This window comes from Onychostoma macrolepis, chromosome 15 (genome assembly GCF_012432095.1).
Source record: "Onychostoma macrolepis isolate SWU-2019 chromosome 15, ASM1243209v1, whole genome shotgun sequence".
NCBI classification, from domain to species: Eukaryota; Metazoa; Chordata; class Actinopteri; order Cypriniformes; family Cyprinidae; genus Onychostoma; species Onychostoma macrolepis.
Window position 1 is genome coordinate 13,842,896 of NC_081169.1, and position 121,990 is coordinate 13,964,885.

General features: G+C 36.7%; 4 protein-coding genes and 2 long non-coding RNA genes across 10 annotated transcripts; 1 reads left to right on the top strand and 5 right to left on the bottom strand.

Annotated features, from left to right (window-relative positions):
• Positions 1–490: 490 nt before the first annotated feature.
• med13b (mediator complex subunit 13b) lies at positions 491–38,833 on the bottom strand. The gene is made up of 30 exons (XM_058799643.1): positions 38,094–38,833; positions 35,647–35,881; positions 34,417–34,585; positions 27,240–27,385; positions 23,453–23,650; positions 23,174–23,368; positions 22,497–22,656; positions 22,272–22,379; positions 21,472–22,176; positions 20,692–20,908; positions 20,571–20,601; positions 20,353–20,474; positions 19,960–20,044; positions 18,793–18,986; positions 18,501–18,700; positions 13,726–14,630; positions 12,434–12,601; positions 12,130–12,353; positions 10,285–10,474; positions 9,856–10,207; positions 9,558–9,774; positions 9,285–9,476; positions 8,017–8,240; positions 7,783–7,925; positions 7,544–7,702; positions 7,262–7,405; positions 4,117–4,277; positions 3,360–3,524; positions 3,118–3,218; positions 491–2,057 (listed from the first exon to the last, which is right to left on the bottom strand). The coding sequence occupies exons 1-30, from the start codon at positions 38,160–38,162 to the stop codon at positions 1,925–1,927; spliced, it is 6,312 nt and encodes a 2,103-aa protein (XP_058655626.1). The 5' UTR covers positions 38,163–38,833; the 3' UTR covers positions 491–1,924.
• Positions 38,834–44,289: 5,456 nt separating this feature from the next.
• exoc3l2b (exocyst complex component 3-like 2b) lies at positions 44,290–76,331 on the bottom strand. 2 transcript variants are annotated; one of them, XM_058745212.1, is made up of 13 exons: positions 76,183–76,331; positions 65,950–66,432; positions 63,946–64,154; positions 55,612–56,266; positions 54,009–54,123; positions 53,458–53,568; positions 52,845–52,945; positions 51,636–51,749; positions 51,417–51,552; positions 50,831–50,953; positions 50,305–50,460; positions 48,134–48,255; positions 44,290–46,099 (listed from the first exon to the last, which is right to left on the bottom strand). In XM_058745212.1, exons 2-13 carry the CDS (start codon positions 66,408–66,410, stop codon positions 45,820–45,822), a joined length of 2,583 nt encoding a protein of 860 aa, XP_058601195.1. In that variant the 5' UTR covers positions 66,411–66,432; positions 76,183–76,331; the 3' UTR covers positions 44,290–45,819. The 2 variants fall into 2 exon arrangements, with proteins under 2 accessions (XP_058601195.1, XP_058601194.1); XM_058745211.1 differs by lacking the exon at positions 76,183–76,331 and adding an exon at positions 71,687–71,831.
• Positions 76,332–78,087: 1,756 nt separating this feature from the next.
• ppp1r14ab (protein phosphatase 1, regulatory (inhibitor) subunit 14Ab) lies at positions 78,088–95,183 on the bottom strand. Of its 2 annotated transcripts, XR_009266070.1 has the most exons (5): positions 94,858–95,183; positions 80,311–80,391; positions 79,977–80,009; positions 79,134–79,363; positions 78,088–78,698 (listed from the first exon to the last, which is right to left on the bottom strand). XR_009266070.1 is itself a non-coding variant. In XM_058744734.1 (4 exons), the coding sequence occupies exons 1-4, from the start codon at positions 95,086–95,088 to the stop codon at positions 79,229–79,231; spliced, it is 480 nt and encodes a 159-aa protein (XP_058600717.1). In that variant the 5' UTR covers positions 95,089–95,183; the 3' UTR covers positions 78,088–79,228. The 2 variants fall into 2 exon arrangements, 1 of the variants encoding a protein (XP_058600717.1); XM_058744734.1 differs by having other exon boundaries at positions 78,088–79,363.
• Positions 95,184–96,587: 1,404 nt separating this feature from the next.
• LOC131520964 (uncharacterized) lies at positions 96,588–99,931 on the bottom strand. Of its 2 annotated transcripts, none has more exons than XR_009266166.1 (3): positions 99,396–99,931; positions 98,715–98,785; positions 96,588–97,394 (listed from the first exon to the last, which is right to left on the bottom strand). It is a non-coding gene; the product is annotated as an uncharacterized LOC131520964 (long non-coding RNA). The 2 variants fall into 2 exon arrangements; XR_009266165.1 differs by having other exon boundaries at positions 99,124–99,931.
• A 373-nt stretch (positions 99,932–100,304) lies between these two features.
• Positions 100,305–108,044, top strand: spint2 (serine peptidase inhibitor, Kunitz type, 2). Of its 2 annotated transcripts, none has more exons than XM_058745560.1 (9): positions 100,305–100,894; positions 102,004–102,174; positions 104,997–105,065; positions 105,921–105,962; positions 106,092–106,247; positions 106,327–106,389; positions 106,529–106,697; positions 106,788–106,837; positions 107,413–108,044. In XM_058745560.1, the coding sequence occupies exons 1-9, from the start codon at positions 100,498–100,500 to the stop codon at positions 107,589–107,591; spliced, it is 1,296 nt and encodes a 431-aa protein (XP_058601543.1). In that variant the 5' UTR covers positions 100,305–100,497; the 3' UTR covers positions 107,592–108,044. The 2 variants fall into 2 exon arrangements, with proteins under 2 accessions (XP_058601543.1, XP_058601544.1); XM_058745561.1 differs by having other exon boundaries at positions 100,307–100,894; positions 106,529–106,699; positions 106,811–106,837.
• Positions 108,045–110,558: 2,514 nt separating this feature from the next.
• On the bottom strand, positions 110,559–116,299 carry LOC131520470 (uncharacterized). Its single transcript, XR_009266067.1, has 3 exons — positions 116,214–116,299; positions 112,433–112,547; positions 110,559–111,122 (listed from the first exon to the last, which is right to left on the bottom strand). It is a non-coding gene; the product is annotated as an uncharacterized LOC131520470 (long non-coding RNA).
• Positions 116,300–121,990: the final 5,691 nt, after the last annotated feature.

Genomic DNA, 121,990 nt, shown 5'->3' on the forward strand with positions numbered 1-121,990 from the left:
TCCACACACTAAAGTTTATTGAATTTATCCACTAACAATATCTAAGACTGGATATTAAATGTGGAGGAATAGTCGTTTTTTTACTCAAGATCTCCATCACAGTGTCATTTCTACTACAACTTAAAGACTTATTCTCATTTAATTTAATTAAAAGATTAAATGAAATGACGGTTATGGAAACATTTTTAAAATTAAACGTCCATAGTTTTAAAGATAGCTTTTAAATACACACAAATACATATTTTCTTCACACGTTTTGAATAACTGTCCAAATTAAAGTTTGACTGGAATATTAACGTCGTTTAATATATTAACACCAGCTCTGAGGGACTGAAAACGGAAATACATTTTCACACATTTTTTTATTGAAATAATATATTCCCATGTTTTAAGACATAAAACTTAAATTTAAAGTAGTAAAACCTGTACATATTAAATAGCAAAAATAAATTATGAAGCATATTAAAAAAATAATCCAATTTTAATGTAACCGCAATGCATGAAAAACAAAAACAAAAAGCAAACAAACTTTAAATCCGTTAGTTTTAATAAAAATCAAGCCCTGGGACATATAAGTGTCTTAAGTAAAAATAAAAATAAAAATCCATAATTCATATAATGCTTATAATTTTATGCACATCTCAGTGCCTGCAGGAATTTCACATCTTTCAAATGAGCAATTTCCAAGACAGACTGCAGAACAAAATGAAAAGATTTTGACACTACAGATGAAGGTATTTTTATCAGCAGTAGCACATGCAACTGGTACATGACTCTGAGATAGACAGCAGAAAATAAAAATATAAGAATTCCCCAGGAGCCATAACCATCATGCCAAAAGTAGTGATAGCAAAATAGAGAGTGATGCAGTGCCCAGGATCTCAATGAACAGTTACAATACTATTAACACCACACATTCATAGCTCAGCCTCTGGTTCAGCTCCATCAGGAAACGAGCGCATATGCACAGCCAGTCGCCAGGACACGCCAACAGGCCTGATGAGAATATAGCACCATGTCATTTCACAGGGATTTGAGCAGAATAAATACACAGCAATTTCCCCCTCGAGGGCTTATCATACCTGGAGAGTATGATGAAACCCCCTGCAATATGGTGTCTCATTTTTTCCCTAGAAACCCAGGATATTTGTTCAAAATCAAGCAGAATGTGCAATGACGACCACGGGTTTCAGGTTTTACACACTTTATTCCTAAAACATTGGCTGCACCATCCATAGCGGCACACAATTGTATGTACACATTTATATACACACAATTCTCTAAATCTGTGATATAAAATATATAATCCGACAATGTACCTCTTGTCCTCTTATTTGAACACATTAAATTGCTGTACAGGAATTCTGTAGCTACAGCCTATCTTAAAGTCCCCACCACACAAAGGTAAGAACGTGAGCTCCTGTATACTTCATCTGTACACTGTGACAGTAAAAATTGTGGAGAAAATATTTCTCTAAATATTCCTCTAAAAGCCACCTACAGCAAATTCACTTGTCGGTTCTGTAATTAAGACAATTACATACATGACAAACCATTTTCAATTCATTTAGGAAGGCAATATGCAGCTTCCTGTCTTTATATAATATAAAAGATTAAGAAATTACACATTTAAAAACGTACAATAAATAAGATATATGCAGGCATTTCAAACGATAAAACCTGACCCAAACTGCACTTTTAGGCCATTATCAGGACTTGAGTTCATTGAGATGGACTAGTTCTTTTGCCTCCAGTTCCTGTGAGATGGACACTTGGCATGAACTGGGCAGCCTGGCTTTGCCGTAAGTGCGCTGTCTGATTGAAGTGGCTTTGCCCAGCCTGCGGCGGCAGTGCAGTGATGCTGTGTCTCTGCGGGGTCCGTTGTGAGAAATCATGGCAACACTTGTGCAGAGCCCCTCGTTTGTTAGAGCATGTTCATTATGAAGTTGTACATTTGGTTGAGCACAACAAAGTGCACGGGCAGACAAGAGCGCCGGTCCTGAGTCGCTGGGTCACAGGTCAGCCATGACAGGGCGTTGTACTGTTCCAGCACAAATCTGCGAAAACAACAAATGTGTAAGAAATCCTTTATTCATTTAAAAATGTGGATAGTTCATCTAAAAATGACAATTATTTCATTAAATACACATCCTCATGTCATTCCAAACACACAAGACTCACATTTATTTTCAAAACACACTCAAAAAAGTATTTAGGCCTAAATTTTAGATTATGTATTTGAATTGCATAGAAAATTTCCATCCATTTGGATTCCACAATTTTACCGTAAACCAAAAATGTCACCTCAATTGGAAGTCCATTTCATTAAAACTTTGACATTTCAAAAAGTTCATAAAATTCGTTGTAAAATTACTCCATTTGAATCAAGTGGTTTAAGTCTTCTGAAGAAACAATCTCTTTCTAAACAGATTTAATTTAGACTTTCGCTCATATATTAACATCGATCAATGTACATATTTTGAGGTTCTGTTGAGCATATTTGATGAGATTTGTGATTAGGAGGCCTAAATTAAATCTGCTCATTATTTGTAGCAGTGGTTCTCAACAAGGGGCCTCTGCAAATTTCCAGAGGGGCCCCAATAAGTCTTAAAACTAAATAAATGCAGTTATATTGACAAATCTTAGTTAAAATGATAAAAATCATGTCTCCTCAGAAGACTTAATTCATTATGGATTTCTTTAATGTCTTTATGAACATTTTTGAAGTGTCAATGTTTTGGTGGAATGAACTTTTAACAGTGGGAATGAAATTGTAAATTTCATTAAAAATATCTTCATCTGTGTTTTTAAGATGAATCAAATTCCCATGGGATTGAAACATGATGTCTGTGGGGTGAATTATTCCTTTAAATAAACGGTGTTTAATGGATTTAAAATAAATACTTTCTGGAATGCAATTTATTCATAAATCAAATCCAGTCTGGAATGTATGATAAATCAGTTGCTCTCCTTGTAAAGTGGATTTATGGAAGCTCCAACAACTATGAAAAAGCATCAATGAGGATTACACCATGTGGAATAATTTGATAAATGTACAGAGATATATTAGAGACAAGGGAGATAGGGAAGAGTGTCTGTAAGGAGTCCAGCTGATACCTGAGCACATCTGAGGTATGGCTGGAGTCCAGAGGGTGAGAGTGTTTACTGTGCAGCAACTCATCTGACTGCACTGATGAAACATTAAGGTGCAGAGAAGCCTGACAGGAAGACAAAAACATTCATTATATGACACCTCTGCAGCTCTGTTAAACAGATTAGATTGTGAAACATGATTTGGACAATAAAGCTGTAATGTATCTCTTGAGTGAAATGATTATTACATTGACTGAACAGCTTACCTTCAGGAAGAGAGGACATTGGTTCTTTGCCTGTGGGCAGGATGACCAGAACCAGTCAGGCAGTGGGCCGGCTTTAGCCGTGGACACAAAGTAGCCCAGAGCCATGGGCTGCTGGAGGATGTTGGGAGACTCGTCATGAGACTCCATCCTGTCTGTGCTCTGGCCCTGAGGATGGGAGAGAGACAGCGAGAGTGACTACAGCCACTTAAAATAGTTATGTAATAGCATGGATAAAATTCTAAATAATTTCTCATTACACCTAAACTTAGATCATGATAGTTTTTTGGAAAAAACAACAACATTTAATTAGCAAAAATGAAATAAATTGAACAGTTTACTTGAAAGATTTCTACATCAAACAAACACTGTCCTTTTAAACTTTCTATTCATCATATAATAAACAAAAAATAGTTTCCACAAAAATATTAAGCAGCAAAACTGTTGTCAATACTGAAAATAATAATAAATGTTTTTTGAGCACCAATTTAGCATATTAGAATTATTTTTGAAGAATCATGCGACACTGAAGACTGGTGTAATGATGCTGAAAATTCAGCTTTACGTCACAGGAATAAATTACATTTTAAAATATATTCAAATAACAAAATAAAAAAAAACACATTGTAATAATTTCACAATATTACTCCTTTTACAGTATTTTTAATGCAGCCTTAGTAAGCATAAGAGACTTCTTTCAAAAATATTGACAGGCATTATATGCAGAAATTCTTCAAAAACACAGAGCAAATCAGTTTACCTTGCTGCCGTCTCCTCCGTGGTGGTAATGTGAACCTGGCGACTGTACTGGGGAGGTGGTGGGGGAGTTGGGTAAGATGTTAATGAGATCAGGATCAACCAGGTCATTCTCTGCCAGCAGGTCTAAGATTCCATCCATGCCGCCCATGCCATCTGTGACATCTGCAAACACAATTAGAAGGTATATTAGCCTGCTATAAACAATTAAAGGGACAGTTCACCCCAAACTGAAAATTCTGTCATTAAAGACCCTCATGTCGTTCCAAACCCGTAAGACCTTTGTTCATCTTCTAAACACAAATGAAGATATTTTTGATGAAGTCCGAGAGCTTTCTGACCCTGCATAGGCAGTAGGGGTGGGAGAAAAAAAAGATAAAATAAAATAAAAAAAATCGATTCACCTAACTATCACGATTCTTTTTAAAACGATTTAAGAATCGATTGGTTTACCTCAAAAGCAATTTTTATTTCATTATTTTATTTTTTCTAAGAGGTGGTGGGGAGAAGTTAGAGCTTTGTAATTCCAACAGAGGGCGAAATGTATCAGTGTGTTCGACTCGGAGCAGCACCACGCAGACGATCAGCGTATGACATCAAAGTACCGCGAGAGCGATTCGAAAGCATGCATTAGATGACGTCATATACAGTGCCCTCCAAGAGTATTGGAACAGTAAAGACAAAATTGCTCTGTTGGCTGTGGAATCAAGACATTTGCAAATATGATGAAAAGATGAATATGAGACAAAACTACAGAATGTCACATTTTATTATTGGGTGATTCAACACAGATGTTTTACCATCTAAGAAGTTCAGCACTTTTAGGGTTTCATCCCTCTATCTGATGTGATTGGAACAGTTGCCTCACAGGTCTTTCTAAGTAATCAGCTGTGTCCTGTTGCATTAATTCTTCAGATACTAAAAGCAGGGAATGTGTCGTATCAGTTATATCCATTACTTCTGTATTCTGAATCTTGCATTCGATGATGACACACACAAACCAAGATGAAGATGAGGGAGCTGACTTTGAGAGAAAAGCAAGCAATTAGGATGCTAAAAGAAAAGAGGAAGTCTATTAGAGCTGTAGCATAAACAAAGGGCATGGACAAATCAAGAGTTTGGAAACCACCAGCAACCAACAACGACCTGATCGGCTGAGAAAACAATAGTAGTTGATGACAGACAAATCATAAAAGCTGTGAAAATTAACCCTAACAGACAAAATCACCAACAACTTCCAGAAAGTTGGGGTGATGGTCTGACAATCTACTGTCCTCAGGAGACTTTGACACAGAATTACAGATGCTACACAGCAAGATACAAACCTCTGACCAGCACCAAAAATAGAAAGGCAAGATTAAAGTTTGCAAAAAAGCACAAAGGTGAGCCAGAAGAGTTTTGGAATGGTGTTTATGGACCGATGAGACAAGATGAACCTTTATCTATGTGATGGGAAAGCAAAAATGTGGAGAAAAAAAGGGAACTGCAAATGATCCCAAGCATACAGCCTCATCTGTAAAGCATGGTGGAGGTGGTGTCATGGCATGGGCATGCATGGCTGCCTCTGGAACAGGCCCTCTCAACTTTACTGATGACTTAATGTATGATGACTCTAGCAGAATGAATTTGGAAGGGTACAAAACCATCTTGCCTACCAATATTCAAGAAAATGCCACCAGATTCATTGGGAAGTGCTTCATATTGCATCAGAGCAATGACCCAAAACACCCTGCCAGTTCAGTCAAGGAGTTTATAAGAGCAAAGAAATGGAAAGTCTTAGATTGCCCAAGTCAATCTCCAGATTTAAATCCGATTGAACATGAATTTCACCAGCTGAAGAGAAGCGTAAAGGCAGAAACTCCCCAAAACAAGCAACAATTGGAATTGGCTTCATTAAAGGCTGGGAAAAGCATTTCAAAGGATGAGACCAAGAGTCTGGTGATGTCTATGGGTCACAGACTCACTGCTGTGATTGCGCCCAAGGGATCTGCAACTAAATAATAGCTTTTAATCTTTTATATCTGCCTTATGTTCAACTGTCCCAATACTTATGCTCACATCAATGAGTGGGATGAACTCTAAAAGTGCGGTTCTTTTTATCTGGTAAAACATGTACGTGTTGAAACGGCTAATAATAAAATGTGACATTCTGTTGTTTTGTCTCATATTCATCTTTTCATAATTTTTGCAAATGTTAAGTCAGTTAAGTTAAGTCGTGACGTATTGTCAAGTATGGTGACCCATACTCGAAATTGGTGCTCTGCATTTAACCCATCCAAGTGCACACACACAGCAGTGAGTAGTGAACAAATGCACACACACAGTTAACACACACAGTTAACACACACAGTTAACACACACAGTTAACACACACAGTTAACACACACAGTTAACACACACAGTTAACACACACCCGGAGCAGTGGGCAGCCATTGCTCCAGCGCCCGGGGAGCAATTAGGGGTTCATATACAGTCTCTTTTAAGGGTAGGCTATCATCAAATATTTTCCATTGTCTAGTCTTTAATAAGCAAACAAAAATCACAATAAATTGTAATATCAAATCGTAATAGTAACTGCTGTGTGTTTTTTTTTTTAATTGTGACAGTCTGTATATTAAGTGTATCATTCAACTTTTTCCCATGGTCTAGAGTTAAAAAAATAAATAAAATCGCAACATATATCAATATCAAATAGCAATACTTGTAGAATCAAAATTCTTAAAAATCGCAATACATATCGTATCGTCACCCAAGTATCGTGATAGTATCGAATCGGGTGGTAGGTGTATCGTCCCATCCCTAATAGGCAGCAAGGGTCCTACCATATTCAAGGCCCATTAAGATACAAAAAAATTCTTGTAGCTTCATAAAATTAGGGTTGAACCACAGATGTCACATGGACTATTTTGTCGATGTCCTTGGTACCTTTCTGGGCCTTGAACGTGGTAGGACTCTTGCTGTCTATACAGGGTCAGAAAGCTCTCGGATTTCATCAAAATATCTTAATTTGTGTTCTGAAGATAAATGAAGGCCTTATGGTTTGGAAAGACATGAGGGTGAGTAATTAATGACAGAATCTTCATTTTTGGGTGAACTATCCCTCTAATAAATAAGAAGTGCTTGGTGGGGTGGATGTGAAAGTGTCTGACCGTTGTTGGGATTGAAGGCCTGGAGGCCAGCAGAAGTGGGGAACACGAGGATGTGAGTGCAGGAGGTATCCTGAGGAGTGTTTAACTGCGACTGCATGTTCAGGGTCGTGCTGCGGCCAAACACGGAGCCCGTGGACACTGAGTCTATGGAGAGACAGAATAGGAAGGGAAAATTATGAACTTTCATCAAATATTCAAAGGTTTCTAAAGGTCTGAAAGGATACAATGAACAAAAACAAAGTATAGAACAAGCTCTCTGTGTGAAAGCACCACATTAATTACCTGGCATGATGACAAAGGAAGCCTGTGGTTCCATGGCGACTAGACAGGTACTGAGGATGCTGGGACTGTCCGCAGCAGAGATGCCGCACATCCTGCACATTTCCTTCAGTCGTCTGCTGAGAGACTGCAAGTTTCGCCTACTCAACAAAATACTCCAATCTGATTGGAGCAAAAACAGTAGTTAGATCAATAGCAAAGGGCACATGATGCCAAACACTTATAATAATTGCAAAACCTACCACGCAACTCCCCGTGACCTATCCTTCCGAGCCGGCCAATCACAATGCGCCAAGGAAGTGAGGTCATCTGTACGAGGCCCAGGCACCATTCCCAAAGCTTCTGAAGGCCCTGTCGTCGTGCAGAGCCCTTTTTCCTCCGAGCTCTGTGTGAAAACACATAAACGCCCCAGTCACAAACAGAAGCCTGGGCTTCAGCAAACTAAGTCAAACAAAGACCAACTCTTGAGTGCTCACCGGTTGGGTACGTCGATGCTGATGACGCAGGTTTCCAGCAGCTCTCCGTACTGGTCTGTGCATGAAGCCAGGAGCCACCTCTGGTCATGCGACAGGCAGTAGGCCACAAACAGCACGTTGTATTTCTGGGCAGCCTCTCCGAAAGTCTCACCCAGCTCTGTCTGCTTGTCCTTCACTGGTGCCAGGACAAACGGCGGTGCGTAGAGATGTAAACACTCTGGTCTCTGAGGAGGGCAAGGACCAAGAGGTCAATACTATGATTTAATACACAGCCCTTTTTCTCAATATTTTTTTTTATGTATGAAAACTGCACAACTGATCATTGCTTCTGGAAAATTATGTGTGTGTAATCTCAGGTTCAAGACTTTGATTCAATTTTAATTTTTTTGATGCCAAAGACCCCAAAATGAGATGATCCTTTTGAAAGACCTCGTTTTAAAATAAGGCAGCTATACACTACTGGTCAAAAGCTCAAGAAACATCTCTTATTATCAATGCTGAAAAGAGCTTTTGCTGAAAAGTTTAGGGTGAGAAAACTGGTTTTAAAAATGAATTAAGAAAATAATGTAGTTATTTTAATTCAGCAAGAAGTCATTGAAATGAATTGAAAATAACAGTAAAGACATTAATAATGTTAGAAAAAAGTATTTTCAAATTAATGCTGTTCATTGAACTTTATATTCATTAGAGAATCCTGAAAAAAGGTATCAGTACCATGATTAATTGAGCACCAGTAATAATTAATAATTGAACATCAAATTAGCAATTTAAAAATATTTAATTAAATATTAAATTACAATTAAATACAGAATATTTAAATATTAAAATATTGTAAATTGTAAGAAAATATTGTATTTATCAAACAAATAAAGTGCCTTGATGAGAATTCAAAGACATTCAAAAATCATATTATTGCAAACTTTAGACCGATAGTGTATATTTTCATGTATAAATATATGCTTTCATACTGTGACCAATAAAATTACAAACTTTTTACAGAAAATATTATTTTTAAAAATATATTTAATTATAAAAAAAACAAAAACATGTAAAATATCAACAACAACAAAAAAAGATTCAATTCATTATTAATATTATTATTTTTTCCCTCTGAACTTTACCACAGACCTTCTAGGACTCCCTTTGAGGCCCAATTACATTTTTAAAAAGAATGAAAGCAGAAGAAATATAACATTTGACCAGTCTGTATTGAAATCTATTTAATTTGAAAACCCTTTGTCTAATATATTGGCAATTATTAGGAGTACCTCTTTGCTCTGTAGTGCAGTGTCAATGGCCAGGCCGGGGCCGAAGCCTGTTAGCGTTTTGACATTAGTGGAGGTTGGCAGACGCCGTCTGCACTGAGTGTAAACTGAGAAAGCCAGAGACTTCAGGTGCTGTGCATATATATGGCGCTCCTCACTCCAGACCGGCTGCAGCAAGTACTGACTGGGAATAATCTGGTAGAAGAAAACACAGGATGTTTAGATCTAAGCAACGTGACGTTAGAGTCAGAAAGCACAGATCAGATGGATTCTTACTTGGACATATACGGCATTCCTGATGTGAGGAGGAAGAGACTGAAGCATCTCTAGATAACAGCGAAGAAGACTCATCGTCCACATGCTAGAATTGCCGCCTTGGCCCGTCTCCTCATAGCTGAACGGGTTTACGATGTAGATCACTATAGCGGGAGGATAAGTGACAGCATGGGAGTCTCCGTCAGTCGGCACCCCCACCTTCTCTCTCTCCATTGTGCTGTGACACAAATAAATCACAGATCAGAAATCACATCTGAGAGAATCAGTAACAAGATTGTTTGGATGTGAAAGGTGGTACCTCTCTGCGGGCTCAGACTGGACCTGAGGTTGGCTGGTGGCCGATGTGCCGTCCCCCAGAGTCCCTGCACTCTGACCACCACTCGGCTGGCTGGACTGCAAGCCCCCGAAAGGAGGCAGTGAATTAGGCTTGGAAGACGGCATGGTGCCTATGCCCTGAGAGCAGGAGGAAGAGGAAGAAGTGGTGGATGTGGTGGTGGCAGTGGTGTTAGTGTTGGAGGTGCTGTTGGTGGATGGGGTGGTGTTCTGAGTGGCTGTAGCGGGACTGCCAGTGCTGGAAGTTTGTGTAGAGCTGGTTGGGTTTCGCTGGGAAAGCAGTGAGCTGTCCAAAGACTGGGATGCCAGAATGGACGCTGAAGAGATAAGAAACAGTATAAGACTGTTGCATTTACCTTGTCCGGACAACATCATAATTTGTTTGTGCATATACCCAAGTCGTGACAGCACACTTGTGCGTAGAGTTTGAGCTTGTTAAACGCCTCGCTGCTGCTGTTGATGGTTTTTGGGAGCCAGTCAGTGAGAGTCTGATCCGTGAGAGCTTTGGATCCAGTATCGCTCACCGTCACAATGCCATCAGCGTGAGTCTTGGCGATGGGTCTGTGCTGACCGAGCCGACAGGACTGTCGAACAATAATAAATCATGTCAAGTCAATTTTTTTTGTATAGTGCTTTTCACAATACACAGCTTTACAGAAAACCATGAAATTCATGTTCATAACATCATAATATATCATCTTTATGCCTTATAGTCACATTTAGCAGATTAGATTGATACATTTTGCCCTACTGTATGCATGTAGACAGAGTTGGAAATACTTACATATCATACTTCAAAGAGCTGGGCAATAATATATTTTTTAAATTTTACAATAAACAAAAAAACAAAACAAAAAATCAGGTGGTTGAGGCTTGCAATATACCATTTAATTCCTTTACATGAGTGTGCTGTATAAATGCAGAAAAAGTTGGACAGAGATATCCAACTTCATATGAAAGACCAGACTTACATATATTTAATTCTGCAATGAAATAAAGCAGGCAGTTGAGATTTGCTATATAGTATATAATCGTTTTACACAAGTGTACTGTGCAAATGCAGATAAAGTTGAAAAAAGTATATATTATGATGCAACATTCACCAAATAATAGGGATGTAACTATCAAAATCTCACAATACGATAATATCGCTATATGAAGTCCACAATACGATATTTATTGTGATATTTTTTAAAAAACAAGACAAATGAAGAATTGGAAAAAAATAAAAATTGTGTACATTTTTAAGTAAAATTATTCTATCTAATGCACTTTAAGTTTTCTTAGTTAAGAACATGGGTTGAGCTCTTAATTTTGAACTCTCAAAGTCAGTGAATTGACTTGTACCTGAACTTTAAAGGGGACTCAACCCTTGTTTTATTAATGATATACTGTCTAAGTCTAAATTACATTCACACTGGTGTTTTAGGAAGCCAAACAAATTAGAAAACAACAACAATACTACTACTACTACTACTACTACTACTACTACTACTACTACTAATAATAACAACAACAACAACAACAATGACAGTAATAGCCATATATTGTAAAACAATTGCAATGTAAAATGAATGAAAGTGAGTATTTCATAGGTATATTATTTTTGCTTTACACTACAGTAGGGAAATTACAATATTTCTTTCCTAAATTCTAAACTTCAAAGAGATATTTTGAATTTGGACTGCATTTAAATTGCTAGCTTTCAGCAATTTAAGACGGAAACGGCAGTAGACCCTTTATTTTTAAGGAAACCTCCAGCTTCAGTGAAAACAGTCTTACAAAAACGCGTCTCACTACAAATCTAGTGAAATGCTGTAATCATCTGCTGCAAAAATAAAAGCAGAACTGGTGGCTGTTGCGTTCCCAAATGTGCACTAAACTCACAGCACATGCAATAAACAAGTTCACTGCATTCTGTGAACGGAGCTGTTCTGAGGCACTTTGAAACGGGCAGCAAAAAAGGGATTAAGCCATATTGTGCTTTCAGCTTTAGTTCGTTTGACAGATACTGTGCCAAAGCATAATGGCCCAAAACACAACTTTAAAAGACCTTTTGTTTAAATATATTTTGAAAACTACACTTTTTGCCCGGAAGACCTATCGTTTCTATCATTTCATGCGGCCACGATAATATCGAGACAGTTTTGCTATTGCGATATCACTATGTTGATAATATTGTTACATCCCTAACAAATAAATGCGCAAATCACGTTGTGAGTTCACAGCATGCTCTAACCTCATATACAGCTGTTAAGTCTCTGAAGAAAGTTCTGGCTCCATTAAGCAGGGCTTCGTTGTCAGGACACACCACCATGTATCCGATATCCCGCTGAGAGCTGTAGGGGTCCAGCAGAAGCTTCTCCCAGTATGGCAGAGCAAAAGGAGACAGCACCACGAAGTCATACTCATTACCCACCAGTAAGGTGGGGATAGGGAGGGGCTCTGGAGATTCATCAGTGCCTGAGAGAAAAGAGCTGTGTAAATATGCCTGTATCATATATAAATGACGCAGAGGATGGTGCATGTTGAGTTACGCCTACCATACGATCCCCTGCCAGCCATCTTGTGGAACTGCTGCCAGGTGAGGGGGCCCTGGACTCCCCAAGAGCGCACAGACCTCTTCTTCTGGATGGTGTCCTGCAGGACAGGCTGCAGCGACAGCAGCATCCTCAGCACGTCCTGGGAGAACAGCATGTTCATATCGAAAGCTGCAAGAACACAGAGAGAGGAGTGTTTTACAAACACCAGATTTGCCTTCAAATAGATTTACTCATAAACCCATTTAGTTTGAGAAAGCCGTTTTGTTGGTTACTGACAGAATTTGCTACAGGTCTGCATGAAATGAAAATTCACAATATCTGTTTACAGTATCTACATATCTATGAAGGGATTGTTCTGGCGACACATCCTGGACCTCTCCAACCATTTCACCCTTTTCTTACAATTGACTCCCAAGCTCATATTCTGTTCTGCCTTCATCCAATCAACCCATGGACTGAACCAAATCCTGCTTGGTTTGGTCTGTTTCATTCGAATGTACGTCACAAATATGGAACAAAATCTGTGACATGTCCACATAATCTTTAATATTTGGCAATTCTTTATGATAGAAATGCATAAACAGTGCAGTCATTTCTTGAACAAGAACATCTGGATATCAAAACATGCAAACTCAAATAGTTTAAACTTTTATTTTAAAGTCACAATGAACAGTTAGCATATTTAGGAAAGATAATAATGTATTCTTCTGTGTTGGCATAGGTTTATAAATGATTTACCTTATAAATCTGATAGAATGGTGCACATTGTTCCCAGAAGAACATTATAAGCAACTCAGACACAGCTAGGGCTGGGCGATAAAACGATAAGGATAATTATCACAATATAAAGTTCCTCGATAAAACAATATCAAGTGCTTGATAAATGTTCGATATAATGTTTATATGCCAAAAGCAGAACGAAACGGCACTACTTGGACCATTTATCCGCTCTGCAGCACAGCACGAGCTCACTAGAGCAGATGCATTGCTTGTTCATTAAGACTCGGTCACACATGCACTAAACAGCGCTGTGAGATCCAGTGAAGAACACAAATGACTCACTGATTTAAACTAGTTTACAGCCAGATGAAACAGCGCTGACAAACAGCAGAAACACTGTGTGCAACAATACAGTCAGAAAGCTTTCAATCTACAAATCACCATCATTTACCATGGACTCACTGTGGTTTTGAACCATTGCTAAAATCCTTGCACTGAATGAGCAGTGTAAAAATAAAAGTAAAAGAATATAAAAAATTAATCATTCAACATCATCACAGAGGAAGTCTCACCGTTGCGTTTGGCCCAGTGGTGTAAAGAGGAGCTCTTGACCAGCGTCTCATCGACTTTTCCTCCAGACATGTTGTCCATGAACTGTCTGCCGTGCTCCAGAGCCAAGTAGCAGTCACTGTAATAGTCCCTCTCCTCCAGGCGCATGGGGGGCTTGAGACTGGTGCTGGGATGTTCTGGCCTGATGATTGGGGAGAAGGGGTTAGTGCACAGATCCTGCAGCAGGAGGATTAGATCATCCGGGACCTGCTCTTTAAGGGCCGCCCCTCTCTGAAGGGAGGCTGTGCGTACAGCCTCAAAGTGCTTCTCAGTCTCCCGTCCGGAATCCGAACCCCGTCCCATGATGTCCAGCTCGTCCTCCAGAAAGAGGCCTGCCCCGTTCCCATAGCGACGGTTCATGACAGCGCTAAAACCGCAGGAGCAGGGGTCCATGCTTGAGTACTGTGAATCCATGTTGGGATCGCTGATGTAGACACCCACATCCGCCCCCGTAATGTCCATGTTGCAGACGCAGATGCAACAGCTGTCAAAGTTGCAGTCCTTGAAGAGGTTCATGACCGACTCGGAGAGGATGAGGGTGACGTATAGGCTGTGAGCTTCTGGGATGGAGGGCACAGTGGCCGGCTCTACCGAATTTAAAGGTCTGCAGGTGGAGGGCGTAGAGGCGGGAGAGTAGAGGTCAGAGTTCTCGTATTTCAGCGAGCCCTGGACGCTGGCAGGGCCTCTGGGGGTGCGTGGGGTCCGAGGTGTCCGTGGTGTTGGGGCAGAGATTCGAGGGGTGGCAGGGGAGGGCAGGATGCCAGCGCCACTGTTGCTGGGCGGAGCGCTGTTAGACATAAAGGTGTTGTGTGTCTGAGGGGTGCAGCTCTGGTCCTGCTCAACTGCACTTCCTACACTAGGGATGTTACTGTTAAAGAAAAGGAGAAAGTGTTACAAATAGTGGCTAAAATATCAAACCAACTGGAATTTATTCTGAAGATAAATAGCACAAGCGTAAATTTCAAGCCAAATGTGTGACAGAAAGAACACGGTTTAGTTTGAAAGTGTAAAACAATAGATATATCATCTAAAATTATGGGGGAAAAAAACATTTTTGGCCACATTTTGCTTGTCACACAGTGGAAATATCTGGTTACCTCCTAAAATACTCCTCAAGTCAAGTGAATTTAATTCCTGATTCACTGTTTAAAGTTTTTAAAGTGATTCATTGCCAAACTCTGTGTTAAGATTCAGCATAAAAGCTGCAACATATGTCTGCACTGTCTAGCCAATAGAAACGAAATAGTACAATAGAAATAGTAGGTGTAGTAAGTAGGTGTGGCTTTTTGGATGTGCGCAAGAAAGATTCTTGTGTCCAAAGATACCATTCAATAAGTTTGTGTTTGGGCTGTTCTTCATGTTTTTCAAGTCTCTTATGCTCAACAAGGCTGCACACAAATACAGTAAAACAATAATATTATGAAATACTACTATTAAATTAACAGCTTATCTACTATATATATATATATATATATATATATATATATACACACACACACACACACACACACACACACACACAGTGTGCAGAATTATTAGGCAAGTTGATATTCTGGTCATATATTTTTTTTCCAAGAACATTTTACCAATTCCAAACCACATCAATCTTAATAACTACTATTGATTTTGTATTTTATCATTTATAAGTGATATATAATTGCCCATGAAGGCTGAAAGTCAAAAACTCCTTATTTCAGGTGTGCAGAATTATTAGGCAGGTTTTCTTTTACAGATAAAATGAGCCAAAAATGAGATTGAACTCAAGAACAAAAGTAAAACAATTATTAAATGCCCATGAGAAGGATGCAATACTAATGCAATAATAGAATTACCAAAGTTAAGGCATGACCATTGGGCAGCGAAATGCTCATTGGGTCAGTGCGGTCAGAAAAAACAGGTGGAAAAGAAAAGACACCTTAACTGCAAAAGAATTAGGAATTAATGTCAAGAATTAGGTGAGAAACCATCAGGAACCATTTAGTCTCCAGCACCATCATTTTACAGAACTGCAACCTTCCTGGAGTTTCCAGAAGTGGAATGTGTCAGGTTCTCAGAGACTTTGCTCGGGTAAAAAAAATATTTTAAATGACTCTCACTTAATAAGAATAACAAGCTGAAGTGTTGTGAAATACACGAAGACTGATTTTGTATAGGATTTATGGACAGATAAGTTGTGAGTGACTCTTGAAGGACCAGCATCACATCCTCTTGTACCACTGTTTGAAAAATTTATCTTCCAGAATCTGGCAGTAAGTTTTAGGAGCTCATTTTTAATCAATCCTGCAAGACAGACTTTTCAGGATAGGAGATGAACTAAAATGAGCTCCCAAAACTTACTGCCAGATTCTGGAAGATAAATTTATAAATAAAAAATAAAAAATAAAAAATATTATATATATATATATATATATATATATATATATATATATATATATATATATATATATATATATATATATATATATATATATATATATTAGTGCTGTCAATCAATTAAAAAAATTAACTAATTAATTGCAATTCTTTTCTGAAATTAATCGCGATTAATCCCACCTAACATAAGTTTTTAAATATATTTTTATATTGCAATAATTTCACATTAAATCTTCAAATTAATGTACAAACAACAAAGACAGTGTATTTTTAATATTTGTTTAATTTTTCAGTCATTTTTTTTTATGACTGAAGGCCAGTATCACTGATACCAATACTACTGATGTCTATTTTCCCCTCCCCTAATATTTAACCATTGACTATAGCCATTGGACATTACAGTATAATTGAAAGCTATCAATTTGAATATTTATTAGACTTTAAAAAAATAACTTGTAATTTAAGTGAACTTAAAACAATCTTCATATAAACCCATTATAACAAATGTCATATTTACCTGTGCCCTTCAGTAGAAATATAGCCAACAGAAATTGAAGTTATCAAACACTAAATTCTAAATTAAATATAGATGAATCCTTAAAGCTATAAAAGTTATTAAATTTCCTCTTTTTTTTCTTTTGTTCTTTGATGAACAGACATCACAGCAGCTGGTTATTAGGTTATTTTGGCTGTTATTTCTTTAAGAGCTGTCGCTGCTGAACATGACACAGATCTGACACGCATCATATTTTCTCTCAACTCTCTTTACCTTTTCTGACCCACTTCAGGTCTTAAAGTCTCTACTAATGAGCTGACGAGTTGAATCAGGTGTGTTAGATGAGGGAGACATTGCTGGGCTGCTCCAGGACAGTTTTGAAAACCATTTCAGAGACATATTCTTAAATGTGACTCATAAAATATTACATGCACGCACAGTTTTAAGGCAGCTTTAATCGCTTTTGGTAATTTCATGACTTAACTGATCATGACATTGCATGCACGTAGTTTCATTCGCGCTTTCATATGAAATGATACAGGCTACAGCGCGCGCTGACCGAGCCCAGTACCGTCTCCGCGTTCGTTTGACTCGCGCCTGCCGCTGAAGTGAAATTGTAGCACGCGTCTGAATCATCTCCTGTTTTGATGTGGTCATAAAGACATTTTGCGACTGAATAAATGCACTTCTTGTCAAGAGAAAAAAAATGACAGAAACGGTTGTGAATGGGGTGGCCAACCCTAGCCCCGCCCCTGCGTTAAAATATATATTTTATAATTTATATTTTTTTATTTTATATTATTTCTGTACTGGCAAAGCTGAATTTTCAGCATCATTACTCCAGTCTTCAGGTCACATGATCCTTCAGAAATCATTCAAATATGCTGATTTGGTGCCCAAGAAACATCTCCTCTTATTATTAATGTCAAAAATAGCTGTGCCGCTTAATATGTGTAAAACATATTTTTCAAGATTCCGATGAACCGTATTTATTTTTTGTAACATTAAAAATGTCTTTACTGTCACTTTTGATCAATTAAATGCATCCCTGCTGAATAAAAGTATTAATTTACTGAAAAACAAATCTTACTGAACGAAAACGACTGTAGTGTTTATCTTCTCTGGCCAGCCAAATAGAAACAGATTAGGTGGGCATATAGTTAATTACAGTAACGTCATGTAATGTAAAATAAACCATATTCAGACTTTCATAAATTTTCTTTGCAGAGAAAATCTCACTTCTCTGCATCACACCACAAAATTTACAAGCACTATAGTCATTTGAGAAAAAAAACAACCAGTAAATCAGCGTCTCTTTCCTTCTCAGACAGTTTAAGTGAAAGTGCACCTGTGGTTAGTCTGCTCGGAACAGAGTCACCTGTGAGAACTGACTTCATTAATCCACTAAAATATCATTGGAAACAGTTAGTAAGTTGCTGCAAAATAATTAATTTTGTTAATTTTGTAGTTAGATGCAGGTACACATCCTAAATTCTAATTCAATGCTCTGGACACATTCCTCCAATTAAGGCTGCACTTTCATTAATATTGAATGTCTATTTTGGGATGGCAGCTGCTTGGACCACAAACAGCAGAGAAGAGTGTGTTCTGTGCTTGTTAAAAACCTGACCCACTTACTTCAACCACCACCTGCTAAATATGCACGACCCCCCCACCCCGCCCCTCCTAAACAAGGTAAATAAATCTGTTTAAAAGCCTTTTAGGCTTCCATACATGCCAACAAGCTGATGAAAGCTTGAATTACTCAATGTCTCATTAAAGGTTTGTTACAAAAGAACAACCAACAATGTGAAACACTAAAATCTGCTAGGGGGGAAGAAAAATCCCTCATTTTCTTGGCTGTTGTACCTGTCCTTGTTGAGGAAGGTCATGGCTGCCATCGGTTGCAGCATCTCCAGTTTGCCGACTGTCCAGCTGGGCCGGTACAAACACTCTTCTGGAAGCTTGATGGGAAGCAGACACTGGCTGGGCAGCGTCTTCAGAGGGGCGTAAAGGGAGCAGCCGATGAGCGCTTGGCAGGACTCTGGCTTAAACACGTAGGAGAAGTCCTGAAGGTACGATAAAGAAACAGAGTCTTGTGTCACAAAATACCTCTTCACGAAAATATCCCTGGGAATTCACAGCAGTAATTAAGTCCTACCTTAATCTCTGAGGGTTTGGGGCTGCAGAAACCCTCCTCCACCTCCATCTTGAAGTTCCCGCTGATGGCCCCATCCAGGAGAGAGAGGCCAGCTGCTGATTCCGTATTGCCCATGTTTATAGGTGAATAGCCCATGATGATGTGCTGCTCCAGTGATGGAGGGGTTGGGAACATTTGGTGCAGGTCTGCAGAGCCTAGATCAATAAACACACACAATGAAGGAACAGAATTTTGGCACTATAAATAGAAAATAGGTAACAGATGCTTGCCATTAACGTCTCAGTCTGTGATGACTTGTGCAGAACTGAAACAGTTTTTGTTTGAGAAAACATGTAACTTTTGGATTCCGGAGCTCTGAGTAGGAGCAATAGGTAGGAACCCAAGCAATGACTTTTCACAGATATTTAAATTTGGGATAACAACCAATAAATATCTGATATGATAATGCTATAGTATTTCCTAATTAAAAAAAAAAAAAAAAAAGCAATTATTATTTTATTTTATTTTTTTATTGTTACAAGCAATGTTATTATAGCAGTTACTATTGTAGTTAATCATTAATAGTTTGAAATAGCTATTATTTTTATATTTTCAGTTTTTATTCTAACTTAAGTTTTAGTAATTTTGTTATACAAAATTTTGTACATAAAGTTTTAAAACTAATAAAATTAAAAAACAATTCTTCAGTTTTATTTTTAATCATTTTAGTACTTCATTTCATGTTAGTTGCCAAAGCAACTCATTTCAGATCAGATATCAACAATTTAAAAATATATTTTTAATGTATAAAATTTTTTTAAACAAATATATATATATATATATATATATATATATATATATATATATATATATATATATATATATATATATATATATATATATATATATATATATATATATATATATATATATTTATTTATTAAATATTTAACATTTTCTTTTTTATTTATAGCGCCAATATCAGCCAATATCCAATATAGTACCAATATATAAGGCATTTCTACAGATTTAACTGCATAAACTTCAGAATTCCTACTTTCTCTACGGATAACATGAACTCATCCTAATATATTCTAAACCAAACTGCTCAGACACTTCCAGTAACAGTTATTAGAATGTATCAGTAACGATGTAGATTCAGCAGGGGTCATGAATTGAGGCACATACAAGGCAGGGGGTCTGGCGCTGCAGGTTTTGGTTCTTTCCCACCAAATTTTTCCTCTGCTCCACCAGCAGCTCTCCTGGATCCAGGCTGTTTGGAGTAAGACAAAGAAATGCTTACTTTAATTGCTCTACCGCTCCCCTAGTTCAGCAAATAAAGAACTTTATGACACCTAAAAGTTTTTCTAATGAGGCAGGAGATCATTAGAAAAATTTGGCTTCAATTTGAATATCACTGTTTCCAACAGATTAATTACTGCTGGAGCTTCACAAATGTGATTCACACCAAAAAGTTACTGAAAAAAGTGGATTATGATGTTACGCTTCAGTTAAGTTAGGACCGCTAGCATTCTCACTTTCCACATCACAGGTAGCTGGCGAGTTCATACGAGTACTAACCGTCAGGTCATCCTCGTCAGAGTTAAAGAGGTTGTCCAGGTCATTAATGGACACGACCAGATCGGTCTCAAGAAACAAGCTGGTGGTAGGAAGTGGTTTACTGCCACCTGAACCCTGGGCATCTGTGTGAAAAGGTGCGTTCAAGATAACCCTCAGAAACATTTACAGAAACAATGAATTATTTTTTATCAATTTAAGTGTGAGGAAATAATACTCACCATCAGAAGATGACACACTGCCATCATCCCTCTAAAAGAGAATAAATAAAAAAATAAGTAAGACTTCACACTTTGAGAAACCCAACAACACAACATTTTTCTAAGAAAATCACTACCAAACCTTATTTTTCTTCCCGGTCTCCCTCTCGGCTCCAGGCTTTTTGTCTTTATCAGAGAAAGTAAACTCCTCATCTCCTTCCACAAAAGCATAAGGATCAGATTCACGCTCCTGGTCTCCGTCGCACACAGCTGCAGAGAGATGCTGGTTTTTCTTTTGCTCGTACATCTTCACCAGGTCCTCTGACACTTTCAGAGGCCTTTTGGAGGATGACATAAACCTGCAAAAATCACCCCACACTATGTTACTTCTCTAGTTAGAAAAGAGTCAATACTAACCGATCAGTTACACCAATTCTACTTTTATATTTCTTTTTTGTATTTACCATGATAGCTTAACAGTTTAATACTCAGGAAAAAATGTGACACTTTTTAATATTAGCAGTACTAAAATCTTTAGACAGACACATTTTTTTAAGAAATTAGAACTTTAATATACACCAAAAGGGTTAATTTAAAAATGTTTTTAATATATTTGTAATCTGAATAATTTTAAAAGCCACTAAATCAAAACATCAAGTGTGTAGCCAAATCTGAAGGTGAACTCCCCTGACGCTGACATAGTCAGTGGCCATTGTTTCAGCAGCTGTTGACTAACTGTTCATTAGGTCACACATTAGTAGTATGGAAAACAAGCAAAGCTGCCTGACGTTATTGACAACCACTGAAGCAAAACGACTTGCAAAAGGGCCAAAGTACTTTATTTTCAACTGCACTTCTCAAAGTAGAAAATGTGCATAATTAACACTATATCACTATTAGTGCACAAGGCTGGAGAACTTACTCTGTAACTGACACAACACCATCCTGGCCTCCGGCCCTGTTACCATCCTCAAAGAGCGTGACCACAGGAAGATGAGGCGTGTGGAAATCCGTATTCTTCCCACCAGGCACCCTAAAGTACCTCCAGGGGTTATGCGTTGTGTCCTCGTTGGGGTTTATGGCGGAGCCCATGTATATGGTGGCTTCTAGGGACTCTGGGTATGGAGGTGGGCAGGGTAAGGGCAGTGGGTCTAGTTGAGAATCATCTGGGGGTTTCTGGGGCACCAGACAGGGCTCAGAGGAAGGAGGGTAGAAGTGTTGGTGCAAGGGTGAGGAGGAAGTCTTTAGGCCATCGGCCATCTCCTCTCCGCGCCCACAAGGGTGCGGGCTGAGTGGCGGGGGCTGAGGAGAGCCGGCCATCTCGTCAGTTGAGCAGTGCATCATTGGGGTCTTGCTGGAGGTGACGTCGGCATGATGGAGGCTGGGGTAGCGGCTGTCCTCGTGGGCCTGCAGACACAGCCTGTGAACAGCATCTCCCTGCTCCAAGTTGGGCTGTTCTTCACACAGAGAGCTGCGGTGGTGGAAGGGCGTCTGGGGCCTCTTCTGCTGCTTGTCTCCTTTCTCCAGCTTCTCCGCCATCTTGTGTTTGGTAGAGGGCTGAGGAGGCTGGCCAGCAGATGGAGGATGCCCTGGGGTGCTACATGCCCGCTGTTTCTGGTTCTTAAGCCTGGAACGAAAAGCAAAAGCTCAATGTCATCAACCGGCTACATTCACTCATTAATCTTTGTTAATTACAGGTCATTTGTTGAGGCTTGAGCATACCTTGAGCAACTGCACTGTGACCTCTGAGACAACTCTACAAAGTCCCAAACAGAAGCTTTGTCCATTTCTTCCTCGCAAACTCCATTAGACATGGTTGAAAACTTTCTCCTGCGAAAATAAATCATACCAAATGCCTGAAGTTGCTTTGTTTTTACTCAATAAATGTCCTCTTGCCAGGTAATTTGCTCTGGCTGATCAGTCAAGCTGTAGTTTTTATATTCATACTTGTTCTGGGCTCGGTTAATATTGCACTCCTGCCAGACTCGCTCCACCATTTGGCTGGCTAGCCGGCGGGGGATCTTGCCTCCGTGATGACTGCTGCTGTCCACACTAAAGGCGCCTGACATAGCTGAGAGTTTCACCCATTTCTGGGCAGGCTGAGAAACTGCAATAAAGGGGGGAAAAGTCATTACAACTAAATGTTTTGACAGCAACAGAGTAGTTGTACTTTAAAAAAAAGATATTAAAAAAATTACATTAAATGTATAATTACATCACATTATTTACTGTTAAATAATTACCATAAACAGTTATATAACTGCTACATGAAGTAATAGATAATAAAATCACACACACGCACACAATTCAACAACTTCTCTGCCTTTAAAATGACTCTTATGCTGACAAAATAAAATACATGAAATTAATAACAATGTTAAATAAGTACAATAAAAATGCTGGATTTTATACAATATATATATTTTTTCTTCTTTTTTTCTTAAATGTAATTTTATGCTGTAGTAAGACATTTTTTTTAGAAATCAATCACATAACATGTTAATCACATCCATTAACTCAAACCCAAATGGAGGGAAATCAAGTTACTTATGTAGAACCAAAGTTAAACATTTGGAATTTTTTTTTCCATTTATTCAGAATAATTGAGAATATAGTGGTGGTACCTGCTTGAGCCTCCTCAGGTGAAGTGGGAGGAGTCAGAGTGACTGATGAGATGCCAGTATCTCCATGGACCATGTGACTGTGCTGACCTCCTGAGTAAGAGCCCGAGGAGGTGGAAGAGCTCACTGTAGCCACGACCGGGATGTCAGACTGGGCCACCAGCACCAGGCTGGCTGGGTACACCATCCTCACCCCAGCTGCACCACATAAATGATTACTTGCACTCGTATTACACATTCATTGAGATGACGTTGAACTCTTAATATGTTCAGCTGACTTACCAACAACAACCTCAACGGCAGCCAAGGAATCGTCCTCCCAGTCGAGGTCATCCATCTTGTCGTCCGTGACCTCCTTGGTGTTGGGGCCAATGGGATAGAACTGCTTCCATTCTTCAATCAACTTCTGGGTCGGTGGATCTGACAGCTTGAAGGACTGGCCTGTCAGAGTCCCACTCAAACCATACGGAGAGAGGATCACTGGGGGAAAACAGGCAGTATGAGAGATACTGTCTCTATGTAATTGCAAGTGTGATACTTCCTGGTAAAGTCTCGGTTCGCTTTGTGGTAACCTGAGAACACGAGAACGAGAATTGCTTAGGGCCACAAAGAAAGCCATAAAACGAAAGTCAAGAGCTCGGTCAATTCAGTTCACACTAGATCTGAAACGGGACAATAAATAAAGAGCAAAGGTATTTCTTTTTAAAGTGTCATGCAACATGTTATTAGATGTTAACATATGTCTAGTAATTAATGTCTATATATCTGTCTCAGTGTGTTATTTTAATATTTAATATTTTTATTCATATTTTTAAGTTTTTTTATATTTTCCATTTTGATTTTAATTTTTAGTTTTTAGTAATTTTGTTGTGCGTTATCATTTTTAGTATTTTTGTGTTTATTTATGTCTGTCTCTATATTTTTTATTTGTCTATATGTGACCCTGGACCACAAAACCAGTCTTAAGTCGCTGGGGTATATTTGTAGCAATAGCCAAAAATACATTGTATGGGTCAAAATTATCGATTTTTCTTTTATGCCAAAAATCATTAGGATATTAAGTAAAGATCATGTTCTATGAAGATATTTTGTAAATTTCTTACCGTAAATGTATCAAAACTTAATTTTTGATTAGTAATATGCATTGCTAAGAACTTCATTTGGACAACTTTAAAGGCGATTTTCTCAGTATTTTGATGTTTTTGCACCCTCAGATTCCAGATTTTCAAATAGTTATATCTCAGCCAAATATTGTCCGATCCTAACAAACCATACATCAATGGAAAGCTTATTTATTCAGCTTTCAGATGATTTTCAGACAAATTTCGAAATACTGACACTTAAGACTGCTTTTGTCGTCCAGGGTCACATATACATATATATATATATATATATATGAAATTTTATTTCAGTTTTATGAGAAAAGTTTTTGATATTTTATTTCAGTTAACATTTATTTCAAGTAACATTTTATGGTTTTAATTTTAGTCATCTATAATAACACTGATATACTTAATATATTTAAACTATATTTTAAAACCATGATACATTTTCCCCCTATGATTGTTAGATGCATAAAATTTCAAAAGAAATGCATTCATTTTAAATATTTTTATTTGTAGCATTTTTAACCTCTTTCCTGTCACTTTTGATCAATTTAAGGCGTCCTTGCAAAAGAAAAGAAAAGTATTTATTTCTTAAAAGTGTAGCTATAATGTACGTATTTGCGTTCCGCTCCTTTAAAGCAAAATGAAACTGACTGGAGCACAAACGGTTGCATTATCTCCACTCCTCCTCCTACAACTTCCGAAGCTTTCCACACCTACAATTACACATTATTCAAAACTGTGGTGAGATCTGACCTGTGCTGATACAGGGAGTTTCATGACACTTTAACACAAACCAAACACACAAGGTAAGTGAAAACTTGGCGTGTCTTAACACGTGTACGCGCAATAAAAATATTCACAATACAAGAGAGTTCATATAAGTTTATAATAGGCTAATTAAGCATATTGTTAGAAGCAAGAAAGATCACATTGCAGGTATAGTAAATAAGCACTAGCTACATTACCGGTCAATTTCCATGTAGATAAGCATTACTTGGAGAGGATGTTTGGCTCCATTATTCAAGACAATAAAATATGAAGGCATTCAACATTATTGCACTTGGCATTCAACATTATTGCTTTTGCAAATACATATAACAGGAGTCTAACATAAACGTTAGAACCCTTGGGGAGACGGTTAATGAACTAACAAGCCAGACAACTGAGCACAAGCCCTGTGAACGAGCTCTGCCAAAGTCAATCTTCAGCCATTACAGTGAGAACAACTGGAATAAAAAATGAAATGAAAATCAATCAATCTGTGACTGTTATCCACTTATAATGCAGCACAACCAAGCTTCAGATAAAGAGGTTTGTCATCGCCTCTTGAAACAAGGACTCTTAATACAAGTCAAGTCCTACAAAAACCACGGAAGGACTTGAAACCGTTTTGACAGCAAGCTATCAACACGTCAGAGCTTAATTTGTATTTAACCTGGAATAACAGCATTTCCAAAGGTGGATTAAGGACTGACGTTGATTGGACATAAGAGAACAGGTTGAGAAGGAACACAGATGCATCTTGTTCAGGGTAAAACATACTGTTCCAAGTGGTAATGCAAGTCACAAGCTTGTGAACTCAGCACCCCGGAGGGAACGGTGGTGATGTAACAAAGCTGAAAGCCGGAGAAGTATTGAATCTGGAAAACACCTCATCAGGGCCACAGTGGGGCTACACTGAGATAATGACTACCACAAGAGAAGCAGCGTCTCAGAGGTGTTAACATAATGTAGGCCTGCGCCCTTGAGCTGAGGAGAAAACATATGTTTGCCACCAGTGTGACTGCTGAGGCAACTACAAACCACAAAAAAAGGCAACAGAACAAAGGGGAGGACCTGTCATCTTTTCATTTTCAACACTAAAGCGTAAAATTCCCTCTCATGTCTACTGTCATTATGTGCTTCACGGCGAACTTTCCGCTTTTGTATATCAATACAACTGTGGCTTAATGAAAGTCATTTAAAAAAAAAAACTAATCTACAAATGAGTTTAACTGCATTATTTCCACATAGACACTTAAGTCTGGTCCACATTACAGCTTATTCTGGCCAGCAGCCAGGAAAGGGCCATGAATGTAAAACGTAGATTCTAGTTAAATCTGAAATCAGAATTAGTAGAAAAACTGCAACATACAGGAACACTACCTTTCCAAAGTTTAGGGTCAGTATTTTTTATGTTTTTGAATAAAGCATTTATTATTTGCAACAATAGAAACAATAGTATTGTGAAATATTATAACAATTTAAAATAACTTCTCTATTTTTCAATTTTATTTTAAATGTAACTAATTTTCAGCAGCCTTTTTTGGATGTAGCCTATGCATCAAAACAATGCGCTACTTTATTGCAATACATTGTGTCAATACAGCACCGTGAAGAATAACTTAAAGAGGTTGCCTGCGTTTACTAAACTGTGAAACTTTGACTCTTGCTGCTGATTTGAATAGCGATGCTTCCCGTTTTAAGTGTCAGTTGATGGCACCTGCTTTTCTGATGTTCATTTAAGTTTTCCGTGTCTTTTTCCCGTGTTACTTGAAATGTGTCCGTTTTGAATCATTGTGGTGAGACACACGAGGAAAATATAAACCATCAGTTGTGGGACTATTGTGTCATAAAATCACATAACATTAATTTCTGAACTTTCTACCGTCCGTTACTACAAATTAAATTACTGGTTGAAATGTCCCGATCTCAATAAAGTTTACACACGCTTTTAGTCCGAAAATCTCGCTCAGGACGCGCGCTGCCTGTGGAGGTTTGGCTAGGACCGCTTCCAGAATAAATCACAGAGGCATTTTTGTCCCATCCATTGCTTACCACTGATATTTTGAGAATAAATTCAGCATCATTCCCTAAACTTTGCAGCATGTATGTGTCCGAAAAGCAAAAGTTTCATTCGAATTCTGAATGGATTATAGCCTAGAAAACACAAAGATTTCAATAATCAGCAATGCTCCTACCTTGAACCGAGCTGCTGCTCTGCTGGGCCAAAGACAGGTGCTCCTCACTCAACAGATAGACAGGCTGGTGCTGGTTAATCTCCACGCTGGTGCACACGTTACTGTCTCCATGTACGAAGAATGTGAAGGAGCAGGACAGGTGCTCACTGCAAAGGAGGAGGAACAAATGGAGGATTACTCGAGGGTCTGGAGTTACAACCTGAGAGAAAGTAGCACACTTCCTGGAGGTCTCTGGGAATGGTGTGATGACAGCTGAGGTCTTCACAGCGTGTTTACAGACTTAGTGCCCGGAGAGCTACAGCTAGTGACTGAACCTTGACTAGGAGTACTATGAAAAAGTTTAGGAAATACTAGAACATTAGATACATGAGTATCAGAGACTTCAACTTTGAGGTTTTATAAAGTGTTTAATTAAATCCTAGAACACATAATGAATGTCTCACACTTTGACTTGCTTTGTAGCACACATTCTCAAAGTTAACAACCCAACACCCTGTGAGTGTGTGACCCACAGGCTAGAGTAAACAGCTGTTACAGTGTAACCAAACATGCAGATGAGTGATCAAATTCACGCATTCAGGAAACACCAACCGAACCCACAGTTTGTTTGTTTTTCCAGAAGCCTAAATTCTGAAGATTTTTTTTTTATCGATTAAAAGAATCTGAAATGCTTTTATAAGGGAATGAACTATGCAATGCTGCACAGCAAAAAACAACAATCGAAACAATAGGCTAAACCATACGTTATTAATCATTAAGGATAAAAATGTACAATTAGTCTGTGTAGGAAAACAATTATGCCATTTGCAATGCTTCAAGGGAGTGGGCAGCTGCTGATGAGCTCTTCTGCCGCCATTTCTGTTTCCATGGTAACAGAAACTTCTTTGATAGGTGGGATTTCTGCTCAGGATGCTTTTTTAATGACACTGAAATCATACTGAATTGAGGCTTCTTCAGAAGCTTTAAAGTCAGATTGTAATGGAAATTCACCCTCTCTAACTTTCTAAATGCATCTTATGGTGAACAATTCATTAATGCATTACATTTTTGGACCTTGTACATTTTAAGTTAAAATGTCAACTTGATCTTAAGGCCATTGCACACAGAGTCTGAAATTTTTGCACGTTAAAAAATAAATATGACCTCACGTTGTGTCAATCACATTTACACACTGCCAACGTAACTTTCGTCCGTCATAAAAAAAATTGGGATCGATTTTGATGAGTTTTTCGCATCCTTAGCAGGCATTTTGTGAGGTGTTTTGACAATTCAGAGCCAAGCAATGCAAACAACAACAACTCAAAACAAGCGAATGCCAAAATACAGAATGGCGATTGTCAAGTTCATGCACTTCGTACTGGCATATTCTGTCGAATCGATCAGACGAGGCCGATCCAAATCCGATATTCTGCGTATACTATTCTGTTATCATTAAGCCCCACGAAAGCACAAAAACATTATAAAGCACCATAAAGTCAAAGTCCAAGTGTTCTGAAGTCGTTCCATAGTTTAATGTGAGGTACAGATGAATATTTAAGTCGTTGAATTCAAGTTCAAGTAAACTCTTCTCTCCGCTGTGGCTGTCTGTCATCCTCCATTCAGCATTCAAACTGCGCGTCGCGTTCGGTTACGACAGTCAAGACGACGAAACTCTCTTCAACAGTGCACAATAACTGAGATTTAAAACCATTAAAAGAAAAGGTTCAATAAAATATAGCACAGATTTAATAAACTATGCATCATCTCTTTCCTCTGTGCTTTGAACTTCTCTATGCGGAGCGCTGCGTGCTGTGAGCTGTGACTCCATGTTGCGCAAAAAAAATAAAAAGACCGTGTTGCTTCAAGCGCATCATTCTGTGCATGGGATGCGCATAAGCGCTTTGTGCCGCTCTGTATTGGAGCTTTTTGTATTATAATAATTTTGTGCAATGAAACATTATTTATAGCGTTTCTTGTTCTGTCCTATGATAGGACAGACAAAGGAAGGATATTAATAATCTAACGTATAGCACAGTAATGGAGGCAGCAACATATGATAGAAAAGACTCCTCTATCATATGTTGCTGCCTTCATTACTATGCTATAGGCTACATTTAGAAGAAATGTCTTTTAATTTTATAGTTATATATAAATACATTTACTTGTTTTCATTAATGTATTTATATGATCAGGTGAAAACACAGAAGTATAGAAATTCTACCTCTAAAAAAAAAAAAAAACCTGCACTGGTATCGGATCGGAATCAGCCAATACTAAGAATTTTCTGGATCGGATAAGAAAAAAATGATATTGTTGCATATCTAGTGATAATCCCGCTGCTCCTTAAGGACGGGGAACTCTCCTTCCTCTCTCTATCTCAGGATTGAATGGACCCAACATTCTTTCTTTTTCTCTTTTTAAGAAGGGAAATGACAACAAAATCATCCTCACTGCTTGAAGACTCCATTTAGTACTGTTCTGCAAGTTTTTTTTCGCAACGGATTAATTAATACTCAGTGTGCAAGGTTTCTGTGCGTGATGAATTTTTAGAATGACAAATACGAAAAAATGCATACAGTGTGCAAGGACCTTTACAGTGAAATGACAGACCTTTCTCTGGCGATGTATGCTGGACAATCATTTAGTCCACTTAAGATCTGGTCCCTGTCTTACAATTGACCTGCCTACAGCCAATCGACAACAGTTTTGTTTTTTTAAATTAATTTCACTTGAATGTACGTCCCAATATGAATGAAAAGGTCTGTCACTAATCTGAGCCCATGGTAGGTTAGTAGTGAAAGATCCATGCATTAAAATTCAAAGCCATTGTTTTATTTCTGTTGCAAATATACTTATACTAAAGACAAATTTAAAGGGGACCTATTATGCAGAAATCACTTTTATAAGGTGTTTGAACACAGTTGTGTGGCTGCAGTATGTGAAAACAACCAGCCTATAATGTTAAAAATACACCAACTTGTTTTTTAACAAAACCAATAAATCATGAACAGTCTTTCCAAAAGAGCTGTTTCAGATTCTCCCTCTGTTCACGTCACCCGCCCATTTGTGACGCTCTCAGCCCTATTAGCATAAACACAGCCCTGAGTGAGAAGCTGCAGTCCGCATGACTGGAGATACACAATGTCAGCGCCAAAGAGGCATTACAAGTGTTGTGTTTTGTGATGCACTTAATGAACATAGGAGTTGCCATATGAGCCGAGGACACTGTGGTTAAATTTCATTGTCGAAGGAAATATAATAATAAATAAATAATTTGATAACGTCCCCTATGTTTAGGAATAAATACCAACGCTTCATGCACGAATGTCAGCTCCAAAGTAAGTATCACGTTTGTTTTCCAAACTGCCTTTCTTAAAGGCACTCTGTAAGGCCAATTGCTAAAGTTATCATTGTCTCTGCCTGTTTTCACTGATGCTGCCTTTTGCTGCCAGAATGATCTTAAATAGGAATGTGGTAGTTAAGTTGCATATGAAAGCAATGGGAGTCGATTGCTTGAAGTTGTCAAGCTTATAATCACAAGTGGGACTTATAAGATTTGTGATAGCATGAGACCAGCTATATTGTTATTTTTATTCCACCGTGCTCCCCGTCTGTGTAATTCACAAACGCGAATTTATTATGCAGTTTATTCATTTATTAATCAGATAACTGACTTTGAAACAGAGTATTTTCTGTAAAAATAACAGGCTTGTACTAATAGTGGAATGTTTATTTGCAAAGGCTAGCACTGCTAATGCGGTGCTTGAGTTCTTGAAGCTCCACCCTCTTCTCCGGGAGCAACAGCTCATTTGCCTTTATAGCAACATACTCAAAATCAGCCGTTTTAGCTCATACCCTAAAAGTGGCAATTTTAACAAGCTATAAAAAAAAATTATCTGTGGGGTATTTTGAGCTAAAACTTCACATATACGCTCTGGGGACATCAGAGACTTATTTTACATCTTGTAAAAAGGGGCACAATAGGTCCCCTTTAATGACATTTACAATCTGACTTTCTAGAACTCTATAGTGGCAGCTCTCTGTTTGCATGCCTGAACACTGTAGCCCATTCTCATTCAGAAACACCAATTCAGAGAACCATCACTTCCTGCCTTTAAGCCAACAGTGTATGCATGCTCTCACTGGAGGGAGCGAGTGATGACCCCCCGTAACACCAGACGGTACAGTGCCAACATCACTGCTGAAAGAGAGAGAGAGAGAAATGGGGAAGCCCACATTCCTCAAATGTCTGTCGAGCACTCTTAGCAGTGTCATTATGACACACCACCAGCAAACCACTACAAACCTCAGACAGACAGATGCCACTCCAAACCATGTACACAGCCCTATGCACTACCAATCAAAAGCTTCATGTCAGTGATTGTTTTAAAATAAATTAATACTTTTTATTCAGTAACGATGCATTAAATTGATTAAAAGTTACAGTAAAGACATTTATAGTAATACAAAAAAAACTTTCCATTCATCAAAAATCCTGATTAAAAAAAAAAAACAACAAAAAAAGTTTAACATCAATATTAAGCAGCACAACTGTTTTCAGTATCGATCATAAGAAATGTTTCTTAAGCAGCAAATCTACATTAGAATGATTTCTGAAGTATCATGTGACACTGGAGACTGGAGTAATGATGCTGAATCACTTTGATCACAGAAATAAATTACAAAAAAATATTTTAAAATACAGTGGGGAAAGAAATTATTTGATCCCCTGCTGATTTTGTACGTTTGCCCACTGACAAAGAAATGATCAGTCTATAATTTTAAATGGTAGGTTTATTTGAAAAGTGAGAGACAGAATAACAACAACAAAAAATCCAGAAAAACGCATTTCAAAAAAATTATAAATTGATTTGCATTTTAATGAGTGAAATAAGTATTTGACCCCTTAGCAAAACATGACTTAGTACTTGGTGGCAAAACTCTTGTTGGCAATCACAGAGTTCAGAGGTTTCTTGTAGTTGGCCACCAGGTTTGCACACATCTCAGGAGGATTTTGTGCCACTCCTCTTTGCAGATCCTCTCCAAGTCATTAAGGTTTCGAGGCTGACGTTTGGCAACTCAAACCTTCAACTCCCTCCACAGATTTTCTATGGGATTAAGGTCTGGAGACTGGCTAGGCCACTCCAAGACCTTAATGTGCTGCTTCTTGATCCACTCCATTGTTGCCTTGGCCGTGTGTTTTGGGTCATTGTCATACTAGAATACCAGTCCACGACCCATTTTCAATACCCTGGCTGACTTCAATGCCCTGGCCCTGAGAGTACATGGACCCGTCCATCATCCCTTTGATGCGGTGCAGTTGTTCTGTCCCCTTTGCAGAAAAACACCCCCAAAGCATAAAGTTTCCACCTCCATGTTTGACGGTGGGGATGGTGTTCTTGGGGTCATAAGCAGCATTGGCGAGTTGAGTTGATGCCAAAGAGCTCGATTTTGGTCTCCTCTGACCACAACACTATCACCCAGTTCTCCTCTGAATCATTGGCAAACTTCAGATGGGCCTGTACATGTGCTTTCTTGAGCAGGGGGACCTTGCGGGTGCTGCAGGATTTCAGTCCTTCACGGCGTAGTGTGTTACCAACTGTTTTCTTGGTGACTATGGTCCCAGCTGCCTTGAGATCATTGACAAGATCGTTCTGTGTAGTTCTGGGCTGATTCCTCACCGTTCTCAAGATCTCTTGGATGGAGCCCCAGTCCGAGGGAGATTGAAAGTTATTTTGTGTTTCCTCCATTCCCGAATAATCGCACCAGCTGTTGTCACCTTCTCACCAAGTTGCTTGGCGATGGTCTTGTAGCCCATTCCAGCCTTGTGTAGGTCTACAATCTTGTCCCTGACATCCTTGGACAGCTCTTTGGTCTCGGCCATGGTGGAGAGTTTGGAATGTGATTGACTGATTGCTTCTGTGGACAGGTGTCTTTTATACACATAACAAACTGAGATTAGGAGCATTCCCTTTAAGAGTGCTCCTAATCTCAGCTCCTTACCTGTATAAAAGACACCTGGGAGCCAGAAATCTTGCTGATTGATAGGGGATCAAATACTTATCTGACTCATTAAAATGCAAATCAATTTATAACTTTTTTGAAATGCGTTTTTCTGGATTTTTTTGTTGTTATTCTGTCTCTCACTGTTCAAATAAACCCACCATTAAAATTATAGACTGATCATTTATTTGTCAGTGGGCAAATGTGCAAGATCAGCAGGGGATCAAATAATTCCCCCCTCCACTCTATATTAAAATTTAAAATACATATATATTAAATGTAAAGGCATTTCACACTAATCCCGTTTTTTTTTTCTGTATTTTTGATCTAATATATGCAAACTTTGTGAACATAAGAGACTTCTTTCAAAAATACACAAAAAATAAATAAATAATTTAAAAAATCTCACCAAACCCAAACTTTTAAACGGTAACGTATATTCAGAGCTCAAAGTGACCCAACACCATTCAAGCTCACCTATCTGCCTTGTTTGTGGAAAAACAAAAACACCAGAAATGCTCAGCCATGAGTATCATTGCTTATTAGGAAGAACTCTGGATGTCTGACATCTTTTCAAGTTCAGGCAGAGCTGAACAAGTGAAAGCGAAATGGTGGTTCCTGTTGACCTACCTAGTGTGAAACCGCACAGTCAGTGTTTTGTGAGAAGAGTGAGCACTTCATTAAAACTTAGACAGAGGAAGCAGCCACACTTTCCAGCTCTTGCATCCTTAACTGACACCGAGTGCACTGTGCACACACCCACAGCAGGAAGCCATATCCTCCCACCCACAGATGCACCACAACACCTCTGCCCTGAGGGAACCAATGACATCTATGCAAATGAGACAGACAATTAAACGGACCGCATCTTTTGCCCCTCCCTACGTTATTCGAATGTTTCACTTAAGACAGGCACTTCATTAGGATGACGACACGCTCTGGTGCAACTCTCATGCAAACAAACAGAGCATCCCGGGAGGTTACGCGACAAAATCGCTGGCTTCCAGAGCAGGGGCTCTTCCTCACACAAGAATGCCAACAGCCTGATGTCACTCGTCTGCTACGATAAACAATGAGGATCACGCTGTTAAATGCCGCAGCTTACGGCATGTATCCACATCACTGGCCATGAAAACGCACAAGGTTATCGCCAAAAGGTAAACAGTGGCCTCTGTTTTCGCAACATCTCTTTTACCTTTTGTTGATAGGCTTCTCATCCTTCTCGTAGGGTTTGACAAACCACTTGCCGATACGAACGAAGGATCGGTTCATAAGGCAGCGCTCTAGCAGGTTATGGATGGCTTTGAAGAGCAACGTTCGGCACTCGTAGGTCAGGCCGCTATCCCACGAACCGTCCTCATTACCTGTGAGACACAGAGGACAGGTCAGTACTCTATTATATCCACATGCTCAGCTGCTGCTGCCCCAGTTAAGACCCTTCACGTCACTTTTTATTTAACGTCAGGACAGTAGTTCAGATTTTTTTAATGATTGAAATAGACACTTTTATACAGCAATACAATTGATCAAACGTGTCATTTAAATTTTAAATGGTAGTATATTTCTTATTTAATGTTAGGTTAGACAAAAAAAAGATTATTAGGCAATAATGGCTAGAAATTATATTAAGTTATACTAATATAACATGGCACACAAACGATTTCTTTATAATTATAGTCTTGGTTCATAGAGAGTCTATTATTATCAAGTCATTCTTGCAATTTTCACCTAAGTTAGCCAACAATAACACATCGATGGTCTGATAGGTCACGTGACGCTTATGTCTACTGGCCTGAAACTCAGATTTTAGGTTGAGCCCTGTCTATAGCTCCATCTCAGAGAGTTTGTTGTTGAAAGAGATTTTATAAGAGAACAAATAATTCAAAGAACCAGGAAATTAACCACACTTAGCTCTTTATTGACCAAGTATTGATCGAGCTATTATGGTAATAAAAGGTGGATGAGAAACAGATGTTTTATCTCCCCTAAAACTGGAGTCAAGTCACACCTTAAAAAAAAAAGAATTAAGCACCATTAACTTTATCACTAACCACAGTTTCCTCTTTCATACGAGAGCTGCTTATATTTTGAGTAAGGTCTTATTTGCAAATATCAATAGGTATGCTAAGAAAGTCTCAAAGTCTCACTGCAGACATGCTAAAATCCTTAAATACTTTTGCTTTGACGCAACTGCAATTAATGCAGTCAGCAAACCTCAACAACTGCAATATCAATAAAAGGTCTATGAATAATGTCTGGAAAAACACCTCCAGTCTAACCACCAATTTAGCTATGAAAAATTCAGTATCAAGCACAGCTTAACCTATGACAAGCAAAACGTCATCTCTGACTACACATATTTCTAACTGTGTATGCACGTTACGGTTTGGAAGACGTGTCATATTTAACAAGCAAGCAGACGTACATGATAGGTCATGGTGGACAAGCTCGGCAAAGTTGGGGTCGTCTCCCCACCAAAAGATCCAGAGCTCCCGCCGGCCCGGGGTCTGGTGCCTCCGCCACACGCTCAGCACATCTGCCTTCAGGCAGCGACTGAAGCTGCACAGGATGGGGTCCTCCTCCGTCACTGGGAAGAGGATGGGGGACGAGGTGGGGCCCTGCCACACAAAACACTTCCATTTGATCCCGGTGAGGTCAGCCTGAAGGCAAAGAGAGAGGGAGAATGTGTTAGAAAAATCCATCATGTGAGATGGCTCAGCAACCAGTGATAAAGCGACAACTCCACTAGGGTTAATAGGCATGCATATGCAAAAACACAGCCAAAATGGCAATTTAAGTGTCTGATTGTGCAACTTTGATAAATGTAGACAAGTAAGAGAAGTTTTTCTGTGACTAATGCAAGATGACGCTATCTAACACTTTGTGAATCAACATATAGGCCTATTTGGAATTCACTGTCAGCATTAAATGAAGTATCTGAAAAGTTCTCATATGCGTCATTTGCTTGTCCAAGATTCATTGTACAATATAGATTATATCATGTGCATTCATGATAATTGTATGTTTTTTTCTAACAAAGTTTCCATACAAAAATCACTTTATCCACAACTTTTCACCACTTATAACTTAATCTCACACAATATTCTGTGATTGAAATTGCCTTTTCCCATAAATTGCAGCTTTTGCAATAAGTGTGTCTTGACTTTAAAATACATTTTTAAAAATGTTGTAAAAACTCATTTTTTATTCACCATCAAAGATTAACTTTATTCACATGGTTAATAATTATGCTGAACAACTAGTAGATATGTTACAGTGGTTAAAAGTATAAACTGAAACCAATAGTAATTTTCCTGAGAAAGCATTGTTTTTACACTTTTTTGTTGATGTAAAATTGAGCCCCAATTCTAGAATAAGCCGCAAACAAAGATGAGATGACATTTCCACCCATAATATGTTCAGTTTAAACAAGTTCACAGTCTGACCTGGATTAGTGTAATATAAGTAGTTTATCCAATATGTCCATATAAATACGAGCTTTTGGAGAAAGAAGGAAGTGAAAAAGGCCAGGCAGACAGGAAGCTTATCATGAATACTTGGCAGTTGTTTACAGATTACTCTACAACCAAAAATTGAAGAAACTAATGTAGGTGTATATAGGAAAATGAGACTTCTATTACCACACATTACACATAGAAAGTTGAACAAGCTTTACTAGTATGACCAAGCAGATAATCAGACTAGTTCATAACAGAAACAAAACAGAAAGCACAAACAAAGCTAACTGGCTATTATGACCTGTCCTTTCTTGACAATGTTTACACATTCTGTCAGTGTCTAAATATCAGGAATTACAATAATGTGACATGAAGAGTTACCTCAACTTCTATTAACTATTAGATATCACTTTATTTCCCCAGCTGGTTTATCACTGTACTTTTTTTTAACTATAAGTTTCTGAAATGTTGTGTGTTAAATGAGCCCTTATCTAATAAAATATACAACATGCATACATTTCCAGAACAGAAAGTGAAACATTCAAATTTAGTTTAAAACTCTTGTTTCACTCTGTTGACATATTAAAGGTTTTTAAATCAGAAAACATTGTCAACAGCCAGAATATGTGTTTAGGAATAAAATGTAATATAAGCCAGGAAAATTATATATAAACAAACACCTCTAACTTGATACGTGTACAATTTGGAATTTCAGTTATTGTGTCACTATTTTCATTTTCCATGTCAAAAAATTACTATTTTTTTAAAACTTGGGACAGTTAAATTTGACTTACATAAAATGTCATGATGAAAAACAACTGACTGCAAAAAGCACCCAAAACAATATGTACTATATTGTTATATGTGCTATATATAAATTTCTCTTTATATGTTCTAAATATTATCTTTTTATCACTCCATAAATCAGAAAACAGCCAAAAATATATATAAAAATACATTTTCACCATGTTTTCTTGGTATAAAAACCAGATGATATATAAACAAAAACCCCTCTGTAAAAACCTTCAGATTGGAAAAAATGTAAACTTTGGCACGAAAATAAACAATGGTTTTGCTTGAAGTGTCCTGGATTTGATTGTAGATGTTGTTCAACATCACTCTCGCTAAAGCTGTTTTTCTACTTAAGAGTTACTTCATGCCAACAACTTGCAGCTTGTTCCAGCCAGTTAGCTCAGCAAGTGTTTACCAACGTTAGCAAACACGACCTAAATAACACAACAAAGCCGTATCTCACTCGCCAGCCTCCGTCTACACAACCCAAACACACACCTGAATGTCTAATGTATATTTACAAACCGGCAGCGGTTTAGTTCGTATTAAGATCAACAGGCCTCTGTTTGATTGACTGGCCGGCTAAAAATGGCTTCTGGCCCTCAGTCAGTTGATCTCTTACCAGACAGAATAGATTGGAGTGGCAGTCCTCCAGGCTCGCCCCGTTGGGTACAAAACAAGAACTCATCATCAAAGCGCAGTCCGGCGGGCCATCCTCTCTTTCAGATCCCAGGAACAGATAATGCGATGGGTTTTGGACCGGGCCTCCGTTTCTCGGACACAATCAGCGGGACGGCTTCGCGTCCAGCGAGCTAATTAGCCTAGCTCCGCTATTACTCCGCTAGAGGTTACTCACTTACCAGGAAAAATTGCGCTAAAAACTTCCTGCGCGCATTTACCATGATCCGCGATGAGACATTGTTCTCCCCCCAGATTTGTTACATCAAACAATATGTAATTTCAGCAGTCCGAGGGGGTAGGGAGGTGAATTCAGCCCTCCCCCTTTAGCTTAGCATAGCATCAGGCTAACTGAGGTTAGCCTGGCTAAGCGAGGCAGCAACAAACAGTTCAAGCCAGAAGAGTTCAGCTTCAAATTTCACTAAAAATCACTCGCTCCTTTCCAGGTCTTCGCCGGACTGTCGTCAACGGCCATTCACGGAAAAGCTGACGATGAAAGTAATAGGTTTTGGTTAGAAAGTACAGTTAAAAGAGGCAAGGCTGTGCTGTGCTCAGCTGTGTCTCACTGGTTTGTTTGAATACATTGGTCGCATCCTTTAATGGCGGCCACAGGGACACAACTCTACTACACTCTACGCCAGTCTAGTCTACTCTACTCGGCTCCGATTGGCAGCGCTGCGACTCGATAGAGGAAAGAGTCGATGCTGGATTCCATAAAGCTCCAGAAGAGTCGACTCACCAAGAGAGCTGTCAACTCCTTTTAGGGAGATTTTCGATCTTTTAGATGGGATCTTAAAATTTAAAAGGTATCTGTATTGTATAAAGACCCAATTTGTATTTTGAAAAAAATATTATTATAAATATGATTATTAATTTACAAAAATTACTTAAAACAATGTAGAATATGTAGTTTCTATTAAGTTACTTTTTTATTTTTTACTTGCAGTACTGTACAGTTTTATTTTATTTATTTATTTACTTGTCTAATTTTTTATTTATTAATCACCAATAATGAGATTGTTCATTTAAACTTATTCCTTTTTTTTATTTTACATAGGCCTATTTTATTTTGTAGAACTTTTCACAGACTTCCTTGCGGCCCCCTGGAAGTCCCCAGACCCCAGTTTGAAAACCCCTGGTATAAAATATCTTTACAGTAATATTTAAAGTGGAGTTGCAGTATTTCTACAATAAAAAAAAATAAATATATAAAGATAAATAATAAATAAATAAATAATAATTTCCCCCTTCCACCCAAAACACTAACAATATTTATTATGGTATTATTATCTTATGTATTCCAATCTACAATGATATATACATACACACACACACACACACACACAAACACACACACACACACACAAACATACACACACACACAAACATACACACACACACACACACATATATATATATATATATATATATATATGTATATATATGTGTGTGTGTGTGTGTGTTTGACCCTGGACCACAAAACCAATCTTAAGTCACTGGGGTATATTTGTAGCAATAGCCAAAAATACATTGTATGTGTCAAAATTATAAATTTTTCTTTTATGCCAAAAATCATTAGGATATTAAGTAAAGATCATGTTCCATGAAGATATTTTGTAAATTTCTTACCATAAATGTATAAAAACTTCATTTTTGATTAGTAATATGCATTGCTAAGAACTTCATTTGGACAAATTTAAAGGTGATTTTCTCAATATTTAGATTTTTTTACACCCTCAGATTCCAGATTTTCAAATAGTTGTATCTCAGCCAAATATTGTCCGATCCTAACAAACCATACATCAATGGAAAGCTTGTTTATTCAGCTTTCAGACGAAAAATTGACACTTAAGACTGGTTTTGTGGTCCAGGGTCACATATATATATTTACCTTGATCTTAAAATTAAAAAATGTTTCACTCCCCGGCTCTAAATGCATCGTGTTTCCTTCTGGAGCATCAGTGAATGTTTGAACCTTTTTTAATAGTTGTGTTTGAGTCCCTCAGTTGTCCTCAGTGTGAAAAAATGGATCTCAAAATCATACAGTCACTACTGGAAAGGGTTCAAATATGCAAAAGATGCTGGAAAACTGAAGAATCTGCAGGACATGTAGGATTTTTCTGAAGAACAGTGCTCAGTTTAACTGTTCAGAACAAACAAGGGACTCATGAACAACCATCACAAAACAAAAAACAGGGTTATTTTAATAATTTCAGCTATTTTTTGTCTTGTGGACTAAATGTAAACATCTTTTATGTAAAATATCTTACTCAGGACAATACTAAATAAAAAAAATAACATGCATTTTGTATGATCTCTTACTCACATTTTCACAGATTCTGCAAGGGGTTCACAAACTTTCAAGCAGCACTGTGTATATATAATCTTTATATCATGATTATACATCTAGGTATTTCCACGTTTTCCAATGATTATGCATTAACAGTTTTTAAAATGTGCAGTGTTACTGTATGTACTGCATGTGTCTGAATGACAGTAACAACTAATAGTAAAAGCTAATCACGTGTACAATAATAAAATAAAGTGGAAATTAAGTTGTCAAGATAATATTTTTGTAATGTTAATTTTGATTGATATAACTATGATTGATATAACTATTTCTATGCACTAAATAAATATTTAGTTCTTTTTCCTTATGTTTAAAAAATCTCGGAAGCTGTACATCTGATTCATTCCAGTTTCACTTGTTATACCAGCTTCTCATCTACCTTATATTTGATTGGTGAGCTGTGTTTATTGTGAGCATGGAAACTAATCTTTGAATGATTCACGAGAGATGCTGGGCAGGGACATATGACGACATTGACATTAAAATAATAACTATGTTAAGGCTTTAGTGAATATGGCTAAAGGACTTCTTTAAAGCAGAGTCAGTAAAAGAGTTAACTACTGTTTCAGATAAACATTTGTCATTGTTATTATTTAATGACTTCATGCTGCCAAATTTGAAACAAAATCAAGTGATGATTGAGTTAATACTTTTTCAAAAGGAAAAAAAAAATCAATTCTGTTCAAATTCATTTGTTTTGACTGACAATGAAAAGTTCACACAATGTAAAGTCAAAAACTGCCATTAAACAAATTACTTTTTGCCTAAACGCGAGACATCATTAAAGTGTTTTATTCTTTTATGGAGTGTTTTTTTCACACCCATTATGGGTTGAGTAAGTTGACCCATTCCCACGTTCACCCCTGCTGTGTGTTTGACATGCTAAGGGAGCTCTTTTGTGTTTCATTAGGTTCTGCAACGCCTTGACAACCTTCTTTCTCTTAAATACTTGAGACATGTCGTGAGTTACTGTAAAAAGAAAGTACATTTATGACAGGGTCTGCTATTAATCACATAGTAAGCTAAAAACACACAGTGAATAGGCTACATTAGAACACGTGTAATGGCAGTGCAGTGAATTTTTTTTGTGTGAGAAGTGCGCCATCTAGCGTACAATGAGGAGACAATTATAGGCAATTATCTCATTTGCCCATTACATCAGATACACATATATTATTTTATGAATATTTTAAAACATAATGAATACATGTGGATATATAATCACATATCCATATAAATAAATATAGCATTTTATAAATACCTGTAACGAACGTATGAATTTATGAGAGAGAGAGCGAGAGAGAGAGAGAGAGAGAGGTCAGTCTTTACTGTTAAAAACCCAAACCATTAATATTGAAAATTTAAATTTAATTTACAAAATCTTAAATTACATTTTAGCCGTAAATGACATTTGAACCCTTTAAGCCCTGAAGGCATTTTTTTTTTTCTGAGTGACATACAAAAAGTAAAGACTTGTAACTCCAAAACTATAGCAAAGAGAGTCAAAAGGTTGGTATCGTTTGAAAAGAAACTTTTTAAATTAAAAAAAAAAAAAAAAAACATTTGGACATTCCCATGCTGAGAAACTGCTAATAAACAGCAAATAAAAAATGTGTGTTCAAGGGAAAATTTACATATCTTTCTAATTTGACATGCAATATCTCATGAAAGAAATAAGGTATGGTGTTCCTCTATATGTGACCTGTATCAGGATCAAATTTTGTGGTGATCGCATAAAGAAATCAAAAGTTACAGCATTTGGAACAAAGGTAGGCATTTTTTATTTATTTATTTATTTATTTATTTTTCTGAGTGACATGCACATAAATAATGACTCATAACTCCAAATCTCTAGCAAGGAGAGTCAAAAGGTTGGTATTGTTTGAAAGAAAACTTTTTACATAAAAAATAATAATAATAAATTTGAATATTTTCATAGTGAGAAACTGCTTATAAAAGACAAAAAATAAAAGTTTGCTCAAGGGAATTTGCTCAATTTTCATATCTTTCTTATTTGACATGCAGTAACTCAGGAAGGAAAAAAGGTAGGAGGACAATTATTTTTTGTTTAGCCCTTGTCCTTTTTTTTCATGTGGAGTAACTCATGATCGAAGCATGGGATTATGTTGATCTTGGACTCATTTCAATCGGGAGCATCCACTGTAATTAATGATTTGCCATTTTCTACAATCTATACATGTTTCATGAAGTTATAAGCGAAAATGCCACGTGATGGCTACATTTTAGTTTTAGTTAGCATCTGTGCCCCTGTAGGGTTTTATGTGTCGTAATTGCGTGAGCAATATCTCGTGATCGATTTATTGGATTATATTGATATAATTGATAGAATTCATTTGAATCGTGATAATCTGCTGTAAATAATGATGTCCAATTTTCTACAATCGGAGCATGTTTCATGAAGTTATGAGCCAAAACGTGACTTAAATACTGCATCGGTTTATTATTTACATAGGCTATGGGTTTTACGGGCTTCACGTACGAAAACCCGCTCAAGTTTAGTCAAAGCCCAAAACAATTATACTCGTTGTAATTTACTCCTTGAGAGCTTTAAAATGACATAGGACACATGACTATCTGAGCTTCATGATGTTTTTGACATAGGCTATTACAGTAAATAGTACAAAAATAATATTTCAAAAATTATGATTTTTTCCCCTCCAGTTTATTAGCAAATAACAGCACGACTTAGGAATTGTTCCATTTGGCTACATGCATTGTAAAGTTCAGACTCTAAGCTTTCAAATGACACCTATATTGCATTGATCAAGGCTGTAGTTTCGAAAATATGATTATTAATTTTTGCACCGGTGGTACAGTCAGGTTTAGAGGTACTGCTCAGAAGTGCACAATCACAAAATGATTACATTCATTAAAAAGCTGAGATACTAAGCTTTAAGATGATACTTTAAGACGGGGCGGGGGGGGGGGGGCTTAAAGGGTTAAGTAGTGACCAGAAAGTGACCACCACCAGTTTTCAATATCAATCAGCAAAACGAACTGTTTTGTACAGCTAAAAATAGCTGGACGCGGATGAGACCGGAAGCTAGACCCATAGAATTTACAAATGGCCACGCCCATTTTTACGTCAAGAAAAAGGTGGTAATAGCATTTTATTACACGCCAGTCCTGCACATACCTATTATTTTGTAAGAATTATAGGAGATCATTGCATGCTGCTCATGAGTAAACGCTGAGGTGAATTAACGATCGTAATAACTTCTTGTATTGACCAAAGATATGGTTTGATATTTGTGTGCACAAATATTCACTCCCCCCCTTCCCCCATTTTCCTCATGTGTTTTGATCAGTAGTTGTTTTGTTTAAATTTTGAATTTAGCTAAAAAGCATGCTGTTAATTCGCAGTGATGGTTTTGTCGTTGGCAAGAAACTCATAGGCCCATGGCTATACAGAAATCGACTTTCAAATAAACCTAGTTGGAGTACAAGGATGTCCAACAAAACAGTTCAAATAAATAACAAAGACAAACCTTTCTCTAAAAATATGATTGATTACTGTACTCCTCACTATTATAAATAATATTGAGTGTGTCTAAAGCCCTTGCGCATGCGTCTTTGGACTAGCGCTCAGCACCAAGGACAGCGGCGACCAAAAACACGGGCAGCCTGGATGATGATGATAATGATGATAATAATAATGGGCGATGATGTGATGTCAAAGCCAGAGAATCACAGCTACACACAAGATCCCAGTGTATCTGACTTACTGTTGTAGTCAGTGAAAGATTTACTCATGAACACACACACAGAAACTGATCCGCTGTCATTTATTCATATGTGATTTAATATATGTACACTGTAAAATATTTTTCTTCCTATAACCAAAATATCAGTTTACGTCAAAGTCTTAAGTCTTTCAATATGTAGCAACATGCAGAGTACCCTAAAGTTTACTGAAATGCTCTTTGATTTCTTTTCCATGGCGCTCACACAGCAACATATACAGACTTATGCTGAAAAGAAGAGTTGGATGAAAAATGATATTTTTCGAAGACAAACTCTGTGCCACAGTAAATGCAGAATACATAAATGTTGTTTGAAAAGTTCTGTCCATCAATATTTAAGGTAAACACACCAAAAGCTTCTATGGCTGTACATTGAGCACAGTGTCTCTAAAGTGATACAATTATTCATGAATTTAATTTTTTTTTTTTTTTTTTTTTTTGGTTGTAGTTATTTGTGCTTGGATTGGTTTCCATTGTTGTTGTTTTTCAGTATTTATTATAGATTAATGAAATTACTGGTGCAATAAATAAGTCTTGCAATACATAAATAGTCCCTCTTGATTTCTTTCACAGGTAAATCTGAGTGATCTCAAACAAAATACATTTATTTTTCATGACAAGATAATAGATGACTGGACCACAAAATCATCCATTTAAATATGATAAAAATAATTGAAAGATTAAAGATAACTGCAATTGCTTAGTACCTTAAAATCAGTCTTCAGTCATGTGCAAAAAAAAAAAAAAGAACACAAGTTCATAACTATCAACTACTGTCACAAAAGTCAAAATGATAAATGGTATGATCTAGAAAAAGCTAAAAATTCCCAAAACCAAGCAGTGTTTTGATCAGTAGTTATATATTTTTTACATTTTATATGCACTCGGACCACTTCAATTTAAGATCCTGAAAGACATTTCTTAGAGATGTTTGCACTATATATTCAGACAATAACATACATCAATTCCATAAAATAAAAATTTAAAACATATAGTGGCCCCAAAGATTATTTGGACATTTTTAGATACACAGAATGTATGACTTTCATTGTATTAACAATGAAATGAGGCTAGACCTTTTCACAGACCTCTTTTTGACATTTTTTGCTCTGACTTTTAACCAACTGGTCCTGAGACAATATATGAACGTGGTCCACTAAAATTCTACAACTACAAAATGTCATTGATCATTTAAAACCTTACAAACTTCATTTGTAAAATGTTTTTCTTGAAAAGCGTGTTTTTACAAAAAAAAGAAATTTCTATAATAAATGCCACTTGGTTTGATATTGTGTTATATAATGCAAAGACATTCATACATTTTTAAAAGTGCCAAAATATTTTTGGTGCCACTGTATCTCACACAAGCCTTTGCAATGTTAGTTGTGCAAAAACAGTTGTAGTGATGCCAACTGTAGTGTCATTTTTTCTTTTTTCTAAGAGAACCTGCAATCCTGAGCATCTGTAAGATGTCCCTACTTGTCCTTACGATATGACAATGGCACTTTAGAAACAAATGCTGTGCTGATGGTCTCCAGTGCTCTATGAGTGCTGGGTTACAGCATGTCATCCTGGTTTTCCCTGGCTGGAGTCCTTCTGCGCCGGAACCGCATGCTGGAGAAGAGGGACGAGGCGGTGAGGGCCACGCGGCTCAGGCCTACATTTAGACAGTGTACTTCTGATGTCACTGGCACCTCAGCGAAGAGAGCCCTGTCCCGGGACACCCGCATGACGCTGTCGCTGTTCTCGATGTCTTTCACTATATTCAAGATCTCCTGCCTTTCTGTTTGTCGGGTCATCCCACGGATATTGAGTATGGCGGAAACATGCTTCCTCCTGCAAAACACAAGAAAGATTTATTCACTCTTGACTCGTGTATGAGGCATAGTCATATTAACAATAACTGTACTGCGCCATAATAAGTGAAATATTGCATCTATTGCATTAGTCAAACCTTAATATGGTTTCATTTTGAGTGGTCAGTGCTGAAACTATACTGGAATAGACCTTCATTAAGTGAATTTCTCTTTACATGCTTTGTTTGTCTTAAAGTACAAGGCAATTTTTTTTCAGAAAACTATTTTTTTGGTTTTCATAACTTGCAAAACTTGTCTAAACTGAAAATTCTTCAAATACTTGAAGTTTATTCTATAGATTTGTCAAACTGTAAATTGAATTTAAAAAAGAAAGAAAGGATTAAAACAGGTTTACAAATTAAGATTTACGAGAGAGAGAGATTCTAGAATTCATAGAACTGATTTGTTCTATTTTATTTAATTATATATACACATGCATGTATTTATTTATTATTATTTTTTGCTAATACATATCTGTTCTAGATTCAATGTAAACACTATGCTTTGGCAATACATTGTAACAATTGGCATGCCAATAAAGCACATGTTGAATTGAATTGAACTGAACTGAATTGAATTGAGAGAGAGAGAGAGAGAGCGAAAGAGAAAGTGAGGAGAGTCTATTTATCTATTTATTTAAACAAAAAGTTTAGGGTCAGTATAATTTGTTTTTATTAATACTTTAATCAGCAATGAGTGAAGATCAAAAATAGATAAAAATGGCAGTAACGACATTTATAATATTTCTATTTTAAATATGTGCTGTTTTTTAGAATGGCTGCTGAAATTCAGCTTTTTCATCAAGCAATAAATTACATTTTAAAGTATATTAAAATAAAATTTTATTTTTTTATTTTTTTAATTTTATTTTATTTTAAAATTTTATTTTTAAATTTATTGTAAATAATTGTAAATTGTAATAATATTTCATAATATTACTGTTTTTACTGTGATCAAATAAATGCAGCCTTGGTAAGCATAATAGACATTTCAAGAACATTAAAAAAAAGTTGACACTTTATTTGAAGGTATTCTTGTTACATACATTTAAGTACCGAGTAATATTAATTAACTACATGTATTTGCTATATGGTTAGGGTTTGGTTCAGGGTTACTTGCATGTAATTATGCATAATTTATTGTTATTACAATAGTAAGTACATGTAACGTAACAAGGACACATCAATTTTTTAGATTTTTTTTTTACCAACCCCAAATATTTAAATGTATTTATGTATGTTTCCCCCCGCCTCATTTCTTTTCCCAAAACAAAACAAAATTAAACTAAACAAGTAAAAGTAAAACCAAAAAAGGATAAAATATTAATACGATGTAAATGTTTTGAATTGGAATTGAAGTTCTTTATAATATTCTATAATGTACTGTATTTGTAATGTATAATGTATAGCTGTATATTTGTACAGCTGAAACAACATGGTGCAAAGAATCCTAATTTAACCTTCCCAGAGTTGGCTCCTGTTCATTCAAAGTTTCCCTAGATCATAAAATGTGTGAATATATGTACGGTAGATGGGAGAGATTCCAAGTGTTCATCAGTTTAAAACCCAAAGGTGTTGCTAATGCTAAAACAATGGAGCCCGCAGCACATCTAGGTCATGTATTTGAAGGTTCAAGCTTTATTTAGCACACATTCCACAAAAGAGAGTTTCCTCTGGATTCTGCAGCCGTATAGGGCTCTTGATTAGGCAACTGCCCTCTCTAGGTTAAACCATGGAGCTTTAGGTCAGGTCCTGGCAGGATGCCTGTGTTTTTGCGAGGATCCAGAGCTGGACAACTGTACACCTTTCATGCGAATCTGGGATAACCAAACAGACTCCCATAAAAATCAGGAAACCGCAAAGGTCTTGTTTGCTTTTACAAGCCCCTCTTTTGCTGTCAAACAGAATGACCATGTTTTGTCAGATGACCTGAGCTCTCTGCTTTTCGACCTCGATCATATCAGGGGCTACAAGGTGTCCCGGCCGAGCGGCACGCCGCCCCTCAAGACACTCACCGTATGTCAGGGAATTCCCGTACCAGGACGCCAACTTCCATTTGGATGGAGGGAGTGTCTTCCAAGAGAATGATCTCCGATAAGTGAGGAATTGCGCTGTCGAGCCAGGAGGCGGAGGATTCCTGGATGGGGGCACACAAAGATAACATCAGATCAGTCACCAGATCAATCTTCATATGCCGAGCAACTGGAATGTACAGATGAACGTTCAGATTAAACACAGCTGCCTGGTACTAAAGACGCTTTCCGAAAGTACATTATACAATGACTTCTGACAGATAGCCAAAGATCACAGTGCCCAAACAACTCCGAAGGCTATTTTTACCCTCGTCTCTCTCTGGAAAAACAAAAACCTAGAGGATTAAGTATAGGAGCACATGTTGTTCCAATTGAGGGTAAATATCTGTATGCCCATTACACCAAGGCAGTTCTTCCTGACTCTCAGTTTGACCTTAAAGGCAAGTCATGACTTCAAAGGCCCAGGACAGGACATTCTTCCATAAACAATGGCATCCTGTTGTCCACCGAGGTGACAAACGGATGTTTTAACTGAAGCAAGGGGCGGACACTGCACAGGGGAAAGGAGTGTTTGGGTGGGTCATAGAGATGCCCTTTGGAGCCAAAGCCCTATCTGGCCATCTGCCTCCATGCCCACTCCAGAAGAGCCCATTCTTCACAATTTCTTTTGTTTGGAAAGCTGTCAGCTAGAAATGGTTTTTGAGTGATTAAAACATAGCTCAAAGTAAGACGGACATTTTGGCAAGTGTGATGAATCTGGGAATAAGGATTTAATAAGAAAAATATATTTGCCATACTAATAAAAATAAAATTACGTTATGCTTTATTTTACGGTGTCTTTGTTACCAGTGTTGGGGAAAGTTACTTTTAAAAGCAATGCATTCCAGTATGAAAAAGTAACTTATTGAGTTACTTAGTTACTTGTTATGAAAAGTAATGCAAGTTACTTTTGCATTACTTTTTTGTCACCTGGTCTGGGCTTGATTTTTTTTTTTTTAATAACAAAAGTCCCAAAAGTTTTATTTTTGGCAACTGTAAGCACTTCTTCACATCAAAAGTGAAATTAATAAGCCTCAGGCTGAAGGAAGCACCTCTGTACCTCACTCTCAATTTCTCCCAACTCAGGGACAGGAGAGGTGTCGGTGAATAAATGGGAAAACAAAGTAACTTGCGTTACTTATTTGAAAAAAGTAATTTAGATATTTAATTGTAAATTTAAAAGTAATGCATTACTTTACTAGTTACTTCAAAAAAAGTAATCTGATTACATAACTCACGTTACTTGTAGTGTGTTACCCCCAACACTGTTTGTTACAGCGTAATTACACATTTAAATACTGATTAATATGAATGAACTACGTGTACTTACATGGTTAGGGTTAGAATTAGGGTTTGGTTTAGAGTTCGCTGCATGCATAATTTATTGTTATTATTATACTAAATACATGTAACGTGTAACAAGGACACATAAAATAAAGTGTTACCTAAATTGATTCAGAAAACAGTAAAAAAAAATCTTAGAATTGTAATTGTGGTTTCCCATTTAGTCCCATAAATATGAAACAAGTTGACCACCTCATATGTTACTGTAACATGGAAAATGTAGATTTTTAGGAATAACTGCAAGGAAAAAAAAACATTCCAAAGATTTTCATACTCTGCTGATCATACTGAAATATTTAAAATTTACCAGTACTAGCATATTTTATAATTATATCATAATTAATATTATATATCTGGCTGACAGCAGGGTTATTAACTAAAACAAAACAAAAAATAGAAACATTGCCTTGGAAACTAACTTAAATAGGTTTATGAACTAAAATTACTAACTGGAAATTAAGTTAAAATCTAAAGCTAAACCTGAAATAAAAATATATATATAAAAAAAATGACATAACATCACAAAACTACTAAAAACTAAACTAAAATTAAAACAAAATCTGAAAATATAAAAATAAAAGCTACATCTGAAATATTAATATAAATATAAAAACTGACTTTTTTTTAACAGAACAGGAGTGCATTTCACAAGTTCCGTCGTAACCAATAGAGTTATCAATGCTATCGATGCTTTCGGAAAACGCACCCCAGGTTAGCAGGAGGAATGAAAACCTTTTACTTTGATCTTTCATATACTGTAAGTGACTCACCAGCTCTTTAAAGAGTGTTTTTAGGTGCTTTCCTTCATCACGAAGGCGTCCAGCCATTCTCTTCCTCATTTTGAGTGATGTGCAGATGATTCTGCCCCTCATGATGGCCCGCACATATTCAGTCATCACACGCCGGTGCACCTCCACCACCAGGACCTAAGAGAACACAGTAAATAAGAGGCTTATCTCACAAAAAACCCAACATGATCATACATGAAACAGATATATCTTATTTCACCCATGACTGGCTGACTGTGCATTATCCATAGCTAAATCGACAATCGGACATACAACTGATTTGAGCTGAAATTGTTTGATGTAAAAAGAAAAAGTTGAGAGAGCTAGTAGATTTTAGCAGTATGTGTACAAAAATATTTATGATGAACCAATGCAATACAAGGGCTGTGTAGATACAAGAATTAAAGAATCAAAGCGTACCTGACAAAGCAGTAAAAATACATGTTTTTAAGAATCATTTATGATCAATTTGAGGGAGGAAGTGAATGTTATTGACGTCTTAGTTTACCTCATAAGGTGGATTGTCCATCCTGCGAAACTTCTTGAAGTGCTCTTTTATGAGTGCCTCGATTTGCTCAAAAGGCTCAGTGTTGCTCAGCCATTTTCGTTTAATCAGCTTATCAAACAAGTGCTACGTGAAATGAGACAGAACAATCTTAATTAGAAATGACATACACAGTACACACTGGAATGTACTATATTTGCCTTCACCAGGATGTGAGGGCTTTCATATTTAGAGTCAAGAGAGTGCGGCTAACTTCCTGTTCGAGCCCCATCTTGGTAAAAAAGGATGCAGCGAAACTATGTGGCCCATGAGAGCTGGTAATGCCAATCTGTACAGCAAACACTGTTCGGCGTCAGGCCAAAAACATCTTATTCACTAGTGTTTTTCACATAGTGCTGCTATTTTAGTGTCTCAGAGCCAGAGTAGCTGTGCAAAACAACATCCTTGAGAACAGCCCATAGGGGAAATGCTGATAAGATATTCTTTATATTCTTGGACAGAGACGCATGATGAACATAAGGTATTGAAATATATGTGCGTGCGTGCATGTCTATGTGAGGAAGTGTGGGGTGATCTGTGGCAGCCTCACCCTGATATGTTCAAAAAGTCTGTCGTTTAGCACTCGCACACTCAAGCTGACTATCCTGTCCAGAGCTGTGTTGGCTCTACGAATCGAGTCCTCGCTGGTTGAGGGGTCACACTGGCCGCAACGCTCCACAAAGCTCCTGAACACAGCAGTTTATATTGTAAAAACACTAAAATGATAAAAAAAACCATCTTGTACATAAAGGATTTTGAGGAAGCCTACCTGAACGTTGGACAACAGTTGACAAGTGCGATGGTTTTAGAGATGTAACCGTCTTCATTTAACTCACAGCTGTTTATGAGCATCTCATGGAACATCTCCACCTTTCTCTGAAAACTGCAGCAGAAACGATGTATTTAAGGATGGCATGTAGTTAGTATGACGCATTTCTATAGGAATTATCTAAGTGAAGAAAGAAAATGTATTTATCTAACAAATAAGCAATTTTTAAGCATTTAGGGCATTAAATAGGGTTAGTTGTTCATGGGTTATAATTTGGGCTCCTAACTTGGAACCCCATATAAAGCCCAATATATAATAAAACAATAAGATTGTGAACTGTTATCCCTAGTAATAAAGTAATATATTTAAAATACATCTATTTCATACTAAGTATAGTTTAAATCTATTAACATATTTACTTATCGCTTGAGACTTACTGATATAAAAATAATAATTCAAATTTATTTGGAGTAATACCTGTGCACAATGCATATTTCTTAATATTAAGCTTAAAATGTGTTTTAATGTCACTATTGATGAGGATTGTATGATCTTTGAATAATATCAGTCTTTAAATGCAATATATTTAAAGTGTACCTGAAGTATATATGCAATAGTTCCACTTTAGCACAATCAAATTTACTTCAGCAGTACTTGTTCCAAATAACTGTTCCAATTTAGCAGACTTTTAGGTATACCAGTTTAGTACAACAGGGTATTTTTTTTAAGTACATAAATATGTACATGTATTTGTAGAATACTTAGCATGAAATAGATGCATTTCAAATACATTTTAGCATATTTATTTTTCACAAGGGATTTTAAATTAAAATCTATTAGAATACATTTTAAATGTTTTTTTATTCCTGTGATGGCAAAGCTGAATTTTCAGCATCATTACTCCAGTCTTCATTGTCACGTGATCCTTCAGAAATCATTCAAATATGCTGATTTGCTCCTTAAGAAACATTTTCTATTATTATCAATGTTGAAAACAATTGTGCTGCTAAATATTATCTAATAAATGCTAACATTTTTGTACTATTTTTTTCTTTGATGAATACAAAGTTCAATATGTATTTGAAATAAAAATTAATTTGTAACACTGTAAAAGTATTTAGTGTCACTTTTGATCAATTTAATGCATCCTTGCTGAATAAAATTATTCATTTGGACAGTAGTGTCATATTTCAGGTATTACTTTCCCACCTGTATAGGAAATCTGCCAGTCCATTGAGACTGCACTGAGCAACCCGTGAACCCAAATCTCTGTTTACAGCTGCTGATCTCTCAAGGTCCTCTTGTAGCCTCTATAATCAAAAATATAAGAAATATGTTATTCACACACCAGTAAACACTAAGTTAATTAAAATCTGTTAGAAAATTCCTCAATTTAGTCTTGAAATATATTGCTCAATGCTACTTCACCAAACAAATTAAGTGACTATTTTCTAATTTCCTTACTATCATTCATGACCACTAGAGTGCAATACATAGCCTGCAAAAACAATGTGCTGTAATGGAAACATGCTCACAATGGGAAATGTTTGTTTATTTTGGTTCCAGCTAGGAGACGATTTTCTTGTTACACAGAGGTCCATGGATGCCATTCGGCATGTCTTACGTTTTGTTCTAACAACAGACCCAGTGTCTCAAACCTGCTGCAAATATTGCAGATGGCCAGGAACAGTGGGCCATTATACACAAAATCAATACTGAGAAAATGGATTAAAGTAACATGTGATATCACATGCTCTGACACCATATGTCAAGCACAATATCCTATTTTATATAGATGAGCATAAATGGTCCCTGCGCTGACCTGAATAACAGTGCGAGCCAGAGGTAACTGATATTCTTCGATGTTCAGGGTGTCCAGCCATCTCTTTTCCTCCTCCTCCAAAACCTGAGACAGCTCATTGGTCACTTTCCCCTGGAAAACATAACATTTCAACACACTCATTAAAAGCGTCCTTGCTGTGAGAGGGGGCGGCCATATTGGGGCCTGTATTGGGTATGTATGAAACGACAGCATCCATAAGGAAACAGTCACTACATTAACACATTCATGACATAAAGTATGAGACTAATGTCACCATTTTCAGGATGGGCTTAAGGATTATTAAAAGACCACACATTGATGTTGCTTAATGAGCAAAGGGGGAAAATATGTTGTCAAACTGACGCCTATTGTGTAGTGCTCATTGTAGACAGGAAAACCGCGTGCTGACCCTGAAATGCCGCACTCTAATTGACCGTGCAGGTTGCAATGACCAGCCATATCTTTGAGTGGACAGGATGTGCCGTTGTTCAAGATACACAGAAAATGCTAGAAGATACTTGGGGACGAAGACTGGGAATTTCGGTTCTTACCCTGACTGAGTTGAGGCAGTCAAGCTCGAGTTTTTCCACCGTCTCCGCTGGCAGCAGTGGGCCAAGCTGCGCAAGGTTAATGGGTGTTGTTATGGTGACTGTTCCAAGGACATCTCTGCAGCAACAACAGGAAGAGCAAATCACAAACTGAGTCTGGACTTCACTCATAAGGAAACATTGAATTATGAAGGAACAGGAATGGGAAGGTACAAGAGTGGCTTTCACCTCTCATATCAACCAGAAGCTATTTATAACAATCTGTTTTAGGTTTGCTGTTGCTGTATGCGGCTTGACAACTGGATACAGCCAGTAATACTCAACAATACAAACTACAAAACAGGCCATCGCTAATGTACATTGCCACCGGATTTACTTTTTATATCGTTCAAAATTTTGGGGTTGGTAAGATAAAAAAAAAAAAAAAAAAAGTAATCTCTTATGCTCACGAAGGCTGCATTTGATCGAAAATACAATAAAACAGTAATATTTCGAAATCTTTAAAATAACTGTTTGTAATTTATTCCTCTGATGCAAAGCTGAATTTTCTGCTGCCATTATTCCAGTCTTCAGTGTCTCATGATCATTCAGAAATTATTCTAATATGCTGATTTGATGCTCAAGAAACTTTTCTTACTACTATCAATGTTGAAAACAGCTGCTTAATGTTTTTGAAAACTGTAATATATATATATATTTTTTGAATTCTTTGATGTACAAAAATAAATGCGCTTCACGATGCCATAGAAGAACCATAAAGTTCCATAAAGAACCTTTAACATCTGAAGAACCTTTCTGTTTCACAAAAGGTTATTTGTGGTGAAAGAAGGTTCTTCAGATTATAAAAAGGTAAGGAAGAGTTGGTTCTTTAAAGAACCTTTGGCTGAATGGTTCTTTGTAGAACCAAAAATGGTTCTTCTATGGCATCGCTTGAAGAACCTTTTGAAGTACCTTTATTTTTAAGAGTGTATATAAAGTTCAAAAGAAGATTTATTTGAAATAGAAGTCTTTTGGAACATTATAAATGTCAATACTGTCGCTTTTGATCAATGTAATGCATCCTTGCTGAATAAAGTATTAATTTCTTAAAAAAAAAAAAAAAAAATGTATATGTATATGTACACATGACTCCAAACTTTTCCTCTAAATGAAAAAAACAAACAAATTATCTGTAAAAATCTGTTCACTAACTTCATTTCAACACTGAACAGAAGATTGAGATATTTTCATTCTGTTTTTCTTCACATATATCAAGCTTTAAAACATGACAAAACACCATAAAATTAATCCATATGATTAAATATGCTAAATTCAAGTCTTCTGAAGTCATATCGCAGGTTTATATAAAGAACAACCTGTAATTAGAGTTGCCAATCACAAATCTTTAACCTTCAAATTTCATTTGTACACGTACAAAATTCTAATTTGCTGTTTACTCAAACTTGTCACGCAATATTTGAATATGTCTTCAGAAGACTTCATATGGACCACTTTTAAAGTCAGCCTGTGGTCACTGTTTGGTTTCTTTTATGGGAAAATGTTCTCATACCGGTTTGGAATCGCACTGTTTTGAGTGAACAATCCTAGTCAAACTGCTGGTGTTTACCTATTGTAAATGTTGTAGAGCCAGTCTAGCAAAGAGTATATATCAGTGATTTGCAGATCTCCATTAGTGATAGCCTGGAGACGACGGGTAACAGCCTGATGGTAGCTCTGTGTGTACACTTGGAAGGAGTCATATTCCACAGGATATAAAGACACCACGTTACGCCGAGCCGCTCCGAGGTCCTCCACCATACGCACTCTTAGCTTATCCAGGTAGGCTGCGAGCTCACCCGCCTGTGCTTCTTCATGCTGGGGTAAGTTTGCATCTGCCAAGTCGACCACCGCCTCCCTCCAGCGTTTCTTGAACTCCCTTGGCCGTGGGCCTCCTGGAGTGGCTCCTTCACTCTGAGCCCAGTCCCGATCGGCTTGCTCCTCCTGCTGAAGCACCTGCACCACCAGGCCCAGGTTGGGCCCGGCGGTGGGGCTACGCAGAGACTCCCTCACCACGTCCCACAGCTCTTTCTGCAGGGCCTCGTACAGCAGCTCCACATCTTTGGCTTTGCGCCGACTGCTGTCTTTGCTGCTGGGACTGCTGAAATCCTCAGTGCCCCCTGCCGTCGGGGATTCGGCCTCCCTACACTCCTGCTCCAGCTCCAGAATGTGAGTGTCAGCCAAAAACAAATCTCTTTTCGTCACCAACTGCAGGATCTCCAATACTGACAAAACAAGATAAAGAGTTTATGCATTAATCACACAGCAGAGACTGAATACTTAATTCTTTCATTGTTTAGTCACCAAACCGTATACTGATATATTTACATGGAACTCACAAAAAAATTATTTGTAAAATACCTTCATTTTAAATTAGTAAAGAATAAAGAATATAAAAACACAGTTATAAAGTACACTAAAATAGCCAAAGGTTGTTCTTCATATGAAAAGGCTTGTGTGCCTAATTATATTATATTACAAATAATTCTATAAATATTATTAATTCACAGCATTTCAGTATATCATATGGGTCTATTTCGAATTTTTATTATAATATATATTCCAAGTTAAAAAAGGGACATAAAATGTAGATTTAGTGACATGGACAAAACATAATTCAATTTTTAAATCACAACTAAAGGACAAAATTCATGATCGTGATTCATGACAGGCCTAGCCATAGATCATATTTGTTTTGAGAGCTGCAGCGAAGATGAAAATAATGATACATAATGACAGATTCTTTTTTATTGGGGGCCAACAATTCCTTTAAACTCTGCAGCATGTTAATGTAACTAATACACCTGAAGTGAGCAAATTTAACTTCTTAACTCAAAGCTCCTACTTTTAGGAAACTGAATACCTACACACACAAAGCAGACACATAAATGAGGATTTACTTCAGACAATGTGCTGGAGGAACAACACTGATTTCCATTTAGGCTTTGATATCCAAAGATGTTTTGAAAATGTTCTCATCATAAAGTTTCACTTAAAATGCAGCACATGGCGCTATTACTTTCGTCAGTGTCGTACAGGGATACTGATTCACAGCATCTCTGGAGAAACGTTGGTTTCTTCTCTATTTGAAAAAGTGCACTTCAAAAGAATCATCTGGGATTGTTTTATACCATGCACAAATCAGCAATGATAATTGTCACGGAACAGAAACTGAAAGAGCAAAAAAAAAAAGTGTCTGAACTTGCACTTTATGATTCAATATATGTTAATTGGTTAATTAATCTTAACCAGGGAGTCGGGGCCCACTAGGGGGTGTTCAGCAAACTACCATTAAAATAAGCCAAAACAACTAAAAATCAACCCAATAGACATTTTTATAATGCATATATGTATTTCTAAATATGCCAAGCTGTAAAAAATTTCATTGTTCGGTAAATCATGAGAACTTGAAAAACCATGGAGCAGTCGAATATAGTTGTGGGTCTGAGAATGACAATGTGGGTCTGAGAACCACTGGAGAAGATGGATGAATATGGGAACATTATTTTGGCCATTCAAAAGTTCTTCAGAATTCCCCCATTAGTAGATTTCATGCCATTAAAACCTAAGACATAAATGCAATATATCTTCCAGATGGTCAAAAGGACTGCCAATGCACTCTGCTGGCTATAGTTTATAATGATCTCACTTGTGTTTCTTACATGTAGCAGCACTTTTTGACATTCCAAAGAAATCTTTGATGAAGCAGACGGGCTCTCATTGAGGTCAGCGCTCACACCCATCCTTCATTTCCAATCCTTTCCTTTGGGATGAACACATTTACTTGGGCTAACAAATTGGTCTGATTACTAGTGATAGATTTTGACAAGCTTCAAGTATTCAATCATTATTTACATACATATTACATCAGTGTATAATATATGCTGTAAAAAATAAAGTTTGGAATAATTAAGTATTTGTTCAAAAACATAGTAAAAACAGTTATTTTGTTAAATATTATTGCAATATAAAATAGCTGTTTTCTATTTGACTACATTTTAAATGTTTTTTTATTCCTGTGATGGCAAAGCTGAATTTTCAGCATCATTACTCCAGTCTTCATTGTCATACGATTCTTCAAAAATCATTCTAATATGCTAATTTAGTGCTCAAGAAATATATTTTTTTTTTTCAACAGTGAAAACAGATTTTGCTGCTTAATATTTTGTGTAAAACATGATACACTACAGGGTAAGTGTCACGGTTCGCCTGCTGTGGTGGAGACGAAGGAGCGCGGAGACATTCAAGGGGGTAGCATTCAACAGTCTTTATTAATCCAAATACTGGAGTATACACAGAACAGGCAAGACTCACACGTAGGACGAGGGGAAGACGTTCAATACCGGACGCTGGACAAGGAAAGACACAGGGCTTAATTACATGGAACTAAATGAGATAATAGATTACACACAGGTGAAACCAAGGAACAATTAACATGAGGGAGAAACTGGGTCAAGGGGAAGGCACACACAAAACAGGTCCATAACCCTGACAGTAAGTACGATTAGAAAAATTAAATTGATATCTCCATCTCATTAAATTGATCAGAAGTATCATGGTTTCCACAAAAATATTAAGCAGCAAAACATCAGCATATTAGAATGACTTCTAAAGGGTCATGTGACAATGAAGATTGGAGTAATGGCTGCTAAAAAGTCAGCTTTGCTATCACAGGAATAAATTACATTTTTAAATATATTCAAATAAGAGTTGTTCATAAATTGTAATAATATTTCACAATATTTTTACTGTACTGTATTTCTTTTACAAATAAAAGGTAGCCTTGGTGCGCAAAAAGGACTTTTCAAAACGTTTAAATCTCTTAATTATTCTAAACTTTTTGCCTCCAATGTATATAATTTTAATAAATAATACATATGTAATGTACTTCTACTCTTCTGTTTATTTCTTCTATTAAGCTTTCTTTCTGACCATTTTCGTGATACATCTGTCACAAATCAGCTGTGCAATAATTGTCCCCGCTGTTGAATTCCTCCTCAGAACACTGAATGGACGGTAAGGGGCTCATTGTGGTGCGGAGTTGCCCATTTATTTCCTGTAACTTCCTGACCTTTTCTTAGAGGGAAGGATGCGGGGGTGCTCGGTTGGCGCCTGACTCATCTGTCCCTATCCCTATCGAGGATGGACTGTCCTGTAATGCCACGACAGACCCCACACCCTTCTCAAGCGTCTCGCATAATAACAGCCCGAGTGTGCCAGTCCATCGGAAGGAGATCTAAATATAAAATACAATACCGCCAGGGTTATCGCTAACGCAGACAGGGGACAAGGTGGAAAAATTAATGTGCTGCCTGTTAAAAATTCACTTCCTCTGCAACTCATCCACGTGAAAATTCCTCCACCCAAGAACAACATGTCACTGTATCATCTCAATGACTTTGAGACCCGACTGCTGACATTCATACATGAAGGGAGAAAAGGTTGACCCTGCAAGCTTCAGTCTGAGAGGAAGAAAGAAAAAAATATTGGCCATGCCCCACAGGAACTTGAATAGGAACTGGAATAACAGGAATTGGAATTTAATGAATTGCAATTCAAAGAAATGCAACAGGTAATTGCATTCCGGGTAATAAACTGTTTGTCTACACTAGTACAGACATCTATCGGTTTGTATATGCCTGCAACTTATGTATATGTATTGCAACTTATATACCATTCAGAAGTTTGGAGTCAGTACGATTTGTTTCAAAGAAATGTTTCTATTTCAAATAAATGCTGTTCTTTTGAATTTCCAAGTCATGAAAGACTGTATCAAAATGCACCATGGTTTTTAAAAAAATATGAAGTAGCTCAACTATTTTCAATATTGATAATATGAAATGCTGCTTGCTCATCTTAATCTGCCTATTAAAATGATTTCTGAAGGATCATGTGACACTGAAGATTGGAGTAATTATATTATATATGATAATTATATACACACACACACACACACACACACATATACATTATATACATATATATACACTACCGTTCAAAAGTTTGGGATCAGAATGATTTTTAATGTTTTTAAAAGAGTTTCTTATGCTCATCAAGGCTGCATTTACTGGATCAAAAATACAGGAAAAAAATTAATATTGTGAAATATTACGATGTAAAATAAAAAGTGATAGCAAAGATTTATATTGTTAGAAAAGATTTATATTTTGAATAAATGCTGTTAATTTTAACATTTTATTCAAAGAATCCTGAAAAAAGTATCACAGTTTCCAAAAAAATATTTGGCAGCACAACTGTTGCTAACATTGATAATTCTAATAATAAATCAGCATATTAGAATGATTTCCGAAGCATCATGTGACACTTTAGACTGGAGTAATGGCTGATGGAAATTCAGCTTTGCATCACAGAAATAAATTATATTTTAACGTACATTAAAATAGAAACCATTATTTTATATTGTAATAACATTTTGCAAGATTACTGTTTTTTTCTGTATTTTTGATCAAATAAATGCAGCCTTGATGAGCATGAGAGACTTCTTTAAAAAAACATTACAAGTCTTACGGATCCCAAACTTCTGAACCGTAGTGTGTATATATATATATATATATATATATATATATATATATAAAATGATAGACTTTAATATTGGAAAAACAATGATCCAGATGTTAAAAGCCATGTAGTTTAAATGGTTTTATCCCACAGTCATTAAAATGCGGAGCTTTGCCAGTAACAGCGCTGAGCTGTGCAGAGGACAACACTAGTTCTTTGTTTCCACAGAGTCTCACGCACTAAATTCATGATGTGGAGCATGCTTGACTTAAGCATGGACATGTCACCACCCTTCCTTAATGAAAACCACAGGGACTAAAGTGTTGCCTTTTAAGGGCACGTATGGCACATATGCTACACATATACCCCCACCACAACTTCCAAGAGGACATAAGACTGTTTGCTTTTGGCTGAGGATTTAAAAGGGTGGGGGCTGACAAGCAACTCGACTGAAAAGATCTGACTAAGCAAGATATCTGCTAACATAGCTCCAACACACCTGCACAACCAACACCTCTCAGCAGGACCAATCAGCCGTTACAAGGAAAAGATTAGCCTGGATTCTAGGAATGTAATGGAATACGATCTGTTCTTTGTCGTGCCACAGGTTCAGGACCATTTTCCATTAACCCTCTGTGTTTCAGAGTCAAAATCACCCTCCTGTCAAGTCGGAGCAGGAGAAACCGAAGAACTTGAGGAATAGCAGCCCACAGAAACTCCTGTTCTCATTCATTCACTTCCCCTACTTAATGCTCAGCATGTGCAGAGTAGACATATTTTCCCCAGAAGTGAAATATTTAATAAGTGGCGGATGATTGTATTTCCTGCCTCTGCCTTAGCGGCGCAGATGGGTCTAGCAATACTGAGCCCATCCTGAAGGAATTCCACATGCTAAAATTTTCTTTCAATGTCCAGGCCCAGTGAGGCTTCCAAGTGACAACTGGCCTCGCCTGCCACTGGAGACCTTTAGGTCAGGATGCAAAGTGATGACATGAGCCCCTCTCAGGACAGAATGGTCCCACTCCCTTCTTAATTTATTTGGACATGGCCAACATCAACAGAACAATCCTAAATTGGACCATTTGGAAAACGCGAACTCCACCTTACTCTAAGTGCTACCCTGCCCTCACTTAACGCATGTTGGTTTATTTCATATATATGAACAAATCCTCCTGCCAAATGTTGGACAATAGCTGGATAAGGTGGAAGTGTTGGCTATTCCTTTCACAAGTGACTCTGCCAGTTGGCATGCAGGAATATTTGCTATCATAAACGGGAACGCATTGATTGCAAACATACCACTCAGATACTGATTCCATGGCGGCCATGACAGAATGGTTCTCAGCTGTAGTTATGGCTTATGGTTGGAGGTTGCGGCTTGTAATTTGGCAAGGTCTGGAAATCATTCACTAGGATGAGGGGTAAACGCCCTTCTATATGGCTTCTTTATCAATTCAGTAATGTCATCTTACACTCTGCCAATCCCAAAGACAACTAAATGCTTTCAGTCCTGAGAGATACCAGCCAAACGAATGCAACGTAGACCTTGCTCTCTGAACTCACAGCAAAGCAACGATGAGGTTTAGTTGCTTTGTGTTCCAAGAATAATTTTTCATATTGTTGAGACATCATGGAAAGGATGGTATTGTTGTTATTTATTTGGTATTAAAATTAGTTTATATAAATAATTATATCAATTATAAGTTGTGCTATAGTCTAAAATTGGTAAAACAATGACACAGGAAGTAAAGGCATTGAGAATGTTTTGACCACTCCTACTCAAGTGAAATCTGATCTGGTTTAGCAGAAGCTGACAATTGACAGTTGAAACACCTTCCATGAATAGCATTCACGTCCTTTTCTTTACTTCATTTTTTTGGATTTTCTTGCATGTGTAGTGACCGAGGTATGCGTGGCCTTACACATTATCTGAAGCGTTACTTTCTCGTTTAATCTTTCCTATGCCCCATATATTCTTTTAATGCATCGTTGTGAAGATGGTTGATATCATTTTTCAAAAAAGGCTCTCTGTAAATTAAATTTGATTATCATTCACTCAGGAATGTGGGACCACTTGAGAACAGCTGGGTGGATGGAGCAATGCTTTCTTTTGTCACAACACTTATGTCTGCAAAATAAATGGGAAGTAGGCCTATTATTTAAGCTCATACACAAGAATACTTAAGAAACCACAAAAACAGACTAAACTAAGAAAAAAAGCATTCACCATTGGCATCTGATCAATGTGTGAACAAAAATGCTCTTCACCCAAATAACAGATAAATCATAAAGCATCTGGTGGTCTCTTCAGCTGACAGTTGCTGACTTGGAAACCCACATGACTGTTGTGGGGGTCACCAGAAGGTTTCCCGTCAACATAATGTGGCTAAATACACAAATAAAAAGTGATTTTTTGCTGTGTCAGCTGGGACATGCAAAGCAGCAAGAATCACTAACCCTGCCCCCCCCCCTGCAGAAACAAAGCAAAGACATGACCAAACATGACACTGTGGGGCACATTCAGTTCCCCTTTGCTCAGATTCCTCTTTTATCATGTTCCATTCTGCATTTAGACAAGGAGAAAAGATTGATGGTTTAAATTTGACAGCCCCCTATAGCCCGCATGGTGAAAACGGCAGAAAAGTCTTGAAAATCAGCTAAAATGCATGCCGCTCTGACAGGCATGTTCCCTGATTATCAATCTTTCTGCAAAACTAGTTCCAACACTAATCAAACACACGTGAACCTGATAATCAAGAGTCTTGCTTAAAATGACTGTGTAATTATGTAAGAGCAATTATGTAAGAGCAGGGCTGAAACTAAATTCTACTAGGTTGAGAACACAATGAACTCTGTTGACTGTTTAACAAATGCGCAAGCAACTGCTAACACTTGTAGATATGCTTGCAAAACAGTCCAGGCCTGTGACGTTAGGTATTGCTAGCTTGATGTTCCCGATCTCATCCTTCACTACTGTCCTTTATGCCAATATTCTTTAACCAACAGAGCCTGCAAGTTGTTGCTGGTTTTAAACCTTATCTTGTCTTGCAGTAAAAAGCCTGAAACCTGAGCATGCAATCATGTGCAAATTCCTGCCTTGCATGTACCATGCTTATGCAGGACAAGTTCAACAATCAAGCTCTGGTACAGTACAGCTGTGGTCAAAAGTTTAGGAACAAGCATTAAAGATTGTACATTCATAGTTGAAGTACCAAATACTAAATGCTGCACTACACTGACACAAACAATTACAAAACAACTGTTTTAATAGCTAAACTGCCAATGTGTGTTTACTTATTTTTATGTACTCTGAGGAATATGAGTCTATGAGTTGCTGAATGGTTACTCTACAAATGCACAGCTTCATATTCAGTTGACCGATTACCTGAAAGTGGCTCCCTGGGTTTGACCTCAGGCACCTCCTCCACCGGCTCCTCCTCAGGACCCTGAGATGAGTGGTCCTGCATGGACTCCCTCTTCATCTTGCCCTTGCCCACCATCTTCAGGAATGAGAGTCGGCGACTGGTGGAGTCAGCATCAGTTTCTGAGCACAGGTCACCATTGGTCAAGCTCTCCTTGCACTTTCCGGCCATTCTATAGAAAGAAGAAAGTTGACGAGGAGAAGCAAGTTGAGTGTTTACATTCTAATAGTGACAACAAATAGAACTGCAAAAAACATTTTACAAATACTCCTACCTCCCATTTGCAATAAATCACCAAAAAAAAGTTATTAGTCCTAAACAGTTTATCGCACTCTGTTTCTTTCTCATCTTAGTGCTGGGAACCGATATGGGCCGTCCACTTTTCAGCTGCCTTTTTCTCCATTCATTATTCCCATGGGGATTTTAAAACAAGTCTTTGTTAAGGACTTATAAGTCATGAACCAACCAGCTACAAAGTGAATCACAACATTACAAACCGTGAATTGTGTTCTTATGTCTTATCCACACCGTAGGAGAAAAAAATCGTCTGCAGTGAGTTGCGGTTTCTTTATGTACAAATACTGGCCACATAGACACAGATGACGAACACAAGATGGACAGAGAAGATGGGAAAAATACTGATAATATCTACGCAAATTATGTTATAAGAGGTAAAATTGGAAAAGACTCAATGCAAGGCAAATCATCAGAATTTACAGGTATATGTAAATGGGTAGATGAATAATTCACTCAGTTTTCATGCTTCAGGGGTGACTGTGTGAAGATTAGAAAGAGCAGCTGCAGTTATTTGCTATCCACCTTATGAATGTATTTGTAAGCTAAATGCGTCCGGTTTCTGGTGTCATCTACTTCCACTTATTTTTAGCTGTACAAAACAGCTCTTTATGCTGCTTGATATTACAAACTGGTATTTCTTACAATATTATTTTTATGTATTGTTAAACATATTTATTTGTGTAATCCTAAACAAACTGGTCGGTAGCGCAAATTGCTTTACTGTTTAGTGCACTTTGTTATTTTCATTGTTTTCCATATTGAACATTCAAAAATGATACAGCAGATAACGATTTTAAAACATGATGGAGTTGGCTTGTGGTTTCAGTAACTTTCAGTGTACACAAGCTATAAGTATACTATCTGTTATAAGTCACAGACAGATGAGTGTAAATGGGAATAAAAAGCTAACAGCTGAGATGGTTGCTTGTGGTTACAGATGGATGGACTTACTATCAATTACATTTTTACTACATGTCTAGTGAGTCGAAGAACTCGAAGAGAGCAGAGGATACTGTATAGAGTGAGGAGAAGATCTAGTTATCATAAACAACAGAGAGAAACAAGATTTTAGTTGTATGTGTGTTTATATTGTTCAAAATTTCATCTAAAGCAGTGTTTCTTAACCTTGTTCTTGAAGGACGTCTTCTTTGTCACTGCTTAATTGGTTCAGTGAGGGAAAGAGATTAACTTGAGAAAAGATGGAGGAATATAAACGTATTACTTAAAAGATGCTGATTATATATGCAGAATAAATATATTTCACATTTATTGCAAAATATCCATATATATTCATAAATACTCAAGTAGTTTGAGAGTGTAGGGAAACGTAATTTGCAGTGCTTCGTGGGAGTGGGCGGGCACTAAACAACTTTTAAGTTAATCAAAAACATACAGCACAAGCAATGTAGTCTGATTCCCGAATTAATGATTCTTCTGAAACGGTTCACTTTAGTGAATCAACTTCTGATTCGTATACAATGCTTTTATGACCATTTTGGATTTTATGAACTTTTTGGAATTTTAATTTTTTTAATGAACTATCCTTTTAAGTGCAATTATTGGACTGCATTTATGCCACTTGATAAAAGTTTGTATAGACACATATTGAAGTAATTAACTCATTAATCAACGGTTAAGGAATTATTGGGAGGAAATGGAAGCCATCATACCGTAGCAAGCTCCCTTCTGAACTCCGTCTGCCCTTCTTCTTCCTCTGCAAGGGTGAGGCTGAACCTATAGAGCCCTGTGGGGAGGGGGCGTCTTTTCCCTTGCTCCTTCCAGACAAGCGCAAGTTCTTGCCCAGTTTTCCTAGGGTCTTGAGGGGAGAGACCCCTTTCATGCGTTCCAGGGTGCCTTTGATGGATCCTCCCTTCCCTGATCCTCCACGCCGCACCTCATTAGCCTCATTTTCATCCTCCTCATCCTCAAACGGGTTTCTGTCCCGGGGCACACGCCCATCCAGAAGTGAGCCTCCGTTGCTTCTGGGCCAGTCCTCATCTGAGCCAGGCTCCTCAAACGGATTGAGGTTAAGACTCATTTTTCTGAGAATGAACTCACTACGTGTAGTCGACAAATCCACACTAAACCTGCCTCCCTTCAGCCGAGACGGGAGGTTCTTAAGGACTGGCATGGTTGCGCTGGGAGGATATATGCTGGAAGAGAGATAAAACAATTAAAGGCATATCTTTCAACATCACCACTACCAGTATGAACTGAATAAGCCATTACAGATGCACTCTGACTCTGCTAATACAAACAGGAAATTACTGCCACACAGGCCAGTACACTGGCATTCATCCATGATGCTGCTATGAGCTTTCACTTTTTATGAAAATGTTCCTTCAACTTCCTTGGTTCTTTCCAGTTTACAACACAGCTGAAATTACATAGTACAACGCACATAGAAATCAAGAAAGCGGATCTTGTGAAACAGTAGATTTTAATTGTGTCTGATATGTAGTGTGGGTCAATTACATATTATCTATTCACTTATTTAAAATACAGTAAAGTGTGGCTTTATATGAATTGGAATATATACATTACTGTTCAAAAGTTTGGGATCATAATTTAAAAAAAGAAAAGAAATTAATAATTCAGTGTTTCCGCCAAATGAATACAAATTAAAAGAGGTAATTGTGACTTTTCATCTCGCAATTCTGACTTTTTCTCAGAATTGTATGATATAAACTCACAAATGTGAGAAAAAAAAAGTCAGAATTGCAAGTTTAAATCTCCCAATTCTGACTTTATGACATGCAATTGAAAGATATTACGTTAAAATTGTGAAATAAATTTCACAATTTCACCAGGTGCAATGATATTACGCAGCGCCTGAAAGTAGTTCCCAGCTAGTTGAAAATCGCAACTTTTCATTTTCGGTCAGTCTTAGTACATGATGTAACTACAGAAGAGTCAAATTTTAAATAGGAAAAATATCGAAACTCTTTGGTCATTTTTGAGCGAGATGCTAATGGTCTAATCCGATTCAATGATCTATGCTAAGCTAAGCTAAATGTGCTACCACCAGACCCAGAGATCGGCTGAATGGATTCAAAAATGGTAAAACTCAACTGTTTAACTCTAGGGGAGTTGTAAAATGAGCCTATTTTTAAAAAGTGGAGTGTTCCTTTAAGTTGCCAGGGATGCATTCCAAGTATAATACACATTAGTAAAAGGATCTATTTTCATTTCATTTCATTTCCGCAACACTGGTTCGCTGTACCCTCATCACAGTGAGAGCCGAGGAGCGGATCCAGCGAGAGCTTGATGGAGCGACACGGAATGAAAAAGTTTTTCAGGAGTCACGGCAGTGCAGCTACAGCAGTAGACGCGCGACTACTTGGAATAATCCCGCCCACTCTAAAGCGGTACTAAACTGCAGTGGAAACGCAAACCGAGCCAAACTGAGCCGAGTCGTACCACGCAGTGGAAAAGCACCAATAGATAAGAAGTTGGGGTCAAACGATTAATTTGCGTTATAACGCGTTAACGTTGACACCCCTAATTGTAATAGAAAACGGTTATTTTAAATTATAATATTGAGGTATATTACAATTTTTTCCTGTATTTTTGATCAAATAAATGCAGTCTTGGTGAGCATAAGACTCTTCTTATTTTATCTGTGTTTTAAACTAGACTTGTTCTTTTCTTTGCCGTATGACACATGTACCGCTCAGCCCCATTTAATTTTACTGACGTACTTCTACTCAATATCAACATAACATCAGCACAGCAAACACTATTACACAACAGAGATAACAGATCTGACAGTTTTATATGAAAGATTACTGATTTTATGATGGGTAGAATCAGAAGCACACCCTTTAGTTAATTTTGAAGAGAACTTTTGATGTTGGGCCTGCCTACATTACAAGTGTAACAAAATATTTTATTATACTCAGATGGACGAAAAATAACACAGCCCTGAGAATGAGAACAAACTTATTCTGGCTAGGAATCCTAAACTTATATCTGACAGGACACAATCCAGTGTTACGGCTGAACATATGAAATCTTGTGTAAATAAACAAAAGGAGGCTTCAACTTGATGAACCGAGTCTATTTCAAGAAAACATGTTTGCCTCTTTCAAAGGCTTCTTGGCTAGAATAGCCCTCTTGGATTGGAACAGCACTGAATCACTTCCGGTTTGCTAATTTGTGTATGTGTGTGCGTATACGAGGTGGCCGATTCTTAATGAATGATTAACTTTGGGTTAACAACCGTCTACCTGGCTTCCTCGCGATAAAAACTACATTCTGCCATTTTAACAATAGCTCAGTAAACAAGAAAGAAAAATTATATTACCGACATGTTTCTGAGATCAAAGTCATATTTCATACAGTAGCTTGGAGACCAATTTCAGTGTGTAACAGCCAACGAGCTTTAAATTCCTAGAGAGGGTCTATTGTTTGTGGCTTCCTACCTCTTTTAAATAATTATGTCTGCATGATTTTTCCATATGGGTCACCTACCATTCAGCGCTTATTCTTTCATGATCATTTACACTGAAAGACATGTGTAAGGCCATGAACATACTGAAAGTGGCCGACAAGATATTTCACAGAATGTTTTTCATTTGTTATTGTCGATATAATAAAAATCAGTGGGGAAACAACATTGAACCCCATTGACTTTCACTGTATGCACAGAAAAACACTGAAACGTCTTTTACAGAAGAAAGAAAGTCTTACAGTTTTGGAATGGCATGAGGTTAGTAATAATGAGAGGCATTTCATTTTTTAACCTGACTTGTCACTTGATCATTGAATCACCAGTAGGATTTAATTATTAGACAAGAAGGAAATTTATATAGCAAATGGGAGTGAATGAGGAGGGGAACATAAGTTACGCAACTGCTTAACAACAGTGTTCATTTACAGTATGCTTAAACTGTTTAACAGGGGATTAACAAGTTAAGTTAATGAGTTAATAAGAAAAAATTTGACTGAAATGTCTTATGGCAATTGAAGTTCCATTGCAAATCATCCTCTCTCTCAACATTCCCACTGAAATTCCAGCTCTAATTATAAACCTTACAGTGGAGCCAATATGGAACGTCGGGTTAGATCATTGGGTGAGATATAAAAGCCATACTACCGCTTTCCCAGACCAACTCCTCTTCCTGTCTCAGACAGGTAGGGGACAAAAGGGACAGGTCCCCCGCATTGCAGCCAATGGCAGTGGCATTCTCTAATAAATGGATAACTGGATAAATTCAAGGAGAAATCAGACAAGTAATCTCTATGTCACTATAAAAATATGTTGTTAAATTGGCATCTGTGTATTACGAGATGGCATAATGGTGCCTGTATATTTTTACAACAGACAAAGACAAAATATTAAACATAAAATACTGCAATGAACATTAACTAAATAGATAATGTAACACAAAACACTCTAATGTACATTACAGATAACAGTAAAATCATCAATTAGTATTTTACAGTAAAATTACATATAATGTGATATTAAAAGGGTAATTCACCACTGACAAGACGGGGTTTTAATAAAAATCAGCTAAACATGATTTAAAAACATTTTTTTTTTTTAGCAGTGCTACATAACTAGAGAAACAGAGAAAAGGGGCTGTGGTGAAAAAAGTTGGAAAACTTCAATGCCAATGCATTGGGCTTCATCAGCCTATCCATGAGCAGGGATACAAAAAATGCAGAAGTATGATCTGTGGTTTTCACAAAAACTCTAAAGCTGCAAAACGTCTGCCAGATGGCCTGTTTGGAGACTTTAACAGACGGAAGGATAATACACATTTTTTATTTACTTATACTACAGATACTGTAATAATTCTGGTTAAAGATTGTTGAACTTAAGCTTTAAGTTTTTCACTGTATGTGGTAAGTAACAGTTGGCAAATAAAGGGGTTTTTACATTTTTACAGTATTTTGTTTTTCCTGGAAAAACTATATTCTTGTTTGTGCTTTTTGATTAGTGTCAAAGATGGTTTCTGGAGGATGCCAAAATACCAAAATCTTGTGAAATCTAAGACGCATAAGCTTAGTCTCACTCTGTTCGCACCTTAATCCTCCTCATCTGCATCTACCATTTCAAAATTATGCGGAACCACAGACTGCAGTGCCAGTACGGTTCAAAGTCTACAGTCATCCTGTCTCTTAGCAGGGATGGGCAGTGAGTTACTCTCAAACGGAGGGAGGACTGGTCTTAATATGTGACAGACAGGCACTGCTTCTGTTATAGCTTTGGGTTTCAGGTTCTGGTTAAAGGAAAAGCACTGGAATGTTAGAGAGAGCCAAAGACAACCTCCCAATGACTTTCCCCAAGGTGAAGTTTCAATGCTCCTCAAGTCATGGGGTAATGCAAGCACATGATCTCAAACAGGTCCAGTATAATTTAGAGAATGGATTATAAGTGTTTTAATAGAAAAAAAAAAGATCTGGTTGAATGTAAGAAATATATTGTGCAATATTACTGTTTAGACAGATAGATAGATAGATAGATAGATAGATAGATAGATAGATAGATAGATAGATAGATATGCATGTAATTGAAGCCATAAAAGTGATTGAGGATGGAAGTGTTAAAAGCATCCCTCATGCCATCATTCATCACCACTATATTACAGATGAACTCAAACAAGCACAGTATTATATGGGTACCACAAGGTCAGGTTACCTGTTTTGACGTAACCAACATTAGCAAATCTTAGTCGTCCATCTTGACATTGGAATATGCCCTGCTATAAAGGCTTGTGCTTTTCCAGGACATATTATCTTTCTCTTGGGAGTAAATCTTTAACTGTACACCAGCAGAACAGTGTTAGATGACCTTATGAAATATTCTGTGAATGAGGATGGAATCTTTCTTTTTTGTTGAAACGGGAAGGATAAACATTTTACTTAATAAGCAGGAAGATAAAAGTATTAAGTCAGCTAGATTAAATATCAGTCGAACTATTTTTTTTTTTTTTGCATTGTCATGTGACAAGGTTGCAAAAAAGATTTGGAAATGAGGATTAGATTGAAGGACAGAGAGGACAGTACTAACTGCTGACATTGTATTCAGTTTAGTTCATATGAGATGTACTAGCTTCCCTCAAAATAAATAAAATAAAGTTAAAATAAAATATTGTATTTTGTAATAGGCTATATTTATAAGTGTTACGCTCCCTTTCCCCCCTTTAATTCTCTTATTTTCAAAGAAATGCTCAACATAGTAATAAAATACAAATTTCATTCATTTAACACAGTTCTGATCAAATCCAGAGTCGTAAACAATAAAAACGCCAGCGTTATTGCAGTATTACAGGAGGTAAGTTAAAGTCTTCACAGAGTTTAACATGATTGTTACAAATCACACGAGAGCTAATTAAACTCTACAGGTCCGGTGAAATTTAGAACTTTATAATAACAAAGGGGAAATAAAAAACTTACAGAGTCCATGTCGATCGGTCTTCATGTCAGGAACCAGAAGTAAAAATATTTGAATGAAACAATGAGATCTTAATTCAAATCAAGGAACGTCACCTACGCCAGCAGCGTAACCCACCGTTCAGAGCAAGTGATATATGGAGCTGCGCTGCCAGGACTTTTACTTTTTATTCGTGGGCTGGACTAAGAGAAAACGCACATTCACCTGCAAGCACACAAGAGCAAGTAAACCGCGAAATGTAAAATAAATAAATAAATAAATAAATAAATAAATAAATAAATAAATAAATAAATAAAATAAATAAATAAATAAATAAATAAATAAATAAATAAATAAATAAATAAATAAATAAATAAATAAATAAATAAATAAATAAAATAAAAAAAATAAATAAATAAATAAAATAAATTCTTAATTAAAAAACAAAAATTTTATTAATGTAAAATATGTATTATTATTGTTGTTGTTGTTGTTCTTGCTGCTGTTTTAAAGATAATTTAAGAACATTCAAAAGATACCTTCAGATTCTCCAAAAAGTTTTCACCAGTGTCTGCCTCAAGTATGTCGTAATTTTTTGCCATCATTGATTTAGTGTGTGTGTGTGTGTGTTTAATGGTTGGAAATCATTAGTATTTCTGCATTCAGGATATCCTTAATTTTAAAAAAAAGTTCTTTAAATGAATATGTGGTTTATTTAATGGGCCATGGGCCATTAAAACTGATCTGTGACCTCACAGCTCTTGAATTTTTTTCCCCCCAATTAACACTTTTATATTTCACAAAACAACCAGGCAGCACACGTGTCAAGGGGAAGTCAGACAAATGCGTATAGTTTTGTCTGAACAATAGCAATGGCCCTGGAGTGCGTCATGGAGGGCACATAGCAATTTAATAAGGCCTGAATAAAAGAAACTAAGCATGTTGGAGGAGTGTGAACTTCTCCAAACATTTGTTTTCTTAAGCATCTTGGCAGCCCATATAAGTATTATGAAATCTGTTTCCTTCAACAATATGATAAACAGTGCAGAAAAGCTTATTCGCTGATGCATAAACAAAGGATTGCCGTGTCACGCCTCCCATGAACCTAAGGGACGTTCGTAGAGGTCAAAAACTTGGCATGGCTATTTAACTCGTATTTCTTTTTTAAAAAACGAGAGCGCTGACCAGTTGGGCTGATCAAATTGGGGGAATCGCAAGATGTACATATTGTACGTTCAGACTGCACAAAGGTCAGAGTTCAAGCATTTTTCTTCTTTTTTTGCTTTTGCAGCTCTCACTTATCTACCGGATGTACTTTCTCATGTCCACCTTGACCTCCCTGCTAATCAATTATGAGATACATGCTATATTTTGCATTTGAAACCGAACAAGGACATCACATACTTGTTCCTGTTGATTGTCAGGGGGCAAAAAGCGCATCAGGAAACCACAATTGGCGCCACATCTAAGACCAGCACTGAATAAAGAGGGACTGTATAAAGAGAAGCTGCAAACTGGGGTGAATTCTTGGCTTGGGGAGCAGGAAATAGTACCGCATAATATTAACTTTGTCATTGTTGTGTGTGTTTGCTGGTGTATCCTTTGCTCCTGCTCTGCCTACGACGTTCACCTTGGCGGAGGTTCAAATATTTCCCAACAGCCCAAGTGGTTCAAAAGAACAATGTTTGGCCCATGTTTTATTTGATATGTTTTAGCAACATTTTGTGTTTTTCAGATTGATTTTTGTAAAATGTTTCTTTGACTTTAATGTTTCAGGACAATTATGTCACATTTTCAAGAAAATCACACTATTAAGGATAAACCATGATGATCCCTTTGTGAGGGATCCTCTTTCCAAAATATAATGGCACACATTTGTATATCATTTATAAAGACCCATATAAAATACAATTATTATAAATATGTGTAAAATATTATGTGTAAAATATTTACTTTCTATTACTTATTCTATTATTTATCTGTTATTATTTTATATCAATATTATTTATTTTATTTAATATAAAATAGCATACTTTTTATTATAATAATTAAATAATGCATTATAATAATTAAATTATGTACAGATTTTTACCCATTGTTAAGAATTCATGCATATTTATTTATTTTATTTTATTTATTTTTTAAATGTATATTTGTATATTATAAAAATGTAATAATTTTGAATTATAATAATTATAAGTAGTGTTAAAATCGCATAGTTTACATTATTTTCAAATCTATAAAACTATAAATGAGACATACATTCATATTTATTCATTTAAATATTTATAAATAGTGTAAAACTATTATAATTATATCATTTACACTATTTTAAAATGTGTTAAATATGATCGAATGGGCTCATCTGTTCATCGCTGATTGTACAGTCATTACTGTCATTACAGTAAAACAAACCAGGTTTCTCTCCCAAAGTGGTGTGCTCATATCCCTGTTTGTCACCACTATTATGCAACTTCTCACTGGCACCTGAGTGAAGGGTCAGCAGGGGATGGTCCAATCACAGCCGGCCTGCATCCTGCAGTGGTGCTCCACATGGACCACAGGAAAAGCCCTCTGCATCTGTGCTGAGAGAAGGGCTCTCTGTCATGCCACTAGAACAGCAGCCCTGACCACAGTGAGCAATCAACCACAGCCTTACTGACACTCTCCAGCACGGTGGATGCCAGCAGAGGAACAGGGGTTATCCTTTATAGGGCCCGTTTTAGCTGGTAGCATCCTGGTTCCGTTTCGCTGGAGTGTGGGCATCTGTAAGCGGGAATGAACTAGATGGACGTCACAAATGTAACCTTTTTACATTGAGCGGGTCAGGTTAAAGCTAATTTAAGAGGTTTGTGTGGGAAGATGTCATTCAGCATTTGAGGAAAGATTGATTATGGCATGGCTTTGTCTATCCCAGGGTTTCATGGTTGTCACGTTATTGCTGTATATGTGTTTTCTGTCATCTGCATTGTCTGTTTACTCTTAACTGTTTTCAGTCACATGTACACGCTCAGAAAAAAGGTACAAAAGCTGTCGCTGGGGCATTATCCTTTCAAAATCTCCATCTTTAAGGTACATATCAGTAAAAAAATATTAGTATGTAAATATTATGTATAAGTACCTTTTGAAATGGACAGCTTTTGTCTTTTTTGAGTCTGTTTAATATTCTACACCTTATGTTATTCCAGTTCATGACTCATTTTGATGGCATATATTAAAAAACGCATAGACAGAAAATAGACAGAATATTCACTGGCTCTCATGGTCTGTTCTGAATGTTCAAAAAAAATATAACTGTGCAAGTTATGATATCAAAATAAAAGTCTTATCGGCTAAAAAAAGAGAGGAGAAAATGTTTGTTTTGTTGTTGGTGTCAAAGGTCATACGTCTAGTGATTCTCAACCTTTTTGACTGCAAGGACCCCCTTTGGCCAAGGCAATATTCTTCTCTCAACTTATATTACTTTTTATTTAATTATATTTAATTTTATTTATTTAATTTTTGCTTTTTACACTCTAGTTCGACCTGGTTTTGTTATATAATAACAGTTTAAAGTGCATGTTAAATAAAAATATTATGAAATTTGAAGTTGTACATCTTTATTTCTTTAGTGTTTTAGCATTTTAATTAAGATTATGTAATACAACTAAATTTAAATCATTTTAAGACATATTGAGTTGCCCTGGAAGTTTGCTGATGCCCCCTAGTGGGCCCCGGCCCCCAACTGAGAACCACCAATCTATGGCATATTCATTTGTGAAAAAAAATCCTCAAAAGAGAACAAAACTACAGGTCAAAGAACATATAAGCCAGACTAAATAATAATAAATAAATAAAAAAGTTCACTTATTATTCAAATGAATTCATACTTCTCTTGTTTATTTAAGAAAACCAAAAAAAGTGCAAATTAATTTCTCACATTATTGGGCCTGAGCAGTTTGACGTAACATGAATATGTTTTAATGTTTGATTTTTGATTTTATTTTTTGTTGTTGTTGTTGTTGTGGTTGTTGGAACATTTTTAGTATCAGCTGCGTTACCATCTTATGTTCAAAGTCAAATCTAGAAAAAGGTGAAACTAGGTGAAAACCAGCTGATTACAAAGTCTTCTATCCTTTATTTCTGTCCACTGATTTGAGACGAGATGTCCAGAGAAAGTGATTTATCTTAGGAATCAGTACCCGACACACGTGACCATCATAACATGGACCATGCTAAATAAATCAAGATGTATTCCAGCTTTTCAGTTTGGTTTGAGTGTATTAATACAAGAAGCATACAAAAAGTACGAAGGCTGAAGTATATTTGGCATTCATGTATATCATTGGCACTGGCACTTACACAACATCCACTCAGCTCACCAAGACACCAGAATAACCCTCTTTGCCCAGGAGAAACAGTTGAATCCCATGACATTTAAACTAACTTAGTACTAAACGAGCCTCCACTTGTCATTTTCATATTTTGAACCGTTAAAAACTCAGAAAGCCCTGTCGAACCAGAAAAACGTTCCTCTTACCTTGTTTGGCAGTGAAGCGATGGTAAATCCCTAAACGTCTCAGAGCAGGGACATCCCAGTGTCCCAGAGGTTTCGTATCTGTGTATGTGTTTGTGTCTTAGTTTGTCACTGTAAGTGTCCAACTCAGAGAGTAACTAACTCTACATGTGCTGTCGTCTGACTGAAAGCACGTCTGAAGCCCAGGACTAGCTATAGTCACTTCCTGAGCTGTTTTGGAGCGCAAAAGACGATGCTTTTTCCTCAGGAAGCCGGCCATCCCCTTTCCTTTCCACCAGCTCTGAGCTTCCCCCACCACCTCTTGGGCCTCTGGGATCATGGGCACTATGACTCCACTAATTGCTCTGGGAGGCGTAGATGCAGTACAGTATTTTTTGTTTATTTCTTTATTGACCGGCATGGATATGTGTGCTTATGACTAACATGATTGGCCATCACTGGTGTGTGGCGTGAGGGAAGTGGATCCAAGTGTGTAGGAGTCCACTGTCCCGCTCGGCTTTTGTCTAAAGCGTGTTTGTTGACGCTAAGGGTCCTAGCACATCTGAAGGTGTTTTCCCAACTGTGGGTTGAAATAAGCAGGGCAGACTGTGCCCGGGTCAATGAGTGCACCTGCGCCGTCTCTGCGTGGGGTAGTTTGTTTGTTTTCTTACAGCATTGTATTAGACCCACGGATCTATAGAGGCTTTGATCAGCACTGTGGTAATCAGTGCTATTTATGTTGTTTACATCATAGGAACAAGCATGACTTTGCTGCTTGAAAGAATTCGCACAGCTCTATCTGAAAAACAATGTTTCTTTTGGGTTCTTTTTTCCCTTTGTTGACAGGCCTCACCGCTGACATGGTGTGTTTCTGATATAGCGTGTGTTTACAAAACGTTAACTTTGTACAGAGTTTAAAACTGCCATTCATGTTTTTCCATCTTTCAACAAACAATATTGCTGATTGATTGACTGACTAGTTGTTTATGAAAGTTGAATAAGAGCTGCTGCTACTAACGACAATGTCTGTGAATAAAATAATTACAGTTAAGATTTTAAATGATAAAACATCTGCACTAATTTTTAATATTAAATGGTTTGTAAGTGAAGTGAAACACATTTATGCTACACACTTAACATATGGCTTGTATAACCAAAATAGCTTGAAGTAGATTATTGATATGCACAGAAGCATTACTGCCCTCTGCTGTCTTTTTCAGATTTTGTTTTACAGGATAGCTTTTTAGATAGATATATCCATAATTTATCCTGAAAATGTCTTAATTTATCCTAATATGTGACCCTGGACGACAAAACCAGTCTTAAGTGTCAATTTTTCGAAACTGAGATTTATACATCATCTGAAAGCTGAATAAACAGGCTTTGTTGTTTTGTTAGGATATGACAATATTTGGCTGAGATACAACTATTTGAAAATCTGGACTCTGAGGGTGCACAAAAATCAAAATATTGAGAAAAACGCCTTTAAAGTTGTCCAAATGAAGTTCTTAGCAATGCATATTACTAATCAAAAATTAAGTTTTGATACATTTACGGTAAGAAGTTTACAAAATATCTTCATGGAACATGATCTTTACTTAATATCCTAATGATTTTTGGCATAAAAGAAAAATTGATCATTTTGACCCATACAATGTATTTCTGGCTATTGCTACAAATATACCCCAGCGACTTAAGACTGGTTTTGTGGTCCAGGGTCACATATTGTTTTCACAGACTCATAAATCTGTCATTATTTACATTTGATTATGTGTATGAAAATTAAAAGGCAGAAAATCAAACCTGCAAAATCCCATACAAGCACAAAACTATTTGCATTTATGTACTTTAGTAAATATAATAATAATAATTAACTGAAGACATACAGTAGATTTAGTTTTATTTTATTTCACAAAGATATAACGGGCTATATACAGCATTATTTATTTCTGTGTTCTTTAGCTTGAGTGTTTTTGTTTCATTTAAAATGAAGGCATACCAAAAGATAAATAGCCCGTTATTATTTTGTTCAGTTTCATATCATTTTAAATATAAAATAAAACAAACAAGTGAAACAAGCAAGTAAAACTAAAAGCAGTAAAAAAAAAAATATTTAAAAAAGGGTAAGAAACATTTCTGGCAGTCTGCCACTGTACAAACAAACGGTGCATTATACAACCTAAAATACAGAGCTAGAAGAGAATCAACTCGAGAATTTCTTCAAAATATGGAGTCTTCTTCAAACATACAATAAATTTGACCAGCTTGAGTAATTCATATAGTAGCAGCAAACATATTAACTTATGATATCTCATGATTTTGTTACAAACCAGCCTTCATTTCTACTGGGAAAAAGCTTAAACTGTCAGTTTTAATGAAGCATATTAAAATCAGCACTGATATTCAAGACTTTTTTCTGAAAAATAATTTAATCCTACAATATCTAACCACAGACATAAACAACACAACAGTGAATTACTGTAGCTGATTTGAAATCTAAAAAGCACCTTGCCAAAAATCTTTGGTCCATTTGTGAAAATCTAAAAAAAACAAGAAATATTTAATGAAAAAAATCCTTAACATGTGTCAGTATTTCAAAGGAAAAACAATTTAAAATGGCTGCTATGCACTACAAATTGTTTTCTCAGGTGACCTAAAATTGTTTTTATTAAAGCCAAACAAGTTATGTAATATTATCGTATAATTCTGACTATAGTGGGTTATACCAATGAAAGCAATTTTAAGGGATCAGGTAGAAATGATTATATAAATCAACAAATACATGTTCATTGTGTGAAAGAACTTCTATTATAACAAACAAGACTTTCATTTATAATTGTTTAAAAATGTCTAAATTATAAAGAAACTTTTCACAGGTCCATGCAGTGGTCAGTCACTCAGTGTTTTACTTTGAGCTTCAGGCAAGATTTTTACATAAATATTTTTATAGGGTTTTTCTGTTTTTGTTTTCTTACTTTAAAAAATGAAGACAGCAGTATGCTGCTGATGCCTTGATGTGAAGTGGATTTGATACAGGAGGCTGAAGAGCTGTAGATGTTTGAGCAGATGCTCAGTGTCTCTCAGAGTCAGGAGAGCCCTGGCGATCAGGGAAGATGTGAAGCTGGGGATGTTCAATTCCATTGTTGTGGAGATCTTCTTGTTTCTGCAAACCATGAAGTTTATTCACCAGTTCTGTGATGAAGGCCTGATGAAGATGAGGAGAAAAGCACATCATCATAGAAGAATCTTTAAAGACATGATAAAATGTGTCAACAGTATCTGAATGAACACAACGCGACTTAGAGATAAGACCTGAATATCTTTTAAAAGTTTTAACTGGTCAATATCAACTTCTCCAATTTTGTCAACAGAGGGCAGCAGAGGATTTAAGCAGTGTTTGTAGTCCAGATGTGAAAGTTTTAGTTGGTTAGCATGGCCCATTTAGCCCCTGCTGGTGGTTGGTGTAACTACATCAATCTGGCTTTAGAAAGCATTCAGTAAAAAAATATTAAAATTTTTCCTAAATTTTCTGGGTGTTATCCCACAACACACACGTTTTGATAAAGAATTTTGTCTAATCGTTAACACTGTTAGTCACTATTTCCTGCAGTGTGACAGTGAGTCACTTTTATAACTCAAACACTTGCAAGGGTTATTTAGTTAAAGATAAAACATCAAAGCTATGTGCAGAAAAGGACAACACAAATTAATTTGAAATGAAAGATCATATTTATTTCCTATTGTGTGATAGAATTGTAACATATGAATAGCAGAAGGGAGGCAGAGAAAATGGGAGAGAACGAGGTAGGTAGACTTACTTCTGTGTTGTTAACGCAGGTATGAAGGATGTCCTACAAGAAATAAAAATCGAGAGATTTAATAACGACCGTGACAGATCTTGTCCCTGTTGAAAATGGATTTGAATGGTTTAATTGATTCTTTTATTGCAGTTTAAGGAATAGTTCATTAAATAATTTGTTCCAAAACCCTATGGATTTCTATCTTATGTGGAAAACAAATAAAGAAATTTAAAAGAAGTAATTGCTCATAAAAGTAGTTCATATGATTCACTTTTTTGGTGAACTGTTCCTTTAAACTAGTTAAATATACCACATACTGGTTTCTTCATCAGCAGTTTCAGAAAGCAGATACCTTAAGCTTCTGCGTCCTTTCTTCATCACTCTGTAGATCTAGTAGCTCATCAATGTTCACTTCCTCTGGCATATCCTCTTCCTGGGAGGAGAGAAACAGTCAGATTTAAGGCCTCTTCACACCACCAGGAAAAATGTTAGGCTGAAAGAAAATGCAATTTCACTTTCTGACAGTAGATGGCGCATCTAGAAATCAAGAAATAACCGCGCTCTGCAACTTTCAGTTTCTGACACCCTCTTATCATGGAAAAGAAAGTCAAACAGTATTTATAAGACAGCCATTTCTGAGAGCACTGGCAAATTACAGACCAAATTTTTCAGTTTATTTGTCTAAAATTTTAGAGAAGGTTGTATCTGCTAAATTGTGCTCCTTCCTGCAAAAAAAAAATATATCTATGAAGAATTTCAGTCAGGTTTCAGTCCTCATCATATCACAGAAACTGCACTCATTAAATTTACAAATGACTTGCTTCTTGCATCAGACCAAGGCTGCATTTCATTGCTAGTTTTACTTGATCTTAGTGCTAGGTTCAACGATGTAGATCATGATATACTCATAGATAGATTATAAAACTATATAGGTATTCAGGTACTATATAGGACAGGTTTTAAGATGGTTTAAATCCTACCTGTCTGACCGTTACCACTTATCTTACGTTAACGCCAGTAATGGAATACTGCAAGGATCTATCTTAGGCCCTCTGCTATTTAATACCCCTTGGTAATATTATTGGAAAATAGTAGAAAGATTAGTTTCCACTGTTATAGTTCACACATATCAATGACAGTGTTGTGGGAGAAGGAAAAAAAAAAAAAAAGAGTTATTGCTTAAGATCACTATCTATGGTTGTTGTAGGGGGAAGTCGTGGCCTAATGGTCAGAGAGTCTCATGTCCGGTAGGGATTGTAGGTGGGGGGAGTGAATGTACAGAGCTCTCTTCCACCTTCAACAACACAACTTGAGCAAGGCACCGAACCCCCAACTGCTACATGTCATTAACTAACTGCATGATTTGTACTACGCTATAACTGTACTTCTCTGCCATATGGACATCACTCTGACAAACTGTAGTCACCACTGATAAATTGCTCTTAATTGTAATGCAGAAACATTCTCTTTCTGTGAAGCTGCTTTGCAACATTGTGTATTATGAAAAGCACTGACTATACAAATAAACGTGAATTTAAAAAAAGGTTAATTGAATTTTCAGTTTCTCAAAGCATTAGATGCATGAAGCGGTGGTCACTTAAAACCCAGCAGCTTTATATTGGTGAACATTGCGAATTTGCATGTTAAAAGTTCCAATACAATCCGCTGTGAAATTTGTGTTGGGACATTTGTGTGTATGTGTAATATCCCTTATGTGAAATTCCCAAATTATGAAGACCGGAAATGCAAGCTCATATGAAGAAGTTTTGCATTTTGCTACTTTCCAAAGTTCAAGTTTGAATGCGTGTCTAACAGAAGATTAATACATCATAGTGTGACCACTTAGCTGAATTAAAAGAACACAAACTTTAAAGCCACAGGTTTGCGGCACTGCAGGAAGATGAGTGTATATTTTTTAATTGAATTTAAATATTACATTTTAAATATATTTTAATGTTGATTTTATTTATTTTTTAAAAAGACATCATAGAGCAGTGGTCTCAAACTCAATTCCTGGAGGACCACACTCTGCAGAGATTAGCTCCAACCAACTCCAACTCACACCTGCTTGGAAGTTTCTGGTAATCCTGAAGACCTTGATTAATTGGATCAGGTGTGTTTGATTAGGGTTGGAGCGAAACTGTGCAGAGCTGTGGCCCTCCAGGAATTGAGTTTGAGACAACTGCCATAGAGTATGATATCATATCTGTCACGAATCTGGTCTGCACTCCCGTTCATTCACCACTAGAGGTCACCCGCTCACCACATGGACTTTCACACCACACATCACATGGACTGCATTTCCCATCAGCCATCTCACCAATCACACGCACACAGCTGTCACCAATCACTCATTGCACTAATCACAGGCACACCTGATCACACAGCATCACTAATCACACACACACTATTTCAACCCTGGACATTCTCTCCCTCGTTGCCGAGTATTGTACGCATTATTGCTACAGAGCCCTATTAGCTTGCCTTGCCTTGCCCTGCCTTGCCTTGCCCCGCCCCCTGCCTGGACTATCGCTCACGTTTCGGTTTACCTCTCCTGTCTCGCCCCTATGGATACTGTTCGCCGATCGCCGACCCACGCTTGTCTCTGGTTACTCTTTGTCTCGTCCCTGTTATACCTGTTTGCCACTGTTTGACCCTGCCTGTTATGACCACGTCTCTTGCCAATAAAAGTCTGCAAATGGATCCGTACGCCTCTCGTCTCGTCAGCCCCGTAACAATATCACAACCATTTCATTGGCTGAAGAAATTTAACATGCTCAATGTCTAGTAGTGTAACCGACACTCATGGAATTTCGCCATACAAAGCTAAATGTGATTGCACTTTTAAAATGCATATGTTACTGAATTTTTGCACTAAAAATGTTTAATACAAAAAAAATTGTCTAATAATAATTATGAAAAAATGCTAAAATCTGAGTACATCATTAATGCATTAATTAATAAATCGTGTGAACAAAGCATTTACAATTGCACTTCATTCATGGCTTAATAAAAAAACTCACAACTGTTCCATACATTGCAAAAGGAAGAGCTGCATTAGATATGCACATTCAGATGTATTCTCTCTTGACTGCCCACCACATAAATCAATGAATCCCCTGCTAAGCTGTCTCTAAACATTAGAAATCATACTAAATGAGAACAGTGATGAAATCAGACGGTCCAAACAGCCTTGCAGAGCTCAAATCAAAGTATTGTCTCCTGCTCCGTTCAGCAGCTGTCAATCTAGGCCAGGCAGCTGTCACTCAGCACTAATCTATTGTATTACTCCCTTCCCTTTTAGTCAAACCACCTCAAATACACTTCCAGATAAACCAGACTACTTATTTACGATAATAAGTGTTGAAGGATATAATTCATATTTAATTAATGGCTTAATTCTGTATTGATTTTAAAATAGTAACTGCGGTGGAAAAATTATTTCCTCTAATAGGAAATGGTGTACCTGAAAAAAAAAATACAATCTATTATTTATGGTGCGAACCATAAATTTTCACTTCCCTTTCTATTGTGACTTGATGCCTTCGAAAATAGGCCAAAGTCAATTTTCATGTCCTTCCAGTAAATCATTTACCAAAACAAAATCAGCTTGAAACCTGCCACCCACCAGCAAAGCAGAATGAAAACAAAACAGCATATTGTCTAACCCTATTTAACAAAATGTTCAGAACAGGTTCAGATGATTCATGGAAAAGATCCGAATCAAGAGATTTCAGTTGTAAATCTCTTGGAGAAATTTAACTATAATGTGTCCATAATGTATAACAATGCTTCCTCTATCCCATGTTGTCCTCTCACACCAAAATCCACCAACACATTTGTCTAGAACGGCTGTATTCACTGATTTGTGCATATTTCTCTCCTGATTCAGAGGAATTTTTCACTGGAGAAAGCAATATTATGGATAGAGGACACGTATTTTAGCGGAAGAAATGGTTTGAAGTTAAAAACACCTTAATAATGAATTTGTATATTACAAACACACAGCTTTTCACTTTATATGACATTAATGGACTGAAGTTGTATGGATTACTTGTGGTGTTTTTATCAGCTGTTTGGGCTCTCATTCTGACGGCACCCATTCACTGCAGAGGATCCACTGGTGTACAAGTACAAACTCATCTACATTTTGGATTAGCAAATTTTAATTTTTGGGTGAACTATTCCTTTAAGGATGAATTATTGCATTAATTGATTTGTATCATGAACATACTAAGATACAACTAGCTCACAACATAGTATAGAATGTGGTGGGATTCAGTCTAACTTAAAGGAGACATATTATACCCCTTTTTACAATATGTAATATAAGTCTCAGGTGTCCTCAGAATGTATCTGTGAAGTTTCAGCTCAAAATACCCTACAGATCTTTTACTATATAATTTTGAAAATGCCTATTTTAACTGGAAGCAGAAACATGCTGTATTAGAGCATGTCTCTTTAAATGCAAATGAGCTGCTTCTCCCCCTTCCCTTTTCCAGAATAGAGCCATTACAGATCATACCTGCTAAAAAACATACATTTTGGCTCTGATTATCATGTTTATCGCCCTGAAATCATGCGATTTAAACCATATTAGTTTAAACTTCTTATATACGGTTTTCTGAGTGTACACATCCGGAGCACACGTACAGAAAGAGGCTTTCAAAGCCAAACTAAGTTCTCATTCACACACAAGTTTACGTTAAAAACACACATGAGTTGTGTCGGTTATGTCTGTGAAGGTAAACAGCTGGGAAATAAATCGCATATTTATTTTAGATCTGAGTGGCAGCAGCAATATACAGTAAATAAATCAATACATCCACTGCTCTGTTGTCTCCTCTGAGGCTGGGACTCTAAATAGTGTTTTGTGCTCGTCTGTGCAGCCGAAAGCAGAACAGTTAGCATGTTTTGCTCAAACTTTCACCATGGCATTAGAACTGGTATACCGTTGTCACTTGCGAAATTAAAATGACGGCCCCGTGGGTGGAAATTTACAGATTAAGGGGCGGTAATATTATAATCCCTTTGCAACATCACTAAGGGAGCGAAATCACACTCGCTCGTTTTTTCAGACGCTTGCAGAAAAAGGCTTACCAAAACAAATTTACATGGTTAATTTTTTTCACGCTTCTTTGGTTGGTAGATGCACCGGGGACCTGATTATAGCACTTAAAACCTTGAAAAGTCCGATTTTCATGATATGTCACCTTTAATATGTTAACACCAAGTACTGCAACTACGTTAACTTGATTACCAAAGCTCCAAATTGCCATCAGTATGGTGTACATCTATCTACACAGCAGGTTAAGAGCTGGTCATGCAAGCCAGTGTGTTTCCTGATAAGGTTACGGATAACAACAGGGAACAGGGTTGGCGTGGGAGAACTTTCAAAATCCTGAAACTAACACCACCGTTGAAAGGTCAATCAGAGAAAGATCCAAGCTAAAAGCCCTACCAGGGCATCAGTGACCTTTCTTTTAACTCCAAATGCCACTGAAATGCTGAGAAACAAACATAACCCTTCACATGCTGAACGTACAGAGCAAACCTTTAGTAATTGAAAGTTTGTGCCTTTGCTTTAGATTCATTGCTGAGCAGAGAAGCTCTGCACACAATAGAAAACTGAAAATTATTGTACCAAATATCTTGAGATATTTATGTGTAAATATTCATGTAACTTTTGGTTTATTTAAAGCTTGTGACACATTTTGGTTTGTCACTGTAGTAAATTTCGCAAAAAACTCAAAGTATTTCCTCTGATGAAACGAGTTCTTTCACCTTTTACTGCATGAATGAGTGCTGAGTGAATCACTCCAACTGGTTTACCATCAGCCGGTCCCCTGGGCTGTGATTCAGTCTCTATTAATTCCAGGCCAGTAGCTAATGGGTAAGAGTGTGTTTTTTCCTTCCTGCACTTTTTGAGTTAGGCTGTTTCTTTTCTTCTGAGTTTGCATGTCTTATAAACAGCTGTGACCCCAATTCAAATGCCCATCTCCTGTGGCTTTCTGCAAGTATTTATATTTAGGATCAAAGACTGTGAATGTGAGAATTTGTCAAGACAACTAGTCTGACAAGTAAGGCAAGTCTTTTTTAATGTATCACCAGTGTTTGCTAAGGCAAGCATGACAATTGTTATTGCTCATTCCTAGGGCTAAAGATTTTAACAAACTCATAACCCTATGTATTAAACTTCGCCATGTACTGTGACTGTTAGAGCTACAATTTTGTCCATGCAATGAAGTCAGCAAGGTCTAATGTCATTTTGGGACCCAATGACTTCAGCGTCACCACCACCGCGCTCCTAACAACTGTTTCAAACTTATTTTTAACATGTTTAGTGAAGGATTTACTCTGTATATGAATTTTAATCCTCGCTACATGAACCGTTTCATATAAACTGGAATAAATACAAAACTAGAGACAAACTAAAACTGAAATGAGACATTAGTAATAAATAGTATAGTGAATAAATGAAATAATTTATTCACTATACTATTTAAAGCACGTATTTCTGTACATTTCGAAATAAGGTGCATTAAAAGTGAATAAATCCTTGATTAATATGAATATTTTAATTAAAAACGTATCCCCGCGTATTTAATCTTTTAAATAACAGCAGAGTGAGCGAGTTTTTGGATATGGTAAGATTAAACTTATTTTAGTGAACAAAGTACCACATTTCAGCTATCGTTTTGTTAGGGTGGATACACAAAATGTTATTTTATCCTTGCTTCTAGGAAATCCTTAATCTATATGCTTTCTAACAGCTTCATGTTGCCTTAAACATTTAATTTTAACGTGGCTTTAAGCACTATGCATCATTAAAGTTTAACTTTAACCACGTAAAGCCGGTAAATGTGGTGTTTACATGTAATATGAGGGTCCGTGTACCTTCGGATAATTCGTTTTTTTATTTAATATTGAAATCTGAAAAATGAAAAAAACGCCACATTTTCGTTTTCATTTGTTCAAACAAAACGAAAAATCAAGAATTCGGCTTCAGTTTTCGTTTTACTTTCAGGGACAGAAAAGGGATAAACTACTTGAATATTCGATCTCTACAAGTGGGCGGAGTGAAACGCCCCTCTCCGCTGATTGGTCAACCAAACATTACAACATAATAATAGTCCTTAAAAATAATAATAATAGTCCTCTGCTTCTACAGATTCTTAACATGTTTATTTCTGCTACATTTGGTCTCTTTCTCTTCATCAAACAGCCAGATTAACCAATGGCTTGACACAAACCGTGCGAGGCAGAACCTTTCAGTCCTCTGGCACACCGCCTGTTTTATTATATAGCCACCTATCAAAATTTGTGTGGCAAAGCCGCGACGCACTGCAGCGCGGGGAAAATGTATTGTAGTGAAGCGCAGACCAGTATCAATGTATGTGAACGTACACAGAGTCATAACTTTTGTTTTAGACAATACGCTACGTTTTGGACAATGGAGGAACCTAAATAATATGACAGATATGACAAGATATGACTTTGTGTAATTTACCTTCACATCACATCTATTAGCTATTTTTCTATTTTGAGTTTTATTCACAGAGCACTTTATAGCAAATCATATTGTTATCCCACTGGCATGGGACTATTTGTTCCTCCATGGTGCTGTTTTAGTGAAATGTGAATTTGACGTCATGATTTGAAGGTGAACTCGGTGCTCACACCTCATGTTTGCGGCTAAATGCAAATTATCATAATTGACGGACAGCTATGCCCTGAAAAGACATCAGCACTCCGGCTGTTGATGTTAATAACGTGTTTTAATGTCGGTAATAATTTCACCACCATCAACGCATCTAATATTCTCTCTGAGTTTCCATGTTCCCTTACTAAAATTAGCCATGGTTTTAACACGAATAAATACATTTATAGTGGTCTGCGCTAATACAATCTCCGCGCTGCAGTGCGTTGTATGGGAAGCCAAACAACCAAAAAATTGAATTTGAAAATCTGGAATCTGATGGTGCAAAAAAAAAAAAAAAAATCTAAATATTGAGAAAATCGCTTTTGTCCAAATGAAGTTCTTAGCATATATTACTAATCAAAATTAAGTTTTGATTTATTTGGGGATTTACAAAATATCTTCATGGATGATCTTTACTTACAGTAATATCCTAATGATTTTTGGAATAAAAGAAAAATTGACAATTTTGACCCATACAATGTTGGCTATTGCTGCAAACATACCCTTGCTTTTTGTGGTCCAGGGAATTTTTTATTTTATTTTATTTTTTTTGGTCTCTAAAGACCAGGGAACATCCAAGGTAATGTTCTTTAACTTTAACAGTGCAATTTTATATAATGGCTACGTTTGTCAGGCTTTTCACGCTACATATTAAATAAATAAATAAATAAAATTTAATTAATTGATTTAAAACAAACTCTTTTCAAAATTGTAAATTGTATGTAAATTCAATATGATGTATTTTGAATTTTGCACTGCATTTATTTTAGGGTTATTAACTTAATACTGATCTTCATTATGTTAACGTGCAGGAAAAATATGAACTTCTTATGTTCGCTGCGCTGTCAGTTCGGTGGCGCTAGCAAACACGTCCTCCCTGCGCTGTAGAGTCGGTCGTGCCGCTCGGTCCATTGAGCCTATGACAGGACAGCGCGCAAACTCTTTAATATCGCACTGTTTCTCCCACTTTTGGGTTGTTTGGCTTCCCATACGTTGCGCAGTTTTGCCACACAGATTTTAATAGGTGCCCTACTAAAAAAACAAAAACAATAGAAGCCCATTAGAAACCATCACAGAAATTCCAGTGGTTTACATTAAAATACCATTATGAACCATTAGCTTTTTCCAGTAAAACCATTACAAAATTCCTTTTTGTAGTGTGTTTTGGGCATTTTCAATAGGATTTAACATCCCACCAATAGAATCTATCACATACCAGTAGACACCACTATAGTTTCCATTAACACCAATACAATTCCCATCATAACCATTAAATCCATTACATTTTCTATTGTGTTTTGGGCAGGGTTCTATTGTTTTTTTCAGCAGGGTGGTTAGCTATAATAAATCAGGCGGCCGTGCCAAAGATGTAGGCTAGTAGGTAGTTGTGTGTGCAGGTACGAATTAAATTAATATTTATGAGATTTCAGGGGTAGGTTGCAGAATTTAAGCCTACACAAAAGAAATCTCTGTCTAGGCTCTGCCTCGGTATTGTTTGTGTCAAGCCATTCCTTAATCTGGCTGTTTGTTGAAGAGAAAGAGATCAAATGTAGTAGAAATAAACACTTTAAGAATACATAGTAGCGGAGGACTTTTATTATGTTTTTATGACTATTATTATGTTGTAATGTTTGGTAGACCAATCAGCGGAGAGGGGCGTTTCACTCCGCCCACTTGTAGAGATCGAATATTCAAGTAGTTTATCCCTTTTCTGTCCCTGAAAGTAAAAACGAAAAATGAAGCCGAATTCTTGATTTTTCGTTTTGTTTGAACAAATGAAAACGAAAAAGGTGGCGTTTTTTCATTTTCAGATTTCAATATTAAATCAAAAAACGAATTATCCGAAGGTACACGGACCTATGAGTTTACCTTATAGTACGAACCCAGAGTCTCTGTATCAGTAGGAAAGCGATAAAACGAGCTTCTTCCATCCGAAGACTTGTTGCATTTCGGGGCAAAGCAAAAAAAACACATTGTCGAACAAAAATATAAAATGCGGGAAACTACTCATTGGTTATTCTAAAATTAATTGTATTACAAATTATACAACAATTGGAAAATACTAAATTGATAAACTGTTCGGCGTGATGACGTTGAATGTCTCCGACAGCGCCTGTAGTCCCATTTAGCAACTTGTTAGCAACCGTCTTTTTTAAGAAACGTAACAGTTTAAAAAAAAATCACAAGTGGGGTGTAACAGGTGTGTTTTATGTCGTAGAATAAAACGTGAAAGTATCTTGAGCTTGTGTGAACCACGGACCTTATTTAAGGGATTTAATCAAAATCCCATTAAAAAAACCCATTGACTCTGGGACGATGGAACCGGAAGTGCTAAAATGCAGTCGCTTCCGGGTTTTCGCATACAAAGTGACATCATAGTTCCCCCACTCTATTTCTAAGGGGAACTCAAGATGATTTAAAGGGATAGTTCACCCAAAAAATTTGAACATTTTGTCATCATTTACTCACTCTCATGTTGTTCCAAACTTGTATGAGTTTCTTTATTCTGTTTAAAACAAACAAAGATATTTTGAAGAACGTTGATAACCGAAAAGTTGCTGGTAGCCATTGACTTCCATAGTATTTTATGATATAGATATCAATGGCTAACGGCAACTGGCAACTTCAGGGTGAGTAAATGACAGGATTTCCTTTTAAAAGGAACTATCCCTTTAAAAATTATTCAAAATAAACCAAAATTAATAAAAAGCAATAGAATGAGCTAAAACATCAAAAAATCAAGATTTTATTTTACCCCCTCAGCCAGTGTAAGAAAAAACCTATGAGGTAGCCTAATTTTGAAAGTGTGGTGCCTAGTATAAAATTATAAAATATTATAACCCTAAGGGCATTTTCTAAAAAATCTAGTATAAATGCATATACATTCTATAGATAATCTCTGATGGAGGACTGCACTGGCACCTCGGTGCCTCTCATGTCAGCTCAATCCAACCAGAGTAAAATGTCAGATCTTTTGTACATCATCTGCCCTTAGGACTTCATAAACTGTGATGTAACAGTACGCCGTTCCACATTAAATGCAAAAGTGCATGTGAGATCAACACAGGCTGACATGGTTTAGTCTAACTAATTACATTACATGCCTTTGATGGAATTGTTAGCATTTATCCACAAGAAAAACCTGTTTCACAAGAAACCATTTTGTTATTCTTCAAATATCTGTGTATGCAGAATAAATGATTTAATGCAGCCTGTGTTTATTAGTGACCTCTTTACAAGCTGACCATATTAGGAACAAGAACTCATATACAGGTCAACTCTGAAATGTAATATTGTTTATAAACATTCTAAATGTGGATTTGTTTTACTTGGTCCTTGTGATGCTGATATACGCACTTTGGCTGAATCCATCCAGGTGCATTCAGTTTCTGATCATCATTCCCACGGGAATGGAGCTAGCATACAAACGCAGACGTTAATGCATTACCACTTCTCAAACTGAACTGATAATGTAGGCTACATCAAAACAGAAAATTCCTTCTGTGCATTAAACAAGTAACATTTGTGTCCTTTATTGTGAATAACACAATAAATTCCAGCTAATTCTAGCTAGCTAATGCTAAACATCTCAACTGGAGTTACATTAAGATCAAATGGTGACCCAACATTGTACCAACCAGTACTTAATGCAGTCTGGGTTTTCTTTTCCTTCCATTTCAAAGTGCACAACCATGTTAGCATGTGCCTAATTTGGCTATTTTATACCAAGTGACACATTCATTTGCATCAAAATCCCACAGATTATGAGTGAATACATAACCCATGGCATCTACAACAAGATATATGAGCAGTGGTTTCTTCTTTCCTTTCAAAAGTTGAACAGCCTGTTTATTTAGCTACCTCAACCATGCATGATTGCATTTCACAAAACCTCTCCATGTTATTTTTAGCATTTAGCTTTGTTTTATCCATAAAACTATCAGAAAAGACTTATTTAGTACAATTGCTGTTAACTATTACTCATTTTTTGGATTACGTGTCAAATCTGTAGTACAAAGTTTCGTGACTCTAGGTTTGGCCTACTGACGTGGAATAAAAGATGAACCGGCCTCTGGATTACAAATAAACATGAATCTGTCCAATACAGGACTCTAATCTAGGCTTTTTTATTAAGTTTTGATAGAGCAGAGGACTAATGGTCCTGGTTAATGGGGCTTGTGATGCCCTGTCCGTGGACCAGTTGGTAGCGGGTAGTCGTTTTCCGGGATGGGGGTGGAGGACAGTTGCAGGAGGGCTTTCTTTGTGTGATACAGTGACATATGGGGTCTTCATTTCTACAGCCCCCATCCCCCTTACTCATAAGAAACACCCCATGAGACAAATATACCATCAATCAATCCCAGGACCATAAGAGCAGGATGTAGTTGGGCCTGCTGCCGACAGGAAATGAAGGGGGGGATCTGATTACAGCCTCAGTGGGGGCTGTTTCTTTTTAGCACCAACATCACATCATAAAGATGACAAAAAGATGACTGTTGGGATTCGTCCAGTCATCATGTACTCTTAAAGAACTGGTAAAAGTTGTCACTGTGGTGGTACCCTTTCAAAAGGTACCAATATGTAGCATTTAGATACAAATATGTACACTTTAGGAGCTAATATGTACCTTTAAGGTACTATTACACATCCTTTAGGGGTAAATATGGTACAAAGATGTACCTTTTAAAAGGATAGCATCCTAGTGACAGCTTTATTTCTGAGGTTGAGTGATATTGTGCCATACTAGTGTGTACAATTTACATGGTACTTCTTAATGCTACATTTTAACAAATGTAAAAAAAAAAAAAAAAAAATTTAAATAATGAAAATTATTGTTGAAGTTGTAAATAAAACAGATTATTAGAGTAGCAATTACAATAAAATAATATTTGATGTTAATACTTCATGTTTGTCACATAAATGACATTTTATTCAGTCCTTGCTGTTTCTTATTTCAATGTACAATTTAAAGTAGACAGTGCAAAAGGAGCTAGACCCTGTTTTTTAAAAAAAAAAAAGGATTTACATGACAAAAAATATTTAAATAAAATATGCTACTTTAATTAGTAACAGGCAAATTTGGAAATATACAGGTTGTGAAACATACTGCTGAAAACCGCTAATTATAGATGTTGAAACTAAATGTGTTGCAACACCCCTCGATCTCCCCTACAAAATTGCATAATTATCGTGGCAGGATGCCATGTACGTTCCAGTGTCAGAGCTCAAGCATCTCCCTCCTCACATCCACCATCACAAACCCCAGTGACTGTGAATGTTTACTGTTTTCCAGACGCCTGCTGGCATCCCAGAGCTCTCCATGTAAGGCAGCAGGCGCACCAACAAGTCTTGACCGCATCTTTAAACATTTAAGGTCGACCCCCTGATCTTGTTGCTCATGGGAACTGGACCCTCTGAGGAGAAAAATCCCCTCTGTCCTAAAATACCTCAAGACACAGGAATGTAAACTAATTAGATTAGAATTGTTAGCATGTAAGACATGTTTACTTGTCTTAGTTTTTCAAGCCTCACAGGAGAACAGGACAAATAGCCTGATGTAGGTTAACTCAGCAGCGCTAATGTATAAAGACCATCAAATCATATCAAAGTTTGAGGTAAAAATCTTCACAACTTATAATACATAATTCATTTAGGTATTACTACCCTTGTATGGTAGTTATGACACTACAAGGTTTTAAATAATTTAATAGTGATATTTCTGCTAATATTCATTTTCCATCCTACTGATGGAAAAATAAGAAAAAAAAGATAACACTTTACTTAAAGCCTTCATGTATAATGCATTATAAAAGTAGTTTTAATGCATTAATTATGACTTGTAATACATCTTATAATGCATTGTACAATCTCATGAATATTTGTAACCACAGTTAATACATTATAACACTTATCAATTCATTGTTGCACTTTGCATTTTTAATTCAGTTATAATTATTTAGGACAAGATAGAATGTATTACAATGCACATTATGAATAATGCATTATACCCTTTAATAAACCTTTATAATGCATTGTACATAAAGGCTTTGAGTAAAGTGCTACCGGAAAAAAAAAGAAAAAGTGATTTAAAAAAAGTACAGAGTTCCCATCCTGTAACTTTGTAAAAAAGTTGAAATGTCATATTAGTAAGGAGGAGTTATGATGGTAACAAAATGGACATGTAACCTCTCTCTCTCTCTCTGTGTGTGTCTATAAATATGTATACTGTAAATAAGAGTTCAGATGCAATGCAAAAGCCTCTAAGTGTCGTCTGAAATTTTCTTCTATAATGAGCATTTTTCTCAGGCTCCTACATTTATGTTCAGTTATTTCACTTTAATGGCAATGAAAAGAACCTATTCATTGCCATTAAAGTAAAATTACTGAACCTACATATGAAAGCCTGATAAAAATGCTCAGTTTAGAAGAAAATTTTAGATGAAAGAGACTGAGAGAGAGACAGAGAGAGAGTATAAATACAAAATACTAGCTTGTATAACACACACATATATATATATATAAACACACACAAAATGTGCACGTGTAGCCTAAATACAGGGAAAAAAACTAAAACTAAACTAAAATGCATTGCTATAAAAATAAATTCTATATATAACAATATATAACAATATATATATATATAAACGCTATAATAACACATAGTAAAAATTGGTGTCAGCTTGTCATTGTTTACACAGATATTCATGTAGGACACAAAAGGCTGTCGTTTCGTGGAATGACCCAAGAAAAGGTTCACGCCCTTTATGAATAAACGTGCGGAATAATCACTGCTTTGCACATCAGAAGGGACTCAATCGAACATTATTTCGAAACTTATTTGTGGAATGAAAATCCTTTTATCGCATTTTCCCATCTTTGCCATCAGGCATTTTACATTCCATTCTGAATTCAAATGGTGTGACACCTGCTACACAATTTGGGACACGTAGACTAGGTGCACATTTCCACGTGGATAGTGATGATTTTAAATCTTCCTCCCACTGAGAGAAACTTCATTATTATTGCGTCTTACCAATTAATGAATTCCACTGACATATATTCAGCAATCAAGAAGAGATTTATCAGCAATGTCTTTGCTGCGTCATTAAATATTAACAGAAATTATTTGAAATTCTTTTCATTTATTACATTTTATTGTACTCGTGTAATATTATTCTTTGTTACAAGAGGACTTACCCTTCCCAAATACAGCTCGTCAAGTCCACAATCTATCCACTTTTCCACATCCAGGCGCCTCTGGAGTTCCTTTCTGTTATATTTTACGGTGACTCGTGCTTGTCTCTTCTGCACGCTCAGTCCAGCTTCCCGGCTGGTACCACGGTTCGGTGAGTGGATCTTATTGTTATAACGCCTCCCCACCCGATTCGCAGCCATCTCCAGACTGACCCTCCGGATGGACACTTGCATACAAATAATTGATCAGGAGTCTGGCGGAGTAGGTGCGCTGCTCCAGCACGAGGGAGCGCTGACACCTCCAGAGCGCGCCGGGCCGCAGGGTCCTAGCGCTGCGAGGTTACAGCCTTACGAACGCTCTCGCTTGGGGTCTGGCGACCACCAGAAGCCCGCAAGGCGGTGCTAATAGTTAGTACAAAAAAACAAAAACAAAAAAGTTTGATGAAAATTTTACTTGGAGGCCAAACAACTGAAAAAAACATCACAGTGATCCAAAATAACGCCAGTCCATCAATTTGTAAAGTGAAAAGCTGCACCTTTATAATAAAGAAATCCATCAATAAGGCATTTTAACATTAAACTGTTGCTTTCGGCCAAAATACCAGTCCCTGATCAATAATAACATTTCTTGCAGTGAAGGTCACCCCCTGTTGTTCTCTTACATCAAAACCCAATGACATATTTAGAACTATTTTGGACTTTTTTCACTTGCAAACAGTGCTTCATCTGTGCATATTTCTCTCCTGATTCAGGCAAGACTACTTTTTCAATTGTGAAAGCAAGATGGACTCGCTTAAAGTCCAAATGACTTATAGATGTATTTGTTTCTTACAAACACGCAGCTTCTCTTTACTTTTTCTCTTTACTAGTCATGGCTAAATGGTTAGAATGTCGGACTTGTAACCTAAAGGTCACGGGTTTGAGTCTCAGTACCCAGCAGGGATTGTAGGTGGGAGGAGTGAATATACAGCGCTCTCTTCCAACTTCGATGAGCAAGGCACCGAACCCACAACTGCTCCTGAGCGCTACAGCAAAAATGGCTGCCCACTGCTCTGGGTGTGTGTTCACGGTTTGTTCACTACTTTTGATTGATGGACTGGAGTCGTGTGGATTACTTGTGGATTATTGTAATGTTGTTTATTGTTTCACTATTATGTACAATAATACATTTTTAATGAAATTACAGCAGGCTGTAAGGTAGACTATGTGCCCACAGTGTGACTAATTCATCATATGTTTATTGCATTGCCTCATTTTTTTATATGGACAGTCAAAAGTGAGATTTTGCAAAGATAAATGAACTTTGTGTGACATCATTATATTTTGAGATGTTATCTCTTCCTGTTGAACAACCTAACACCATCTGTGACACCATCTACTCACTAAAAAATGTTGGGTTAAAAATAACCCAACTAGTAACCCAACTATGGGTTGGTATAGCACCTTCCCATCTATGGGTTATTTTGACCCAATAAATTGGGTTAAAAGTTACCCAACAGTTGAGTTAATTATTTATATTAATTCAGATCAGTATTTTTTTTAAATTAAATTACTTAATAAAACTACATTATAAAAAAACTTTGTTTTCAAATACAGATTTTGTTTATTTAAATATGCAAATAATACATTTTTAACAAACATATTTTGAAATGTAAAACATTTTTAGTAAGTACTGTAAATTCATACGTTTACAAAATAAATGTACAAAAATATTAAATTCAAAACAAGTGCACATACAACTAACATTTTCAAGATGTACAGTGAATTCAAAACCAACAAATGTGTCTCAATTCATATTCATTCATATCAAAACATACACAAATGTGCAAATACAGTACACAAATAAAACAAACATAACATACAAACATATATCAATAAAAATTAATCAAACACAAGTTATACTGTTTTTTTTCATCTGCATATACACAAAATCTTTACTTGTCACACAATTTCTGAAAGCTGACACTCAAACAGCAAAGCACACACCAAATCTGCAAAACCATACACTAATTCTCAGCCTTTGACTCAGTTTTCAATTTCATAAAACACTTTTTGCAAAACACACACCATTCTCTATGTAACACAACAATTTAACAGGAATTAATATTATGGCAAAGGTGTTTGCTTTTGAGATATGTTTGTGATATTTTGAATGCAGTGCTTCATTTTGCAAGAAATGTGAGGCATTTTGCATTTTGTGTGCAATTCTTGGATTTGTGTGTAAAGTTTTGAAAAAAAAGAGGCAAAGTTTTGAAAATGTGTGTAAGTAGTTGAAAAAAACTATAAGGACCGACTGATGATCAGTAAAATAAAAAGCTTTTACTGATCACTAAATAAAACATTTTTAAGGAGGAGGCAGTGTGTTGAAGGAAATCTTGGAATATTAAAGACTGTGCTGCAAAAACTCCCAAATGGGAGCAAAAGGCTTTGGGTAGTTGATGTCATACACATAGAAAAGTTTGCAACACAGATCCACTGCTTGTAGTAAGGTCTTCTCTTCCATTGTCTCCCCGTTTAAAGTTCTTGGAATTAGTATTCCTCTGCGATAAGATGAAGCAGAAGAAACATTTTATAGATGAACTTGTAAACTAGTTAGAGCTGCTCAATTATAGCTGAAATATCATGAACACAATTATTTTAGTCAATATTGAAGTCATGATTATTTAGCATGATTATTGGTAGGTGTTATGAACAGCATTATGAAGTCTTTCATGAAATTAGTCATTTTAAATATCAGGGAAGTTTCACAATTATCAATACTTAATCAAAAACTAGTTCTAGGTTAACTTGTGTGAGTAAATTTTACCACACTTACATATTTGAGTGATTTGGTTGTTAAGTTTGGACTTGTAAGGAGGAACAAAAGTACACCGCTGTGAACGAAAGGAAGCTGTGCTGGACGAAATGCGGCAGCAACACACTAATCATTTCACCTCATTTATCTTTTTTCATAATTGTTGGAAGTCATAATTGAAGTTGAAAACCTACACTACCAACGGTAAGATTTTGTTATTTTTTAAAGAAGTCTCTTCTGCTCACCAAGCCTGCATTTATTTGATCCAAAATACAGCAATAATATTGTGAAATATTTTTACTATTTAAAATAACTGTTTTCTATTTATTCCATTTAAATATATTTTAAAATGTAATTTTTCCTGTGATCAATGCTGAATTTTTAGCATCATTACTCCAGTCACATGATCCTTCAGATATCATTCTGATATTCTGATTTGCTGCTCAAAAACATTTATTATTATTATTATTATCATTATTATGTTGAAAACACCCGAGTATTTTTTTCAGGTTTTTGATGAATAGAAAGTTCAGAAGAACAGCATTTATCTGAAATAGAAATATTTTGTAACATTATAATTGTCTTTATCATTATTATTTTGTTTTTAGCAATTTAATGCACTCTTGCTAAATAAAAGTATTAATCCCCAAACAAACAAACTAACAAACAAAAAAATTATACTGACTCCAAATGGTATAAGTGTATAATGTTACAAAAGCTTTTATTTAAGATAAATGCTGATCTTTGGATCTTTCTATTCATCAAATAATCCTGAAAAACTGTTTTAAATGTTGATAATATTAATAATAATAAATGTTTCTTGAACAGCATATACGCATATTAGAATGATTTTGAAAGATCACGTGACACTGAAAAATAGAAAGCAGTTATTTTAAATAGTCAAAATATTTCACAATATTGCTGCTTTTGCTGGATTTTGGATCAAATAAATGCAGGTTTGGTGAGAAGAAGAGACTTCTTTAAAAAAAAAAACATTAAAACCTTACTGTCCAAAAACTTTTGACTGATAGTGTACATGTATCACTATTTGAAATAGTTTACTTACTTTGAAATGTTTCAGTGAACTGTCAGAGATTCCACTGTTGCAGTTTTTCCTATCACGGAAGAATCCATTGTCTGAAACATAAGTATAAACACATTTAGTACAACACATTGGAAAAAAAACATGCAAATCTGTCATAGCTTCACATGAGAAATGGCTGTAATTAGAGGCTGTTCTAATAGATGCATAACAATATTCTATACCATATGAATAAACCATAAAAACACTTTTAGTGTTGGTATCTTTCCGAACACTGACACTGGTCCTGTTTTGACCAGCAGGCGTCACTGTTGTGTCACGAACGCTTGGAAGCAGTGAATCATTTTGTGAAGCAATTGGTTTAATTGATTCGAAGCTTCGTTTCTCCCATCACGTCTTTCTTACGGGAGAACTGGATTATTTTTAGACTTACCGATTTTGAGCGCTTCTCTCTGGACTAAGCTGCCGCTGCGCTAACGTTATATACTGGACCGACAAGTTACATGGTCCGTGCGGCGCGGTTCAAATGAACACCACTGCATTTGCCGTTTCCCATATAAATGTGATAATCACTAGTGCGACCAAACAAACTGTAGTCAGAACAGGTCTGCAACCCTCCATTAACTGTAAAATAATCTAAACCTGGCGTAATGGTAGATAGTGATTTCAGTAACATACTTAAGTGTATAGTATACTTAGTAGTACCAAAGTCTTAAAACAAGTCATGTCACTCGGCGGCCATCTTTGAAACGCCTCTCGGGCATGCAAGTGCAGCTCCTATCTCTGAATGGGGAAACATCCAATTCTCCAAAACTGTTCACTAAACTTACGATTAAATTTCATATTTGAAATCACCAAAGAAATCTGACAACAACTGTATCATTAATGTTGTTTCTTTTGCTCAAATAGCGTTATAAAAAGCTTATTTCTCAGACTAGATCAGCCAGTGCGCATGCGCAGTCCTGAGCGCAAGTCTCAGAGCGCTGACTGTTTGGTTTCAACCGGGACTTCTAACTGCAGCTGCAGTGACGCACTGACTTTACGGATTAGCGATTGGCTCTTTCATTCAGAAGGCGGGGCTAAATATACTATATTAAATATGTAGTCAGAAATCGAGATAATTTTTAGTCATGTATTAAAAAACAATCATTTTATTGACTTGATTTTATTTGCACAAAAGCAGCTCATTTTTTAGAAGCAACTATTTTTTAAATTCTAAAATGCATGCTTTTTTCCTTTCATAATTTCATCTAAGATTTTATCTCACATCTTTCAATACCTTGGTTAATTTGTCTTAATCATGTGAAATAACTGTAATTTAGTAGATGCTTAGTAATACATTTACCTAGACATTCAGTACAGATACAGTACACACTGTACACACACTTGGGGATATTTGGTTCCCACAATGTAAGCAAAACCTTACTCCCAGTCTAAACTATTAATATTGACTAATTGACAAAACTAGTGGTGTTGTGAAAAATATGCATGCAGCTGTATTCTGAGGTTGAGTGCATATTCACATCCAGTTTCCAGAAATATATGAGTTTCATCTATTGCTCAGCAGTTCAGTCGCTGCGGTGACAATCTTGTGAAAGACAAACAGTGACGTCACGTAAGAGGAAGTTGTTTGTTGCATATTTCACAGGAGTGCAGACACACACCTGCTGCGTCTGAATACACGAGCTATATAGCCTAGATAAAGGTGCGTTTACAAAGGCGTGCCCGCAGAGTTCGCTAACTTTATTCGATTCGACCGTCGGTCATAACCGAAAAGAGCTAAGACAGGTAGAAGGGGAATTGAAGAATGGCTCAGGTGTGTTTCACTGCTTCTGTCTTCGGGTTACTTTGTTGTCTGTCGGTTCTAAACGCGTGTAAGTGGGACCCGGACTCGGAGCTCGAGCAGGGTCTGGATGTCAGCTCGTTTGATAACGGCGCGGCTTACCTGGCTCACCTGCCGGAGATCACGGACGCAGAGCAGTGTCAGAGTGCTTGCTGTGAGAGAGACGACTGCCAGCTCGCTGTGATCGGGACCCCGGCGGACGACGGCAGTCCCGAGTGCTTCCTGGTCAGCTGTATGAAAGACGGCAAAGACGTGTGTGTTTTGACCCAGAGCACGCAGTTCAAGGTGTATCGCAAGATCCTGGATAGCACTGACCAAAAGCCCCAAAACGAGGCCGAAGTTCGCTCTGTAAACGGCACAGGTACTGTAACAATTGTTCTAAACCAAACGCCAAAATGTACTGGAAACTGGAAAATTCCCATATATAAAATGTTAAAATGAGCCTACTCTTAAGGAAAGTTTGTGGAGCATTTATGTAATAAAAATTAGTTGAAAAAAAAAATCAAAAACACAGTAACGAATAGGCTACTCGTGAGTCATGAATGTATTTTCAAAACATATTTACCACAGATTTTAATATATTTTACACTTGACCTCAACAAACTGTACCTTGCCATAAAAAGAGCAAAATATCTAATAAAAAAAAAACGTATTGACCTGTATACAGTTGGTTTCATAGCTTTCTTCTCACATTACTATACATTTGTGTTAGTTGCATCACGCAGCCTTCAACATATTTTTTTTCAAATATGAGAAATAATATTTTAAAACAAATAGCTTTTTAAAAGGCATAACAATAAAGAATTATGCCAAACTACAAATGCAAGTTTTTCATGAAGGCTTATTCCCTCAATTAACAGTGTGCATTAAAATTATTTGTAACCACATGCCTGATTCACCAAAAAAATAAGTAAATACAAATAAGTATTGTTATATTATTAGTTCATGTTTTAACTTGTTTGGCCATATGTTACGTGTATGTAAACGACAATAAAACGGAAGTTCAGCATTTCATGGAATATACATGAGGTTGATAAGTAGTAATATAATGTTTGTTCACTGAGAAACTGTTAATAATTATCTGTGATCTTAAATAGGTTGAAATAAACGTAACACCAAAAAAAGAAAAAGAAAAAAGAGAAAATGCTGTATAGAAACCCTCCCTTTTTTCCAGGTAGTGGTGCAGCATTGTTGTCTACTGACCTGAGCAACCTGTAATTCAGGTTTTACAGCCTAGTACTGTAAACAAAACTGCAGAAGGGAAGGTAAAGTCACATATTCCCATGCCTGATTGATATCATGATTTGTGTACCACAGTAATATGTTACAACGAGAGATCTGAGGTCTGCATTAATATCATGACCAAATGCATTGGCAATTTGACTGCCAGTTCAAATCAGAGAAACATATTTAGGGCAGTCAACACATGTACACTATATTAAGACTATTCCTTTTCTTCTGTTTTAACAGATCACTGCCGTCTCCCAAGTCTGGTGGGAAATTGCCGTGCTGCCTTCCCACGATTTTATTATGATGTCACCAACCAGACCTGTAAGCAGTTCATCTATGGTGGCTGTGGAGGCAATGATAACAACTTTAACTCCCAGGAGGAATGTGAGGCTTCCTGTAATGGGGTGACAGGTAAATACCAAACAATATTTAGTGAGTGTTAACATTTCAGTTTTATGCAAACCTTTATTATGTAATAGGTTCATTGACCCTAATGTTACTTTATTTATAATCCCAAATGCAATTGTGATGGATATACTTTGAGATATTGATCTGCTTTTATAGAAATGATTAAAAAGTTTGGGGTTGGCAAGGTTTATTGAATGATTATGAGGTTTCTTACGCTCACCAAGGCTGCATTTATTTGATTAAAAATACAATAAAAAGCAATATTGTGAAATATTATTAGAATGTAAAATACCTGTTTTCTGTTTGAATATATTTTAAAATGTAATGTATTCCTTTAATACAAAGCTGAATTTTCAGCATCATTACTCCAGTCTCCAGTGATCCTTCAGAAATCATTCTAATATGCTGATTTGCTGCTCAAGAGACATTTATTATTATTATTATTATTATCATCAATGTTGAAAACAGTTGTACTGATTAATATTTCTGTGGAAACCGTGATACATTATTTTCAAGTCTCTTTGAAGAATAGAAAGTTGATTTGAAATGGGAAACTTTTGATCAATTTAATGTGTCCTTTCTTTCTTTTAATTCATTTACCTGCTGTTTACTGATTTGGACTTCCTGCTTTAGAGCTAAGCTTTTGCATCAAGCCCTTTTCATTGTTTGGTCTGTACATGTGAAGTTAGTCTATTGAAGTGCAGTGACAAAAACAGAGCATTTGATGACAGACGAAAGGAATATTCTGTAAGGTGTGGTCTTAAGTTGAGTAAATTGATTAGATTTGTTGCAGCACACAGCTGATGATTGTATAATATGACTCAAAGTATCAACATACTTTACTTTCATGACTGGAGCATTTTGGATCACTATATTTATGCTCCACAGAGTGTGTCAGCAGCCTAGTTAGGATGTGGTATGCAAGAAATATGGCAAAATAAATGCAAATCAACACATCCTGGATTTGAGGCCAGCTGCCATTCGCATCTTAGTTAATGTTTGCATTGGCTTACATTGGACACCCAGAGAAAATGCAGATACATTTTGTGTACTGAAAGAAAAACATTGTGTTTTATTGAGGATTTTGGGTTTAAATCTCAAATCACATACATACTGGTATGTGAGGCCCATTACAATCACTGTAAAAGTCACTGGAAATGTTTTTAGAGCATATCAGTCTATGATCTGACATGTCTGTGGTGATGAAAACGGGTTTAGAGAAAGAGACCAAAATACGAGCTTTGGAAAACCATACAACTTTTATTACAGCCTTTCTCCAGTGAACATGGGCACAAATACAGTACCCACATTGTAGTTTGTGGTTGGCTGTGTGCTCGGTATGGTCAGTCTGTTGGTTCACATCCTGCTATATTTGAATGGTGTCGAGTTGATTTCCACTTAGAGTTCGTAGTAGAGTTCAGCCAGGTAACTTGACATTGTCATGCGGCCTGTTTTATTACATTACTCTCAGCTAATTCTCAAAGCTAATCGTTTAGTTGTTTTAATTTTATGGGCTGAAATCAAAACTACTTCAAAGTCAATTAGGTCTATTTTCTACAGTTTGGACAACTTGTCTTAAGTTGGTTTCATCTTACTCTGGGTTGTTGAATAACCGGTTTGGCGACCTCTATACAGATGGGTTACCTGTCCTCGACAAAGGCATGACAAACACATTAGCTGTCACTGTTTTTTTTTTTTTTTTTTTACCTCTTTCCTCTCAAGCATTGCATTGAAACATGATAGATTTAGACAGAGAAGGAAAGAGGAAAGGAATTTTTAGTTTTCTTTAAGGGGTCAATGTGCTTTGTGCCTGCTGTATCCGAATGACCCTTTGTGATCCGTGGAATTACCAGTTTTATGAGATGAGATGATGTTTAAACGGAAAAAGATGCCATCTGCTTCTAATAGAGACGCTTAGACGAAATCCTATCATCGTCATCAGGAAATCATACGGAGGATTTTATTTACAACACTCTGGACTGTTTTGTGTTATGCAACGTTATTGTGTGTGTGTGTGTGTGTGTGTGTGTTACAAATTGTGCAACCATGTCCATGGGACTTGCACTACATTTTTTTAATTTATTTTTTATAGAACATTCCTTACTGTTCATTTTCCTTAGAAAACATGGAAAATTGTAGTTTAGTTTGGGATCTACTTACTGAATTACCGACCCAGATTTTGAATGGTAGTGTAAGATAAGTAGTTATTATTTTTTTTAAAGACATTAATACTTTTATTGCATTCAACTGATCAAAAGTGACAGTGACTTCTGAGCTTTCAAAACATCCTGAAAAATGTATTATCAATCACACGCACACACACACACAAAAATATTAAGCAGCACAACTATTTTTAACACTGATAACAAGAAATGTTTCGTAGGCACCAGATTAGAATATTAAAATGATTTTAAAGGATCATGTGACACTGAAGATTGGCGTAATGAGTGCTGAAAATGTAATATAAAATGTATTATAATAATATTTCACAATATTACTGTTTGTACTGCATTTGTTTATCAAATAAATGTACACTTTAAAAAAAAAAAAAAAAAAAGTTTTAAATTAAGGCAACCAGCTTCAGCAGATTTTTGAGTTAAAACGACAAGTTGAGAAAACTCAAAAATCTGCTGAAGCTGGTTCCCTTAATTTTAAGTTGGCTCAACTTTTTTTTTTTTTTTTTTACAGTGTAGGCTTGGTTTTATAACATTTAAAAACAAACACAATAGCAACTTTTAAATGGTAGTGTATGTCTCGTTCAGAATTATATAGTTATATATACACACAGTATAGTAATTTAAAGTGTCTCTCTGCTCTCTCTTCAGTTGCTGTGCCCGAGGACTCTCATTCCGTTGGTCAACGCAGCAGAATGTCTGTACCTGAAAACAACATCGGTAATCAAATCTGTCTGTTATCAAGATGTCCCAGTGAGACCGGTTATGACACAGCTGAAGAGTGATGCTTAACTGACTGAATATTTTGTAAATAGTAAATCATTAGCTCAACTTGTCAAAGCTCCCAACAATCATGCTCAACTAATATTATTTAATAAAATTGATCATTTTGTAATGAATTTAAAGAGGTTTCTGAGGGGTCCAGGACCCAGGCACTCCTCAGTTCTGATAATTGGTAATAATAAGAAATGATTCTTGAGCAAATCAGCATATTAGACTGATTTCTGAAGAACCATGTGACACTGAAAACTAAAGTAACGGCTGCTAAAAGCTTCCAGGTTTACATAGTAGTCTCAAATACTAAGAGAGTGTATTGACTTCAAAATGGATGATAGACACTTAAGTATTTTGTCTTTAGTGCTGTCAAACGATTAATCACGATTAATCACATCCAAAGTTTTTGTTTATACGATATATATATATGTGTGTGTGTACTGTGTATATTTATTCTGTATATATAAATACACACACATACTATATATATATATATATATATATATATATATATATATATATATAGAAAATATTTACATATAAATTTGTATTCATATAATTTACATTATATATAAATATATTTAATCTATAAACATAAGATATTTTTCTTAAATATATACATGTGTGTGTGTGTATTGAGATATACATAATAAATATACACAGTACACACACACATTATATAAAAAAAAACGTTTATTTTGGATGTAATCGCGATGAATCGTTTGACAGCACTACTTTAGTAGGATCCATTTTACCAGGTTCTTATGTCAGATAAACACAATTCTGTATCTCTCTCCGCAGATGTTGAAGCTCTTCCTGAAATGACATCAGATGAATTCCAAGGTATTTTAGCTTTATTTATTTTTTTACTATTTAAATTAAATAGGTTTTAGTGGTTTTACATTGTCCACGACTTTAAGCAGAGTACAGTTGTACACTGTTGGTTCTAATGGTGTCTTCCCATTGAATCAGTGAAGTGTCAGGCTCCCGCACTGACGGGATACTGCAGAGCCTCCATTAGAAGCTATTACTACAACAATGGCATTTGTCAATCATTCACCTATGGAGGCTGTGGTGGAAACCAGAACAATTATGAAACTGAAGAATCATGCATGACAACCTGCACAGGTACTATTGTGTGTGACTGTTCATTTTCTGATTGCCATAAATCACTATGGAATTATAACTCTGTGTGTTTGCATCACAGTGAAGGTCATTCCCAGCAACCACAAGGACCCTGTCGTCCCCAATTCTCTTAAGGGATTTGAAGGTAAGATGCTAAGAATCTGTGTCAGATTCTATATCAGCTGTTATGAATTTCTTATTGTTATTTCAAACATTGCCAATAATGGAATAGTGAATTTTTATACAATAAAACCAAACTTTCTTTATCCTGTAACTTAATACAGAAAGCTGTGCTGCGCCATCCGACTCTGGCCCGTGCCGTGCAGCCTTCCAGATGTTTTACTTTGAGTCCAGCACTCAGTCTTGTAAGCGCTTCCTCTATGGGGGCTGCAAGGGAAACCTAAACCGCTACAGCACTGAGGAAGAGTGCATGGCAGCTTGCTCCGGGAAAGATGGTAAGAGGACAACAGGAATTCTCCATCCGGTTTTAAGTATGTGTCTTTGTTTTGCTGGTAGCTTATGTTGTTGTGTTTCTTTTTCTATTGGCCATTTTGATGGACATGAAGGCGACACACGTAACCGCTGGACTCCAGGTAAGGCATTGTTAAATGCATGATATGTATTAAAATGAATTGAATTGCTCTTTGTACTTTAAAAAAAAAAAAAACTCATTTTCGACATGAAAATACCCAAACAAACATCCAACCAGTCATAAAATCTAATTAATATACCTGTATATTAAGTACTTATAATTTATATACCCACACTTGTTTCCAAAAGTTTGGGGTCAGTTAAGATTTGTTAAAGAAATTAGCTTATTTTTGTTTAGCAAGAACACATTAAATTGATCAAAAGTGACAGTAAAGATATTTATTTACAAATGATTTTATTTTAAATAAATGATGTTCTTTTGAACTTTTTATTCATCAAAGAATCCAGAAAATAAATGTATCATGTTTTGCACAAAAATATTAAGCAGCACAACTGTTTTCAACACTGATAATAATAAGAAATGTTTCATGAGCAGCTGATTTCTCAAAGATCATGTGACGGTATTACTGTATTTTTGATCAAATAAATGCAGCCTGGGTGAGACTTCTTTCAAAAACATTTATATATATATAGTTTTAATACAAAATTGAACATGTCTTGTGTCTCTCACTCGCAGCCTTCTTCCTAGTGGCCACCCTGGCCATCATGTCTGCCCTACTTCTGGTAGGTTTGATCCTGATCACAGTGCGCAGAAACTCCAACAGGAGACTTTTCATGTTGGATGACAAGGAGGAGTTACTGCCTGAAGAGGAGCAGGTGTCCTATGAGAAGCTGCCCAAAGAAGACTCACGCTAAAGCCAGAGGCCTTTTTGTGTCTGGAACGAAGATCCATCTCATGACACTCCAACATTCAGCTCAATTAAAACTACTAAGTTACATTAATGTTCATTGTTTAAATGAGATATTCTACATCATTTTTTAAACTGTAAAAGTGGGATATGTTGCACTAAGATTTGGTGAGATGGTTGAAATACTTCTATTACCTTTGTCATCTGTCACTTTTTATGGTTATAATCCTACATTGTAGAAGCAAATCAGCTTTCAGGGATGTATTTATTGTCTCAAGCATATAAGTAATGAAGTGGTAGCCCTTTTTTTTTTTTTTTACTTCACTTGTATGTATATGCATGTATACATTTATAAATGAGAATAATTGATTAATTGAGTTGATTTTTAAAGGCTTATAACTCTCATGGCACATTTTAGTGAGAATGATTCTATGTAAGTCATTAAATCATTGCTACAGTCCATAGCCTTGTTCTTTGATTGTAAGCATACAAAAAAATGCAGATCTGAGAAAATAAGAATGCATACATGAGATGATACAATATACCATAACAGAAAATGTTATATATATATATATATATAGTAACATATATTATACTATAGTAGCAACTGCAGACTTTTGATGACTCTTTGCCCACTACCGAATGGCCTGTAACTGTGACATATAACGGTTTAATTCATATCAGCCTATATGTTTTTTAAAAAAACATTACTTTGAAATCTTCAATAATAGTCAATTTATTCAGTCTGCTTTCTTTTTCCTAGTACTGATTTGTTGATATGTTAGCCTGTCAAGAAGCAATAGGGCAGACCAGTGCAAGTCATGCGAGGAAGTTGTCAGTATATTTATTTAAATCCAACATTGCCTGTTGGTTTCAAACACCATCTTTGTCAGAAATTAGGATAATTTTGGGTTTCACCCTTCAAGCTAAATTCCACTGTCATTATAGCTCTTGGATAAATAAGTGAACACAGTTAAACCATTAGAGCAAGAGTTAACTATATAATGAGCGTAGATTATACCCGGAAGGTCATGACTGAGGGATTTTTCATGAATGTCAGGGGCAGGTTGTCCTGTGTGCTGTAATGTTTTAGATGTTTTTTTGCATGCTACCTATTCTATTTCATCTGTTTCCTGAATTGTTTTGTTTTTCCTTATTTTTTTTTACTGTTTAAATAATGCTTAAAATATTACATGAATAATTTCTGAAGCATGGAATAATGGTTGCTGAAAATTTGGCTTTGCTATCACAATAAATAAGATTTTCAAAAATATTAAAATGGTAAACACTCATTTTAAATTATATTTCTCATAGATGGATGGATGGATAGATAGATAAATAGATAGTTACCCTTATGACAGCATTCTCCACGATAAATCAAATTTAATTAAATTTAAGACTTTTAAAATATGTAATCAGAAATGACTTTCACTAAGCCTAGTTTTTGAAAGTCTCTTTCTGATTAGTTACATAAACATTGGTTAGAGCAAAAAATTAAAAATATTCCCCTAGATGTCATTCAAATTCACATCTGAATAGCCACAAGGGGGCGATGGTGGATTTGATGTTGGCACAAGTTTTTAGGAATACAAGGAAATGCAAAGTTAGTTCTGTATTATTTTGGTCTTGTTTTAATTAATATCACATGTACCACACTCCAATCATGAAAGTGTTTTAGACTCTCAAGTCAGTCTTTTACTCTGAATGAAAACTGTGAATAAAGAGTCACAGACATGAGCACTTATGAGAAAAGGAATAACCCCCCTTAGAATCTAGTAAAACAAAATATGTTTTAAAAATCCATCTTTAACTAAGAATGTGTTTAAATTTCCGTTCTGTCATGTTTCTAAACAGTTTTTGCTGTATGGGGTAGGGGCACAGTGAACCCCATTTATAATCTGTTAAGAGCAAGTCTCACACACCGAGCAGCATTTGGAATGTAGGTTCTGTCTTTGTCTCAGTAAGCGTAGAGCTCTGAAATTAGGTCATAAAGACCGAGCGATTAGCTCATTTCCCAGTCATGTAAAATCACCCCCTCCACTCACACAGAACAGGCAAAAAAGGAAGGCAGGAGAGCATTACAAAAAGTTTGGCTAACATGGCCAGCTTACTACAAAGTCTTTGTGTCAAGCATTACAAGTTTACCAGGAACAGACAGACTAGGCTAGGATCGATGCAATTCACACTGAAAGAAATAACTCAAAAGCTCTTCATGGAGGTGTTTTAGAAAACCTGAGAAAGTGGGAGGAATGAGGGGGTCGTGGCTCACACTTAGATCACGAAAGTGCAGTGTGGGAAACGCAGCATATTTACAGAGCCCCATCCGTCTACTGCGGGGCTCCAGGATGTTGTAAGGGCCCTTTGTGTTTGAGTGTGTATCTGAGCCTTGGCCTGTGTAACCCCTGCATGTTGTCAGTGCCCGTGGTCATCTGGTTTCCATCCTGCGTAAGTGTAATTGTGCTTATTTAGTGTGACACCCCTCCTTTCTCCTCCACTCCCTCCTCAGCCATCACACCAGCTGCCCGACTAACTGCAGAGATGCTCGGCATTCCATGAATGTGAGAGCGCTAAGCTTCCAAATGCACTCAAACACACAATCGTCTTGAGTCAAGTTATTGAGAGTTTTGAAAAGACATTTCTAAACAGATTGCAAAAATTGCATTAACTTTTGTCTGCAAGTAACTGTTAAAAGGTGGAGAGCCGTTTTTTATTCTACAGAGCATCTGATTGTGTAACCAACAGAAGATCAATACATCATGGCATGAAGAAGAACGCAAACTTTAAAGCTGCTGGTTTCAAAATATATAATCTACTCCACTTTCCCGTGGAAAGCTTCAAACCAGCAGCTTTAAAGTTTGCGTTCTTCTTAATACTGTGTTGTCTTTCTCTTCTCACAAGTCTTCAAGTGATATGAATTCGCAGGTCAAAGTTCACCAAACATGAAATTTGGAATGCAGCGAAATTCTAATGCCCTCGTGTTTCCGTTCTCCCATATTTGCATGTTATTTATTTTCTTAAATTGGATCATGGAACTTTGACCTCTCTATTGCCATCTGTGGTTTAAACATAAAATTACACGAAACCGGCTAAGTTTTTTTTCTTTGGCACTGCTCATGTGCACAGAAGAATATGAACATTTGGGCCATCATGGCCCACTGACATTAAGAAGAAAGCAAGGGATATATCTGAAAAACATGTCAATTGAGTAAGTAAGTACTGTATCTGCTGCCACAGTAGTAGGACATTCTTTTCTCTGTTTATGGACTTGAAATTTCCAACAGATCTCACAGTAAAACATATCTATTTTATCAACACAACAGGTTTTGTCAGCTTGGAAGGTATCGAATAGAAGTGACCAGGGCTGAAGCACCTGAATATCCACCGTGGTTGTGTCCATGCAAAGGATGAACAGGAGTGGAGAGAGGACGGATCCCTGGTGCACGCTGAAGGTGATCGGGAACAATTCGGACAGGTCGACGAGGCATTGGACAATGCTAGTGGTGTTGGTATAGAGGAGCTGGATCCACTGTACGTACTCCTTGGGGAAGTCAAATTGCAAGATCAGAGTGAGTGACTGGACATGCACAGATTGCACCTCAACATCAAGAAGACTGAGTACATGGAGTGCGGGCCCCAGACTGACAGGACGACCAGAGTTAGAGGGCAGCCACTGAACAAGGTCACCGATTTTAAATATCTCTGTTTGCTCCTCAGGAGCGTCAGGGACTCTCTTAATACGAACAATGGTAAACGGAGTGGCTTTATGGGCAATTGTCTGTGACTGGCAAATGCTGAAAAAGCGGTGGCTCAATTGTCTGATTGAAGGACATGACTGTGTCTCCAAGATGCTTCAAGAGACCTACCAGCAAAGCTACCTGAAAAACTATGCACAAGTGCACCTAGGGCAAAAGCTGCTTTAAACACAAAGGATGGTCACACCAAATGTTGATTTAATTTAGTAATAGAAGTTAATAGATAAAGAAAATCTATTTATGACATTTTTTTTGACAGAATCCTCATTTTACAGCATTTTTACACAAGTGCCTAAAACTTTTAACAGTAATGTAGCTTTGCAGATAGGTTTCTTGAAGCATCTTGGAGACGTTGCCACAGTTCTTCTGGATTTAGTCGGTCTCAGTTTGTTCTGTTTCTTCATATCATTCCCGACAGACTGATGATGATCAGATCAGATTTCTGTCTGGAGAACTGACTGTTGTCAGAATCCTTGTGCAAACAAAAATCTCACTGGATTATTACAATTAATGGCTAAATGGATGTTTGGAAATGGAAACTGATATTTCCTACTGGCACACTGAAGCAAAGGATATAAATAACTGACTTAAAACCATTTTTAGCTGGTGAAAATACTAGTGTTCTAATCATTTTGGCCAGCACTGTAAATATATAAGTAAATACAAAACACAACAAATTTACATAAGTTAACAAAACTTAAACCACCTCACCCAAATACAATAATTTAGTCAGGAGTCTAATTAGAGTCAGGAGTTTATCACAATGCTGAGCATCTACAATGGTGCAAGTACCTGTAACCCTGGTAGGTGGAAATTTGGGTAAATGCAAGTTGTGTGTATACACTGCAGCAAACAACTGGATGACCATTGAAGCTCATCGAGTTTGTGCAGTACCATTCATGTGCAAAACACACCACAGTTTCTAGCAAACCAACTTAATATGAAAAAATAAAGAGTTTAATTTCTCTGCTTAATTTCTCAAAAAGGTGTGATTACTTGAGATAAAAAATTTGAATCTATTGAGAGCCCTAATATGTATATAACATTAAAAAAACTTTTTAGCTGAAGTGTAAAAATAGTTGTATGTTTTTCTCACCTGTGGTGTTAGACATGTTGTTTACCCTAGTAAAACTCAAGCCCTTTCACCCCTGCATCAGTTCCTCCACTGCAGCCCTCTGCACCTCAGAGGCCTGTCACCACGTCTTTAGTGCCTGACAACAGACTACACTGAAACACACCAGAAGACCAACACAAACCACATCTGACTCAAAACAGAGATAGAGAGAATGACACAGGAGAAAGACACTGAGAAGACATGTCATGGATCTGGAAAGATGGGGTTAAGATAAATGACATAGGAGAAGAAGAAAGAGTGCATTGGGGTGAGAGGCAGCGTTAGAGAAAGCCACTGCTGGTGATGTCATGGCTTTGGCTCTCTAGAGCGTGGAGAGGGCCGGGCCTGAGCGCAGTGCTGGGGGGTTGGGGCCGTGGATTGGGTCTTGGCGGAAAGGGGGACTGTAATTTGAGTGACCCCCATCTCAAATTGAAAGCAGTTGTGAATTCTCTCGAGGGTAAAGTTTAGCAATCCAGACTCAGCTCATGGTTCCCACGACACAGTCCGACCTCCCTCCTCACTCCGTCCCGATGTCCATTCTTTCTCTCGTTCCTTCCTAAAGTCACTAGTCTCTGTGCCTATAAATGGGAAGTCTGGTGGCAGTTTCGAGGAACGGCCTCCACTGAAAAAGGCAATAAGGACTCACAGCATCTATGCTTATTAAAAGAAATCTGGAGATTATAAAATGCCTCTGAAATGGAAAATAGTTGAGGCAGATAATTTAAGAGACGGTTGGGTGGCTAGACCGCACCCGCCTCGTTTTTCTTTCTACTTTCTTTATCATTCTATCGTAGTCTTTATCTTTCTTAGGAAGAGAAAAGCCTTTTCTATTTCAGCATCTGGGTCAACAATATGGCACTTATTTATTTTTTGTCTACATTTAATCATTTAACCAAATGTAGATTGCAAATGCAATTTGCATGCAACAATTTAAATGTGTTTTTGATTTATCAATTTAAATACATGTTGATATTTTTCAAACGGACATGAAGTCAAAATGTCTTGAAACAATAATGAAGAAAAAAAGCCTAATTAAGAGAGGGAAATTAGTTAAGTCAATATATGGAGACATACAATGGAACAAAATGTTGTGCCTCACAGGACCACGGTGCTACACATGTAAACATATATGAACAAATGTGGGCATATACATAAGACATAAAGGTATCTAAACATAGATCTACACATACCTATATATCACATAGCCTATATAAACAATAAAAAAACCTACACATAGCTAACCTAAATTCTTTACATAAGTACTTACATAAAACTTAGACATTTTCATGGTATTACATGGATTTACATGGTACAAACATAGTGCTGAGGTACATAATACAATGCAATAGACATTCAGGGCAAAAAGACTGCAAACAGCGACAGTGCAAGATGAAGGGAAAAAAAATGTCCATGCAGTGCACATAAGCAGAGATGAGAGTATTACGGAGATGGATGATTTGTAAAGCCCACTCATCCACCTATGCATAGCCTAGGTGTTTGGGATGGTAATTAAGGTAATATAATTATATATATAATATAATCCCACCTCTTGTGTTTGTGTGTGCTCTGCGTTCAAAAATCAGTCTGAATGAACAATATAATGGCGTTAATGTGAAGACTAACACTTAATTTCTAGCGATTATCGCCGATTTGATTGCACAGATACTATTTAAACTAAACCGAGCTAGACAATGACATCTCTGAATTCAATAATGAAATGCCTTTAACTGAAAATTGAGTGTTTAATCTTATCATTATACATTACTGACACTCTATCCTCCAATTTGATACTGTTAAGTGCTTTGACACAATCTGTATTGTAAAAGCGCTATATAAATAAAGGTGACTTGACTTGACTTGACTAATTTTAAAAAGTTCACGCACTTAGATATAGCCACTTTGTAACATCAAAATAAGACTTGAAATGGCCTGAAAACATGATCTGTGGGAGTTTTTAGTGATTAATCAGCTTGGTGAAATTTAATCTCTGTGTCTATGACCAGTATTTACGGAGCTTTGAAGACTGAGGATCAGAAAAATTTTAAAATAGTTAAAAGTTAACTATGAAAAAGAATATCTAAACATAAGTTCACAAATAAAATGTATTGCTTAAATTGTTACTGCCTTGAGTTATTATTTTGGAATAAATTTAAAATGCTTGATGATATTCTTGACTTTAATACATAGAATATTGACTGCATTGTTAGTGTAAAAATATAAAATAGAATTGAATTGTTTTTTCTCTCTTTTTCTGATAAGTAATGTTTATAAATATATAAATCTTAAATAAATCGAAATAAATCGATATCAATGATATTGATCAATATCAATGAAATAAGTCTCTTAAAATATCAGATACAGTGCAGTTGCGCTATGGGCGGCCCGAGTTCGAATCCCAACTCTTGGACCTTTCCCGATCCCGCCACTCCTCTCCCACTTTGCTTCCTTTCATTACACTGTCCACTGACCTACACTGTCCTTCATTACTACTGCCCCCCTCACACACACTTTTTACTTTTGAAAATATATTTAAAAATAGTTTCAAAATTAAAACTCGTAACCTTTTACTTGAAGGTTACGCCACATGATATTTTGAGAGTCATTCAATTTAAACCTTTCTTAAAAATGGCATAAATGTTTTCAAAACCATAAGAAATGTGCTTTAATGAGTTTTAAACTATACTAAATTAGATTTTCTGTAAGGGGTGCAGATGTTGTGGTATTTTAGTCTGATAAGAGAAATTAGAGGTCTAATGTCATTTGATTTTCCCAATCCGTCCACCCGTTTATTATGAATGTTGTTGTTTCAGGGCTGGCAAGCCTAAATCATCCAGTCAGTTATGTTCTTGATTAACTGAGACAGTCTGGGCTAAAGCACACCTGACCCATGCAAGAGAAAAGATTTATTTGGAAAACACTGGCATATCATCTAATTGATGTCTGAAGATCCTCCTTTTGGAAAAAGATGATGTTGTGGTAGGTAAAAATATGGCATTCAACCATAATTTCAGTAATCTGTTTGGCAGTACAACTGATTGCTGAATGTAAGCCTTGCCCAAGTAAACACAACCGTACACAGAACTGATGGGAGCCTCTGCATTGTCTCAGATGACACATTGCCAGCATAAAACTAACTGTTGGCTAAATGTTTCCAGACCGCAGCTGTAAGGTTTTTTTCTTGGTTGTATCTATTGTTACGATCTCAGTCCTGAATACCAGTTAGGTAAAATGTGTGCGGTAGCCTTTATGACGGCCAAGTATGTGTGTGGCAGACTTTATAAGCAATGAATCGTATTTATGGTTCAATTAGAATTACAGCCTTGTGCCATACAAAAATGAGTGATCTTATGCAGAAGGGAGAGGCTTCAGTTTGATGTCAGACATGAGAAAAGTTGTTTAAGGTCATCAGTTTGAGTCTGAAACCTCACTTTCTCTCTCCTTCCCTCTCTACATAAGCACCATTGTGTTTTTGCATGATAAAATCAGGAGGAAAGAATGTTTGGGGCTGATTCAAAAATGTAAATAGCATTTTAATTTACAAAGATGTGTTATATGTTGACTTGGAGAAACAAGCTTTGTGTGTCCAGAACATTGATTTGTAGCGTAAGAACATGTGTAAGACGGATAAGCTGTAAAAACCTCTTTATGTGCGAAATATCTTGACAGCTTCACATGAAGGGATTAAATGAATGCTTTGTTATTTAACGGCACTAATTGCGAGTTGTGGTGCGATTTATTTTCCTGCAGTCCTGTGCATACTCACCTTTGTGCTGGGTGGGTTGTTCTGTTTTATTAGTTAGGCCGTGTCCACAGCTATTTGGATTCAAGCCCTCAGAGACACTGTCTGGGTCTGTAACATCACAAAAGGAGCATGATGAAGTGTTTTGGTGTGAATCAGTGACACACAGAAGGTCAAAGTCTCTTGGATGCATTTATCATCTGAACTTTTTCACTCCGCTGTTGAAGAAAAAATTGCACAGCTTCTGATAGTCTGAACTGGAATGTCTTTGGAGTTGACCAAAGCAGTCATTCCCATGTTTGGTGATTGAGGCTTTCTTGGGAGAGAGGTCATGATTGGTCTTCACAAAGAACATATTTATTCATTTTAGGTTAGTGTTCGTGAGAGTGTTATATACTATTTATAGTAGGTTTTTTTTTTTTTGTGAAACCTTGATGTATATTTAATGTTGAATATATTATTTTACTATTTGTATTTTTATATCAATTGCAATATTGTCCTATTTAAATCAATATGATAAATGAGTTAGGTCAAAAGTAATCTACGAGTAATCAAAAAGTAGTCTGATGATATTGCCTAAAATGTGTAATGTAATGGATTATGTTACTAACTACAATTTTTGTCATGTAATTTTGAATCAGTAACAGACTACAATTTGTGAGTAATCTACAAAGCTCTGGATGTATCTAACTATTTTATAGTACGTGGGTAGCACAGACTTCAATGAGAAGTGCCATTTGACATTGTTTCCAAGATGGCGGTGGATAACATGCTCAGCAATGAGCTGAAAGAAACATTAAAGAAACATAAAAACTTTCCACTCTGCTCAAATTTTAATGTTGAGTGAGAGAAAGTGAGAGTACATTTCTGTTATGTTGCATATTTTGAAGTATTTTCGCTTTCAAGATCTGGATCCAAATGATGATGTACTCTGTAAGAAACTCTTAGAAAGAAAACTGTTGCCTGCCAAACAATCAAAACATAGTTCTCATACAGTCAGATATTCTCCCACAGAGTCTTCCTGTACAGTTTAATTACTTGTTAGAGGATATGACATCATTCACTGAGAATTCTTTTCTGAGAATATTTCGGATGTAGAGTCATCTAATTTACAAAGGATCAGGCTTTTTAGTGGGCAGCATATCAGACACCAAAAATAGCTAAGTCTGGTAAAGAGTAGGCTGTGGAAATGTCTGCTTATGGATGAACGTCTTGAGGGTGGAGATCTGGATTGAACAACACAGAAGATAATTGGCACAGGTCTTGTAGAGTTCTGGGTGGCCATACTGTAGGCTTCCCCACAGCTGCCCTTACAAAACAAGGCTTTCAGGATTATGGGTGGACAAATAGGAGATGTGAAATATTAGAGCCCACCAAAGATGCCTGCTGTATCCTTTTGAACAATGGGCTAAATGTTTTTAAAGCATTAGTCCAGGTTCACTGCAAATCAAGTTTTGTTGACAGCATTTGTGGTATAATGTAAAATTAATTTCCACTTGTCCATCCAAACATCTGGGTTACAGTGAGGCATTTACAATGGAAGTAAATGGGGTCAGGCCTTTTTTTTTTTTGTTAATCTTTGGCATTTTTGCCTTTAATTTGAAAGGACAGGAAGCGAAGTAGGAGAGGGATGGGATCGGGAAAGGTCCAAGAGCCGGGACTCGAACTCGGGACACCCAAAGCGCAACAGCCATGTGTGTCGACGCGCTGCCCACGAGGCAATTTGCGCTGACAAATTGGGTCAGATCTGTAAATGCTAAAATACTTATTGTTTCTATATTACAGCCAAACAATTTAAACAATGTGTGATACCATGTGTGAAAACGTGTACTAACATTTTCTGTGTAAAGTAATAACCAGTTTAACGACTTTGTTGCAATGACAACATAACGGCTAATACACAAGTTAACAATATAATTAAAGGGATAGTTCACCCAAAAATGAAAATTCTGTCAGTAATTACTAATCCTCATGTCGTTCCAAACCCATAAGATCTTCGTTCATCTTCGGACCACAAATGAAGATATTTTTGATGAAATCCGAGAGCTTTCTGACCCTCCGCAGACAGCAACGCAACTACCACATTCAAACTTAAGGACATCGTTAAAATAGTCCATGTGACATCAGTGGTTCAACCTTGATTTAATGAAGCCACAAAACCTTTTTTTTTTTTGCAAAAATAATGACTTTATTCAACAATTTCTTCTCTTCCATGTCAGTCTTTGATGCGGGTTCACAAGAGTACCACAACGCGTTACGGTTTTCATCAAAAATATATTAATTTGTGCTCCGAAGATGAACGAAGGTCTTATGGGTTTGGAACGACATGAGGGTGAGTAATTAATGACTCAGTTTTCATTTTTGGGTGAACCATTCTTTTAATGTAATAGACTTATAAAAGCTTCACATTTTTTCTAATGCTTCAAAAATTGGCCCCATTCACCAAAGTATTTTACGAAAACAATGTTTAGCATTTGAGAGCATGCATGAAACCAGGTGCAGGCCACATGCAAAATGTTTTCTCTTGGATCAAGAGATCTTGACCATCTCACATAATGCTTAACAGTGCTGGCGTCTGTTATTTTTGCCGTATTTTGCCGTAGTTTGTTGTTGTTCCATCTCATCAGTTTCTTTTTTAACTGTGCAACAATATGCCGGCTCAGTGTTGCCACCTTGTGGACAAACGAATTAGTGCAAAACAAACAAACTAACAAACAAGGTGCATATTGAATATAAGAAAAAATTGGTTGCATACAGTACACGTGTACTATGCTGATGATTAAATTTACATCATTCACACTGTATGCATACCCTAGTGTACGCGTAAAAAAAACTTTGGGCTTAAGTGCTTCACTGTGACCACCGTGACCTTTTAAAAGAGGTGCACAGTTTGATTATTACACCCCGAATTCAGCCAGTTGAGCTTAACTTAACCCAGAATATCGCTCTATACAAACTGTTTTAATAATGTCCAGGCATGCTGTTTAGTTGGTAAAAATGTGCTTTGCCCTTAAATGCTTAAACATTTCAGGCATCTATTTACAAGGAAGGAAAATGAAGGGACTCAAACAATGTTTCTGCCACCAGCTGTGGGAACAGATCGCAAGCCACGCAGCACCTCCCTGTTCCCTTTTGCCTCAGTAACAGGTGTGGAGCCGTCGCCTGCATTTCACAGAGACTTGTGGTATACAGCGATCAAAACCGGAGCCACAGACAGAACATTGCTCTCACGCTGAGCCGTCATGTCCAGTTCAGAGATGGACAGAGACAGGATGTAGGCCCTCTGTTTACTTTCACAAAAGGCTCCAGCCATTTCCTGTGGGTCATTTTGTGACTGAAAGCAATAGTCTTGGGTTCAGTGGTTTGCAGTTCAGCTGACCGTCACTTCATTTCTTTTGACCTGTCCCCTCAGAAACAATAAAATTATGTGTCTTCACTTGGCGGACGCCACAAAGCAAATTATATCTTGTTTTGAAGGTGATACTTATACAGTGAAATGAGTGCTGTTTTATGTTTCACAATGGGGTTTTTTGTGGAGGTATCTGGACAACCATACATGTACAAAAATGAGTCTTTGGTTTGTATTTCCCCTTGACAATCAAATGATAATCCTCAGTTTGGTCAATTTCTTCATTAAAACAAAGTCATTTTTTAGTCATCAAGTGTATTTGATTTGAACTTAAACTGTCACATTTAATAAAATTTGACAGATTACAGTAGTCTTAAAACTGTAAACCCAGTTAAGACTACTAATCTTTGATTCACTTACAAGTTGATTTGTTGTGGAAACAATATGATGAGATTCAAGTTGAAAGTTGAGTCATTGCAACTGTAACATGAATAAAAAATATAAACTTTGTCTAAGTGACGTTATATTTAAGAAGTTGAAAATAAAAAGAAGCAGCAGCAATAATCATACAGAAGCCTGTTTCTACTTCAGTGAAACTTTATATTTCATAATTGCAACATCTCACAACTGCAACCTTGTCTCACATTCGCGACTTTATTTCTAACAGCTGTGACCTTATATTTCACAATAGATCCAACAACTATTTCTCACTTTTGTGATTATTTCTCAATTTATCTAATATTTGTTACTTCATTTCTTATAAATTGCAACTTTATATCTCACAGTTGTTACTTTATGTCTTACAGTTGTAGCTATATCTCACAGTTGTAAAATATTTCATAATTACAACAATTTCACACAATTGCAACTTTGTCTCACGACTATCACTTTATATCTCTAAGTTGTGACTTCATATCTCACATATCCCTTTTGAAAAAACCAGCATGTTTTGAAGCATGGCTGCTGGTGTGAGATGGTCATGAGCTGGTTTAAGCTGATCGTGGACTGGTCCTAAGCTGGTCCTGAGCAGGAGCTAGTTGCTTAGGACCAGCACATGACCAGTTAAGGACCAGCTTAAACCAGCAGCCATGCTTCAAAAAATACCTAACCAACAGGGATGTGACATTATTGTATAATTGCAACTTTATATCTCAAATTGTTACTTTGTATCTCACAATTGTTACTTTATGTCTCACAGCTGTAGTTATATCTCACAATTGTTATCTTATATTTCATAATTACAACTATGCAAAATGCCTCACATCTCTTGCAAAATGAAGCACTGCATTCAAAATATCACAAACACATCTCAAAAGCAAACATTTGCGGAAACCTTTGTCATAATATTAATTCCTGTTAGATTTTTGTGTGTTAAAAGTCAAAGAAAAGGCTGAGAATTAGTGTATGGTTTTGCAGATTTGGTGTGTGGTTCTGGTGTTTAAGTGTCAGGTTTCAGAAATTGTGTGACAAGTAAAGATTTTGTGTGTAAGCAGTTGAAAAAAACTGTAATATTTCACAACTGTTGTAACATTGTATTGTATAATTGCAACTATTTCTCAAAACTGCAACTTTATTTCTCAGAATTGTGACTTTATCAGTTATGGCTAGTTACGTCTTTATATTTAAAAACTGTGACTATATCTCAATTGTAACTTTTATTTTTCAGCTTTATATCTCATGATTGTCACTTTATATCTCACAAGCGTTACTTAAATGACTTTATTCCTTGCACTTCCTTATATCTCAACTGTGACTTTTAACTTTATATCCCACATTTGCAACTTTCTCATAATTGTGACTTTTATTTTACAAAAAAAATAACTTTGACACAATTAGCTTTTTTAATTTTTTGTACTATGAGCTAGACATGCTTCCACATGATTAGAAAAAATGACTTCAAATTTATACAGCATACCTTCCATAACGCCACAGATTAACAGGTTCTGTTATAGCTTTGTTGTTGCTCCGCCGGTCTACAAATGACAAACATGAGTGAAACAAATTACATACATTTTCTAATGCTTAAAACCTCCTGTTTCAACCTAGAGAGGCCTATAATTGGTCTTCGTCGACAGCTCTGAAAGCATGTGCACTCCCATTCACCCTCCCACTGTGTGTATATGAATCATGGATCATTTGTGCAAGCCTGCGGCTTCTTTGTGGAAACCCCACCAGGCTCCAACTGACTCATGCTTAAAGGTGACTGTGATCCCTGCCAACTTTGCCATCACTGACTAGCCGGTGACTTTCAGATTGTTTCCCATGAACACACGTGCAAGACAGTGATTAGTCAAAATTCGGTCATTAAATGCTCATGCTGAGGTGTGGTGTAGTGGTAACCTGCTGAAAGCAGGCGCTAAGTGACTGTTGCCAGTCATTGTGGTTTAATAGCGTCTCAGGCTAATCAACAGCTCCAGGTCAGAGCCAGTGACCAGGCTGCTGAAATTAGGGA

Excerpts from the sequence above, each read along its gene's own strand:
- med13b (XM_058799643.1), bottom strand. The coding sequence starts at position 38,162 with ATGATGAGTTCTTGTTTTGTACCCAACGGGGCGAGCCTGGAGGACTGC. Across the intron at positions 18,987-19,959 it reads AGCGCCAGACCCCCTGCCTT|GCTCTGCAGACCTGCACCAA; the intron begins GTATGTGCCTCA and ends TTATTGATCTAG. Across the intron at positions 7,406-7,543 it reads TTCCTTTGTCATCATGCCAG|ACTCAGTGTCCACGGGCTCC; the intron begins GTAATTAATGTG and ends GTCTCTCCATAG.
- exoc3l2b (XM_058745212.1), bottom strand. The coding sequence starts at position 66,410 with ATGCCAGTCCTTAAGAACCTCCCGTCTCGGCTGAAGGGAGGCAGGTTT. Across the intron at positions 51,750-52,844 it reads CTGGCAGATTTCCTATACAG|TTTTCAGAGAAAGGTGGAGA; the intron begins GTGGGAAAGTAA and ends TTTCTGCTGCAG. Across the intron at positions 50,954-51,416 it reads GACTTTTTGAACATATCAGG|CACTTGTTTGATAAGCTGAT; the intron begins GTGAGGCTGCCA and ends CATTTCACGTAG.
- ppp1r14ab (XM_058744734.1), bottom strand. The coding sequence starts at position 95,088 with ATGCAAGTGTCCATCCGGAGGGTCAGTCTGGAGATGGCTGCGAATCGG. Across the intron at positions 80,392-94,857 it reads ACGAGCTGTATTTGGGAAGG|GAAGAGGATATGCCAGAGGA; the intron begins GTAAGTCCTCTT and ends CTCTCCTCCCAG. Across the intron at positions 80,010-80,310 it reads AAAGGACGCAGAAGCTTAAG|GACATCCTTCATACCTGCGT; the intron begins GTATCTGCTTTC and ends TATTTCTTGTAG.
- spint2 (XM_058745560.1), top strand. The coding sequence starts at position 100,498 with ATGGCTCAGGTGTGTTTCACTGCTTCTGTCTTCGGGTTACTTTGTTGT. Across the intron at positions 105,066-105,920 it reads TGTACCTGAAAACAACATCG|ATGTTGAAGCTCTTCCTGAA; the intron begins GTAATCAAATCT and ends CTCTCTCCGCAG. Across the intron at positions 105,963-106,091 it reads GACATCAGATGAATTCCAAG|TGAAGTGTCAGGCTCCCGCA; the intron begins GTATTTTAGCTT and ends CCATTGAATCAG.